The 144179-nt window shown below is 34.8% G+C and overlaps 3 protein-coding genes and 1 long non-coding RNA gene across 10 annotated transcripts in view; 2 read left to right on the forward strand and 2 right to left on the reverse strand.

Annotated features, from left to right (window-relative positions):
- Window positions 1–1019, forward strand: part of LOC127853392 (uncharacterized) — a 4868-nt gene extending 3849 nt beyond the window's left edge. For both annotated transcript variants that reach the window (XR_008036591.1, XR_008036590.1), the window contains exon 3: window positions 733–1019. This is a non-coding gene — a long non-coding RNA (uncharacterized LOC127853392). The remainder of the gene's footprint in view (window positions 1–732) is intronic.
- Window positions 1020–5957: 4938 nt separating this feature from the next.
- Window positions 5958–11857, reverse strand: LOC127854020 (uncharacterized). Its single transcript, XM_052388931.1, has 6 exons — window positions 11694–11857; window positions 9514–9772; window positions 8945–9004; window positions 8525–8639; window positions 7425–7532; window positions 5958–6852 (listed from the first exon to the last, which is right to left on the reverse strand). Exons 1-6 carry the CDS (start codon window positions 11845–11847, stop codon window positions 6625–6627), a joined length of 924 nt encoding a protein of 307 aa, XP_052244891.1. The 5' UTR covers window positions 11848–11857; the 3' UTR covers window positions 5958–6624.
- Window positions 11858–14353: 2496 nt separating this feature from the next.
- Window positions 14354–49536, reverse strand: LOC127853307 (histone-binding protein RBBP4). Of its 4 annotated transcripts, none has more exons than XM_052387720.1 (12): window positions 49378–49536; window positions 38807–38954; window positions 38361–38411; window positions 35977–36071; window positions 31879–32052; window positions 31242–31357; window positions 30565–30725; window positions 30084–30210; window positions 26202–26279; window positions 23358–23492; window positions 20776–20886; window positions 14354–15220 (listed from the first exon to the last, which is right to left on the reverse strand). In XM_052387720.1, the coding sequence occupies exons 1-12, from the start codon at window positions 49394–49396 to the stop codon at window positions 15152–15154; spliced, it is 1284 nt and encodes a 427-aa protein (XP_052243680.1). In that variant the 5' UTR covers window positions 49397–49536; the 3' UTR covers window positions 14354–15151. The 4 variants fall into 4 exon arrangements, with proteins under 4 accessions (XP_052243680.1, XP_052243678.1, XP_052243679.1 ...); XM_052387718.1 differs by having other exon boundaries at window positions 23358–23543; XM_052387719.1 differs by lacking the exon at window positions 35977–36071 and adding an exon at window positions 36493–36614.
- Window positions 49537–51905: 2369 nt separating this feature from the next.
- On the forward strand, window positions 51906–100310 carry LOC127853537 (glutamate [NMDA] receptor subunit 1-like). 3 transcript variants are annotated; one of them, XM_052388090.1, is made up of 17 exons: window positions 51906–51981; window positions 60193–60580; window positions 64020–64196; window positions 65512–65612; window positions 71089–71204; window positions 72254–72437; window positions 73614–73851; window positions 74767–74884; window positions 77882–78006; window positions 79989–80162; window positions 83015–83249; window positions 83953–84101; window positions 85876–86033; window positions 87111–87391; window positions 88083–88228; window positions 98083–98224; window positions 98781–100310. In XM_052388090.1, the coding sequence occupies exons 2-17, from the start codon at window positions 60197–60199 to the stop codon at window positions 98918–98920; spliced, it is 2868 nt and encodes a 955-aa protein (XP_052244050.1). In that variant the 5' UTR covers window positions 51906–51981; window positions 60193–60196; the 3' UTR covers window positions 98921–100310. The 3 variants fall into 3 exon arrangements, with proteins under 3 accessions (XP_052244050.1, XP_052244052.1, XP_052244051.1); XM_052388091.1 differs by having other exon boundaries at window positions 51927–51956; XM_052388092.1 differs by lacking the exons at window positions 98083–98224; window positions 98781–100310 and adding an exon at window positions 93573–97041.
- The last annotated feature ends 43869 nt before the right edge of the window (window positions 100311–144179 follow it).

A 144179-nucleotide genomic window follows, 5' to 3' on the forward strand; every position in this document is an offset into this window, starting at 1 on the left:
TAAGTTTGTTCAAATTATGCCCCTGGGGTCAAATTTGACCCTGCCCGGGGGGTCACAAAACTGAACATACGCTTATATGGGGCCTATTTTGTGAAAACTTTAAAAATCTTCTTGTCCATAACCATTGGGCCTTGGGCTACCAAATTTGGTATGTAAAGACATCTAATAAATCTGTACCAAATTTGTTCAAATAATGCCTCTGGGGTCAACTTTGACCCTGCCCTGGGGGGTCACGAAAGTGAATTAACGCTTATAAAGCGCCTATTTTGTGAAATCTTTTAAAATCTTCTTGTTGAAAACCATTCAGACTATGGCTACCAAATTTGGTATGCAGTAACATCTTATAGTCCTCTACCAAGTTTGTTCAAATTATGCCCTTTGGGTCAAATTTGACCCTGACCCGCGGGTCACAAAATTGAACATTATATACGCTTATATCTTGCTTATTTTGTGAAAACTTTTAAAATATTCTTGACCTTAACTCTAGGACCTAGGGCTACCATATTTTGTATGTACATGTAGTGAGATATAGTAGTCCTCTACAAAGTTTGCTCAAATTATGCCCCTGGGGTTAAATTTGACCAAGCATAGGGGGTCACAAAAGTGTACATGTGCTTAAATAGGGCCTATATTTAAGTATTTGCACCTGCAGAGAATATTTGTTTCAGCCTTTTTTCAGCAGTGGAGCGATACAGGGCCATCATGGCCCTCTTGTTTTTATTTTATTCCCAGCGGGCACCCAACACGAGAGATAACGGCGGTAGCGGCGGTAGTGGAAGGCCCACCCGTCCACCACCATCCGGACGCTAAGATGACGATCTCCCATCTCGAGCCTTTGCAACACCAGTTTATTATTTGTTTCAAATTATAACTATGTGACTAAATTTTAGAAATTGTATATTCGAAAATGCAAATGTGAACTGTTTTACCGATTTAAAGGTACAATGTAATTGTATAGACCAATCCTTTTTTTCACAAATTGTATGTAATTTAAAATTGCAAAAGAAATACTGATCGTTGATTGTATTGTCTGTTGAATGGTCAAACATACAGCACATAAAACAATAAAACAAAAAAGTCGCATGATCGATTGAAGATTGTAAGGTAACACAGCTTAACGTCTGAATATGCACATATTTCGAGACACAAAATCATTTCTGCGTACAACAATAATATGTATAATAATAATTACTCTTAGTTTGACATGAAAAAATGCCATTCCTTAAAACATGCTAGTCGTGCGGATAGTGCGATATTAGATGGCACTTGTATATCGTCTCTTGTGAAGGAAGAATTTCAATCAAGAATGGTAGATTTTTGCCAAATATGAGAACCTTCCATCGGAAAACAGCGCAAACTGGGTGATCAGTATATATTTCATCAAAATAAACATAAATTAGAAATATTGCACTACAGTGTTTGAAATTCCAGTATGTAGAGTGATTGCTGTACTTCAAAAACTGAAACTTTGATGGTTCACAATCAAATAAAAACGACGATAGAGCATGTTTTAATAGGTGGAATGCATGATGTTGTAGACACTTTTATTCCCGATAGAGGGCACATCGGATAACGGAGGCTCAGAACTCAGGCATTCTGATATCCGAGTTATATCGTTGACTTGAATGCGGTTTTTAGCATTGTTACTATTCTTACCAAGATGTTAGCTATTCTAGCATGTAGAGTAAATACTGTGCTTAAAATACTGAAATGTTGATAGTATTCAATGAAATATGAACGTAGATAGAGCATGTTTTAATGATGGTATGCATCATGTTGTAGACTAACGGACACGTCTGATAAAGAAGACTTTTAGCAAATCTTGCACTCTGATATGTTGTAGGCCGGCCGGTGTAGTACCACGGAAGCAGACATAAAGAGAAATGTTCATAAGCGTCAACGTTAACATAGATATACTTAATATAAATTGAAACTTCACCCAAAATAGTCAGGTTTAAATGATGTTGTTTCTTAATTGAATATGCCATGAATAACAAAATCATTCTAATATTACGAAGGGATAAGAAAGATTAGCGTATTTACTCTAAGTTTTCGGAAACTCTAAGTTTTCGGACACCCCCTTTTTTAGCCAAAATATTTATTTTTCGTGACTCTACATTTTCAGACATACGGGTTTTCGTCTATTATTAATGACTCCAATTTTTCGGACAGTATATTTTACAAAGCTAGTTTACTAGATTTCCGCCCTGTTTTCGCTTACCTGGAACCCTTCGAGCATGGAGTTTTACAACCGGATTGAGGTCCTTTAACCTAATATAGAATGCCCTGAGGGCAATGGACCATTACAATTGCGTTATTGGGTAGATTACCATGAATACCTCTTAACCTGTAATAAACAATTGTTTCACCCAACAGCATTTGAAATGATATCGTATTCAGGAAGCAGTATGGTTGTTTTTTTTATAACGTTTTTATATACCATCTCAATTAAGATATTGTAAATCAGTGAAGTTGTATTTAGTTTAAAGCAGAGAAAGTAGATTACAACACAATAAAATTATTGCACATTTATTAATTGGTTTTATTTCATTTTAATAATTGACAAACAAACATAACATACATGTCTCTAAATTTTCGGACATCCATACTTTTGAATATTTTTCGTATCTAAATTTTCAGACAAGAAAAACAATATGTTTAAGTGTCGAAAACTTAGAGTAATTACGGTAGCAACTTTGCGGTGATTCGTTTAAATTTACGTTGGTTCAGAATGTGTTAATTATTGCCTGCTTACTACAACAGTATACTACAGCGAATTTTGCATTTCCGGTTCACTAAAATGTGTGCGTTACACCTGTTTAAATGTGCCGGGTAATCGGCAACAGAAGTTTCATCGCCATTGAGATGATTTGCTAAAAGTGTACATGAAAATGTGGCATCCGACTCTTTAAAGTTTAAACATTTGAATTTCATCGAATACGCCAGTAAATAACAACTTTTATATGTTGTAACATGTATAGACATATTTTTTTCATCAAATCAACCGTTTTGTCCGCGAGTTTCTTGTGCTTTACCATTAATCGTCCAAACCCTGTTCCGCGTCTGAAAACCCAAGGAACAGAAAATTAATGCTAAGAAGCTGAAAAACGCACCTCTCGCGCGTGGCTTTTGTTGTTGTTTGTTATCGAAATGCTATCCGTTATCAAAGAATCCGCATGGCCGGTTAAAAGTTTCCTACAAAATCGACCATTCTGCTATTCCATATCGGTCATCGTTTATATTTTGATAAAAACTGCTAAATTTCAAAGTAATATCTGCACACCGTCTCTCTGAATGGAGTTTGGCGGAAAGCATATCTATTGAAGGTATCTCACGCCGCATAGTCTTTTCGGATTGTCACATGCATGATTACCATTGTCCAAAATCCGCAAACACATATAAATTATTATTTTGAAAACGCCGATATATTTTTGAGTTGTTGCCATAAACACCATTTTTTCAGATCGTGTCATTTACAACACTGGCAATGTTTCGCAGAGATTCGATGATTGTTTTCAATATAAAGGTGTGTGTGTGTGTGATCTGTGTACCATATTGCGCATGCACAATTTTTAGGTTCCGCATTGTTTCATGATAAAATCGAATCATCGTCGAAGTCCAAGTTTGATGAAATAAATGAATTTATATCAAGGAGTTCCCTTGAATAGGACATCAGCTTCAGAGCTCTACAAATGAACTTAATTGTACACATTTAGCAGTATTAAACGTATAAAAATTCACTGTTGCTTATTTTAGAACGTTAAATAAAAGCAAAAAATTAATTTATAGTTGGTAATGAGAACTGACTGTAAAGCAAATCTGCAATCACCATCATATTCAATTTAAAATATTATACAATAAGATAATTGTTGAAAATAAATTTAAAAAAATCTGCGAGCAATACTTTTTACTCATAAAATTAGGTAGTCATAAAGACAGCCCTGTTGACCCGTACTTTGTTGTTTATGCATACTTGTTATCCTACCAGTTCACACTGTGTCAACAACTCTGTCCTAACATGGATATAGAGCACTAATGCGCTTTTTTGGCGCAGCTGTTTTACCCAGCTTTTTACCTTAAATGACTTTTACATAACGCCAGCAGACACGCATCAATATATTCGAATATTGCATAGGCTGATTCGAAATAAAATCTCTGAACTCTGGCTACATCACTGCGTCTGTGCTAAGCGTAAAGGATGTAGCACTGTTCAGTGTAAGGAATTCCGGACTGCTCTCTGTATTTTCAAACGACACAAATTGTGGCCCAGTTACAATTACGCGTTAAAATCCATCTCGCAGAATTTCAGGGTCAGTACTCGTTTACTAAATCGTCCGGGAAATATATAATATACTATCGATAAACAGTTTTGCTTTCAAGATGAGAAAACAAACGCTACCGAAATACTAGTAGTATAGTGTCACGATAAGTCGTTTAATTATCCAACCACAAACGTTTGCCGTACTCTGTCAGCACGTCTGGAAATCGTTCACAAACGCCTGGATAGGATGCCCGTATTTACCAGTTTGCTTCTTTGAATTCAATTTTGTATCGAACAGCATTGTGCTTAAATGTGCCATTTACAATTCGCAATGAGATTTTTAATGACCCTCGTCATGCGAAAATGGGTCTTATTTCATATGCGTCCATCATATATATAGCCCACTCAGCATGCACATCTCTCAGTCTTGTCAGGAGATACATAATGAGACTAAAACACATTGATTGATTTTATAGCGAACAGCATCGCCTCTGACCAGACTGCTCAAATGCACAGGTTAGCCGAAACGACATAAGACCCATTTTCGCATGACGCGGCTATGAAAGTGTGATTTTAATGTGTCGAAAGAAAACTGCGTGTAAATCAAATATTAATATACGATATATTTCAATGGTAAAGAAATACACCCATAATAAGGCATCGGAGGATACATATGATGTGCACTCTCGTAGTATATTTTTTAACTACTTACACTAGTGTGTTGTTTGACAATGATAACACACATTTCTTGCGGTGAATATGCGACTATCAAATGAAAAAAAAAACACAATAGTTAAACGTTTGTTTTCAATTTAATTATTTAGAAACGTAAATTGCAAACTTTATTTCAAAGTCAGCATTTACGCCGACTACCTTTTTAAAAGATATTTATTGTTATATTTACATGTAGCTGTTTTTATATTCGGTTTTAGCGATTATAAAGCATTTTTGTTGTTGTCTATAGTATATCTGTAGTTATTGGTGAACTCATGTTAAACGTTTTATAAATTGAGAACTGTGAATATAAACAAACTTCACCTTCTAGTATTGAATTGTTAGCACCCGTGAATACAAAAGTTCGCCGCTATTTGTTGAGAAAAAAAGAACGTTTCCCAGACATATCAAATTTGACCCCGCTGTAGTAGCATGCACTATGAACGAGGTTACGCAATAGTCGTGTGATAGTTTAATGGACATCCCCCTATACTTGTTTATCAGCAGTAGTTTAATTTTTCCCGCATCTTTTAATAGCCTCAGATTATGAATGACATGTGCTGAGAAAAATACTACGTCATTAAGACGCAGCAGATAGTGGATTATTTTAATCATTCATAAACATTGTCTTCCGCGACACTTATAATACAAAAATTGTTTACAGATTTGTTTCTATATACGCTCCGTTCAAAAATATTCCATTTAACACGATATTCACATTATGTTTCCATTTGTGAATGAATATATGTAGTTGAAGAACTCAAACCTCTTACATAAAGTATACAACTGTTTCTCGCGCGGATGCGGCAGATGCGGCAGCTGCGGCAGTTATCAGGTTTATGGTAGCTAAGAGTGAACTGACTTGAAACGTGTGGTACTAACTAAAACGAAATGCTGAAACTGTCTATGAAATTTAATGATCCACAAACTGCTTTTGCTTGTTTTATCTTGCCAGGTTATATTTGATAGAGAGCATGGGGGACAGTTTGGAATAGATGTTTATGTCAAGCAAGATTTTATACAAGGAACGAACAATTAGTGAGCGAAGTAACACTCAATATATCCGTATTATTTTATAGTAAACATACAACAATTTATTAATAGTACATGTATACATACCATAACAGGCGAGGTTGCTAACATTGTGACATTTGCAGTAATCAAACTATACAGCGTATATGTTTATGTTTATGCAAACCTTATTTACGTATAATTTGCATGATACAATAAATGTTCAGTCCAATATGTTATAACATACTATTTAAGTAGACATCCGTAAAATTCAGTTTCCAAATCAAGAATATGATGTCAATAATGTATTGACAACATACGCTATTTTTAAGTGAACATGTCAATATTCATATCGCAAATACCTATTGTTCACGACAATGAATTTTTCAATAAGAATACATATGAAAATACATATAATTGAGTCGTACACAAAAAACACACCCGAAATTGCATCCAATATTGCAAGCAACTCATTTCAACACATTAAACTTATGACTATAACCAGACCTATCATTGTCACCTCATATTAGATACTAAAATCCACATGCTTTCAAAAACGCACTCTTGAGTCCCAAGATGAATAATCAGTCCTTAAATAAAACTGTGAATACTGTCACTATTAGAACACTCATCGTTGTTTAACGCAGCATACAACTGTCTTCTTTGAACTCATTATACAGGTTATGCTTTGTTTTATTTTTGTCGGTCTTTTGGATCGGCTTGGCTGTTCCATTCTCCACCAGCATTCTCAGAGGCGTTGGCTTTGCAGTGTTCAGTCCGAGCAATGAATTGACCGCCAGTAGAGCGACAACGTTGTCCTTCGAACCTTCGTAGATAGGAATGCTTGCTTGGGACTGGTAGATAATCTGTGCAATGAAAACGCAAAAATATTAATAATTGTCTTGAAAACACGTTCGAGTGTCACAAAAGTAATTGGACTCCGAGCATTATTTCAATAACATTAACGAAGCAAACACATATGCCAGTCAAACGCTACAATAAATACATGGAATGGCTTACCATGGTCTCTGAAGCGTTTATTTATTAAAGAACGTATTCCTGTGTTTTTCGAGAACGCCGAACGAAGCAAACAGAGTTAACATATTTGTATATTTATAGCATGCTACAGTATGCAGACATTTGTTACCTTGTGAACTGCTATCCTTAACCCATTTACGTCTAGCGTCTGGAAAAAAAGGCCTTGGCAAACAGCGTAGACCCATATGAGACGCCGCATGATGCGGCGTCTCATCAGGGTCTGCGCTGTTTGCTTAAAGGAATTTCTGTACGAAATATTCTAAATATAGAAATAAATATACTAGACATCCCTAATTTTGGAAATTATTGATCCAATTAAGAAGGATGAGAGAGTCCACTAGGCATGAATGAGTTAAGTTTTTGAACATTCAGAGATAGAACTATGGCAATTATACATTACCTCGTTCATGGTTTTTGCGTCCAGTCTCGCCTCTATGTCCAGCATCAACACGTGCTCACTTGGCGTATACAAATCTTGAGCTGCCTTTTTATCCTGATCTAAGGCTCCCTGAAAAGCGAAAATTATGTACTAGTAGTTGGTTTCTTCCCAATCGCAACGATGCAGTATTCATATGTGTGTAGTGCTCAACTTGCATATGTATGGATATAAATGATGACCTATTTAGAAATAAATCTTGCAAAATTGTGCCATTTTGAAGGATAGTACAAGATCACTCACCAAGTCCGCACTGAGAAGATGAAATTAACCGCATTGTCGGAAGACAAAACTGAAACTGTTTAAAGGGCCAATATGCCATTTATTCGATAAATACAAAGAGATATTTAGAGTTTACATTTGTTTCATGAAGAATCTGATTTGTTTAGATTCACATACGCTGAGATAGAATCGATATTACGCAAATGCACGATGAATTTAGCCTCAATACTCATACACTCAAAATTAGTATTTATGCACATTTTATGCGAGCATTTATTGATGTAATTCGGTATTCATATTCTTAAAACTTTAACGGATAGTAATTTTAATAGACTATCATCTTTATATTTGCCGGCATATACAAACATATATCGTTGCTAAAAATTAACACAGAATCATTTAATTTAAATAAATAACTTGATATAAACGTTATCGACCGTTAATGCGGTGGAGGTTGTGTATATTTTTATGAAAAATGTTTTTATTGATTAGCTGATTGATTTTGCATGCCTGGTTGTTTATATGAGCCTTGTTCTAAGAAAACTGGGCTTAATGCATGTGCGTAAAGTGTCGTCCCAGATTAGCCTGTGCAGTCCGCATATGCTAATCAGGGACGACACTTACCGCTTTAATGGTATATTTCGTTTAAAGGCGGTCCCTTTTTACCGAAAATCTAGTTTAAGCGGAAAGTGACGTACCTGATTAACCTGTGCGGACTGCACAGGCTAATCTGGGACGACACTATACGCACATGCATTAAGCCCATTTTTTTTTAGAAAACGACTCTTATACAAGTGGACTCTACATAAACAATGTGTATGGCCCTTACTGCATACACATACCTGTACCGGTGCCCTCCTGTACAAGGCGGTATGCCCTTCTCCGAGCAGACAATCCAGTATTTTAGAAATGGGCCATGCTATCACGAACAAAGCACACATCAGGAAATATACCAAACTGAAACAAACAAACAACGCAAACCTCATTTTAAAACAACAAACAGTATATGATAAACAATTAAACATATCAGTATACTGTAAACTCTTCAAATTTCTTTGTTGAATATTTGTTCAATTTCAAAATCCCGGGTTAACCTTTATAAATTATTTGTAGATAAGTATTTGCAAGATGCAAATAAATAAAACTAACAAGGCAAATAGCGTTGATCCAAAAATAAATACAAATGAAATAAGTGGTAACATCAAATTTCTTAAATTGTCTTATGGACAAAACTGTAATGCATTACTGGAAGAATAACTTACGGAGAAAAGAACGCCCATATTGGAAGTCCGTATCTTGCACAAATGGCTTGAGGGACAACTCTGGAAATGAGAACTACAACGTCCTATGTGCATTATATGAATGACATATATGTTTTTGAATTGCTGCTCAAAAATGCATGTTAGCGGTCAAAAATACAAATCAAATTCATGTTATACAATTAATTTCACTTAGCTTAAGTAACTAGATGTACAATGTACGTGAATGCTACATGAGCAACAATTACAGAAACCAGCCCAGTGCTGTTACAAACTGAACAGTAAAAAAATCAACATGTCAAAAAGTTATGTGTTTTTTTCTTTGTTTAAGCAAATCTGTACTCATTATTTATTTCAGAGAACGTTAAAGTAAATATAAATCAGTATGCCAATAACGCGCCTTGACTTCACATATCGCCAATCAAAATCATGTCAAGTAGAGTCTTTACATTTTGCTGCATCTATACATGTATATTGGAAACGGTAAATTTCTTACGTTTTCATTTATGGTTATTAACTTAGTTCTATTATATTTTCGCAATAAAACATTAAATACAAGTATTTACACTTACTCTCCGCATACTATGACTGCTGTAACAGACACAAACACTGCGATCACCGGAGTCGAGATATGGTCTAGGAAGATGGGCATGGCCTCCACAGCAGAGGCGTTGCTTAGCAACAGTGTGATCAGCAGAAGGTGGTGGCGCTTCACGAGAGGCAGGACCTTTCTCGCATTTCTCTTCTCGGAAGGGGTGCCGTTGTATTTCAGCTCTTTCAGGGTTTCTAAGTCCAGTGACAATAGTCCGAGAGTCAGCCCGGACATTAGACCTTTGGACAGAGGCAATGTTTAAACCCATTTATGCCTAGTGGACTCTCCCACCCTTCGAAATTGGATCACTGTATTTCCAAAATTAGGGATGTATAGTATATTTACTTCTATATTTAGAATATAACTTACAGAGATCACTTTAAGCAAACAGCGCAGACACTGATGAGACGCCGCATCATGCGGCGTCTCATCTGTGTCTACGCTGTTTGCCAAGGCCTTTTTTCTAGACGCTAGGCATAAATGGGTTAAGTGACTTGTTCACAGATTTTTTAGTTTTATGCAAGTGAGTATATTTACCTACAAATATATACTATTTGGAACAGTGTTAAATAATGATAGTTGTAAGACAGAAGTAGGCTAAAAAATAACAAAGTTCAATTTGATTAAGACTCGTGACTTATGTAGGCAAAATCTAACGCGATGACAATAGCAACGGACCATTTAAACTACTGAAATAAATGGCGTATTTCAAACGCTGTTTTATTAATATATCGGTTCGTATTTTCCAAATTAGCGATCCAAAGCGTGTCAACGCTTTTATATTATTTTACTATTTCGATCGTTTAGTAACCATTCATGCACCCATGTTTTAAACATTTTTCATCAGTTATGTTATTTCATCTTTTGATCATAATGTATACATACATACTAGGATCCTTTTAAGTGTCGTTATAATTACGAACAGTGGATACGTTCACTTTAAATAACTATTAGTGAGGTGCAGTGATTTATTATCACCACAGCGAACGAAGCTTGAACTTTATTATATCGGAGCCACTATGTCGGCCTATTTGTCTGTTTTCAATATGTTTGTCTCCATAAAGTGTATTCGTTTGTTGAGCGAACTTCTCTCACGCTTCTAAAGCCATGGAATTGAAACGTGAAAAATGCAATCATCATGAAATGCATATGTGCAATACGCTGATTCATGTCCAATGATCCAGGCATTCCTTAATTAGTTGCTCTTGAATTTCTGAAAAACAGGCGCGCTGGTATTACTCAGGTTTGAGACAAAGCTCTACATGAAGTTTATAAGTTATGTTAAAATATGTAATTACGCAATGGTCTTGGAAATCGGGCTTACTATGCAGTAAATGAAAAGTGTCATCCGACATGCTAATAAGGAATGACCTGATTACATTTTGCTTTTATTTTATTTTATCGTTTAAAGAATGTCCTTCTTAGCGAAAATCGAAGAAAAGTGTCGTCCCTGATTAATCTGTACGCAAATGTTTAAAACCCCGTTTCCCAGAGCGAGGCTTAAAATTTTTGTGTACGAACCATCAACAACATACCTCAACATACCTCATTAGTCACATAACAATCCTGTATTGCATTTAAAGGGGCCGTCCAACAGATTTTGGCATGTATTGAAGCTTGTCATTAAATGCTTTAAATGCTTCATAATCATAAATTTAAACAAAAAATCTCCAGTAAAAAAAAAACAAATACAATTTTAAAAAGGAAAAAGTAACCTCAACAGGGCTTGAACCACTGACTCCTGGAGTAAAAAGTCTCCCGTCTAGACCACTCGACCACCCATGCTCATGCTTCGAGCGGATGTATTGTTTAGCTATATAAGCAATCCTCGTAGTTTTCCAAAATATCGTTTCGCGTCGCACGACGCTTTATCTGTTGGACGGCCCCTTTAAATAAACGGATACTCTGATGTGATAATCTTGTCAGGGGTCAAATTTATAAGGGCAATACTTCCTATCAAAAATCTAAAGTGATGTTCAAGCCTTTGACTTTTGCCCAAGTACCGCACAAGATAACGCTGTATTGACCCACGCAATTCTCAAAGAGTTTATTTCCCGTTGAAAGCCACACACAATATGCCGTCATTGAAGGTACGGTACCTTCTGATTTAATTTTAAACACAAGCAATAACATAAGAAACAATCATGTACAATAACATACCAGCAAACAGTATAAGTGTGGCGTAAATAAGCACGTAAATCCAGAATTGCTGGTCATCAGCGGTCAGGTTGGCTTCTGGTATTTCGTACAGTGTGCCATTGCAGGATATGTGACCTCCTTGCAGAACCGTGCAATTTATAAAGCCCAGCTCCATTGTCGATCATGTCCTGTTGTAATCATAACATTTGAACATCAAGAACAGCGTATGTGTGCCACGCAACGCCGAACATGAATCTGCTGTGGATAAATGTTAACATTTGAAAACATTTTTACTATAGTATTTGTATTAAGACGCGGTTGTACTGAGCGATTTGAAAGTTACAAACGTTTGCGAGTAAAACATCACAGTATTATCAAAATTGTAAGAATTCCCATTATTTGATGTGCTTTAAATGCATGACGGCTATTTTAACACATGTACAATATTCAGAAAATAAAATAATGGAGCAAAATATTACCTGGATTGCAATTATGTCCGATGTCCGATTTACCGGAAACGTGTACACGGTTTGTATAGCTCAATTTGCTTCAAACTACAAAGGACTACGTGCAAGATCTGATAAGATTGATCGATTAAGATCGATGAGAAATGATTTGCTGCAAGCGAATTGATGTGTTCACATTTTGAAGTTGGCAAAACTATATCGGTCAGTCATCTGTTTTATTCGACAACATTGGTAGTGACAACTAACTCAATACAATTAGAAACAGATATGTTGCGTGTAGATTTCCAAATGATAAAATAATGAATCAGATTAAAGACAAAAATGTTTAAAGCTGCGAAAATGGATGGACGTTTACAGTTCTTCGGTCTAGTGTAAATTGGCATGTCGCCAACAAGAGTTCGGGAACGCAATAATTTCTTCTTTGTAATGCCGGTTGGTTAAATATATCTAGTCATATTCGCTTTCGCATCGCTTTCGAGAAGGCCGGTTGCCGTCAAGCTTATTCGATAATAATACTCGTACGACCGTAGGTCTGTGCCTCGAGAAGGGCTACGGAATTAACAAATAAATGGTAGTCGTCGGCATATATGTACGATATCTAATCCTACGGCCGCCTTTAGTTTAACTGACGCAAAATCGTCAAATTGATTCTTCTTTTTTACCAGACTAAAACTACATATAAATATCGTATGTTTAATTTTGGCAGAACTTCACAATAACTGCATACCAAAATCGCGAGACTCGAAGATTTGCCGGATATATCATGGTATTTACGCCCAATATACCACCTTGCTTTATACGTTATTTAAAACTTCTTCAGATTGTATCATAGAATACATTGAATAAAATATGGCGTACGTGCGCTTTGTCAGATAGGCGTTTTGAACGTTTTCCCAGAGGCATTTCAGAACGTCACTGTAGCTGATTTATCGTTTCATTTCTAATCGATTTGTAGTATCATTGTGTCATAATTGATAGACACTTGTATCAAAGACAAAAGTATCAGATAAACAGATAAATTGCTGCAGGTTAATTGATTTGTGCATTTAAGTTAGCTGTAATATGTTCCGGTATGTTTCACCGTTTAGCTAATTTTATTATTTAACACTTTGTTGATGACAGTGATAACTGTTGGTCCCTTTGCGCCGTGTTTAAATATAACCAACATATATAAAAACGCGGGGATTGCCAAGTGCAAAATTGTATTATTTTTACACGTTCAGGAAATTTCAGAACCTACGATCAGATCTCCATGAATCAATATCCGCTTGCAACTCTGATAGTGTTGTAACCAGTATATTTGAAAAAGGTTTGAAAAATACACATGTATTTATACTCTCTAGTTTATTTTAAAAAATTGGTATATCCTTACAAATGCTGTTGCTAAACGTATTTTACGTCGTATATACATGTGAATGTATTCATTCAACTAAAGGCATTGTAAGGTTACCGATTTCGATTAATTTGAAATTGTGTCCCTTCTATACTTTCAAAGCAAATGTTTTCATCAGTAGTATAACGTTATGAGCATTTTTTCGAAACCTAAACGCAAAGTGTGATAGACAGACAGTTTGATCACTATATGCCCTCCTTTGGGGGCATTAAAACTGATCATGGTCCTAATTCATTTCTTTAGAAAAAATAAAGGTAATTGAGACCAATTAAAGTCAACAGTTAGGGTCTATATACTCTTTAGTGGGAATACAGACCAATTGTTATAACTCTGCCAAAGCTCTTTGCAGCCAAAATTTCATTCTTTATGATTATTTACACATTAAGGTTATTATTTTAGTGGATAGATATGATTCAAAAGGGACTATATTTTCTATAAAGGAAATACAGACATAGGGCCATAATTCTGCCAGTAATATTCACAACTATAATTTCCTTTCCTTCTTAAAATGTGCACATAAAGGTCATTAAACAATAAAAGTTTGAGCGAGATTGACCAAGTTTTTAAAGGGGAATTCAAAACATGCAGACAAGTATAAAGCCTTATGCTTTTTACTCTGTGTGGGGCATAAATTTGTGCTCCCCAAACACTGAAATACAAACATAAGTGAAAAATTGGATAATAGTCGAGTCTTTAGACAAATTACTTCCTCCAAGCAAACAATTATAAAACAACTTCTTTTTAGCCAAGGGTTAATTATTTGTTAAATTGTTCTGTGATCTTCTGTTTATCATACATACACTGTAAAGCAACAAGAGACATAATTGACAGTTTTTAATCATGATGTTTTTTTTTACAACATTTACAAAACAATGTACATCACACATTTATCCTGTGTCAGAAACCAGTTAGGTTAAACTAGAGTGTATGACTATCTTTACTAGACACTGTGAACATAATCAAACATTCAGCCACTTTGATACACAGGCAAAAGAGCTCAAATAAATATTGAAGTACATGTATTTGTGTAGACCACACATTTTACAACGATGAACATGATTTTTTCAAATCAAAATGCTTTCTCAAAGCATAAGACTTGCCTAGCACTGAGTTCTTAGAATGTGTAAATCACCAGCCGACAAACAATACATACCAATTACATTGTTAATAATAACATAAAACATAAGAAAATGAATATGTACAAAATTGCAGACTTGGAAACATTTATTATCTACAGTATCTGATAATCCTAAGCGATTTAAAGGCCAAAAACATAGTCTCATTAATAGTGTTTCAAGGCTATGGCAATAGTAAAACATTACATTCTTTCTTGAGAAAGTATTTTCAGTAGAACTATTTGATACACAACACCAGACAAGGCCAATTATGTTTCAACAACAGTTTTGCGTAACATAAATATGTCTGAGACTTGAAACGAAAAAAATTATACGATTTTCTAAAAAAAAATCTTTTGAAAACTTATAACTGTTCAATATTCTGGGGGAAACGGCCGCACTAGTTGATGTTAATGCATGTGAAGTCTCTTTCACGGCTTCCACTGTGCCGAGTGTTTACTCCCTATAGCTACCACTCATCATTTCTGTGTCAGTGTTCAGTCTCTATGCAGCCGCCTGTTCAAGATCACCAGCGGGGGCATCTGGTTCCTCATCATTGTAGATGTTCTCAGCCTGAAAAGGGAGACATGACCTTGGCATTGTCAATAAAAAGAAAAAAGCGGAAACTGTATTAAAGCAGAATCTTGTGTCCGCAATTAAAATACATGTCAAGAATGGAGAAAAAGCACGCAAGTTTTATATTTAGTATGTAAAAAGGATGAAGAAATGAAGTTTTCAAAGACTGATAAATACATAGTTTTAACAAGATGCGTTTGTGAAACACAATGTCCCCCTATATGACGTTTGACCTTGAAGGATGACCTTGACCCTTCACCACTCAAAATGTGCAGCTCCATGAGATACACATGCATTTCAAATATAAAATTGCTAGCTTCAATATTGCAGAAGTGACATTACATGAGCAATTTTGACCTATATATTTGACCTTGAAGGATGACCTTGACCTTTCACCACTCAAAATGTGCAGCTCCATGAGATACACATGCATGCCAAATCTCAAGTTGCTATCTTCAATATTGCAAAAGTATTCATAAAATAAGTGATTTAGGCCACATATATTTGACCTCTGACCTTGAAGGATCACATTGACCTTGACCTTTCACCACTCAAATTGTGCAGCTCCATGAGATACACATGCATGCCAAATATCAAGTTGCTATCTTCAATATTTCAAAAGTATTCATAAAATAAGCGATTTGGGCCACATATATTCGACCTCTGACCTTGACCTTCCACCACTCAAAATGTGCAGCTCCATGAGATACACATGCATGCCAAATATCAAGTTGCTATCTTCAATATTGCAAAAGTATTCATAAAATGAGCGATTTTGGCCACATATATTTGACCTCTGACCTTGAAGGATGAACTTGACCTTGACCTTTCACCACTCAAAATGTGCAGCTCCATGAGATACACATGCATGCCAAATATCAAGTTGCTATATTCAATATTGCAAAAGTTATTGCAAAATGTTAAAGTTGGCGCAAACCAACCAACCAACAGACCAACCAACAGACGGGGCAAAAACAATATGTCCCCCACTACTATAGTGGGGGACATAAAAAGTGAAACAGAAAGATGACATAAAATAACTGACATGATATGCTTGCTCTAATACAAAGTTGTACATTTACATTTTTGAACTTTGTGTAATATTAAGTTTCACTTGACATGTTATCATTTATAGAGAGAAACAAGAGGGTCTGAAAGGCCCAAAGTCGCTCACCTGAGATAAAAAGAAATGACCTGTTCTTTGCAGCCCAAGATATCAATGAAACACAATAATGTTCTAACCAAGTTTCATGAAGAATGAACAACAAATGGCCCCCTGGCGGCCATGTTTTTTTTTAAACAGACCTGAACCATTTTTGAACTCTTCCAAGATATGTCCAAATTTCATGAAGATAATGTGTCTTCTAGACTGTTCACATGTTTTCACTTTATACATATAAAGAAAACTGCCCCACCACCTGGTGCCCATGTTTTTCCACTTATCACGACCATTTTCAAACTCGTCTGAGACATCCACATAGCTAATGTTTGGACAAAATTTCATGATGATTAGGCAAAAAATGTGACTTCTAGAGTGTTCACAAGCTTTTTTAATATATAAATATAAGGAAAAAGACCCCCCTGGCGTCCATGTTTTTTTGCCGATCCAAACCATTTTCGAACTCAACTATCGTATCCAGGTGTGGTATTGCGGTCTCCTTTGCTTACGCAAGTGAACCGGTCACGGGATGGTTATGGGTTATGTTACTTTGTGAGCACTTATGTAATGCGGAAATATTTATTCGACAAACGCTTATTTCCGGTCAGGATGACACCGCTGATTGGTTGTAATTCAATTAACTAAAGGTATTGCCGTTAACTTAAATATAATTTTATAAACATATTATTCAACAGTAGGCTGTTTTACACTAAACAATTTAGAAATATGAAAATGTATCGATTTTACATTTCATTTCATTAATATTGTGTATCATTCATTACCGTTTTATTTTCAATTTTCTGACATCGTTTTAATACATAAAGCCTGAGAGTGATTAAATCTTGATAAATGAACTCTGCAAATAAGAAAGGTAAATCTTGACTTTGAAGGTTATTCTAATTCTGATTTCTATCTCCAGAAACTTACAATTGAAATTATTTCTTTATTGTTTTCATAGAGTATCCATTTGATATGTGTTAACATATCTTAAATATGATTATATAAAGTGAATTATTATGGAATCTTGTTTTGATATGAAGTTCCCATTTAAATTACATATTTTTTGTTAATTGTTAAAAACATGCATTTAATACTCCTTCTGTGAAATAAAATATATTGAACACTTCAACTAGCTTGTATTACTGACCACTGATTTTAACATCTGGCATAGAGCACAGTGAGAGGGTAATTAAGTACCTAGGAATCATGATTCTGTCAGTCTGTGGTCATTATCAATTTGTTCAGGGCAACTAATGCTGGTTTTCTAACTGTATCAGACACTACCTGGCTAAGAAAGCTGAGTGGTAAAAAGTTACAAACTGCAATGATCAATATCTGCAGGGAATTTCTCAAAGATGGCTTATCAGTAATAGTTCCCATTTTAGATTACTGTCAATCTTGTGCTTGCAACCACTTGAATTAAGTGACTTTTGTCTAATGCGACCACGTTAAATCCCGCCCGAGCGTTTATTCTATATTTTCATATTGTATTAAGCGACTTTTGTCTTACGCGACCAGCGACCGCTGATTTTAGTGTATTTTGATGCCCGAGTCTTGAATTAAGCGACCGCTTTAAGGTAAAAGTGGTAAATCTGTTGACCGTTCAGGGACAAATCAGTGTCGATTGTTTATCTAAGCCGATAACATGAACGATGACACCTTTGTTGTGATTTCACACCAGCGATTTTCCTTTATCTCGATGACCGGTTCTGACCGGTGTTAATGCTGACTGCGTATCAATTTTTGGTGTCGAATAATACAGTGAGATATTGCCAACAGCCTACGGGTTTAAGAGTTTACTATCTGGGACGTTAAGTGACAAATTTGATCGCCGATTTTATTGCAGAAATAATGCGCCGATGCGACAAACATTTTCACAGTGTTCTCGAGAGGTGTAAAAAATAAACTACTAATCGGTATTATGTAGCATAATCTGTTCATTAAAAAATGTAATTGTTATTATGCTAATTAGTTTGTGTTAGCAAATTTTCCAATCAGGCGTGTTTATTTAGTTTTCAATCAAGGTGTTATATTTATTTCCCTATGTACATATGCTTACATGCAGAAATTAAAATGTCAAAACGGAAAGTATTAACGTTAAATGAGAAAATTCGGGTATTGGAAGTGTCTAAGTAAAAGTGCACATAAATTTAATCGTGAATGAGTTTGGAGTCGGAAAAACCCATTCTCCGTGCAAACCATTAACATTGTATTTAGAATTAGGGAACAAATACAACTTATTTTAAGTAAAAAATTGTTTTATTCATTTTATTTACATTTAGACTCATTTGTTTACAAAAGCAGAAATCGCAGTGTCAAAAAGAGATAATCCGATATCTGGATTTAAAATCAAAGGTCCGCATTCATCACAAATGGCCTTTTTTTTTTAAAGACCATTTTATTAAGAGATCACTTTTGGTTACTCCCTTTAGTGGTCTCTAAATACAAGATTGACTGTAATTTGCTACAAACTGATAACAAATGTGACAAAACAATAAGTACAGATTTACACAAGAAATTACAACTTAGCCAAAAATGTCATTACACTAGAAAAATATGCATTGGAAGTATTCACCTTTAAGTGTTTTGAAACCAAGGGGTCTAACAAATTCTAGAGCAGAAGTAAAAACAGATTGGGAAACATGACTCAGCAGGTTAAACAAGGGAGATAGATACTGCAAAATTGTATACATGTTGTCTTTCTTTCAGCTATCTCTTAGTTGATAGGCTTACCATAAGTAATCACGACTAAAACAGTTGTGTTAATTATGAAAATTCTGTGTTATAAAAAATTAAATAATACAGTTAATGGTACATAATAATGACATAATAAAACCAAACTTTACTACACAGGAAACAAATGTTATGACCAAAGTTCATGAAGATTGGGCAACTGAATTAAATAAATAATTTTAGAGAGGTTATGAATTAATGGTGTTATTTAATTTTAAGAATCTATAGATTATTGCAAGTTTAATATGAAAAATAGGAAGGATATTAACTTAACATTGTCTTCATTGTAAGAATACATTAAAGCAGCACATATATATAACATAACTAGAGTGTTAACAAGGTTTCACTATAGTCATATATGAAAAAATGCCCCGCCCCCTAGCGGCCATGTTTTTCAACCACTGAACCGGCATCATTTTCAAACTCGTCCAAGATATCATTGGGACGAATGTTCTGACCAAGTTTAATGAAGATCGGACAATAAATGTGGCCTCTATAGAGTGTTAACAAGATTTTAATATAGTCGTATATAGCCATATAAGGGAAAATGCCCCGCCCCTTGGCAGCAATGTTTTTCAAGCAAAGGCTACCATTTTTGAACTCATCCAAGATATCATTGGGACAAATCATCTGAGCAAGTTTCATAAAGATTGGACAATAAATGTGGCCTCTAGAGTGTTAACAAGATTTTACTATAGCCATATAAGGAAAAATGCCCTGCCCCCTGGCGGCCATGTTTTTCAACCCACCGGCATCATTTTCGAACTCGTCCAAGATATTATTGGGATTAATCTTCTGACCGAATTTCATGAAGATTGGGCAATAAATGTGGTCTCTAGAGTGTTAAAAAGATTTTACTACAGCCATATAAGGAAAAATTCCCCGCCCCTTGGCAGCCATGTTTTTCAAGCAAACGTAACCATTTTCGAACTCATCCAAGATATCATTAAGACCAATCTTCTGACCAAATTTCATGAAGATTGGACAATAAATATGGCCTCTAGAGAGTGAACAAGGCAAATGTTGACGTCGCACAACGGACGACAGACAAAAGGCGATCACAAAAGCTCACCATGAGCACGATGTACTCAGGTGAGCTAAAAAGCAGCAAGATGGAGACTTTTTTTAAATTAAATCTTGCTTAAATGAATACCAAACAATGACTGAAATGTATGATATTCTTGCAGTGATTTCAGTATTGTCCAGTTGAGAAACTGGGAACAATTACTGTGCAGCCAGCCAATCCATCCACACCCCAGCCAAGGGTGATCTCATATTCGGTTCCTCTGTGAAGGGCATATAAAAGGATCATTTTCCCAATTTGACATAAATTGATGCTAAATTCCCAATGATATTGATGGAACATAATTCCAAGATGGTGAGAAAAAGCGTTGCAGTAATATCACACCAGTCAGTAAACCTACTTATTATGTTGCTGTTAAGTTGGTTTACCAGAAATAATACATATTCATACATTTCAATGACAACTGGTTTACAAAGTTACAGGTTATTTGCCATATAATCAATGAATGACCAGGCCCCACAAAAGTTATGCGGCAGCACTGAAAATCAAACTGCAATCCTCAGACTTTTAAGTCCAGAGCTCTACCACACGAGTAAGCGGGAAAGATTGAGGATCAGCTATTTAACAGTTACTCACCATTTGCCAGACTTGCATGATGTTGTCCTCAGATACAGAGCAGATCACCCAGGGCTCATTGGGGTTCCATGTGAAGTCAGAGATCTTGGCTGTGTGACCTCCGTGGATGAACTGAAATGACACCATGCAGTTAAATCCTCTAAGTACATTGACAACTTGTTAAAAAATTGATTGCAATTTAATCTGCAATTGGCCGATTTTAAAATAATATACAAAAGAGAAACAGAGCAAAATGATGCATTGAAAGGTCAAGATTTCCATAGATGTATATTAAAAAGACTGTATCAAGGAAAATTTTGGCTATAAAATATTTAAACAATGCCTGTTGGTCAGTCTATGAGGCAACAAGGCAAATGCGCAATATCAACAATGGGTAGAGTCATGTGCATCCTTCATTCAAATAAATACAGGTAAGTTAAGGAACACAACATGGCAGGAAAATACTCTACCTTCAGTTCGATGTTTACAAAAACTCTTTTATTTCAATTGAAATGTTTAAGAATCCTTCAAATTAAGAACAGCTGCTTTTTGTGAAGCAATTAAGCCAAATCAAAAGGAGCAAATCAGCTAAACAGAGGAGAAATAACTGACATAAATATAGCAAATAACCCTAGGGCAAGGGTTTAAAAACCTATTTTAAAACACTCAACGTAACACTACAGCTGACAAAATCATGTCCCCTTTCTTACTTCATGGTTTGAGTTTTTTTAGGCTCCCTTACAAAGACGTGTTTTATTTTCGAATTCATTACAAATATCAATTTGTATTGACATTTTCCTAGAACATAAAATGTAAACTTTAATGACATTTAATGCAAATATTGCCAAATTTGTACAGAAATTCACTTGTAAGCATTATGATCAACATATTACACAGCCATTGAACTGTGACAGTTTAAAATGATAAAGCTACCAGTCAACTATTTGTAAGATCAAGACCTGTGTTTGTGAACATATTTCTCCCTACAGTTCTTTTAGGCCACAAAGCAGCTATTTTAGAGAACTTTTTGTAAGTCCAAGGCCCATAACTGCCAAAAATCAATGGACCGGAAGAAAACTTGCACTTTATCTGTAAGTCATGTAGATAGACTCACATACCAAACATCAGCTACATATCTGAAAGCGGTTCTTAAAAAACCTCCATAACATCACAAAAAATCAATGGCCCAAAACGAAACTCGCACTTCACCTGTAAGTCATATAGTACTCAGACACAAGATATCAGGTCAATATCTCAAAGTGTTAAGGTAAAAAAGTATGGAAAATGGAATGCGGAACGGACAGACAAAGGGACAGTCCAACTGCTATATTCCACCCTACAGGGGACATAAAAAGTAAAAGTGCTGACTAATCTGAAAATGGGTTCACCCAACCACATGAATATTCTTCATATCATATTTTTTCTGGGACCAAAATTTAAGGTGATTCGATCTAGTGAGACGAATTTTGCAGCCCTCTCTACTTAACCAATTTATGCCTAGAGTCTAGAAAAAAGGCCTTGGCAAACAGCGTAGACCCAGATGAGACGCCGCATGATGCGGCTTCTCATCAGGGTCTGCGCTGTTTGCTTAAAGGAATTTCTGTAAAAAATATTCTAAATATATCAGGGCAACAGATAATATTTTGGGTCAATTAGTTTTCACTGCAAGCATTTTGTAACAATTAGTTTTTTCCCCTCAAAACTATTTGTCAATAAGTTTTTTACAATTTGATCAAAACGTATATATGTATCTGGATCAGATTAGGGCTTCATTTTTGGATATTGATAATGCTCAGCATTTCTTATTCAAATTAAGTCATTATATATTCACACAGACAATGGTTGTTTGTAAATATTAGTACTAATTGTATATTGACAAATGGATGATGGAGTCATTTTGTTAAAACCAGTTTCAACACTCCTGCCTTGCATTCTCAGATCATACTCACATTGCCCAACCCTCTCAATCGATGACAAGCCAGTGAAAATCACGATGTTGTTAGTTTTTGAGAAACGGAATCGCAGCGGTGTTTTGAGCCGAATATTTCAGAATATGTCACCTGCGCTATTAAATGTGATAGTATACTTTTCACCATGTCTTTTCCCGACGGTTTGGGTCTCGTAATGAATTGTAAAATATTGGGCGCGCACGCCGTTTATGAAAGTTTCCTAACCCGATGTTTAACAGAGAACCTTTTTCCGAACTTATTTCGGCGGAAGTTACTTTTTACATTGACACCGGCCCAAAACGGTGTTTATATGAACTAACTGAAAATATTACGGCCGCACTAAAGGTTACAGTACACTAATTATAATTAAACACGGTACGGCGGAAAACGGAACAAATAAAACGACGAAGAATCGATATCAATTCGTTTTCCATTTTCATAACCGTTTTCTGTACGATTGATTTTTAACTTCTATTCGTTTTTTGTCAAATACAAATCGTTAAAACGATAAAACGAACCTTATCTGTTGCCCTGAATACAGAATTAAATATACTAGACATCCCTAATTTTGTAAAATAAATTGATCCAATTTAGAAGGATGGGAAAGTCCACTAGGCATAAATGGGTTAACCAGTGCACTATCTCTGCACATACCAGCAGTTCAGGTGGCCCATCCTCGGCGTCCTCTGCTGACTGTTCCTCCCCTATCTTGCTCAGGTCCCACACGTGGAGACGTCTGTCCGTGCCACTGGATGCCAGTATAGTCTCGTTATGGGGCGACCACTGGACCTGGCAGGTAATCAAACCAAACGATAATGAGTTATGTGGCGACCACTGGACCTGGCAGGGCAATCAAACCAAACAATAATGAGATCTGGACCTGGCATGCAATCAAACCAAACAATAGTGAGTGGACCTGGCAGGGCAATCAAACCAAACAATAATGAGAGTTATGGGGCGACCACTGGACCTGGCAGGGCAATCAAACCAAACGATAATGAGTTATGGGGCGACCACTGGACCTGGCAGGGCAATCAAACCAAACAATAATGAGTTATGGGGCGACCACTGGACCTGGCAGGGCAATCAAACCAAACGATAATGAGTGGACCTGGCAGGGCAATCAAACAAAACAATAATGAGTGGACCTGGCAGGGCAATCAAACAAAACAATAATGAGAGTTATGAGGCGACCACTGGACCTGGCAGGGCAATCAAACCAAACAATAATGAGAGTTATGGGGCAACCACTGGACCTGACAGGGCAATCAAACCAAACGATGAGAGTTATGGGGCAACCACTGGACCTGGCAGGGCAATCAAACCAAACGATAATGAGAGTTATGGGGCGACCACTGGACCTGGCAGGGCAATCAAACCAAACGATAATGAGAGTTATGGGGCGACCACTGGACCTGGCAGGGCAATCAAACCAAACGATAATGAGAGTTATGGGGCGACCACTGGACCTGGCAGGGCAATCAAACCAAACAATAATGAGTGTTATGGGGCGACCACTGGACCTGGCAGGGCAATCAAACCAAACAATAATGAGTGTTATGGGGCGGCCACTGGACCTGGCAGGGCAATCAAACCAAACAATAATGAGTGGACCTGGCAGGGCAATCAAACCAAACCATAATGAGGGGCGACCACTGGACCTGGCAGGGCAATCAAACCAAACAATAATGAGATCTGGACCTGGCAGGGCAATCAAACCAAACAATGATTAGATTTTTAGTATTGACACTAAAATATAACAATGCCATAGAATTTTGTATTCTGGCAGGACCATTTGAAATGTGACACAAAATTTACAACATTTAATCATAAAACATGACAGACATTAACTGACAAATACTTGTATAAATAACATGAAACAAGATCACGTATGCAGTCTTTTACTAATGAGAAATCTGTATATAATTCTACTATCAATTTAAAAGCAAACACATTTTGTATAAATTATTTTTGCCTGGCTTTACTGCGCAAAATTTTAACTTTATAAGATCAATTTATATTAGAGTGGCAATCTTGATTAGGATTTAGTATATGACTGATGGTACCCCTCTCATCTTGACAAAAAGCAGAGACAAAGAAACATACACGAGTAAAAAACAGCAATCCATGTGAAAACAAACTATTTTGAGGTGACAAATAATCACAATTTATACATTGATTTTACGCTGAATGATTTAAAGTGTTGAACTATTTTGCTTTTCAATAAACATGTATTCAAATACCCATACAGTTCAGGGCTCGACATTAACTTTTGAAGCCACTTGTCTGGTTGGACAAGTAGACAAAAATTTTACTTATCCTGACCAAAAAGCGACTTGTCCTGACCATTATATCTTATTCTGCTCAGTACTTTGCAAAATAATGAAATACGACAAAATGCTCAAATCATAAAGACTTAAATCATATAAAATACATGTTAACATAATTGTAGGCAATTTCAATACAGAAAGGAACTGACTAGAATAACAGGAAAACTCGAGATTATTGATTTTTTAACACTATACACAGCCATAACACCTGACACAAACTTGTGTTTTTTGCCACTATAAAGCAGAAAATGTTCAAAGTGATGTATATGTACAGTACTGAACTGATATTTTAAACAGCATTAACATAACTGACTGACTAAATGTTCCCTGAAAATGTCCCCTCGCCTTGGGCCATTAACAAAAGAGGACGTAACTACGTTAATTGTCTGTAAGATCAGAGTGTACCGGTGTTGTAAAATGCATATTCTTAACAAGGGAGAATATTCTTGTTATCTTGGCAAAGAAAAATGTTAAGGGTTGCTTCCCTTTTGAACAGAACGGTGTAGTATCAAATGGAACTATCGGAATATCTTGCGCTTTGTTGTTTAAATGTAAACAAAATATCGAAAAAGTTTTGTGGAAACTCCACATATATAAAGGATTTAAAGGCATTTTTTCTAAGCAATCAAATTATTATAACGAACACTTGTCCCGTCGGACTAGCAGATTCTTTATTTACTTGTCCAGACTAACAATTTGGTTGTCGCGGACAGTTGGACTACTGTTAATGTCGAGCCATACAGTTGTCAAGCAGCAGTGCTATACTTCAACACTGCTCATAATACAGGCTAACCCTCTGCCAGTGTCTTGTTGTTTGTTTTCAAACATATTTTCTTATGTAATTGTAAATATTTGGTCACATTATTAATAATATAATCTAGTGTTTTATAACAATATCACTTTTTGTAGTTAAATATATAAATTCATCCTTGCATAACCTATTTTTTGTCTCAACCTATTTTCAAACACTTTATTAAAAGATAAATTTGCATTTAGTAACAATCTTAATGTGCAAAAAACAACAACATGCAGTTTATTTATATAGGCTAGATAAGTAATCACATTAAACTTCTGACAAATATATCTTTATAAGAAAGGTTATAATGATAACTTGTGTATTAAATTATCAAATTTATCCACTTTTTTTCTAATACCATCATGGCATTACCTGGAAGATTTCGTCTTTGTGAGATTCAAATGAGTGCAACTTCAGCTTCAGGTTCCTCAAGTCCCACAATGCAACAGTCTGCAATAAGACAGGAAAACTGAAATAGTGTGCAATTTTAATATATAGGGAATGGTTTCTTAGGTTAATCGTTTAGTGATGATTCAGAAACACATTCTTGTTGCAAAAAGAAAACACAACTTTCTGTCATCATCTTTTTTGATTTTGCTTCACATTTCTTATGATTTTACTAAAAGTGTGGAAATGCTTGTTATCAAAGATCTCTGGTAAACTAGGTTTTTATACTGTAAAGTCGTAAATATTTGCAATTTTGTAACCAACAGAGTAATTATTTAGAGTTGATAAATACTTAATAAAGTGTAATTAGTAATACATAAATAACAAGACTATTGCCAAGCAATATATGTCCCCTACCAGCTCCACCATTGTCAGATTAAAAAAATATGTTGCCATAGCAACCTGAATTTTTAACATAGGAACAAAATTAAATGACATGCATAATGCAGTGATTCATTTTGAAATCCACATCAATGAGTCTCTGGGACTCGCATATTTTTAAACAATGGGTCCAAACTAAAAACAATGGGTCCCAGATTGTGTCTTTGTAAATTTGTTACAAATAATCTACTTAACATGGTACACCTTAGCCAGGGGCTCTTTAAATTATGCAATTTTACAGCTAAAAACAGAAATATGTTTATAGCAAGTGAAATCTTTGTTTGTTTTACTTTTAATATTAAACAGTGAAACATACAACATCTTAAACAGAGAACTTTTAACATCTTTAACAATTTGGACTGACTAGACTTTTAATAAATTGGATGACCAGTGTTTATAATTTTTTGGTCAAAATTAGCCCTTTCAAACAGTGTGACAAAATACAATTTCTTCTTTGGTCAAAAGGTTTACAACTTCAATACAGATTTAGTGTAACAACACTCATACTGTATTTAAGGTGTATAGCCTTCTAGCTTGGTTTTTTCTCCAAACAGAGAGAGCTTTTTCCACAAATTCATTCAGGGCAAAATTGCACAACTTCACACTCATGAGTTTGCCTTCTTTCGCTACAGTTAATCTGTTCCTGAATTTGGTCAAGTCCTTATTCTGTATAGAAAACCCCCTCTCACATCCTGCAGTATAAATAGCAGATGTCTGTGTTGTCATATGTACTAACATTATAGGGAATGTAACATAACGTAACATAGGACGGAATACTGTACAACCTGTATCACTATTATGTATGTACCGTATACAAATAAAAGATGCTATTTATTTCAGAAATTGCAAATTTTAATTGTCACTTAAGAAACACCAACACTGCTCAATTAATCCATAAAAGTATAATAACATCGCTTTACTAAATAAATAATAAGTGTCTGCGCTCACAACAGACGAACGCAAACTGTGTTTTCCGCTGTTTATTCTTCATATTTAAACCACATAGTTTACATCGAGGCTGTGTTATCGATAAATATCTACACTGCGAGTTTAAATTGTTCAGGATCAATATCGAAAAGCTTTTTCGGTCGCATTTTCTTTGTTTACCATCCGGGCCAGAAAATTAATTATCCAACGAACTTTTAATAAAACGCCGTAACTGATTGGATAATTGATATATTTCAACCAATCAAAATACGCATAATACATTCCCAATGTAGTAATGTCTCTTCCGTTCTACTTTTCAAGACGGTGTTGACATGCGTTTTGCTTATATCCACGAATCGTACTCGGTATCATGTAAAACGCACATGTTTGAGAATGATGCGTCCCCAGAACAAAACGTGCGTCTGGCACGCGGGACGCACGGCAAAATGAATCACTGCATAATGTCCATATTGCCATCTATGCATGTTTCAATTTTCATGAAAAAATATGAAGAACTTAAGTTATCGCACGATCCAGAAAAGTGTGACACACTCACAGACTGACAGACTTGTACTGAGTGACTGACACACAGAGCGCAAACCATAAGTCCCGTCCAGTGAAACCGGTAGGGGACAATTCTACAACTTAGTCAGGCTTCCTGAAAAGTCCCAAAAAGTGCCTGTCAACCTGACAGGCTGATAGAAAAGTTTGCCTGTCCGGACAAAAATTCATCTGACCAAACAGCGTGAGTTTATAATTGAAGAATTAAGTAAAGTTTAACTCATATTTATTGCCATGTGCAGCCTGTGTACAAGTACACTTGATAAAGTAAAACAAAACATTTGCGTGTTCTAGTGATTAGAGTGTATGATGGACAACAGCTTTAAATTATAATCAGACTCAAAACAAAATAACATAACATGACTACGCATTGATAAGTAGACTTGCACCGTATTGGATCGTTTCAACATACGTCACAAAACATATTGATTGTGACTCTTCAAAATGCAGGTAACTTCTGTAAGAATTCCACTACTTTGAAAAGTTCTTTTTACTTGTTTTGCTTCATATTCTTTTGATTTTTTTTTTTCCTCATCGTTTAGCTTCCTGTTCTAGCCTTGTGTAGCGCCATTGAAACTTTAGCAACAACATTTTTTCATGTGTAGTTTTTGTTACAACGTTTGTAATTGGATAGGTGGTAATATGTCGGACCAATAAAATTAACGTTTTTGAACAAAGGGAGAGCATTTTTATAAACTAGTTACGCGTTAGTGTTTTTAATGACAAAAAGGCTCGAAATTCACAAAAAGAGGGATTCTAATGGGGTGTTTTTGTTCTTTTGGCAAGTATTAGGCTTTTCGGTATTTAGTCACAATTTTTATGGCCTGTCACAAGGACTGGCAATATTAGAAATTTCGCCGGACCATAAAGAATTTTGCCAGACAAGACCGGCGGTCCGGCCTTTTCAGGAAGCCTGCTTAGTTAAAATAATATATGTTTGCTTTAAAAAAAGAATAAAGAATAACTACAGTACAACTATAATTAATATTGAACGCTTTACAATGCTTGCCAGGGCCCTCGATCTGTCAAATTCACGGCCGAAAATCCGCTAATTTCCCCCACCTGAAAAGTATACTTTTCTCCCCTTTTTGAGGGAAAAATTCCCCCTAAATTTTTTTTTTTTTTTAAATAGATAGATGTGTCTAATGATTATTATATTATATCTCAATTATATTTTAATTTAATCTTGTCAAACATACTTAATTATGAAAAAAAAGCAATGAATATAGTGCAAACATGTACAAATGTAATAATAAGAGAGTAAGTAAAAAATCCCCCAAAAAGGGAAACGCCGCGAAAATTCCCCCTGCTATGGGTAGCGACCCGCTTCCCCTAAAATAGATTGAGGGCCCTGCTTGCATTCAATAATATTAAATGCATGCCAATTTTTTATGTTTATCATAATTAAGTCATTCTAACTGACATTTGACGAGGAAACATCCTCTTTAACTGTTTGCTGCTTTCACAAGGTTTGAATGATTACAATAGAATACTTAAAAGGGACCAAAACATGTACACAAGATATGGATACTCAAGCAACAGATGGTTTTTATTTTAAGGAACTACATATACTCCGAAACAATGTGATTTGTGAGTTATTTTAAGTTTTCAGTTTATTGATGCTCAAAATATTCTCACATGCAAAACAAATATAATCTAACTGAACACAGGTCAAAGCAGTGTAACCTAATTTACTGATACAGGACTGTTGTCCCTTTTGAGTACCGTCAATATATCATCACTTAATTTAAGACCCTATACTGCAGTTTTGTTCTCAAAGTGCTATAACCTGTACCCCAGTATATTTCACTTTCTTATATAAATTGCTTTGCTTTAAACTGCATCTAAAATAGCACTTTGATTTCCCCTGCAATGACTACATCAGATGCCCACATCTTTGTGTAAATTAAGCCCTGCTATTCCAGCAATGTGCCTCACCTTGTCTGCAGACCCTGTGGCCAGTATGAACTCACTGTAGGGGTTGAAGGAGAGGCAGTTCACCTCCGCTGTGTGGGCATCCACCGTGTGGCTGGGCTTGCTGGTGTTGTTAGAGCGCGTGTCCCAGCTTAAAGCACACATATGCAACAAAAATGACAAGGATTTACATAACCAACTGAACAAGATAAAGTAATAACAGCTGACAGCACAGATATGTAACACACATAACAAGGTTTTATGTTATCAAATAAACAAAATAACAAGATAAGAAAAAGTGATAAGAGTACATGGTAATACCAGGAAGTTATTTAATAATTAACATATTTAGATTTTTTTATATATAAAAGCAAAAAGTGTCATCCCTGATAAGCCTGCGAGGACTGCACAGGCTAATAATCTGGGATGACACTTTACACTCGTGCATTAAACAAAGATTTCCCAAAGTAAGGCTCATTTGCAAAGTAAAGTTGCAGCAGCTCACATCATCAGTTTCTGGTCATCGGCCACTGATCCAAACAGGCTCTCATGCAGCAAATGCCAGGCTACGTCCTCCACCACCGACGTGTGACCAGTGAAGATAGTGAACGCATCAATTACACGGTTCTCTTTTGGGTTCGTGTTGATATCCCACAAACAGATCGTCTGGATATAGATGCCAGATTTTGTGTTACTCCAAAAATTTCTTCAATATGATTTTATTGACAAAAGAAGTTTTAATAGCTGTATATATTGTAGGTTAAATAGACATATATAAATATTAAATCAGTTACCTAATTCAGTATCATTGTGACATAAGTACAAAATTATAGCATCCGCATCCACATATATTTTATTTTAATCTATTTCTAAAAATCATAAAAAACTTAAAGGCCAGTTTCTACATAATGGACTTTGGAATTTCTACATAATGGATTTAATGAAAATGCAAACACAAAAAAAAAACAGCTGTTTTCCTGTCAGAATTTTGAGTTAAAATAACTACACCTTGTCACAGAAGTGACAATACCCCAAAACCTGCAAGTACTTAGTTGAAAAGATGAAATATTGGACCCTGGGGCATCGCTAGTCGGGGCCAAAAAAACCTTCTTCCCAAGATTCAATATTTAACAAACACTTTCTGACCACAAGCAACCATTGTAGCCATTATGTATCACTCACGTGGTCATCAGAGGCGCTGAGAAGGTGCCCGTTCATGTTGGGGTTCCATGACAGCCCATAGCCTTCCTTCTGGTGGCCCTTCAGTCTCAACTCTGGCTGGCATTCACCACTGGGATCTAGCAGAAAACATGATTGCTTATTCCTTAGCAGTCTTAGAATACTGCAGGACAGATCAAGTAAGGAACTTCAGAAAGTCAGAGAGGCCTTACTAACCCTTGCATGAACACTTCCTTAACAACCAAGCCAAGGTAAAATATTGGTAAAACAAGTCTTTCATTTGCACAAAATAATGCTCAATGAGAGTTCTTAAGAAACAAGGAAATAATATGTAAATGTAAAAACATTAAAATTGAATACATGTGTATGTGTAAAAAATCTTCAAAAAATCAGTCATCAAAATGAGCAATTCGACCAAGCAAGCATTACGTCCTAATTTGCTTGAGACCAATGAAGTGTTACATGTCAGACTATATGAAAACAAGAATCTGAGCAAGCAGGATTCAATTTTTCCCAGTACAGGGCTTGCAGTCTAAATTTTGATAATGGCAAATTATCCTCAGAATAAGTACTTGCTTAATAAAGCCCTGCATATAACCAACCATCGACACAAATAGGACACCACTAGACAATGGTGTACCTGGTTTAGATGGATGCTTTGTGTAGTCGAAGACCAGTACATCACTGGAGGGGGTTTTGGTTGCAATGATGCAGGGGTTCTGTGGCATGAAACGAGCTCGGTTCACCTCCCCCTCGTGATTTATCTTGATTTCTATCTCAATCTTGCCACTCACTGACCCAAATCCTCCAAATTCTACAACAAAGAAAACCATTATTTATTTGGTAATAGGAAAATAATTTATAACAAACATTTAAAGTTTAGATTTAAAGCATAAAATAATTCTGCACACAACACAATATTAGACTGTTAATTGAAATCATTAATTTTAATTATTTATGGTAGAATTCAAGACTTCATCTTTATCTTGGTAAACCCCATGGCGGCATGAATAATATAATACATGCAATAAATATTTGATAAATATTCAATACACTTGACTGTATTTAGATAAATACACAAGACTGAACACATACAATCAATATGCTGAAATGATGACATTATTATATGGGGATGACACTGTTGGCAGCTGTGCCAAAAATGTCAAAATTAAGTACCTGAATGAAGAATAAACAAGAATTGTCTGAGACTAGAGAGCTATTGTCAGACTTACTGGTATTTTCTTTTGGCTGTTACTTTTTAATTATTTTTTTTAGTTAATTTTATTGGCAAGTAACTGAGTGAAATTTTATATATAAAAGTTTTACAAGAATAGCAGGCCTAAAAAATATCATTTTGACGTATAATTTTGTGAGTTAAATTAAAGGTAATGCCAGTGAAGTTTTTCACATACGCAAACGTCTGTGTGAGTGCTTTTTCCCACAAATATTAATGAATTGCCAAAAAATCATGCCACATCTTTAGAAAGCTAAAACAATTGCAGAACAAAATGCTGTACACATAAACTAACTTTCATTTCGACATTTTCGATGATGTCATGGGCGCAGCAAATTATCTGTCAAAGTCAGTTGCCCAGAATGCATTATATTTGTGGATGACACTACTCTACATTTGTTCAATTATGTTAGAAATTCTACAGTGAACAAGACTAACGTTCACAAGGCACAGATGCACCAGATTCCACTTTAGTCTCAAAACACCTCAGTGTAAGGCACAAGCTGTTAGTGGCCAAATATGAGATATTACCTCTTTGTAAGACCTAGACCTATGGGGTAGTTGAGTGATTCATAACACTCTCTCCTTATGGTAGCCATTTGTGGCAAGATATACGAAAATTGCATAATGACAAAGTTACATCCTGGAAAAGCTGTTTTATGCCCCAATGTGGCCTCTGAAATGTGAACTTGAGCTCTGACTGAGGTAGGTGAAGAGGTTTTCCTTCAAGAAATACGGTCTCCACATGGTGGTTATTAGTGGTAGTTTATATAAAATTGCATAAAGAATTTAACAAGAGCTGTTTGTAAAACATGCATGCCCCCCATATGGGCTGTCCGTTGTAGTGGCAGCCATTGTGTGAATACGATTTTTGTCACTGTGACCTTGACCTTTGACCTAGTGACCTGAAAATCAATAGGGGTCATCTGCGGGTCACGATCTATGTACCTATGAAGTGTCATGATCCAAGGCAAAAGCGTTCTTGAGTTATCATCCGAAAATCATTTTACTATTACGGGTCACCGTGACCTTGACCTTTGACCTTGTGACTTCAAAATAAATAGGGGTCATCTGCAAGTCATGATCAATCTAACTATGAAGTTTCATGATCCTAGGCGTATGCGTTCTTGAGTTATCATCCGAAAACCATTTTACTATTTCGGGTCACCGTGACCTTGACCTTTGACCTAGTGACCTCAAAATCAATAGGGGTCATCTGCGAGTCATGATCAATCTACCCATGAAGTTTCATGATCCTAGGCGTATGCGTTCTTGAGTTATCATCCGGAAACCATTTTACTATTTCGGGTCACCGTGACCTTGACCTTTGACCTAGTGACCTCAAAATCAATAGGGGTCATCTGCAAGTCACGATCAATCTACCCATGAAGTTTCATGATCCTAGGCGTATGCGTTCTTGAGTTATCATTCAAAAACCATTTTACTATTTCTGGTCACCGTGACCTTGACCTTTGACCTAGTGACCTCAAAATCAATAGGGGTCATCTGCGAGTCATGATCAATGTACCTATGAAGTTTCATGATCCTAGGCCCAAGCGTTCTTGAGTTATCATCTGACAACCACCTGGTGGACGGACCGACAGACCGACCGACAGACCGACATGAGCAAAGCAATATACCCCCTCTTCTTCGAAGGGGGGCATAATAAGCGATTTGGGCCACATATATTTGACCTCTGACCTTGAAGGATGACCTTGACCTTTCACCACTCAAAATGTGCAGCTCCATGAGATACACATGCATGCCAAATATCAAGTTGCTATCTTCAATATTGCAAAAGTTATCATAAAATGAGCGATTTTGGCCACATATTTGACCTCTGACCTTGAAGGATGACCTTAACCTTTCACCACTCAAAATGTGCAGCTTCATGAGATACACATGCATGCCAAATATGAAGTTGCTATCTTCAATATAGCAAACGTTATTGCAAATTGTTAAAGTTGGCACAAACCTACCAACCTGTCCAATAGACAGGGCAAAAACAATATGTCCCCCACTATAACAATATGTCCCAATGAGTGAAAATCTCTGACCCAGCCCCGCCCCAACCCCCATAACTTTTGACCCAGGGGTCAGATCAAAATTCCATCACTGTCACCGTCGCACATATGCTCATAGCTACCATGTATGTTAGTTTCAAGGTTCTAGTGCTAATAGTGTAGGAGGAGCAGGTGGCCAGGACGGACGCACATCAATACAATATCCCCACGTTTTTCGGAGAAAAAGTGGGGATATTGTATTGATCTGCGTCTGTCCGTCTGTGAAGCGAAATAAGTCTATAACAAGAAACCGTCAGAGACGGGTGATGCTCCCCAAAGTTTTTTTTTGTCACAATATTGCACTATATATTCAGATAAAAGGAAACGTCTTAAGGGCACAGTAGTTGAGGGGACAACTTTTATAGAAAATTTCAAAGGGCCATAACTCTGTGAAAAATCATCCGACCAGACCCGCTGATAATATGCACATCTCCTCTTGGTAGTGAAGCTTTCCATAAAGTTTCATTGAATTACGGTCATTAGTTGCTGAGAAATAGCCCGGACGAAAATTGCACTATATGTACAGTTAATGGAAAAATTTCAAAGGGCCAACACTCTGTGAAAAATCATCCGACCATAACCGGCTGATAATATGCACATCTCCTCTTGGTAGTGAAGCTTTGCATAAAGTTTCATTGAGTTCCGGTCATTATTTGCTGAGAAATAGCCCGGACAAAAATTGTGCACAGACGGACAGACGAAGCGGCGACTATATGCTCCCCCCCAAAATTTTTTGGGGGAGTATAAAAATATGGAGACAAGAATTAACAGTTTGTATGAACTGCACATCCCCATAATAGCCCATACCTAGCATTTTAGTCTCGATTTGGTACCTCATTATATTTTTTAAGATATGATTTGGACAAAAAAAATAAAAACAATTATTCAATGGCAAGTTCTCCAAAGTGCCAAATGAAATATGTCTGGTTATTAAACTCGGCCGGAATTTCATGCTAATAAACATTTTCTGAAAGTATGGTGCACAAATAAACAAAAAGCAATTACTCTGAAAATAATGTCTTGGTTCTTTTTCACACAATATTGCCAGAAATGAGGTCTCCCTAGCTAACAAATTTCAAGCTGATACATGCACCTCTTTTAGATTTCAAGATACACTTGACTTCAGACAAATACAAAAGTAAAATAACAAAAGGCAATAATCTAAGGGAGATTAATCCACAGTGCCAAATTAGATAAGGCTGCTTATAAAACTTGGCCACAATTTTATGCCAACATTTTGTCAAGTTCTGTGAAAATAATATGAAAAGTAAAACTGGTTGAGTTATTGGGCTTAAACAAAACTGTGGACACAATGACAGTATAATGGAAACTATTTTGGCCAGTTTGCAGAAAATGTACCATGTACTGGAAGCTAAAACAACAAAATTAATGAAGCGTATGGAACTACAAATACCTGACCAATCACATGCAAGCAACTTACCACCCTTTTCCCCGTCATAATGTGATGCATCGAACTGAGTATAATCGTTGGGGAGCTGAACACTAGCGATCAGCAAATGATTTTGCTCTTCAGACCTGCGAGTCAGAGGGAGCCATGCTTTAAACAGTTAGATAATAACAAAACCTGATACCCTTGCACCAGGTTCAACTCTCAAGTAAGCGATTGTTCATATTTATTTTAAACAATGCCTTCATAAATTATGCAAATTGAAATTCTGAGAATTTGCCTTCATAAGCTTCTTTTCTGTTTTAGAATAACTATTTTCAAACTGGTGAAAGCCTGAACATGCATAACATAGGATAAATCAAATCAAGTCTTTGAAAAACTAAGGCATTGAAATTTCCTCATTTGAAAAATCGTTGAAAGTTGAAGAGTTAGCACCAGGGTATCTTCTACCAAAACTACAGTTATATAAGCATGCAACAACACAGAGACCCCCTGTGAGCGACACAAGTCGTTCACGAAGGTCGTAAGAGACGCTTCTTGGGTCAATACCTCCGCGATCAGCCTCATAATCGTCGGACTGTGTATTATGATTGGGCAGCTGAATGTTGCAAACAAGGAGGTGGTTTTGTTCTTCCGTTTGACCCATACTGGTACTACTGGGTAACGTCACACTGAAAGCACAGCAAAGTTACCTCCCCTCATTACATACATGGAATATACACACTGTACATAAGACATGGGTAAAACCTCTTGCTACATGTATTTTTCAAAACTTTTTTTATCAGAAATTTTGCATCACCTTTTTTTTCATTACGCGCCAAATAAGCGGAATAAAGATAAAATATTTCTTAAACAACTTTAGCTTGAATTTCATTCAGTTTGTGAATATTTATTCTTATCTTTTCGTACAATGCCTGAGGGGAGTAACCCTTGCTGTACTTATACTCGTACATATTTGTATCAACTCGTTAATTCATTCCCTATTATATATGTACAGCATACACACTTTCAGAGCTCCTTTCAATGTTTAATACCATTCAAAAGTTTTGAATATGCCACAAAATATGTTTCTTTTGATATTAAGGAAGAAGACATGTCATTTTAAAAGCTGCTATAAAATGTGTGAATATTTCCAACAATCAAACCAAAACAGTACACTTTCGGGAGCTCTGAAAAGAATTTCTGAAACAATATCTTATATCAAATATGATCATTTATAACAGTAGCATTTAAAGCATAAAATGATTTTAATTGATGTAATAATAGTGTTAGCAGTACACATATTTCATCAATTGATGAATATTCAAATAAACATTAAAATGATGATCAATATAATGAAATCATGAATCTCTTTTTAAATTGCAAAATAAACTCCGTGAAAACTCAAAATATAGCACCATCAGGGGTGAGAATACACATTTTGAAAACACAAAGGAACTTCAACATATTTATTAGCCAACCTCCCAACTCTCTTAAAATGTTTTCCTTGAAGGTACGTGAACCTGAAACAGGGTCCTAGATTAAAAAAAATCCATGGAAAATTCACACCCCTCCCTACATTATAAAATTCAGGAATAGACAAACTTATTTACAGAATTCACAAAGCAATTTTAAAGCCTTAATTTGCAACACAGACTCAGCAAAAGCTTAGAGGACAGCTAAATGGGGATGGAATGAACAAGAAACCGTCGGAGATGGGTGATGCTCCCCAAAGTTTTTTTTGTCACAATATTGCACTATATATTCAGATAAAAGGAAACATCTTGAGGGCACAGTAGTTGGGGGGGACAAGAATTTTTTATAGAAAATTTATAAGGGCCATCACTCTGTAAAAATCATCTGACCAGAACCCGCTGATAATATGCACATCTTATTGTGGTAGTGAAGCTTCCCCTAAAGTTTCATTGAATTCCGGTCATTAGTTGCTGAGAAATAGCCCAGACAAGAATTGCACTATATGTACAGTTAATGGAAAAATTTCAAAGGGCCATAACTCTGTCAAAAATTATCCGACCAGAACCCACTGGTAATATGCACATCTCCTCTTGGTAGTGAAGCTTCCCATAAAGTTTCATTGAATTACGGTCATTAATTGCTGAGAAATAGCCCGGACAAAAAATTGTGCACGGACGGACACAAATGGCAAACATGTGCACACAATGAACCTTGCTCTGGGAAACCAGGCTTAATGCATGTGAGTAAAGTGTCTCTGTATATAAGCCTATGTAGCCTGCACAGGCTAATCAGTGACATCACTTTCCACCTTAATTGAATTTTTGCCAAGAGGAGACATCTTGTGAACATTAAATATACCATGAAAGTGGAAAGTGCTGCCCCTGATACTTGCACATGCATTAGGCCCAGTTTTTTACCGGGAACACGGCTGCATTGTCAAAGCCCGTACAGCCAGTACTTACGTGTGAGTTCCAAGAATCAGCCTGTGCAAGGAGTAGTCTTTACCTTCAGGTCTGAAACCGATGGAAAAAGCATTTCTAAAAATGATTTCTTCAATAATAGTGCCTGGAAGATAATGAAGTGAAATCACAAGAATTTATAGTCAGATACATACAGCAATGCTGTGCCTTCTAGTTTTCAGACCATACTTAGTTTTCAAGTAGAAATAAGAACTTTTCAGGACATAATCTCCCACTTGGGGGGAATGAGGCCAGGGCCTTCCAGTCAGGAATTTGTATGCAGAATAGCTCACCAAAGGTAATATAAAGAAAATGTTTTATTCACTTTAAAAAGTGAATATCTTCTTACATGCAATTGACATCATTAACAAACATAAACATGAGCAAAGTTTAAGTGGAACCAAATTTCTGCCCCAAGCCTGATGTTGATTGATGTCAACATATATTACCTGGTGACGTCTGGAAGCCACTGTGCTGTGAGGCTCGGCCACTCCAGGGCATGGGTCATGACCAGGTCATACAGGAACGGTGTGTTCTTCTTCCAGATCTTGTATTCCTCATTGATGACCCTTTCCTCCACAGCATCATCATAGTTCTCTATGATAAAAAATTGCTTTGTTTTAATGAACTTTTTTTTAAATCTGTTATCAGTGTTTTATTCTACCTATTTGGGCATTGGGCCCACAGGTGATAAGCCTGTTGCTTTGATAATAATTATGTTAGGAAAATCATCATTTTGAATGAAAAATAGTCAAATTATAACGAAAAATCAACTTCTGAGTGGATGCATGCACAAACTGTCCGATAGAGCATTAATGTATTGGCTTCTTAGAGGATAGGATGTGTGAAACCTATTGTACAGTTCACTGGATAATTGCATTTTAAACGGGTGTGAAGAAATGAATTGTGTTTGCTGGAATTTAAATAGAATGTAGTCTTATTTATAAGACGCGCAAAGAATTTAGAGATACTTCTTATATGGGCTAAATTCATTGGAACGTCTTATCGGGGAAAAGTCAATTCTGTGGTGGACACCAGAAAGTTTAAATTTTCATCAATTTGTGTAACATTGCAAAATAACATTAACATAAGGTTTTATTTCAGAAGTCCATTTTTATCTCAAATATTTTGGAATTGAAGTTAGAAAGGCATAAATTCTTCAGTTGAACTTCTGCTTAAATCGCATTGGGAATTTTTTGCCACATTTTGGGAAAAAAGTATACTTTTAGGGATTGGGAACATAGCCAAATTTCGGCTATAAAATCGGGCCAAAAAAAACACTGTAGGAATACTGTACGATCTGTATCACTATTATTTATGTACCATATAAAAATAAAAGATGTTATTTATTTCAGAACTTTTTGTCATTTAAGAAAACAAGAGGGCCGGAAAGGCCAAAAGTCGCTCATCTGACCAGGCCTTTTTCTGTCTATTTAGGTAAAAAGTACCTAGCAAAATTGGGATTTTTTGAGTCGCATCTTCCAAATTGGGGAGAATTTTCATTGACAAAAGCATTATTTGGGAAATTATTTTCTGATTTTTTCTAATTAAATCTAATGTTTTCATACATAGGTATTGCCCGAAAATACTAAGAAAGTAATAAACTGTTTTTTTACCATGCAACAGTCATTGTCTAATGCTAACGTAAGTATGTGTATGATAAAACAAGAGGGCCTGAAAGGCCCAAAGTCGCTCACCTGAGATAACAAGATATTATTTGGACAAATCTTCTGAGCAAGTTTCACGAAAATCGGAAAATAAATGTGGCCTGTAGAGTGTTAACAAGGTTTTACTATAGCCATATAAGGAAAAATGCCCCGCCCCCTGGCAGCTATGTTTTTCAACCAACCGGCATCATTTTTGAACTCGTCCAAGATATTATCGGGATGAATTTTCTGACCAAGTTTCATGAAGATTGGACAGTAAATGTGGCTTCTAAGAGTGTTAACAAGAATTTACTATAGCCATATGAGGAAAAATGCCCCGCCCCTTGGAAGCCATTTTTTTCAAGCAAACATAATTATTTTCGAACTCATCCAAGATATCATCGAGACCAATCTTCTGACCAAATTTCATGAAGATTGGACAATAAATGTGGCCTCTAGTGTTAACAAGGTTTTACTATAGCCTTATATAGCCATATAAGGAAAAATGCCCCGCCCCTGGTGGCCATGTTTTTAAAGCAATCGAAACCATTTTCAAACTCATCAAAGATATCATTGGGACAAATATTCTGACCAAGTTTCATGATGATCGGAAAATAAATGTGACCTCTAGAGTGTCAAAAAGGTTTTACTATAGCCATATAAGGAAAATGTTTTTCAACCAACCGGCATCATTTTTGAACTTGTCAAAGATATTATTGGGATGAATCTTCTGACCGAGTTTCATGAAGATTGGACTATAAATGTGGCCTCTATAGAGTGTTAACAAGATTCAACTATAGCCTTATATAGCCTTATATAGCCATATAAGGAAAAATGCCCCACCCCTTGGCAGCCATGTTTTTCAAGCAAACGTAACCATTTTCGAACTCATCCAAGATATCATTAAGATAAATCTTCTGACCATATTTCATCAAGATTGGACAATAAATGTGGCCTCTAGATTGTTAACAAGGTTTTACTATAGCCATATAAGGAAAAATGCCCCGCCCCCTGGCGGCCATGTTTTTCAACCAACCGGCATCATTTTCGAACTCATCCAAGATATTATTGGGATGAATCTTCTGACCAAGTTTTATGAAGATCAGACAATAAATGTGGCCTCTAGAGTGTTAATAACATTTTACTATAGCCATATATAGCCATATAAGGAAAAATGCCTCGCCCCTTGGCAGCCATGTTTTTTAAGCAAAGGTAACCATTTTCGAACTCATCCAAGATATCATTGAAACCAATCTTTTAACCAAATTTCATGAAGATTGGACAATAAATGTGGCCTCTAGAGAGTTAACAAGGAAAATGTTGACGCCGCACAACGCACAACAGACAAAAAGCGATAACAAAAGCTAACCATGAGAACTTTGTGCTCAGGTGAGCTAAAAACAATGCTTAATTAATCCAGAAATGTATAATAACATTGGTTTACTATATAACGCTCTGCACCCCAACAGACGAACGCAAACTGTATTTTACGCCGTTTATTCTTCCACATGCTTTACATCGAGGCTGTTTTTGATTTATATCTACACAGAGAGCAAATCAAGAGATATTGGAAATTTGAATAGTGGCTGGATTTAAATTGCTCAGGCGTGCAAAATTCAAAGTGTCATAACATAATTTTTACGGAACATTATCAAGAAATGAATTATCTACCAGTGTTTTTTTTCACAAATAGGGGAATGGTGGCGGGGCCCGTCCAAAGGGGAAAAACGCGTCGTTTTTTAGTAAAAGGGGAAAATTAAAATTCACTCTTTTATATGTTATGAAGTTTATTATATGAATACACATGTTTGTATGAATGTTATATTCACAGCTGAATTTCTCTGTCCTTTTTCTAAAATATATCCCAATGATTTTTTCAACATTAGTTTCAGACAGTTTAGCCTTCATGCACACTCAGTTTTCCTAGCCACTTTGAGTCTAATTGGGACTTTCTACTCGATAAAATTGCAAATTTGAGCATTTTTTAATCAATAAAATGGACCAAATTGGAATGTTTTTATCATCAAATATTGACACAATATATGCAGATACATCAGGCCTTTTCCTGGCCATTTTGGGAAAAGCATGAAATTTATATGAAAAGTACACTTATTTGGGAAATACTTATTTAATGTAACTCTTCATAATAATTCAAAATCATATTATAATATTTAATTTGTTATTTACTTTGTAAATATTTATTATAAGAGAGTTCTTTCTAAAAAAAAAAAAAAAAAAAAATTATTCTGGAGGGGATTTTTTTCTACAAAATCGGGGAAAAATATATACTCTTTTTTAAGGGGAATGGGGCCGAATATCGGCCCCGAAATTGCCATAAAAAAAACACTGTCTACACATGTAAATATTATTGCAATCCGTTGATATTAAGTGTCTGATATCACAAAATCCTTGCGCAACAATATAGACAAAGAAGGAAAACTTTCCACCATAGAGTCCTTGCCTGGTTGTACCCTCCAAATATTACAAATATAAAAAGTAGCTTAATATTTGAGAGCGTCAACAAGTTGGACTAAAATAGAATGATGTTTTGACTCGAAAACTAGTGCGAAATGGATTTCTCCTAGCTCATATCGTCGGGTTTCCCAAATCCGTTAGATACACAATTTCGTGACGTCGCGTATTTGTGTGTATCACGTGAACATCCGGGTTATACCGGGAAGCCGTCTGACGATTTGTTTACTTGCATGGGAACGATTTTTTGCCCAAATGCGCTTTAAACAGGTAAGTTACGCTTGATTTTTGTAATGCGAGAGCAAAAAAGCCCCCTTTCAATATTACATCTTACCTCGTGAACTAAAAATATATTTTTAATCACTATACAAGAATGACAGCTGTGACCCAATTATCCGTCTGCTAGCAGAAGGCTGTGTTGTTGGGATCACGTGACAACGGCTTTTGAAAAAGGCCAAGTAAAAAAACTATTGGGTTAAAAAATAGGATGATAAATTAAGGATTTTTTTTAATTTGGCATTTTACACAGAGATTACTATGTACACAAAATTGTGATTTATTACAATAACTTGTTTCAAAATATTTGTTAATAAGTATTAGATATATTGTATGACCAGAAACTTCAAAATTTCCAATACAGCGGTGTTTTAACTATTTGATTGCTAAAATAACCCTCTCTTTTTTCAGCTTGCTCCACAGCCTATAAGGCAGAAATATGGGCTTTATTCACCCACGGCCCTATCTAATGCATATAAACGTGTCATGGAGGACAATGTCTCTGTCAGAAGGGCATCCATTCAGTTTAATATACCAATGCAGACAATGAGGGATCGTGTCTTGGGGAAAGTCCATATTGACATTGTTGCTGCAGGACCTATCCCTATTTTGTCCTGCGAGGAAGAAACCTGACTGGTCGACCATCTCAAGTCGGTTGCCACTCTGAGCTATGGTTACACATGCCAGGAAGTGGTTGACATTGCATCTGATTTTGCAGTGCAGCTTAAAAAACGTACTGTTGATAATCCATTTTCCATGAGATGGTTTTATTCATTTCTCAAAAGATGGCCAGAGCTACGTGTCATTAAACCAAGAGGTCTTGAACAGTGCAGGGCCCAATCTGCTTCTGCCACTGTTGTTCACAACTACTTTGCTGAACTAGACCAGATTCTGGGTAAGTATGCATTAAAAGACTAACCACATCTCATTTTCAAAGTAGATGAAAAGGGCATTACCCAGTGTCATACTCCACCTTCAGTAGTTGCAGGATACAATGTGCATCTGTCTGCTGTTACAGCTGGGAAATCCTGCACAACTACCATTATAGGTTGTGGAAGTGCTAGTGGCATGGCTGTCCCCCCGTATTTTGTGTTTGCAGGGAAACGGTTAATACCAGACCTGATGAAAGGGGCTGCACCTGGTGCAGACTCATCCATGAGGTACAGCGGCTGGTCCAATTCAGAGATTTTCCGAAAATATCTCACAGAGCAACTCATGAAATTTCTTCCAGCAAGGAATGACGACCAACATCTCCTGCTTTTGCTTAATGGCCATAAATCGCAGGTGTCTGTTGGTTTGGTAGAATGGGCTAAGTCCCATAATATCATTCTTTTCATCATTCCAGCCCATACAAGCCACATATTGCAACCTATGGATATTGGTGTCTACGGACCCTTCCAGCCCATGTACAATGCCGAATGTCACAAGTTTACGCGTCTATCTACGTGTAATGTTACTCGATACAATGTGTGTGAGCTTGCGTCAAAGGTTTATTTCAAGGCACTTCAGGTTTTTTTGGGGGTTGTGGGTGATGAGGCCTTTAGCCCTTATGTGGGGGAAATTTTACGCGCGATTTTCCACTTTGGGGGATTTGTTTACATGTTTGCACTATATTCATTGCTTTTTTCATAATTTAGTACGTTTGACAAGATTAAATTGAAATAGAATGAGATATTACAATCATGAGACACTTCTTTCTATAAAAAAAAAGGGGGGGGGGGGATTTTTTGGTCAGGAAAGGGGAAAAAACCCAGTCTAGTTCAGTGGGGGAATACGCCGATATTTGGCGTCTATTATATAAGGTAAAAAACCCCTGCACTTTCATCTGAAAATTTGCATTCCGCATTCAAAAAGGCTGGTATATTCCTGTTAAATGCTTCTGTTTTAACAGGAGATATTTTGAAGCTATTGCTCAGAAGACTGTGGAGGGGGGTATTGTTGTGGTTGAACATATTGAACCTGTGGTCAACCAAGCGAGTCTGAGGAGGATGACCCTAGCAAGCTATGTTGTGTTTGCAGCCGAAGGCAACCACCAGCAGGGCAGAACCTTTATGTTCTTTCAATATATAAGTGGGCACAGTGTGATGGAAAGAGAAGGGGGAAGGCCCTGTATGCACTGGGTTCACATTTCTCATTGCAGTGATATAAGGTTGTACGGCACCACAGCAAGTTTCAATGCCCCTGCTGTGCCTCACCAGCTCACCATGAGGAATAAAAACTGTTTAAGTGTTGTAAACATCCCTAGTTTCAAACATTATTAATAATTAATTTCACATTCAATTTATGATATTTTTCAAGCTATTTATATATTGTTACTGTTTTCATAGATTTGTTCAAGGAAACTCATTCCATTGAATTACAACAGATACATGTATCAAGTGTACAAAAACCAATAATAAGAATGTATTTGGCCTATTTTACTGTGCCTCAAATGTGTTAATTTATGCGTTGGTCAAAGGTCACGAAATTGTGTACTACGTCATGGCAGACATTTTGTAAACATGACTTGGGAATTTCCTTAGTTTGTATATGGAAAATAGGGGTTGAAACTTTCATCTAACCTGGAATAGAAGGAAATTGGATTACTTTTTGCAGGTAAAGAAATGTTGATCATTTTATTTGTTGTTTATTGATTTAAGATCCAAAACCATTTAACTATCACGAAATTACGCAACTGGAGGATAAAATAAAGCCACATTTGAGGACTTTCAGACAATACCAAACTTCCAGATTGATTTCAGACATTCGGTCGGAGGGATTGACAAATTCTGTCAGACCGGATGAGTGTTTGTCAGAGCAAACAAAAAGAGAGAAAACACAAAATGAAATGACGGTTACACATAGTACATGTATTTATTTATATCATGATGACATATATCAAGTAAGTACTATCTAGTACTATCATACAAGAGGGCCATGATGGCCCTGAATCGCTCACCTGACTCATTAAGATCAGATGAAAACTATGACCTCTATTGTCTACACAATGTTTTTCTATGATTTGACCTAGTGACCTAGTTCCTGACTCTAGATGACCCAAATACAATCCCAATCCAGATTTCATCAAGATAAACATTCTGACCACAGTTCATAAATATTGGATGAAAACTGTGACCTCTATTGTCAACACAAGGTTTTTCTATTTATTTGACCCAGAGTTTTACCCCAGATGACCCAAATACAATCCCACCCAGATTTCATCAAGAATTCTGACCAAATTTCATAAAGGTTGGATGAAAACTGTGATCTCTAATGTCTACACAAGGTTTTTCTATTATTTGACCTAGTGACCTAGTTTTGACCCCAGATGACCCAAATAAAATCCCAACCCAGATTTCATCAAGATAAACATTCTGACCAAATTTCATAAAGATTGGATGAAAACTGTGACCTCTATTGTCTACAGAAGGTTGTTCTATTATTTGACCTAGTGACCTTGTTTTTGACCCCAGATGACCCAAATACAATCCTAAACCAGATTTCATCAAGATAAACATTTTGACCAAATTTCATCAAGATTGGATGCAAACTGTGACCTCTACTGTCTACATAAACAAATTGTTGACGGACGGACGCACGGACACACGCAGGCACGCACAACGGACGCCGGACATCACACGATCACATAAGCTCACCGTGTCACTTCATGACAGGTGACCTAAAAATATGTGTCGGAGATAAACATGAACAGTTGTGGTTAAAATCCCATAGAAACAAGGGCTGTTTGTAAAACATGCATGCCCCCCTATATGGGCTATAAGTTGTAGTAGCAGCCATTGTGTGAATACGTTTTTTGTCACTGTGAATGGTGGTGGTGGTGTAGTAGTAGTAGTAGTAGTAGTAGTAGTAGTAGTAGTAGTAGTAGTAGTAGAAGTAGTAGTAGTAGTAGAAGTAGTAGTAGTAGTAGTAGTAGTAGTAGTAGTAGTAGTGGTAGTAGTAGTAGTAGTGGTAAAAGTAGTAGTAGTAGTGGCAGTAGTAGTAGAAGTGGTGGTGGTGGTGGTGGTGGTAGTAGTAGTACTAGTAGTAGTAGTACTAGTAGTACTAGTAGAAGTAGTAGTAGTAGAAGTAGTAGTAGTAGTAGTAGTAGTAGTAGTAGTAGTAGTAGAAGTAGTAGTAGTAGTAGTAGTAGTAGTAGAAGTAGTAGTAGTAGTAGTAGTAGTAGTAGTAGTAGTAGTAGCAGTAGCAGAAGCAGTAGCAGCATTACAAGACCAATACTTAATAATGATCAAATGGGAAAAGGTAACCTAGCACTGGCAGTAAATATGGGGCTCATTTACAGGTCAGATTTGGAATCTCTGCTGTAAAATGAGATTTTGAATGAATTAAAGGGAGGCAAATCTGTAATAAAAAGAACATGCATAAACCGTAGTTGTTTCCCTTTTTTGAACCATGCTAAATCCTTACAAGTTTGGAAAGAATTGGATGAAAAATTTGGACTTTATTGCATAAACACCATTTTCTCAATTCAAGGGGAGGTAATTCTGTACTTCATGGACCAATAATGCTCATTTTTTGTAGGGTTCGTGCCCTCATTGATATAAAGACACTGTGCAAATTTGGAAAGGATCGGACAAAAGATGTGGAAGATTTTTGAAAGTTTTCACAAAATAGGCAAAACGAATAAACATGCAAAGTTCAACGAGCTCCTGCGGCCATGTTATTTGACCAATCAAATTTCTTTGAACAACTTTTTCAGGGGAGCCTTCAAAGGTCATCCCTGTGAAATTTTTTGAAAATCTGATGAGCGGTTTCTGACAAGAAGATTTTTTAAGGTTTTTACCATATATGGTCATGGCGGCCATCTTGGTTATGTGATCAAATTTTTTTTAACAATTCTTTTGTCCCATGACCTAGGGATGCTCCACATGAAATTTAGTTGAAATTGGCTCAATGGTTTAGTAGAAGAAGATGTTTACAAATTGTTTACAGACAGACAGACAGACAGACAAACGGACGGACGCCGGACGGTGAGTGATCACAATAGCTCACCCCGAGCTATCGCTCAGGTGAGCTAAAAACAAGTATGTTACTATATATTACTAGATATAATTAGATATCGGAATAGAGATTGGAATTCAAATTATTGATTATCTTCTCATTGTCTCCTTCCTCCTGAAAATCTGAACAGTAATCACTCTTGTCATCTTTACAGTATTGATAATTGATTTGTTGAGTTTCTGCGTCAAAGTCTACGACATTATCAGGTTCAGCAGTCTCCTGCTCACCTGAGGAACCTTCAATTAATAGATTCTCAGTCAATATAATAGAATCAGTACCAGGTAATACTTTGGTAAGAAACCTCAGCATATCAGGCAAATCTCACAATACAAAATATAAAGACAATAAAATTAGTTGTGAAATAATCTTTTGGAAAGAAGACAACAATATTTTGAAAACGAAATCACCTGAAAACAATTATACGTCAACGTTATTTTCGCTTCGCAATGCTGTTTACATTGAAGACAATTGACCTCTAACATATGCGAGCACCTTTTGCTGCATGGTCCCGGCTCTCGCATTTTGCTAATTGACATGCACATATGAGCATAGAACTAGTACTTTATAAATATCCGTTTGGAAATTTCCAGACGCTGTCACGGAATATACCGAGTTGCAACAGTTTGTATTTCAGATACATCGGAACACACTCGGCAAATTCTGTCTCTACGTTCAGAATATTTTACGAATATAGTATCGCGTGATTCGAGTTATTACGGAAAACAACGCGTATAACCGAACATGTGCGAGCTATTCTTCAGAGGACATAAATAGATTGAAAACATAAAAACGACACTGGTATTAATGTATTTAGTTCTACATGATTTGATGGCAAATATTGGAATCCCACGGAGCATCAGACAATGATTATTAAAGATATTTATTATATTATTTGGAGTCTGACATTTTGATCCGTCGTAATTGCAAAATTGATCGGACCTTGTCATAATCTGTCAGATATGTCCGTCGGTCCGACAAAGTTTGGTATTGTCTGGACTTTCTGCGAAATTCTCGCCTGAGTCGCCTTATTAGCCGACCCCAGCAATATTGACCTATTTTTTCACATTTGTGACCAGCAAAACGATGGTGACCTGGTCAAAACTTTTTTCCATATCAACTGCATCATGCTGGAAAAAAATAACTGCATCATGCGGAAACAATAACTGCATTAGCGGGAACAATAACTGCATCATATGGGAACAATAACTGCATCATATGGGAACAATAACTGCATCATGTGGGAACAATCACATGATCTCTAAAAGAACCCACAACTCAACAAGATACAACCATACATATATATATATATATATATATATATACACACAATCATACAAGATCAACGCATTAAAGAAGAATTAGGGCTCAACCATAATTAGGATTTTTTAAAATTATTTCCATACATTCAAACTAATAATGGTCAGGATGCGAGTCTTTGTGAAATAAGGGGCGAGCGGTTTAGAAATAAGGGGCGAGTCGCTTACGGGTGAATCGTTAAAGGGGCGAGTCGTTCTGCAAAAGTACAAATGGCCGAGAAATATGGTGGGTGGGGGGTGCAAAAAAAATGTAATCATAATTATCAAATATTCACATTTATTAACGAAATAACAATATACGAGTTATATTACCGCCATCTTTATCCGTCATACTGGCGGTTTAAGTGTGGACGGCGATTCTATAATGTCTTTTTATAGGCAATATGTTGGTCGAGAACAATGGAAGTTTTCTCACGAGCCCTCTCCCGCCAATCGGTTTACTTGATTATGAGTTCCAATAAAGCGCACCGGCTTCTCGAAATCAGGAGGTTCACGTCTTGAAGGCTCTAGTAAAATACATTATTTCGGTTGCAGTGTTACAATTATATTTGCGATGCGCAATTTATATAATTATGTTAAAGTTACTAATCAATAACCAATTTATGGGCTAACGCGCATTTACTATTATTATTAGTCAGCATGGGTAATACATTTTTGCACATTATTATGAAATAATACATAACATAAGTATGTACCGGTAGATTTCCATAAACAATAACATATTATTTTTTAAAATGAATTTAGCAGAATTAAATTAAGATAATGTTTTAACCTCAAGTTTTATTTGTGTTCTCTTTAAAACAATATTACACGTTTTCTTTTTTTAATTTATTCAATGTAAACACTTTTCGGCATTCGAAATAAAAATAAATTCGGGAAAAACCAATTGGAAATTCAATATACATTTTTGAGCATTCCATATACGACAAATATTTACAGAGGCGTGACTTTAATGCTATCATATAAACCCCTTGCCAGAGACGGATAACTGCATCATTATTTATTTTTTCGAAATATTGTCTTTATACATTATAGTCGCGGAACCTATTTATTAAGGTTTAGTTCCTGCAAATTGTTAGTGAAACCACTATTTCACAGAGTTTGTGCATATGATTGTGTAGCAGGGTTTGATATAAGGAGAACTTATACTGCCTTATATATCATACCAGACGTGTATTTACAGATTTTCTCTGTATCTTCACGTCAACTTTATGTACCGACCTGCCCCTGCGACCTTTCAGGGGAAAATATTTATTTTTAAGCCAAAGTACCGTAGGTCAGATTTACCCCGGCTGCCCGTGTATTCGCCAAAGAGATAATGTTTATCCCAATAGACAGGTGCACGATGGCCAATCAGTGAAGAAGGACTCAATTGGTGTGGAATGTTTACTAAAAAAACATGGCCATTTCACACCTGGCATAGGTGAGGAATTTGGAGCTGTTGAGCACAAGACAGTGTCAGTAGTCTTCATTTGAGATACTTTTACCATTGCATAAGGATCATTTTATTATAGCTTTATCATTTTATTGTTGCTATTGGAAATAAAACAATTAATGACAGTGAACAAAATTTCAATTCTAATTCATTTTTTTTTAAATTTTGTACATGTTATTTAGATTTAACATTTTGGTTCTTTACTATGGAAACAAAATTAGTTCATGACTACTTATGTGAACAATTTTCAATTATAATTCACGAATTTATTATATTGCAATAATTAACAACATAGATATAAAATATAATTTAGCAATATTTTATTTAGTAAGAACTGAGATACTAAGTTACTCAGTTTTATTTAACTGTTTTTCCAAATTGCTAAAACTTTTCTGATATTAAGAAATAAATGAATCAGTACAATGAATTGCAATGTTATAGTGGGAACAATATTTGATTAACTCAAATTTGACTCAATCAACACTAGAGTCAAATCAATCAAAGTTGTTTGCACTTACATAATATATAGGTGGTACGTAAAGTTTCAAAGTGGTACATAAAAGGACTGGTACATAAATGGACTGGTACATAAGGTGTCACAACCGCCATTAAGAGCTTAATGTGCGCTGGTAGACAATTTAAAGACAATTCATGTCTGGTTGCCCGTAAAAGGACCCATTTATTCCGCCAAGGGAGTGCTGACAATATTTCATACATGTTCTTCCTGATCGTAGCACGCTGCGCCGCCTCTATGCATATGGACTCTCTTGACGTCACCAGCCGTCGACCCGATCCCTAGAAAGGTTACCCCAGTACATTGAGCGTACTGAGAACCGCCGTTCTGGGACACTTCCATAAGGCCACCTCCTCGAAGTCTTGGCCAGCATTGCTACTCCAGGTCCGCCCGTCCCTCTTCTACGCAGTACTACGGACTCTAGATTACAGAATATGCACTCCGTGGCAGTACAGAGGACGTCCGGCTCGAGTGATGACGGTACACGCTGGATTAGCAAGAGACGCCCGCAGAAGTTCCCCTATCCGACGGAGAAGTCTTCAAGAAAATCTTTTGCGATTTACTATTGCCCCGGTCACGACGTACACGCTCTAGCTGCTGACCGAGACTTATCTTGCCTTGCTATATGAGCTTGCTTAAATTAAAGTGCTGCGGTAGAGTGATTTAGTCCCGGATTCAATCCCTATTGTGGTTGGGATTTATCAGGATGGGTTACAATATGTGTTATTATTTATGCAGTGCCTGCTTTTTGCTACAGGCTGAGAGTCACAAACTCTTCATAATAAGCGAATCGGTATTTTTATTGTAAGAGTAGTTTTGAACCAAATAATCGGTTCACGGTAAAAATAAATATTTGTTTGCAATAGTTATAACATAAAATATTACCAATTATGATAATATCGCACCGGATACAGAAGCTGGTGGTGAAAAAACGATAGGATGGTAAATGTTTATTTAAAATAAATAGGTAAGTAATGTGCGACTTAAATTAAGGATACAAGAACATCGTAAATAACTTGATACAACAAGATACAAACTTTTTAGTCGGTTTACAGTAATAACAGTTCAACATTAGCTATGTATAGCTATTTACCGACACATTCAAAGGCATTATGGTTCTGTACATATAGACGAGTTAATTGTTATTGTTTACATTCGGGATTTTCCGCGCATGCGCACTGACTGGTTGGCAAAAACACTGGTTACAGTAACGTAAAACATGTATAAAGGGCTTTTGTTTAGTCAATAAATTGATAATAAAAACGAAATAAACATTAAAACCCTTTTTAAAAAAGTGCAAGTATAGCATATTTAGTACCAAATAAATGTATATTCACAAATAAAATTTCCTCTTCATAAAAATACAAAGTAGTTATTAGCATATAGTAAACGTGATCGGAAGATTTAATACTGACAATTCCGCAAAACAAAATAATACATTATCCGTATTCTTTCTGATAATAAGACTTGAATAAATTATATTTCAACACTAATAAAACATATATTAATTGTATTATAATTAATAGTGGTGTGGATAGTATTTTATTTCATCAGCGATCGATAGAGACAGAGGTGCATTTAATCAATTATAAAAACAAAGCCCTAAAAAGCGGCATACAGTACTGTTTTTAAATATTGTGGTAATTTTCTTTTACATTGAATGAATTTACGTTTTGTTTACATTGAATGAATATAAATTCAATTTAGCATGCAAACGGAAAAACCCTGCATATTAATTACGCAAATTGAACTGTTTTTGCATGTCTATTGAAATCTCTATTAGTAATAAGGAGTGATGAAAATATAGCATTTTATGATAAATGCATATATTTAATTTATCTAACGGCCCCTTTTGTGAATGCTTATGTTCATGATCGTGTTTCGGAATCTGCAGTAATGTACAATCTTTACACGTAATAGCGGAGTTAACTTTTGCCGGTACCCGTTTAATACCTTAATTGCATAGCAGTAAAATTGCCCAATATTTAAAATGTATAGTTATTAAACAATGTATTATTAAGTTTAACTGGCTAATAAATTTATACACTCGTTCCCGTTAATACATTTCCGACAAATTACTTCATTTTTGTTAAAATTTTAAAATATTTCATTTTAACATTAACTTATCAGTATTTTAAGCTTTAAAATGTGGCTTAAATGATTGCTCAATATGCCAAGAGATGACATTGAGGTATCGTGACTTATGTTTACTGACCAGACACTCGTCTGCAACATGTGGTTTATGCAGGGGCCCAAGTATAGGTCCCTGGGTTTATGACACCATGTTTTCTTTGTAATTGTCTGGACAGTATCCGATCATAACGAGATAATCGGTTAGTGATAACAAAGGTGCAATTAAACACCGGGATATAAATGCTGCTACAAAGAGTGCCTAAATTAGTGTGAACAATTAAATAAAACAATTACATTAAACAATATAATTTATTGAATGTGTAAGAAGGTAAGTTTTTCCAGACATATAAGGTTCAAATCAGTTACCCTATACTGTAATTAGTCGCGTACATACAATTGACCTATTCGTCGTTTGTTTTTATCCTTATTTGTTTTCGTTCATTAAATTTAATTTATTCTGAAAGAATTTCAATTTCTGAGCATTTTTTAACTAAAAATGGTCGCGAGGAAGTGCCAAGAATAGAGAGATTTTTGTTTAACCACATACCGAACTCTTAGATTGTGTTCCACTCCCGAGTTCGTTGTCAGTAAAAACAAATAATAATAACAACAATGTAATCGTTCCAAAGATGCATTTCCTTGCATGCTAATGTTTTATTCAGACATAATTAGTAAAATTATATTTGATATTGTGCATGATTATCATTAAAAACGAAGATTTCGTCAACCTTCTCTATATGCGCTTATATAAATTCCACCTCTTTTGCCAACCAGTGGGCGGAGACTAAACTTTGCAGGTGCGTGTGACGTCACGCGTTAACTCGTCTATATAAATACAAATCATATTCATTTTAGTAACAATTCACATGATAATGAATTAAGAACTATATATAAGAAATATATACACATACACATATAAAATACTACATATTCTAGTTAAAAAACAAGGAGCTGGCACACAGAAGTAAAAACTGACCTGCTAAATAAAAGACACGAAGAGATTATTATGTAGTTTTAAAAGTAAGCCACACGTGTATTAATAAAGGAAAGAAAGATATGGAAGAAAAACATAATTACTAATTTAAGTAATAAAAATTGAAATATTATTCTACCATATTTAACATATTATGTTTAAAGTACATTTTACTCAATAGTGATCTGACTTACCAGGGGCGTCAGAAGCAAATAGACATTGGGGCGGCAGAGGGGTTGGGTATGGGAGGGGGTATCCCCATTCCGTTGGTGGGGGTCCGGGCCCCCCCTTGAATTTTTTTCAAATTTTAGCATCAAATGGCGCATTCTGGTGCGTTTTTATGCCTCATACCATACCTGACATTATCCACGTCTATTGAAGGCATATTCTAAATGACAAAAGTTGGGACAGACAGAAAGACGATGGAGAATTGATCTCTATTTGTCGGAGTTTGTACTTTGTAGCAGGCGACACAACAATAGGGATCATGTGGGTTGAAAGATCGTTCTTCGGGATTTTTTCCAGAAATTCTGTTTTGGAAATTTGAAATAAGTTGGTTGGTTTGGAGTAGACATATTGACATGACACAAAAAGTGGTAAAAAACATTAAATAGGTTTTTTAGAATTATCGATATACATGTACTTTGAGTTATTACAATTCATTCAGGTATCTTTAATTTTGTGATAATTGAGGACCATTGGATATTGGCACATTTGTTTCATGTCATACTTTCCTTTATATTAATAAAAGAAGCAAAGGCTTAGATTATATCGACAATTAAAGATTCCTAGGTTTAATTACTCAAGAATCTATTAAGGGATTATCCTTATAAAAGAGACCAATCAATTCACAACATAATTGACACGTACACTACAGCGGGCGGGTGATGACAAACAACAATACACGTGTCATAACCGCGAAAGCGTGATTACCTTGCTTCGTGGTAAAGATATTTTCAAATATACTGGTATTTAAATGAAAAAAAAATGAAAAAAGGTCTTTGTCAAAATTTTATTTATGCCGAAAATATTGGGGTGGCGGCCGCCGCCTCTGCCGCCCCAGCTGGCCAGCTCCGACGCCTCTGCTTACATATTGAAAAATCAGTTTCCTTACATGAAAAAAGCATATATCACAGTGTGTGTGACACATAAAAACAAGCAAGCACAAAAAGCATGAATCATAAAAACAAGCAAGCAGCAAAAATCCAATTTTAGCAACTTATATATTTAATAAAACATACATATATCACAGTGTGCATGAAACACATATAAAATTATGATGAACATATATTTTACTTAATATTAATAATAATGATGATTTACTTATATATTTTATAATTAGTTTCCTTATATGAAAGAAAAAGCATAAATCACTGTGCATGAGACATGTATACATTGTAAAACAAGCAAGCACAAAAAGCATGAATCATAAAACAAGCAAGCACAAAAAGGATGAATCATAAAACAAGCAAGCACAAAAAGCAGGAATCACAAAACAAAATAACTCTTTATTCATTTCTGCACACAAAATTGCAATTTCTGCACACGAAATTGCAAAGTCAAGTTTAAAGTGATATTTAGGTGTAAATACTATAAAATAGTCAATGATTTTTAAAGTTGGAATAATATGTAATGTGGTAAGTAAGTGGTATCCAAAATTTTGTTCAACAAAGTAGTGCCAATAGTTGGTCTGTTTTCAGATTTTTTCCTTTTTATCCTTTTTAAAACCACCAATCTGATCAGAAAATACATTAATTTAGCTGGACAAAGCATTAAGGTAATTGTAGTTATTGGAGACAAAAATCAACTTTACCGAAAGATAAAAAAATCTATATAAATAGTAAAGGAAAAAGTTTCCAGTAAAAAAAGGGTAGAACATTATGCCTTATCAATATATTTTTTTATTCATGTACACTTTTTGGTTGCAAAATGCAGTGAAGGTACCATTTGTAGTATATTTCTGGACCCACTATTGGATGGTATCCTAACAAACAGATGGGCTAATTACTAGATTTACCAAAAAACAGGTGCTTTAGTTAATGGTTACGAAACTTCGAAAGCTCAATTGACATACCAAAAGCTCTCTGGAGAGCGTTATCTATAAAATATTAGAAGCATTAGCTACATGTATATCAAAATGTATTAAAATGTTTTATTATATTTTTTTAGATAAATGTGCTATGTTGTTGATGTTTATTGAAATGCAAATAAGTTATCTTTATTTATAAATCTTGTTCCATCATGCCAATATGTTCATTTTGTCATGCTGTTGAAATTGTGTATGTAAGCAAAACAATTGATATTATTAAAGGAAACTTTGAAACGTATACATGTATAGCAATGTGATATTACATGTACAAGGGAAGCCCTCATCACCAAACCAGGTTCAGCGTTTTTAAAATGTATTTCCCCCTTTCAAAGACCTGTAGTACATATGTACAACCAATTATTGGTTTGTTTTTGGCTGTGGGCTTAGATGAGTGCATTCTGTTTTAAATATGTTTCTTTTACAGATGAAATGGAGTCCTTTCTCAAAGATTATTGTCATGGCATATGTTAGATTTTAACAAGTATACATTACTACTAAGAATTTATTGATCCTGGTACAGCATCATTGGAGCGAGAACACTAATTGTAAAGCAAACACGCAGTTTGTTTAGTCATATCAATTATATTACTATTTGCTTACAGATTGGCAAATAAAAGACAGTGACACTGTAAGAACCATATGTTTTTTTTTAGATAAGGTAAGGCAATTTCCAGTGACATTCAGAAACAAAGGACTCGCTTCTAACAAAAAGGATATCGGCGCATGAATTGGAATGATGTTAACGTACACACATAACAAAATAGAAAATAAAATGCAATATTTTTTTCCGTTAATACACAATAATACGCTTTTTATTAGTGTTATTTGATTATGCATACTCAAAATGAAAATACTATTATTATGTATACCGGTATGTACTTGCGTGTTAATTCAAAAAAGGCGCTAAGGAAAATAAGTAGTATAGGTATCCAAATTTCAGCGTTGCGATTATGACCCATACAATACGATAATTAACTCTATATATGAGTGAACCTGTAACAACATAATTATTATCATAAATGTATTGGCATCAATGAACATTGTTTTTAATTATAAAGTTTTTGTTTTTGATTATAAAGCAAACCACATTTAAATAAAATATTTAATAATTTTCTATTAAAATTAAATGCGATATTTTATTTATTTTTATTTCACTATTATTTATTTTCATGTAAAGACAGTAAAGGGTAACTACTCTATGCTCCCCCACCCCTCTGCCTCTGTAATATTTTTTATCAAACAACATTGTCTGGTGCTTTTTGGCTCTATAAAAATACATCCTATATTAGTTGTATATTGACATATTTTTATGCCCTCCTTCGAAGAAGAGGGGGATATTGTTTTGCACATGTCGGTCCGACGGTCGGTCCGTCCACCAAATGGTTTCCGGATGATAACACAAGAACGCTTTGGCCTAGGATCATGAAACTTCATAGGTACATTGATCATGACTGGCAGATGACCCCTATTGATTTTTCAGGTCACTAGGTCAAAGGTCAAGGTCACAGTGACTCAAAACAGTAAAATGGTTTCCGGATGATAACTCAAGAACGCTTAGGCCTAGGTTCATGAAACTTCATAGGTTCATTGATCATGACTGGCAGATGACCCCTATTGATTTTCAGATCACTAGGTCAAAGGTCAAGGTCACAGTAACCTGAAGCAGTAAAATGTTTTTTAACGATTCACACAATGGCTGCCACTACAACTGACAGCCCATTTGGGGGGCATGCGTGTTTTAACAAACAGCCCTTATTTCTATAGTTTAAATGGGTCTATGTTATCAAGATTAATTTATACGCCGAACAAAGCTTGAGATGTTGTGACAATATTACACTTATTTTTTTCTGCCCCTATAATAATCCCCACATAGCACGCATGGTTGCACTCGTTATTCAAACTTGCTGGGTAGACTTTTAATCTTCTTACAATGGTGCAGATAACCGCTTGAACAACGAGCAGTCGTATTGGTGTGTCAAACATTCCTCAACGCGGGTGCATCAAATTTTACAATGCTCAAAGCGCTGTATTGTGGGTTAATGGGATACTTTTAAAATGTAAAAAACTTGCTCCAGTACTGTGATCATAAATACTAAACAGAAGGTATTCGAGAATTTCATTTTTGTAACTTGAATACCAGTCGGTTTCTTACATTGTATGTTCAAATCAGCCTTGCTGCAAAAGGCTATAAGAACATGAACAGTAAACAAAAGTTGTTCTAGAATTTTGTTTTCGTACCTAGATTGCCAGACTTTTTTTGCTTATGTTTTGATCAGCATTGGTTTGATAATACATTTGGATGTTTGTTAAGGGTCTTCACTCATTCCCTTATGCACTATGATATCATATTATATTAATTATAAGTTTTATGTGTTTATACCGCATGTATACTGTTTCTTGTGTAGTTTACCTTTAGGAGATTTATTTTCCTAATTTATATAAATTTGATCAATCCCATGCCTATAAATAATATTTCAAACATATGTGTATACAATTTTTCTCTTTTATAATGTCAATGATAACTGTGTTGATTGCTGACATAGTTTAAGATATTTTGCTTAGTATACCTACAGGTTTTTTATCTTAATTTGGGGAAAGGGCCTGGCCTTTTTTGAGGGGAAAAATAATCGCGCGAAATGCTGGATTTTGGGTGGAAAAATCACGCGAAACTCTGGATTTGGGGGAAAATAAGGAACGTCTTAAATAAATAATTTAACATATTTTGCTGTTTTTAAAACAAATTCAAGGCAACAGATAATTTAATTATGCAATGTGTTATATTTTCTACACTGGATCAGGTTAACTTATGTATTTAAGTTTTTAAAAAAAAGAAAAAAAATTATTTTTTATTTTTTTTAGGGGAAAAAAAATGAAGTCTGGGGGAAAATTTACCTGCTGAGGGGTAAAAAAAATCCGAGGGGAAAGGGCCGTTCTTCGGTGGGTCCCAAAGAAGGAAAAAAAGCCCTGACATTATGCTTATGCTTTTTGTGAACTATTAAACTTTTGTCAGATTATTTGTTCAGCTCTTGATGTATTTGGAGGAAATAAACTTATATAATATGTATAATTAATCTATGCTTAAAAAGTCTGCAGATGTGTCATCAAAGACTTATTTATTTGAACCAAATTACCATAGACATAAAAGCATTTTAATTCAATGTAATTCCCACACACATCCTTAGTTTGTTTCAATATACAAATGAATCCAGATATTAAACCAAGGGAGGTACATGATACTTTGTAAGGCGGTGTAATGAAATGAAAATGTATTAGTACTGTCATCTTTTAGTTGAATAGTAAGGACTTAAGGGACCTTTTCACGTTTTGGTAAATTGACAAAATAAAAAAAAGTATGAGATTCGCAATTTTTCATTGTAATTATGATATTTATGAGGAAACAGTAATACTGAACATTTACAATGAATTTGTGTATTGTGGTTTTCAGGGATGTTGTATTTTAATAAGGCAATAGGCAGCATATTAACAACAACATATGCTATTATAAGATAAGGATGTGTGATTAAAGCCTGATTGAAAATAAGATTGTGTCTTACATTGCATTAAACATCTCATTAATAAGCCTAAATTTGACACATACATCAAAACTAAAATTACCAAACATTTAAAGCGTATGGTCCTGTCTGCAGAAAGTAAGTGGTTTAATTGTACTAGTAAAAATCAATATGAACAAAATGTACATAATGTACCAATATTAGTGATAATCTATATATATATCTCATTGGTTCATTGTCGACCTGAAATTGCTTGAAGTCACCCGGGGTTTAAAGTCACCCCAGGGTGACATGAATCGGCTTGAATTTTAGTTACCTTTAGGTGACAAGAATCGCCTTCTAGTCACCCCTGGGTGACTTGTGGGCCATTTCAGGTAGACAATGACCCAATGAGCATAAATATATCATGAATTTGGTAACACATTTGGCAGAATAAATACAGAGTAGTCCAATTCCTTTCAATATTTTTAGAACAATGAGCCTCATGATGGTTTCAAAAGTATTGGCTTTGATGCTGCTGACATCACATTGCCAGTCAGAAAACATCCACATTGGAGCTGTTCTCAGCAATATGGAAGTTGTTAACCACTTAAAAGAATTCGTCCACGAAGCAAACTCAAGACTAGACGTCAAGGCAGCAGGTCTGTCGTTCAACGTGACCGCTCAGCCCATGGATGCCAATCCGATTCGCTCAGCTTTGTCAGTTTGTGATGACATCATCACAAAGCGTGTGCACATCATGATTGCAAGTCATCCATTTGAGCATGATGTGTCACCAATATCTGTTTCCTACACCTGTGGATACTATGGCATGCCTCTGATTGGTATATCTGCAAGAGATAGTGCTTTCTCAGACAAGGTAAACAAATCTTGATTATCTCATTTTTTGTGGCTCAACTTTCACAGAATTGTAAGAGCCATCTTATTCACCCATATTTCGGCACCTCTGTAATGCTCCCCTTAAGGTCAAGCATACAACATCTCTGTATAAATGTTTCTACTTCAGGTATTTGATAAGAACTTGACATTTGTTTCAGGCTCATTGTATGAGATCGCACACCATGTTCCATAATTTGGACCAGTTATTTAGCAGCATTATGCCCATTTTGTGTACTTAGAGCCACAGGTGGTTAGCGTGCTGCTATGATATTAATTAGTGAAAACATCATTTTTAATAATAAATAATCATATTATAACGAAAAATTATCTTTTCTGAAAAAAAAATTCACTATCAAATATATATATAACAAGGTATGCAACTCAAAATCACCCCAAAACGGGGTGCATCGCTTTGAACAGCCATATCTTCATCAATAATGCAGCGATTTTCACAATCTCGGTCTTATTTAACGCAGAAATGAATTTCCTTTCTTGAAATGTATATGTCTTGCAATATTTTTACAAATGCTGGGTCAACTTTTTAGAAATAACACGATACACAACTCGCATGACCCAGTTGACAATGATCATGCAGTCTTTAAGACTGAAATCTTCACGGAGTAAAGGGCATCTTCCCTACAAAGTTCATGTACATGTACCTCGATACCATAATTCAATAAAACGTATGAAAAAATATTATTACCGTTCTTGTCGTTACATTATGCATCAAGACTAACTGTCCAGGGCTGTTTGAAACCTTTGTTTACATACATTTCAACTAACTGACATTTTAAACAAACGAGTGATTTCATTGGTCCAATGCGGAGGTGTGTCTTTACAACTGGAGATTTCATTCAAAAAGACTGCATGATCATTGTCAACTGGGTCATAAGAGTTGTGTATCGTGTTATTTCTTAAAAGTTGACCCAGCATTTGTAAAAATATTGCAAGATATATACATTTCCAGAAAGGAAATTCATTTCTGCGTTTAATAAGACCAAGATCGTGAAAATCGCTGCACAATTGATGAGGATATGGCTGTTCAAAGCGATGCACCCCGTTTTGGGGTGATTTTGAGTTGCATACCTTGTTATATATATATTTGATAGTGATTTTTTTTTTTCAGAAAAGATCATTTTTCGTTATAATATGATTATTTATCATTCAAAATGATGTTTTCACTAATTAATATCATAGCCACACGCTAACCACCTGTGCTTAGAGCATTGGTTAAGGTAATCATGCAACATCTCAATGCAATGTATCACTGTTTCTACTACAGGTCTTCACTCAAAACTTCACACATTTTCAAGATCATTGTGTGCAGTCACTGACCAAGTTCCATAACTCTGACCTGCAATTTAACAAAATAATGCCTCTTTTTATGTCGCCCACCACGATAGTGGGAGACATATTGTTTTTGCCCTTTGCCCTGTCTGCTGGTTGGTTTGTTGGTTGGTTGGTTGGTTGGTTTGTGTGTTTGTTTGTGCAAACTTTAACATTTGCAATAACTTTTGCAATATTGAAGATAGCAACTTCATTTTTATCATGCATATGTATCTAATAGAGCTGCACATTTTGAGTGGTGAAAGGTCAAGGTCATCCTTCAAGGTCAAAGGTCAAATATATGGGTCAAAATCGCTAATTTAATGTACACTTTTGCGGTATTGAAGATAGCAGCTTGATATTTGGCATGCATGTGTATTTCATGGAGCTGCACATTGTGAGTGGTGAAAGGTCAAGGTCATCATTCAAGGTCAAAGGTCAAATATATGGGGACATAGTGTTTCACAAACACATCACTTGTTGTATTTTACAAATAGGTGGTTAAGGTGTTTAGTGTGCAACCATGTCTAGTGTGCAACCAGTTTTACATATTAAAATGGAAGAACAAATATTTCATTTCAGGAAAATAGCAACGCAGACCAAAATAGCTGCCATGTTACTATTGTGCAATCAAATAATTCGGGTTGGAAAGATTAATTTTGTATTTAAAGATGAGGAGTATGGGTTGCATAGCTATATATTGTTGAAATTTTTGTAAGACTTCGTTTATGGATACATGTACATGTAAGAAACGGTACTAAGAAACAAAACATGGCTAAGCACTCCATACGCATCGCTTAAATATTAAACATGAATTTATATATTTTCACTTCTTTTTTTTTTTCAAGAATTACATGATGTCAGTCTATGTTTTGTTCATTAGTTGTTCATTAGATTGTTCAAAGTTTTGTATGCCATTAAGTTGACATTGATGTTGTGATGCAGCCGTTCCAGCCATAATGATTCTGCATCTACAAAACAGGCAGGATTTTATACAATATGTCATCTTTTACTCAAATCAATAAATGATTGAGTCGATGGCATGTTTGTAATTATGGCATGCCTTTAATTAAGCGCTCCTAATCTATCAACAACTTTATGCGACCCAAAGAGAGTTCGAGCCAAACAAACCAAAGAACATGTGCAAATTGTTACCGGTAGTGTGACAACAGTTCGAGCCATCTGATAATTAGACCCTTGTGAATTCGAGCCATCCATCAGATATTTATATGAATGCATGTATATAGAAATAAAAAATCAGTGGTGTGTGCTTCGAGGAGAGTTCTAGCCAACCAGAAATTGGAGCCAAGCGAGTTTGAGCCGTTGGGTTTAGTCTGTATTTGGTAAAAATAAACAATGTCAAGATACATGTATATTTGTGGGATTTTTTACAGACGATGGCTAATAAATGTTTAATACAACACTGTTTAAGATTTATACACACTGAGGTGCTGTTGCATATTTTCGCATTTTCAAGTGTTAATAAATGTCTCTGATGATAATTTGCATTTTAAACACCAAAAACACCCCGTTCATGCATATCATAAGTTCATATACCCTCGAATAAGACCTCTTTCACACCATTTTATTGTTTGAACAACAGCCCCTTCTGCCTGTAAGATAATTGGGTAAAGTATTCTGGAATTAATTCTGAAAAAAAGGAGTCTGTTACGATTATTTACGATTACATAATGAATTTTCGCAAGTTAGCAGCCAGGATAGCATTGTATCAATGTATTTCACGCATCAACTATTTCAATTAAAACTTGGTGTTATAAAACTGGGCATAATAAACAATGTTCGTCTATTACATTGCCAATCATGGATGGATGTTTATTAATATAAATAATATTTGTGAATCTTGTCTGTGGAAAAACCTGAGCCTAATGCTTGTGCGTAAATATTTGTTCCAGATTGTTAGGGCTGTCAGTCCTCACCTTTACTAGATTTTTGATTATGAGAGACTTCCTTAAAGTGAAAAATTCCACAAACGCAGAAAATATCTTTCCTGATGTATATACATGTACACCATACCATATTCTTTTAAATGCCACATGTTTTGAAATGAAATGAGAACATTTTTATGCTTTCAGAATGTCCACCCAACATTCATGCGCACAGTGCCGCCATACTTCAACCAGGCGGTGGTCTGGGTTGACCTACTGACCCACTTTGGCTGGAACCAGGTCATCTTTGTGCATGGCATGGACGAGGAAGGAAGGGCCATACTCAGTCGCTTCCAGACCCTGGCTGAACAGCGGGAAATCAAGGTACCAGGGGCCAGTGTTATAAAGAATTAATACTGCTTTGAAGGAAGTGTAATGTGGCAATTCTAACCAATATTGTTTAAAGGTCTTCTTAATTGAATGTCTTGTCTCTCCTTGGTACTGCTTGCAAAATAAGTTTTGCTAAATGTGCATATACTTTAGTCTTTAGATATATTTAGTGCCAGAATGAAATATTATCTTAACAAGCATAATTTCCTACATTCTCTTTAATGCCTTACTTAAACTTAACAGTCAAACCCAAACTGTGCACATTTTAAATGGGAACAAATGCAGGACCTGCTCTTTGTTTCCTGCACATATCAGCTGCCCAATATACTGTGAACATGTATAATAAACCTGATCTCTTTGCTGGGCTGAAGGTGTTGATGATACATTTTAGTAAATTTTAATAGTATGTCATAGCATATAGGATTGAATGCTATGAATTTCAAATACTATCACAAACTTCATTTAAGTCATACATTTGTATGCGATAATAATTGTGCCATACATGTGTACATTCCAAACATGGAACTTGTTTTGTTAAGATTCCATGAATCGTACAGTGCTTTTTTAAACATGTTGGGAATGGGGTTTGGTCCTATTTAGGTCCCATGGGGAAAAATATATACTTTTTTCCTTAGAAAATGGGGCCAACACTGGTCCCGAATTTAAACAGAAAAAAAAGTCCTACCTTTGATCTCAAGAACATATCAAAAACAAAAGCAGCCGATACTTGAAGAATCTAATTGCGAATGTCAGAAAGGAGTCTGGTCAAGACAGCCTAAACACTGTGTGCTTCCTTCAAAGCTTTGATGTTGTCCTTGAACACTATCAACACATTGATCTTCTATAAGGCATAGGGTCAAAATTCTTGGTTATCCCAAGATGACTTGTTTTGTCTCACATCCTCATGTACACCCTTCAAAGCTTTGATGCATGTATTTTGCATTCATCACCTGACCCTATTTTGCCCTAGACATTTATCTAATTTGTACTTATATGAATATACCAAGAAGGTCTTAATTCTCGGTTAACCAAAAATGATGTGTTTTGTGTATAACAATACTGCTTGCTACATTTATTGAATGTATCATCTTGTTAGGATCGATATGCTCAGTGATGCCAGCTTCAGTTTCCAAATATTTATATGTCTAGTTTGTTTAAAATTGTGCATTCAAGTTTTCAGCTCTGTTCTAGTAAATATTTCATTGAATGGGCAATAGTTAAGTCTCTGAATTTGAAATTTCAAGAGATACACTTGGTTGCAGAGTTAAAGTCCAGTCTGCTCAAACAGCATGTGCTTGTGTATTTTCAGATTGAAAAGACAGTGAAATTCTCCATCGGTACTACCAACTTCACGGAGCTGCTGCAAGATGTGGTTGAGGCTCAGTCAAGAATAGTGCTCTTGTCAGCTGGGTAATACCCTTGGATAATTTAAATAATGATTTATCATTGAATACAGCATCAACAAATAAATAATGAAGTGAAAACAATATCTTTGCAATATTATAGAAGAAAAAGTAATGGAAGCTAAAAATATTGTTTGTTAGCTGTCACTATGAGCTGATTCTATTGTTATCTGCATAATGCAATTTCATCTCATTAGCCGTACTGTTTGAACCTGAATGCCGGACAAAAGCCCTCCCAGACAAAAACCCTTCCGGACAAATACCCTCCCGTCAGTTTTATAGAGGCTGGACAAAAACCCTCCCATGAAAAAACGGGGCCGGACAAAAACCCTCCCATGAAAAAGCGGGGGCGGACAAAAGCCCTCCGGTGAAATCTGAGCCAAGAATTCAAGTACCAAAGATAAATTAAATAAGTAATTCAGACAATTTAGTTACATGCAAACGCATTGTTAATTGTTAACAGAATTTCACTTTCATTTTAGCAAGGTTTTCAGAAAGTCCCCAGGAAGCACGTTTTTTGCATGAATGCGCGTATGATGCAATAAAACATTGCTCTGTATCGTATTGCATTCAATGTTTTAAATTCACTTGTCTATAAATGGCCTCATTTTATGTTTTAATTGATGTTGTTATTAAATTGGATTATTGCATATACATGCACATTAGAAAAGTGGTATGTATACATCGATACACATTTTCTTCTTTCAATTTCACACCCCTGAAAACACAATACACAAAATGGGTAAATTTTTCGGATTAATGAATGCAACACTGACCGACAAAGTGACTCCTATATAGCCCCCATTACCAATGGTAATGGGGGCTATATAGGAGTCACTTTGTCGGTCAGTCTGTCCCGAAATTTCATCCGATCTTCACCAAACTTGGTCACAAGTTGTATCTAGATGATGTATACGTCAAGTTTGAATATGGGTCATGCCAGGTTAAAAACTAGGTCACGGGGTCACTTAGTGTGTTTTAAACTGAAAGTTTGTCCGGACCATAACTATATCATTTAAGGTTAGATTTTAAAATAACATGGTACATTTGTTCACCATCATGGGACGGTGTGTCGTGTGAAAAAAGTATGTCAATATCTCCAAGGTCAAGGTCACACTTGGAGTTCAAAAGTTAAATGCTTGTCCGGGCCATAACATAATAATCATTTGGCAAATTTGTTCACCATCATTTGACAGTGTGTTGCGCAAAAGAATTACGTCGATATCTCCAAGGTCAAGGTCACACTTTGAGTTCAAAGATAAAAAATGGCCATAAATGAGCTTGTCCGGGCAATAACTATGTCATTCATTGTGAGATATTAAAATCATTTGGCACATTTGTTCACCATCATTGGACGGCGTGTCGCGCGAAGAATCACGTTGATATATTCAAGGTCAAGGTCACACTTTAAATTCAAAGGTCAAAAATGGCCATAAATGAGCTTGTCCGGGCCATAACTATGTTGTTCAGTGTGAGATTTTACAATCATTTGGCACATTTTTTCACCATCATTGGCCGGTGTGTCGCGCGAAAGAATTATGTCGATATCTCCAAGGTCAAGGTCACACTTTGAGGTCAAAATTGCCATAAATGAGCTTGTCCGGGCCATGACTATGTCATTCATTGTGAGATTTTAAAATCATTTTGCACATTTGTTCACCATCATTGGACGGTGTGTCGCGCAAAAGAATTTGTCGATATCTCCAAGGTGAAGGTCACACTGTGAGTTCAAAGGTCAAAAATGGCCGTAAATGATCTTGTCCGGGCCATAACTATGTCATTCATTATGAGATTTTAAAATTACGTGGTACATTTGTTCACAATCATTGGACAATGTGTCATGCGAAAGAATTATGTTGATATCTTCAAGGTCAAGGTCACATCTGGAGTTCAAAAGTGAAAAATGACCATAAATGAGCTTGTCTGGGCCATAACTATTTCATTAATTGTGAGATTTTAAATTGACTCTGTACATTAATTTTGTTCACAGTCATTGGACGGCGTGTCATGCGAAAGAATTCAGGAGTTCAAAGGTCAAAATGGCCATAAATAATAATGGCATAATAATTCTTAAAAATCGCCATTTAGATTCTCTTGTTTTGTGAAGACAGCATGCAAAATAGTCTGTGTCAATGCAGCACGTGGGGTATACGTCACGTCTGTGACAAAGCTCTAGTTTTTAACGAAAATATGCGTGTAATATGAAATGCATACATACACAACAATGCTACATGGAAAAAATGCAACAGGAATGATATGATTGCGCCCGCTGAAGTGCCCATTTAACAAATAAGCACCTTGCCATTTCATTTTGTTCCTACGTCAAGAATTTTGGTTGCTATGGCAACAAAAAAAATGAAAAAAAAATACTGTCAATTGTGGAGTTTCACTGTTAGGGGACAATATTGCTTGGTAATCTCTTTTTTTTATTTTATAACTTATCATAAATATACTATTTTCAATGTTTTGATCAGAAGTTTTATTATGAAAATGTTACATTCAATGTGTTTTACACAATCAATAGCAGTGTACTTTAAATTAAAGGCCATTAAAAAGTCACTGAAGTGGATTTTGAGTTGTTTGTAAGGGAAAAAAAAATCATTGGAAAAAAATATTCAGCCTGAATTTTATATTGGTAAATGCAGTATACCATTTATTCAGCTCCCATAAGAAAATATTTGGCTTTGGACACCATGTTTTACCATTCATACAACCTTTTGCAAATTCCAAAAAGAAGGAGCCATACTTGTTGACTAGTATTTTCGAATATTTTCATTATAATGTTTGAAAAAAAAAGTTTTTCAATGAACAAAGTGGTGAAAAGAAGTTTGCTAATAAATTTTGCCAATATGGATAGTTACATGTACTGATTCCAAATGCAACATACAGTAAGAGCCCAGTGGTAATCTTGGTCATTCTCATTGCTGGATTAGCAACCTGGAGGTCCATAGGCAGTGAAACTTGTGTGGCCCACGCCCCAGGCCCTCAGAGTGAAAGAGCATTGTGTTGAATTCTACCCCAGTTTTAGCCCCCCTTATAAACATATTGAAAGTGAAATCACCCGCAAAACAATACATTTTGCAATTAATAAATTATTGTCACTTGTTAAGGCAATGTTAAGCCTTTTATTTGAACATAACATTGATATAAAATAAATTAATTGGCTTTGTCAACTCATTAGAGTAAGCTTAGTACATGTAAGTAAGGAAATAATATTCTTTCATCACGGTCTAAAAGGGGCCACTAAAAGTGGTGGGGCCCATAGGCAGTTGCCTAGCAGTACTCTCCCTAATGGCTAATCTGGGACTGGTCATTCTGCAATATAGCATTGGTATATAATGTACAAAGGTACTTGAATGACAATTTTTGTTGTAAGATAATCAGCTGCAGGCCTAATATCCTGATAGATTATTGGTTTAACTAAGACCAAGAATCTGAATAAGACCATTATTGAATGACAGGCTAGACTAGTTATGCATTATTGGGTTTCAGTTCCCAGTGGATATCTTTGTGTAGTGCATAATGAGTTTGTGCTGATTAATTTTGAAAGTTTTTATTGAAGGTTCCTCAGACGAAAAGGGTTGCGGTGGTGTAGTAGGTAGTTTGTATGCTAGGTGTCTTTCTTGATATTTCGTGAGGTCCTGGTTTCGATCCTTACTCTTTGAGTATTGTAAAGATCCTCGCCAAATACATCAAGTCCTGGTCTACCCAGGAAATGAGCTAAAATACAACTAAAGTAAAAAATAGAAATAGTAACTTGATGTCGACAGTGACTTACAGAATTATGAGTATAAACTTCAATCATTTATTTTTCTGTAATTTTTTCTTAGCCGAAAGTGTTCAGGTTTCCAACTTTTGTCTCACTAATTCTTGGACTTAAGAATAAAGAATTCACTTAAATCAAGAAAATGTATTTCAACATTTGCAAATAAACTGGGTAACTATTGGCTTATATAATCGTCATTTCCAAATTATTCGTAACAAGGAGTAAGTCAATATAAGATAATGAGTACAGGTTATTTGGTAAGTGTAGCATTCAGATAAGCTTATTTATTGAGGCTTAGAAAATCTAAACCTTGGGGAGTGTTTCAGATTTTTTGCGTCAAGCAAATAAACTTTTCTGTTTTTCAATACTTACCTGGGGTTCTATTAATCGCATCATTTTCTTTTTATGCTCCCCCAAAATTTATTTTGGGGGGAGCATTTAGTCGCTGCTTCGTCTGTCCGTCCGTTCACAATTTTTGTCAGGGCTATTTCTCAGCAACTAATGACCAGAATTCAATGAAACTTTATGGGAAGCTTCACTACCAAGAGGAGATGTGCATATTATCAGCGGGATCTGGGCGGATGATTTTTTACAGAGTTATGGCCCTTTGAAATTTTCTTTAAAAAAAATCTTGTCCCCCCAACTATTGTGCCCTCAAGATGTTTCCTTTTATCCTAATATATATTGCAATATTGTGACAAAAAAAAAACTTTGGGGAGCATCACCCGTCTCCGACGGTTTCTTGTTTTTTCTGTCTTCAATATTTGCTGCATAAACAGTGCTGAATACACCAACATTTATCAGATGGGGTGTTATCTTGTTAATACGGGTATGATGATGGGATTAAATGTAATGCACACTTGGTTTGTAACAATTCAGTTTTGTCATGCATCTTATACAAGGTTGTTGTTGTTCAAACCCTTTCTAGTATTGTATTGCAAAAAGATTACAACAAAATTGTCTTGTTATTTATCAAACATGTAACATAAATGTACATTGTAGATTCAACTGTTTATCTGTATGTTCTCACGCACATTACACTTAATTGAAAACATAAACTGTGGGATCATTTTCCTTCATGTAAACCAGCTCTGTGTTTCAGACTCAGACTTTGTATTAATAAGTATTTAAAATAAGCAGTTTTGCCAAATAACTTTTATTGATTGCAAGAAAATAGTACAAGCCCGCTTAGGTATATGCATTGCAATCTAACACTACTTCATGTTCTTGCTCTTTCTTATAGTTACAAAGAAGGAAATCAAGTCTGGGTTATTCTGCAATAGCTATGTGCAAAGCCTTATGATATGAAAATTGTTCTTAGTGATTTGATTCCTACGCATGTATACTTTTGCAGTGGATTATTAGACAACAAATTATGAAAATGAATCTAAGAACAAGGTAAACCCTATTCCAAATTTATGTTCCAAGTGCAGAGTTTACGGACTTATTAAGCCTTGCCTTGTCCTTGTTAAACTGGGCTTAATGCATGTTAGTAAAGTGTCATTCCTGATTAGCATGTGCAGTCAGCACTGGCTATTAAGGGATGACACTTTTAGCTCTTATGATTTAAACAAAGAAAGTATCTTCTAAGCGAAAATCCAGTTTCGGCTGAAAGTGGCATCCCTGATTAGCCTGTGCAGTCTGGGATGACACTTCACGCACATGCATTAAGCCCAGTAAAAGCAGAATAAGGCTCAATTTTAAACCCTGATTGCAGCAAGGAGGATGCAGAGGTGCTGTTTAACAATGCAGCAGAGCTGAGGATCGCGTATGGATCAGAATATGTGTGGCTGGTGACTGAGGAAGCCATGAAAGCCTACAGTACTCCTGTTGGTATGGATAAGTTAACAATGTCTTGGTAGTGGTTATTGTAGGCATGACTTTTGATTCAGCATGATGCCAATAGACAAATTCATTTGGAGTTTTGAAAGGTTGAAGGGGAGAATCAAACTATGAAGACACATGTAAGAGTGTTTAATAGCCATGCATCAAATAATATACAATATCATAGGTGGTTGAGAGGTATAATAAATATTGCATGCAGGCAGAGACTGATGTGAACCAATACAAATTCACGGAGGTTGACATTACATTTTGGTAGAGGGAGGGGGGATATTTGCTGTACCCCTATATGTGTCTCTGATATTTATATACATGCAGATATCATTGGAGAATCAAGCGCTCATGGAGATTATTTGTGTGTACGTGTACATTTATATACTTTACCTAATGGAGATTTTTCGGGAAACCCGCATTTCTAATTTTAGGCCCACCAGCTTGGTATATTGAAAATTAATGCCTGTTTGGGATATTTTACATTCCAATGCTATGGCACTTTGAATTTCTGCAGTGAGGTATACTAATATATGGAAATTGAACATGGGAAAGTAATGTTAGGTACCATAATACTTCATAATGTATGTGCTCCTTGAATTTTTCCAAAAGATTTAAATGAAAAAAAAAACGAAAATGTAAATATGGTGGAAAAAGATGTCAAACAAAAAAAGTTGAATATTAAGATGTTATAAAGTTATATTGTGTTTGTTCATGTATGACACTTCAGGAACAAACACAACATTACACTGAAATAAAGCAACTAATACTAAAATCATTTATAGCCATCGATAGTGAATGTCCTTTTAACTCTTTCAGTGTAAGAACAGAATTTTGAAGGCCTTTGCAAATAGATTGGATCCAGATGAGACGCCACAAAACGTGGCGTCTCATCAGGATCCAAACTGTTTGCTATTCTGATAGTATTCTTTGAAAAAATTGAAGAAAATGCTAATTTTAGAAATTTAGCAGACGACATTTTAGCAGACGACAAATTTTCCAGCATGCAAAGGGTTAATGATAATGATGCTCTATTATCTGTTCTGCAGGTGCTGTGGGTCTGGAGCTCATCAACGAGGATGAGGAAGCCAATCTGGAGGACAGCGTCAAGCTGATAGTGGACTCTGTCGTTGAGCTGTTTAGATCGGGCAACATGACCGCCATCAAGGACACTCCGGACTCATGCTCTACACCCATGACCAGCAAGTGGCGGGATGGCATGGCTCTATTTGAGTGAGCACTTGTATTCATATCTTTATTCATATTAGCCGTGTTCTGAGAAAACCGGGCTAAATTCACCTGCGTACAGTGTCATTCCAGTCGGCACATGCTAATCAGGGATGGCACTTTAAGCCTAAACTGGACTTTCACTTAGAAGAGACTCCCTTTAAACAAGAATTCCATAAAATCCTAAAATGTCCTCCCTGATTAGCCTGTGTGAACTGCAGAGGCTTATTTGGAATGACACTTTATGCTCATGCTATAAACAAGTTTTCTGAGAACGTTGCTCACAAAATTTCAGTATACATACTAGTAAAGTACATTACTGCAAGACTCTTACACAATTTGGAAGAGTTTATATTCAATACTTAAAACTGCCATCCTGTCCTCAAATAAACACAATATTTATATTTTGTCTTAAAAGATATGGAACCTTTGGAGTTTTATTTAAAGAATACAGTTTTGAAGGAAGCTTTCTGCATAGGATGTTACTTGATAAGTATTACAAAAAACACTTAAATGTGGAAAGAAACTAATAATACTTTATAAGCTTGACAGTTGTTTTTTAGTTATAAGGTGGAAAAATGCTAATTTTTACCTACTTTAAACCCTTTCAATTTCTTAAAACGACTATTTCTTTCTGTACTTTAAGTTTTGAAAATTGTTTCATGTATGAAACATGGATATGTTATTGTTTAAAATAAAAAACTCAAGTTCTTGTAAGTTATATTGATAAACAAAATCCCAAAGTCTTGTTTACGGGGTTAAGTTAAAATTTACGGGGATGAAAAACAAACAAAAAAACTACATGTTAAATGTATTTATGTCGAAAGCATTCCATAGCATTTGTTGTGGCTTTCTACGAACTAAGCCATGCATATTATGAAAACAGTTCACATTTTGTTTCAAATGAGCCTGGCTCTTGGAAGAGGGAGCTTAATGCGTGTATGTTAAGTGTAGTCCAAGATTATACTGGGCAGTGCGCAGGCTAATTAGGACAACACTTTCCACCTGGACTTTTCTTTCATAAGATACATTTTGAAACAAAATTTCCTCAAAAGTGGAAACTGTCTTCCCTGTTTGAGAACTGCCCAAGCTAATCTGGAACGGCACTTTACACACATGCAAAAAGCCACGCTTGCTCAGGGAACAGCTAAAAAATAATGTCTTTTTCATCCACTGTACCAGGCACATGAAAAGCATGACTATTGAAGGCCGGACAGGGATGCTTCAGTTTACAAATGAAGGAGACAGGCTGAATTCAATATACTACATCCAGAATAAGCAACAGGACAGGGTGCAAATGGTTGGATACCATGGTAACAAAGAGTCTCAAGGTCAAATGGTGAACCTTCGCAATGAAATAGTATGGCCTAATGGAGAGACTGATACACCAGAGGGTGTGCAGATTTCTACACATTTACAGGTACATAGGAGTTAGTTTAAACATATTTATTGTAGAATGTGTGTACAAGATATTTTACAAACATCTTAAGTTTATAGGATTGGAATGGTAGCAAAGCTAGTAGGGTTCCTTAGGAGTTGAATGTTTCAGATGTAGAAAAAGCCCTCATATGGTTTGTCAGAAACCATTTTAATTTGAAAAAGCAAATGTTCTGAATTTAAGAAGGTACAGTTTTACTCAACAGTATTAGGTTTTCATGCTTGGTTATGTTCTTTGAATAAAGAATGAAACATGAATGAAACATTAGTATTTTTAGAACCAGATATATTTGTAGCTCACCTGAGCACAACGTGCTCACGGTAAGCTTTTGTGATCGCCTTTTGTCCGTCGTCCGTCATCAACATTTTGCTGTGTGAACACTCCAGAGGCCAAATTTATTGTCCGATCTTCAAGAAACTTGGTCAGAACATTTGTCCCATTTCTACCTCAACTGAGTTCGAAACTGGGTCATACTGGGTCAAAAACTAGGTCACTAGGTCAAAAAAAGACAAACCTTGTGAACACTGCAGAAGTCACATTTGATGCCCAATCTTCATGTAACTTTGTCAAAATGTTTGTCTAAATGATATGTTGGTTGAGTTCAAAAATGGTTCCGGTCCCTTGAAAAACATGGCCGCCAGGGGGCAGGGCAGTATTCCTTATATGGCTATAGAGAAACCTTGTGAACACTTTAGAAGTCACAATTTTTGCTCAATCATTGGTTTCATTGATATCTCGGACGAGTTCGAAAATGGTCCAGATCGGTGAAAAAACATGGCCGCCAGGGGGCGTGGCAGTTTTCTCTATATGTTATATTTCAGGCCCTCTTGTTTATTTATTGGTTTATTAAAATAACTGTTAATTTATTGAATGAATTTGAGATTATTCTATTTTCAGGTGGTCACCATTGAGTCAAAGCCTTTTGTCTACCGCTTTCCATTGCTAACAGAAAATGATATGAATCATTGTGACAAAAAAAAGGGAGTTAACTGCTCTTTTACAAACTCCACCACAGGTACTTGAGTTACGTGCCTTTAGTGCTTTAATATGTGGACCAATTTGTGTTTGATTGCAGTGTTTTTTTATTAAAAAGACCTGCAATGATTTTTACAACTATAAATGATGTACATGTTCCTTCAGGTCTTTACATTGTATCAAACTTTACAATTGTTTTATTAAAAATGTTGAAACAAATTAACTTGATTAGCAGTGTATCTACATGTTAGAATATTTTGTTCGGACAGTTTGATTTATAGACTTATGGAGTTTTTATATGTCTGATAAAAAACTAAACTTGAGGAATTATTGGAATAACCGTTGCAGGCTGTTGGATGGGAGGGCTGCATTCAGGAGAACAATGTATGCTCAATTACTCAAAAAATATTTAAATGGAATAATCATGAAACTTGGTTTCACTATATATTAGCATAATATCTCGGCCCATTTCGATAAGCAACCAGATGGCATTAAAACTTTATGAATATGGCACTTGAATTGTAAAAATTAGCAAAATTTACCTTGTCATCTCTCTTTTTCATTAGTTTACCTCAGATCATAATGAAACCATGTTCTTAAGATTGTTATGCATATTATCTTCACCATGAAGCTTTTATGAAATATGCCCTTTGAAAAATCCCTAATTTGCCATCTTCATGTTTTCTTCTCTAATAGATTGTTTTTGTCAATAACTTTAGTTTGCAACAATCAATTTTCATAACACATTAGATATAGCAATCTTGAATAGAGAATATATTGAGATATATATTTGGAGCTAGTCTGGTTAAGTTCAAGGTCACTTTTACTTAAAACAGGAAATCATTTTCCACGCAATCCACTGTCAATTTAGTTTGTACAGTAGACTCTGCCAATACCGGACTCTCTGAATACCGGAACTCTCCCGATTCCGGACGGTCGGTCCAGTCCCGTATTTTCTCCTTCTATTTCTTTGTTAAAAAATGTTTAATAAACCGAACTCTCTGAAAACCGGAAACCGGTCGGGTATCTCCGTAAATTTGGTCATTTTCAACGTAAAATACATTGAGTTTACCGGACGGTCTAAATTCTCAAGATGCCCGAGGCGTGAAAATAACAATACCTAGTCAGCACAGCGAGTGCGGTGTCACACATTATGCTCGCGCAATTATCGATAATCGGATTAAACAAACCATAAAGGTGTCAAGTCGTTACCGCACTATGGGAGTCCGATTAAGTAATGTAAAACAAACTGTGAATGTCTATAATAGACGTGCGGTAACACCAAAAAGTGATTGATTTGATCGTTTTATTATTTATTTATTATCGCCTATGATAAAGGACTTTGCCCTCCGTATGCAGCGGTATGGAATTGAAAAGGATGGCGACTTCCTGGCAACGGCAGACACCCTCCTTAACATTGCAGAAAAAAAGATCGTACAGGAGAAATGTGCTTTCAAGCAGAGAGTGATCTTGGACTTTTTCGTGAAATCGTAAACTTCAAGAATTAGTAGGTTTTGAGATTATGAATATCTTGAAAAATAATTATGACGCTGTTTTTTGCTTGTGTGTATGTCTTATGAAATGTGGTACATGTATGTATTGAATAATAAATCGTGTATCTACAACAATCTTATTTGTGTCGTCACTCGCCTATATGACAAATGCCACGTACGTACATGTATAAAGCACCACGCTCACTTTGGGATTAATCAAAACAAGTCGGTATGGAATTGTTTTTGCTTTTAATCGATTAAAAACACATTTTTTAAGAATGCAATTAACATCATCAGTACCTGGGTACAGTTATCACATGGTACATGTAAATGTATATGGTTTGTTTTATTTTTATGTGATTCTGTACACAATGTATACCATGTATATTTCGGCAATATGAAAACTCTTGGTAAACCGGAACTCTCTGAAAACCGGACGATCAGGCCGGTCCCGAGACCGTCCGGTTTACAGAGAGTCTACTGTATTGTGGTATTGAATTAAAATGTGTTTGTTTAAGAGCTTACATGGGTAGGATTACATATAGTGGTGGTAAGGTTAAGGTCAAAGTCACTGCTATTTAACAGTTTCAATACTTTTTATGGAAGGAGGTATAACACGAAATTTGTGTTTGAGATTGAATTTGGGGCCAGTCAGGTTTAGGTGAAGGTCACTGTTACATTTAAGAGAAAAAACAATAGTTTGGATTGAACAACTTTCATGTTTAATGGAGGTTTTGTACTGAAATTTTTTCTGTTGGTTTGTCATTTAGACTTGGCTCGGGACTTCATTTCAGGTCAAATGGATCAACGTCAAGGCCATTGTTGCTAAAAATACTGCAACCATATCTTCTCAATTATTTGAGTCTGAATCGAGATTATTCTTTGTGTGTAGATAGATGCTGACCTAGCTTGAGATTGCATATTCATTATTTTAATTTAATGAGAATAATATTTCAACTTTTAGACTTGGTTTCATAGCATGGCATGCTTGTTGTATCCATAATTTTTTATATACATAGTATACACGTTTTGCAGACATATGTAATCCGGATGTTAAATCAGTCAAAACGGCACTCTTGTCCTTATATAACATACATGAACCATTTGTTTTATTTGTATGAGTTATACCACTTTGATTGCTACTAGCTTATATAGATGCTGTGGTATGTTGTCATGGTTACTGATTCAGGAGAGACAGAATACCACTATTGCTATGGTTACTGTTTCAGGAGAGACAACATACCACTGTTGCTATTGTTACTGTTTCAGGAGAGACAACATACCACTGTTGCTATTGTTACGGTTTCAGGTGACAACATACCACTGTTGGTATGGATACTTTTCAGGGGAGGCCACATGTTACTCTCCCTATTGTTTCAGTTTGACGGGAGACAACATAACACTCACTGTGGTTACTTTTTCATTTTAGACAACAGTACACTGTTGCTATGGTTACAGTTTTTGAGTAGACAGTGTATAAATGTTGCTATGATTAATGTTTCAATGCAGACAAGGTACCTTTATTGCCATGGTAACTGTTGCAGGGGAAACAACATTCCACTGTTGCTATGGTTACTGCATGGAGATGTTGAAACTTATTGCTGGCAAAGTGAACTTCACATACAGTGTACATCTGAGTGCAGAAAATATATTTGGCTCTTTTAAAAGGGTTGGTAACTTATTTTAGCTATAGATATGCTCAATTTACAGTAAAATTGCTATATAAAATTAAATTCCTAGATAAGGGTGTGTTTTTTAAGCAGCGAATGATAAATAACTCAACTTTTAATGGTTTAAAGCTAAATTATTCATTAATATTATTTTCATAATTATATCATTTATTGCTTTTCCTCTGTCTTCCTTTGGTTGGATGGTTGGTCCATAAAACAGTGTGTAATTGCACCATTTCTGGAGAATACTGAGACCTACAATCATGCATATTGGTATGGCATAATGTTGGTTAATTTTGAGGAAAGAAAGATGCCTATTTATTTGGGGATCAAAGCTGAGGGGCAAAGTTGCTTCCACACAATATCTTTCAAATTTGATAATGGCACAGTTTATCAAAGTATCTCAAATCGCAATATATCATTTTAAAACATGTGATATTATCAAGAAATGGAAGTGTTAACTCACATAGCGTAAGTTGTGGGAGATCGTAAAATTTGCATAATACATTCAAAGCAGAAGAATCATTGAGAGGCTGTCTTGGTGCAGCTCTTGTATGGCCCGTGAATTATTACAAAAAAAGCCAAATTAATCATGACTGCTTTCTAACACAGGTAGTTTTAATTTTATCCTCATCAAACGTGGTAACAATTTGTGTGCCCATTATATCTCATCCAAAGCTTGATAACCGTCCAGCTCATTTTCAGCTTTTTGTTAATTATGTTTCTTGAATTCTAAATTATTTGCTCTCTTACCCATATTAATTGTTTTAATAGTACAATTATCAAATTTGGTTGTACTTTTGTGTGGGCATATCTCTTTCTAAATTGATAACCAGCAAGATTGCCTGAAAAACTTTTGAAATATGGACCTTGCCTGATAAAAATGATGCCGAAGTTTCATGCCTACTCTCTAACTTTTTTTTTTTAGCTCACTTGACTTGCAGAATGTTAATCTTGACAATATCTTGGCTGAGTTCTAATTTTTGCCACAGGGCTTCAAAAACTTGTTGCCAATTAAAATCTTACATAAATGACTCCTGGGACTTGATTTGTGACTCAATCTTGATGAAACTTGGTTTGAATGATTATTTTTAAAATTATCTAGGTCGAGTTATAATCTTGATTATGTGTATTTAAAAACTAGGTCAACGGGTCATACTTTGGGAAAACCTTGTTACCACTCTAGAAGCCACATTTATAGCTCAATCTTTTTATGCCCCTGGATCGAATGATTGGGGTATATTATTTTTATGCCTGTTTGTCTGTCTGTCATTCTGCCTGTCATGTCATTCTGTCTGTCCCAAAACTGTAACCTTGGTCATAACTTTTGCAATATTGAAGAAAGCAACTTACCGGGTATATTTGGCATGCATGTGTATCTCATAGAGCTTCACATTTTGAGTGGTGAAAGGTCAAGGTCATCCTTCAATATCAAAAGTCAAATACATGTATATGGCTTCAAAGCGGCGCAGTAGGCGGCATTGTGTTTCTGACAAACACATCTCTTGTTGAAACTGAAACAGAATGTGTATTTTGATAATATTTAAGCCTAGTATGAATCTGGGTCAAAAGCATTAAAAAACTAGGTCACAAGATCAAATATTTAAAAAAAGCTTCTTACCACTTTAAAGGCCATATTTGTGGCTCAACATTGATGAAACTTATTCAGAATGTTAATCTCCATAATGTCAAGGCAATGTTTGAATCGGGTCAGATGGGGTAAAAAACTAGGTCTTGTTTGCAATATTTTTAGGCATGATATGTGCCTGTTCAAAGCACTTCTGAATTATTGCCTTAGATTTATAACAAATATGCCAAACTTAAGATTGTCTCATTTATAATGGCTGTATTTAAGGGCCCTTAAAACTTGCAGATTTTTTAAGAAATTGGCAGTTTTGTAAATAAAAAAAGGTCTGAGATCTGAATTGTAAAAAAGTCTGAATTCAAATGTTTTTGTCTGAGAAACACCTCTGTTCTGCAGGTTGGCAATGGCACGAAGAAGGAGTGGACGGGTATGATGGGAGAGCTGACAAGGGATGATGGGGTGACCTCTGACCTATTAGTTGCCCCCCTAACCATTAACCCCGAGAGGGCTGCCGCCATTGACTTCTCCAAGCCCTTCAAGTACCAGGGCCTCAGCATACTTGTGAAGAAGGTAGGAACTGTCTGTACAAAACTGTAGGACTTTTATTCACTCTACAATATGGGCCGTTATAGGGCAATATCCCATTGTCAAGGTTTATAAATAGTCATGCAATTTTCTCCTTATTGTATATTATATATATTAATGTATTCTCCCTCAGTATTCATTCAACGGCTATGAAAGTTTCCTTGACATCGCCACAAATATTACTGTTTTTCTTATTATAAGCACAAAGATTTCCATCACCAAGACATGAAAAAACGTAGGATCAGTGAAATAGTTCATCTTTTTAGTTTTTTAACGCTTTAAATATATAAAAGTATATATATATATATATATATATATATATATATATATATATATATATATATATATATATATATATATATATATATATATATATACCCCATATATATAAGTTTACCATTACCACATTTTTTATGCCTCCGGTAGGGTGGCATATAGCAGTTGAACGGTCTGTCAGTCTGTCTGTCTGTCCGTCCGAAAACTTTAACATTGACGGTTGACCATAACTTTTGCAATATTGAAGATAGAAACTTGATATTTGCCATGCATGTGTATCTCATGGAGCTGCACATTTTGAGTGGTATAAGATCAAGGTAAGCTCATCCTTCAAGGTCAAAGTTTAAAAAAACAAATCCAAGGGAAGTAATAAGCTTTCATGGTAGATCATTTCTATTTTATATCATTTGGCAGGTACAGATCATTTTCACAAGGTAAGTTATATTTTTAAAGGGATATGATAAAAAAAAATCATTCAAAGCGGCGCAGTAGGGGGTATTGTGTTTCTGACAAACACATCTCTTGTTTTCTTATGTGTCCCACAGTATAGACAATCCCAAAAATCAGTAACTCCCGGATTACCGCCCCTGAATACTGGCATGCGCCGCCATGACGGTACTGAAGAACAATGCAGGGACCTATATGTTTATAAAGGTCCATGAACAATAAAACGACGGGGCGCGATTTTATGAAATATATTTGAAGATTTAGATGGTTTCTCTTATCGATTATCATATACTAGTTCGTTTTATTTAAATAAATATTTTATCAGGTTCATCTGCATTGTTTTAGAGTCATGAAAACCAGATCTATGTCTCTGATAAAACTCAGCAATAATTAGGCCTTGATTGTCATTTGACATGTTATTAGAAGGTGACACATGGTATCTTATCTTAATAACAGCATCTACACATGTTGTGATATATGGTGTCACGGACATACCAATTAACACTTTTAATCCACCATTGGGACATCGTCTCCCACTGAGGGAATGCTTTCGTTCCTCAATCGCAGATGTGTGGGTTTTTTTACCATTATCTTTCTTAAATTGACAATCCGTAATTAACAAAGAAAACCATTCACTTATTGCATTCGTGTTTTAATACTTAATTTTAAATCTAAACTTTATAGTTAAAATTTATAAAGAAATTAATACAATTACGGAACGTAGTTTACATAATTGGTAACTATTTAAGTTTACGTATGGCTACATATGTGTCATTTTGAGCATTTTTATCGCAATTTTAGATTTTATTAAGAAAATAAAGTAAAGCAAGCAATCAGTTAAGTAAATACTGGTATTGAGAACAACACAAACACAGTATGTTCAGGCTACAGACTTTGATTCTAACATTAAAAGGTATTAAAATAATAAAATAAAAATAAAGTTATAAACAAAAGCAGATATTCACTTTTCCATTAAAAAAACCTGCCATGAATATTCCCTGGACTAGTTCATTTAAAATCACAAAATTTATTTCCGGCTAGAGATTTTTGTTTAAGCTTGAAAGCGATTTTTAAATAAAAGATATTTATACAAAAACACGAAAGTTTTAGACTAGAGTTTGGCTTATAAATATTTCCGGACCAGTTTTAGTTTAAATCACAAACTTTAGTTTGGCTATAGAGTTTTACATTACTTAAAAAATTACACTTAAGACAAAAATATAAATAACGAAAATAAAAAAAGTCTGTCTCGGTATTGAATCTTATAAAGTTTCTTAATGAGTATATCTGGAACTATAGAAATGTTTATACAGAAATAATTATGTTTTAAACAAAGGTAGATATCTGATTTTCAAAGAAATGCTATATCTCGGCCATAAATCTTTAAAAATTTCGCTAATTAATATCTCAGAAATTATTAACGCTAAAATACACAAAGTTTACTTCAGACTTTATATGCAGATATAACCTTTATAATTATTTAAATAATAATAAAATTCAATAAAGAAATAATTGTGTTTTGTGCAAAGGCATAACTGAAAGGAGTTCTTAAAAAAATACAATTTTGGCCTTTTATTGTTGCAGAGACACATATGTTAGAAATCTGGCGTGTATTATTTTATTTTTTATTTTTTAACGATGTAAAATATAATTCATTTATGTTTTTCAATCTTTGTTTTTGATAGATGTTTGAATGCTGTAGTCTTCCAGATTCTTCAGTACCGTCATGGCAGTGGAACTCGTGATAGCCAATATGGCGGCGGTCAATTTATCGATTCTGGGATTGTCTATACCCTTAAGGGGGCTAGCCTGGTCTCATTTCTGTGTACTAATGTTTAACCACTCATATCAAGAGTTCAGTGTTGTACCTCCTAATTGAGCCCCGTTCTGCAAACACTGTGCTTAAAATTTCATCCCAGATTAGCCTGTGCAGTCGGCTTATTCCAATCAGGGACAAATCTTTAGGCTAGACTGGATTTTCATTTCCAAAAAGTGAAAGTTTAGTCCCTGATTAGCCTGTGCATTCACTGGCTAATCTTAGTCGACAATTTTAGCACATGCATTCCATTTTTCCAGAACGATACTCATGTTTTCACACTATTCTGCATTCTTAGGCCCAAAAGGACTCAAGCCTGGCCTCTTTCCTGCAGCCCTTCACAGACACCCTGTGGATCCTGGTGGCCCTGTCTGTGCACATTGTGGCTCTCGTGCTGTACCTGCTGGACCGCTTCAGCCCGTTTGGCCGCTTCAAACTTGCCAAGAACGATGATACAGAGGAGGACGCTCTAAACCTCTCCAGTGCCATGTGGTTTGCCTGGGGAGTGCTACTCAACAGCGGTATTGGAGAAGGTATTAACCCTTTACCACTTAGATATGTATTTTGACGCATTTGTAGTACATTAGAAAGTTGAATTTAATTAAAAACCTTTCTTACTAGATTCATTATTTACAGGCTTCATTTCCAACCCTTAGTTACTGATGAGCAGCAAACAGCATAAAACCTGAACAGACTGCGAGTTACTTGCAGGCTGATCTGCTTTTATGCTAGTTGCAAATGCCATTTTCACAAAATGCTTATGGGGGCAAGGCTTAAGAAACATACTGATGTGGTCTTTATCAAGTTCAGTCATCAATGCAAGTTTTCAATCTTAAAACTGTTGGTCATTTGAAATGTTATGTGTATCCATAACAGAAACAATGAACTTGAGACTTAAGAGAAAGAAGTGCAGTATTCACTTTTTGTATTCACACATGTTTTGTGTATTTGCCTCTCTTTGACATTGTGTTAACATACATAATTTATGATAGTGGAATAAAAATACTGTATCAAGGATGTTTGTTACTATTCAACACAACAGGAATTAATATCCGTAGTAAAAAGGTCCTGTAAAAAATTCAAATTCTATTTGTATCTTTAAACATTCTGCAAACATAACCGAACAAATAAAGTCTCTTCTGTGCATGAATTTTTGCATGACACACACATGTGAGATGTTACTTCCATGACACACACATGTGAGATGTTACTTCTGATCCATACCCTTCCCGGCAGGCACTCCCAGGAGCTTCAGTGCGCGTGTACTGGGCATGGTATGGGCAGGCTTTGCCATGATCATCGTGGCCTCCTACACGGCCAACCTGGCTGCCTTCCTGGTACTGGACAGGCCTGATGCCTCCATATCTGGAATTGACGATTCTAGGGTAGGTGATTGGGAAATTGTTTCTTTAGCTCACACGAGCAAGACATGCTAATCGTGAGCTTGTGGGATCACCTTTTGTCTATTGTTCGTCTTCTTGTATGTACATGTATTGCCATTATTTATACATTTGTACTTATTGCCCAATCTTCATTTAACTTTGTCAGAGCATTTGGCCTAATTATATCTCAGCGGAGTGTGAGACTGGGTCATGACACTCATTAGGTTTCATAAAAAAACAACTTGTGAACAATCTAGAAATCAAATTTTTAGCTCAATCATCATGAAACTTGCTCAGAACTTATCTTCGAACATTGATCCTCTATGTTGAAAAACTACGAGGAGTAGTGCAGAATGTGCATTTCTGAATTTGGCTACACAAAAATAACTTACCTGTCCTCAATAAATCTTGATGGGGACAAGGAGTCACTTGCAGAAGGTGGGCCCTGTTTATCACTTTCCAATTAACCAGTCCATGGCCCTTTTTATTGCATGCAAATTAACTAGTAAACAGATTAGAAGAACTTTATTACCATTAACAAGTGTTTTTAGGCCGCAAAGCCCATTTCTCATTAGTCCAATTAAACTTACGCAATTGCAATCGTGGCAATGCTGACGACAATCATACCTTTATCGTCACTTATTAGAGAAGGCGCGAATATTATGGGTTATCATTAATTTAAGCAAAAAATTATGTTTTATCTTTGCATTAGAAGCTCTACAGCAAGTTTTAAGAAAAAAGTGTATCAATGAATGTGTGGGTGGATAATGTTGGATAGTTATTTATTTGACGCCTAAGGTAATTTGTTCCCCCCAAAAAAATTGGGGCCTAATTATTGATTGGAATCAAATATTCTTGGAACAGTCTACCCACGAAATCAATGCAAATACATGTCCATTAAGAATAATGATTATACAGTATATATATCCCATAAAGAATAATGATTATACAGTATATATGTCCCATCAAGAATTATGATTATACAGTATATATGTCCCATCAAGAATAATGATTATACAGTATATATATCCCATAAAGAATAATGATTATACAGTATATATGTCCCATCAAGAATAATGATTATACAGTATATATGTCCCATCAAGAATAATGATTATACAGTATATATATCCCATAAAGAATAATGATTATACAGTATACATGTCCCATAAAGATTAATGATTATTCAGTATATATGTCCCATAAAGATTAATGATTATACAGTATATATGTCCCATAAAGAATAATGATTATTCAGTTGTGTTTACATTCACTTATGTAACTTAGATATGTATGAAATATTTCTCTGCAGTCATTATGTCATGTCAATAACTGATAATGTACATAATACCATCAAGGTAAAACATAGTTGAGCACCCAGCCGTTGTTCAGGTTTTGGTAATTAACCCATTTATGCCTAGTGGACTCTCCCATCCTTCTTAATTGGACCAATTTATTTCCAAAATTCGGGTTTTGTTTATTAACCCATTTATGCCCAGTGGACTCTCCAATCCTTCCTAATTGGACCAATTTATTTCCAAAATTAGGGATTTCTAGTATATTTATTTCTATAGTTTGGAACATTTCTTGCAGAAATTCCTTTAAGCAAACAGCGTAGACCCAGATGAGACGCCACATCATGCGGCGTCTCATCTGGGTCTACGCTGATTGCCAAGGCCTTTTTTCTAGACGCTAGGCACAAATGGGCTAATAAACCCTATTGCTGTATAGGATTTCGCACTAAGTATGTTATAACATGATACTGTGCTTGTTTCAGTTGCGCAACCCCAATGAGAATTTCCGCTATGCCACAGTGAAGGACAGTGCAGTGGAGATGTACTTCAAGAGACAGGTCGAGCTGTCCACCATGTACAGGAAAATGGAAGAGTTAAACTACGCCAACGCTGATGATGCCATCAGAGATGTGAAGATTGGGTGAGAAAATTGCATCTTTGGAATATTTTCATTATGGGTATTGACACATTCATTGTAGTTATTATTGTTGCAACTTAATGCTTTGTTCAGTTATTAAAAGAAACATTTTATTAAGATAGAAAAAAAGATAACCATAAACATATGTAGGTCAATGTGATTTTGTCTGTGTGTACATTTATTATAACATCTTTGTTTTCCTTAATTAATAATGACACTGTGGTTAAGGAAAATAATACACAAATATACAGAACTCTAACCAGACCTGACAATATGTCAGGTTTACAGGGAGTTCTGGTTTACTGAGAGTTCAAGACAAACAGAATTATGCATATGCATATACCATTCCGCTGGTATCTGATAATATTTATTACTTGATTCTTAAAAAAAAATGTTTTTAGTTTGATTATCATGGCCAAACACACTTTATGCTAGAAAAATAACTTAAACATACTTTGGCAATTTAGGGTCCCTCATTGTCAAGTAGATGTTGCATATCCTTATAGAAAGCGAAAGATGACATGTATAGAATTACATGTGAAAAGTTCCGATACATTGTATTGTGCCCACACTTTATGAGGGGTTGATGGGGGCTTAAGATTGCCTTTTTCAGTGTGTCCACCCATTATTTGTCTGTTAGTCCCTCCGTCTGTCCCTCTTGTTTGTGTCAAGTTAATGCAAAAGTATTTTTGTTGGAAGGATGGGACACCTCCATGTTTTGGTTTGCACATTTTCAATGTAACCAGAGTTATGTCCCCTTTATATAAAAATCCTTAAATTGTTTAACTTGCGTTGCTTACATATCACAAGTGAAGGACAACCCTTAACCCATTTATGCCTTGGGTCTAGAACAAAGGCCTTGGCAAACAGCGTAGACCCAGATGAGACTCTGCATGATGCGGCGTCTCATCAGGGTCTGCGCTGTTTGCTTAAAGGAATTTCTGTAAGAAATATTCTAAATATAGAAATAAATATACTAGACATCCATAATTTTGGAAATAAATTGATCCAATTTAGAAGGATGGGAGAGTCCACTAGGCATAAATGGGTTAAAAGTAAACGCTTTCCTTGTGATTCCAGCGAGAAGCTTCAAGCCTTCATCTGGGACTCGTCCAGGCTTGAGTATGAGGACCTCAAGGACTGTGACCTGGTTAGGGTGGGGGAACTCTTTGGGAGGTCCGGCCTGGGGGTGGGGCTAAAAAAGGGCAGCCCCTGGACCCACAGGGTATCCCTGGCAATACTGGGGCTGCACGAGGGAGGGGACATGGAGAAACTGGACAATGAATGGATACTTGTTGAGAGCACCGAGTGCCCCGAGCGTGCCCCAACACCCGCTACCCTGGGTCTTACCAATATGGCAGGTGTGTTAGTTTAAACCTATTTATTTTACCTTGATTGTATTCAAAGCCTAAGGCCTATTTATTAAACCCTCTTGAGTCCGTTTCTTGGTAGAAGCAGTCCTTGGTGTATTTGGGTGAATCTAAAGACATCTCCACAGTGAGGATCAAACCCGTGACCTCCCTGGCACTATGCAGACACCATATCCACTACACCAATGCAACCAAGTGTATTAGCGTGTGTGGGTGGATCATTCTGTTGTGATAAGGGAATGTTAATGGGTGCAGAACAAATTGAATGCACTAAGATGTTAATGGTTTGTTTGTCATAGTTTTTACATATATTACATTTTGCACAAAATTTTCCATAATTCATTATTTGTAATTTAATTGTTAGTAAGGAGCATTTCCGTTTTACTAAGGAAAAGTTAAAAAAAGATCAGCGTTCTAAAGTAATATTAATGAGTTATTGTAGATTTTTGTTCACACTATGAACACACTGTCTATTGTAGAAATGTTTCTTTAGATTTATGTATGCAAACTGTAACAGGAAATGTTTATATTTCTGGAATATCTATGTTTTTTTATGATTCAAACCTTGTAATTTCGCTGTCAAACTACTGGTGAATCATCTACCCGTTAATTACAACACCTGGTTTGTATGTTACCTGTCATTTTCCTGTGCATTAACGTCTGTATGACCCCCCTGTTCTAGGAGTATTTATGATGGTGGCTGGAGGGATTGTAGCGGGAGTATTCCTGATATTTGTGGAGATCCTGTACAAGCGGCATCGGGGACTGAAGGAGAAGGAACTGGAACTGGCCAGGAATGCTGCTGATAGATGGAGGGGAAATATTGCGGTACAAATTAATTTATTTCATAGATTATTACAATTATTGCAATATTTTAATAGGTTTTAATCAATGAAGTGCTCTCTCTAACTAGCATTGAATGATCATATGCATTTTGTCCTAATATAAAATTAAAGAATTTCTTACCACTATATGGAGTATTTCTGTCGTGTATGGGACAGCCATAACATAATTTATTCTGCTATTCAACAAAGTTGAAAATCCTGGTAATTAGATTTGGGAATTGTTGGCTACTTCTACCAGTTTTTTTTGTAAATGTACATTAGGAATCTTAATGAAACTTAGAAGATATAGAAAAGGTGCATGAAAGCATCGTTTGGTATGGTGTTTAGGGCATGTTAGGTCAAGTTCACTGTTTTTTAAAATTAGAAAAAGTTTCTGCTCAATCACTTGCGTTTTTCAGTTTGTATTTTGCTGAATTTCTTTTATGTAGGTAGCTTTCAAGCAGAACTAACTTGTTATGGCATTTAGGGCCACATGTGTCAAGATCGCTCTTTTTAAAATAGGAAAACAGCAAACAGGTGGTTTTGAGTCAATAATTGTAGTTTGCAGTTGCCAATCTTTATTGAACTTTGGATATACAATGTAGCACGCTTGTTTAGAGACTGACCTTGGGATTGATTTGAGTCATGTTGGGTAAAGGCTGAAGTTTGGTGATCATTAAAATAGGAACTAAGGTGTTTATTTGGGGACAGTCAGGTTAAGGACGAGGTCTCTGTTACTGGTGGTTGTAGATGGATATTTCTGCTGATTTGTGTGCTTAGGTAGCTGATATGTGTACTTTGCCTGAGATTCCATTCAGCACCTGTTGTTTTTTCTTTCAAGATGGTTATCACGAGCCAAAGCTCACTGTATTTTGGCTCATGATCTTGAATTAATATGGGTGAATTGTTCAGAAATTGTGTGTTTTGGTAGCTTATGTGCAGTTGTAGCTTGACTAGAGCATAATTATTTTGAATACATTTGAAACTTTAAGTTGAAAATGTGGTTTGGTTGTGTTGCAATGGTTCTTTCATAATTATATGCAATCATTCCTTAAAGTTTACAGATTTATTATACAGCAGTGTAGTGATTTCAACCAATATGCTTAGCTTGCTATGTGCTTGTTAAGGTGTGGGTAATATTCATAAAGTTGTTACATCACATATATTATATAAATATATGACTATGAATTATTAGAAACATAATTATTAACCTCTGGTCCTTATATTTGTTGTTTTTTTCCTAAAATGTCTATCATCTGTAATAATAATAATAAATAATTGATTGTGTTGATAGTGTCAAACTGCATCTTGAAAAAAGGTTATTCTTTTTTTCAAGATTTGCATACTATAAAAAGCCTTTAATCTGACATTAGAGGGGAGGTGTATTTCTTGTGGAAAAATGTCCACAGACAATGTAGAATACATTAAAGAGGAAATATTTTATAAGAACGCATTGTGTTCTGATGAATAAAAATATTGACCTGTTTTTTTTTCATTTATGATCAGCCAAGAGATGGTGACTGTGAGCTTTTTTTCTTTTAACAACTCAAAAAAAACCTCTGATTCAACAAGAACCTACCATAAAGGTCGCTAAAGTAGGGTACCAATACTCTGGTTTACAATATCCAATATTAAGGGGTCAAAGAGAGAACATAATATTCCCCATATCTTTTAAAACAATTTCAAATTAACATTACTAACATACTATAGTAATAAAAAACTATACACTGAATACATGCTTTGCATTTTCATGCCTCCGCAATATTGTTTGGCCTGGGTTTTTTTTCGTATTTTTCCTTGCTTACATATCATAAAAAACTAACTGTCATTTCATATTCATTCCTTATTTGAAAGAAGGTGAGCAGTTTTCTTTTCAACAATTAGCAAAATTAGGATTGGTGTATGATTGCAAATATGAAGCAATGATGAATTTTAAGACGTGTTTATATTTTGTTATAAAAGCATTTTAGAAAACAGTTTTCCAAATCATCAGTATCAAGTATAATTCTATGATTATTACAATTAAATTTGTCTTAAATTACTTAGGAAAAAGTATTGACACTATAGGGTACATTATGAAGTCTTCTACAAGCTAAGTCTATTGTCAGGAAAATACTTTGCTTTTATAGCATGTAGGTTTATGTTAAAATTTTCTGTACACTTGCGGTATTAAAGCTTTTGCTTATCTAAAAGATAAAATTTTATCTGATATTTTCAGTATAATTCTGGAATGATATTTTATCATTAATATTGTTGTTCTACATGTTAAAACAATAAAGTCTGTTTAAAATCGTTGTATTTGACCCATTGTTATGTGGTATCTTACAGTTGATTTCCCTTTAACATCATCTTGATTCTGTCATATGCTAAAGCTTAAACATTAATTATGTAAATCTAACATTGGCTGTTAAGCTTTAATATATATTTAAATGACATTGCTATGAAATTATTTGTTTCCGTATTAGAATCAAGTCACATCGAAATGCACACTGTTATTGCATCATTATTGCACGGGTTAACACTTTCATGAACACAAACTTATTTTATGTATAATAAGATAAGTGTAAGGGCAATGTGTGCAAGCTATAATTGAAGCGGGTAAATCATGCTTATAGATTTAAATAGTATGATCATGCTAATGTTTGCAAGCTATAATTGAATCGGGTAAATCATGCTTAGAGATTTGAATAGTATCATGTTAATGTTTGCAAGCTATAATTGAAGCGGGTAAATCATGCTTATAGATTTAAAAAGTATCATGTCAAATTGAAAAGCTATAATTGAAGCGGGTAATTCATGCTTATAGATTTCAAAAGTATGTGGTGAATGTCCTAATTTAAGCTTGTAATGTATGCTAACAGCAGCTATAATTGAAGCTATAAATTCATTCTAATAGATTTCAATAGTTCCAGGTCTATGTTTGCAAGCTATAATTGAAGCTATAGATTCATGCTAATAGATTTCAATAGTTCCAGGTCAATATTTGCAAGCGATAATTGAAGCAATAGATTCATGCTTATAGATTTCAGTGGTTCCAGGTCAATGTTTGCAAGCAATAATTGAAGATAGTTTATCATAGATTTTAATAGAACTACGCCAATGTTTGCAATGTGTACATTACATACTCCAGTAAGTCAGTTTTTCTCAATTTCTGAAATTGGAGTTGAGTAGTTTGGATGACAATAGCTTTAAGTAACTTGCAGAGTACCATAATTATTATCATTACCAAAAGCACAAAATTGCCAAAAAATGACAAATAGGGGACTGTTATTGATGCAACTATGTTCATCTGTTTTTAGCTTTACTGATTGCTCAGGTGAGCTTTTGTGACCGGTCTTTGTCCGTCGTATGTCCGTCCGTCCGTTAACATTTGCTCGTAAACACTCTAGAGGCCACATTTCTTGTCCCATCTTCATGAAACTTGGTCAGAAGCTTTGTCCCAATAAAATATCAGCCGAGTTCGAAACTGGGTTGTGCCGGGTCAAAAACTAGGTCACTAGGTCAAAAAAAAGAAAAATCTTGTAAACACTGTAGAAGTCACATTTCATGCCCAATCTTCATGTAACTTTGTCAAAATGTTTGTCTTAATGATATCTTGGTTGAGTTCAAAAGTGGTTCGGATCCATTGAAAAACATGGGCGCCAGTGGGCGGGGCAGTTTTCCTTATTTGGTTTTAGAGAAACCTTGTAAACACTCTAGAAGTCACAATTTTTGCCCAATCATCATGAAAGTTGGTCAAAACATTGGTTCAGTTGATGTCTCGGACGAGTTCAAAAATGGTCGAGATCGGTGATAAAACATGGCCGCCAGTTGGTGGGGCATTTTTCTCAATATGTATATAGTGGCAGTTTTCCCTATATTTGGCTATAGAGAAATCCTTGTAACCACTCTAGCAGTCACAATTTTTGCCCAATCATCATGAAAGTTGGTCAAAACATTGGTTTTATTGATATCTCGGACGAGTTTGAAAATAGTCGGTATCAGTGAAACAACTTGGCCGCCAGTGGGCGGGGCATTTTTCTCAATATCTATATAGTGAAAACATGTGAACACAGAAGAAGTCACATTTTTGGCCCAATTTTCATGAAATTTGCTCAGAACATTTGTTTCCTTGATATGAGAGTTGAGTTCATAAATGGTTCCGGTCAGTTGAATAACATGGCTGCTGGGAGGGGGGGCAGTTTTCTCATTATGCCCCCCCCCCCCCCTTTCGAAGAAGAGGGGGTATATTGATTTGCTCATGTCGATCCGTCCATCCACCAGATGGTTTCCGGATGATAAATCAAGAGCGCTTATGCCAAGGACCATGAAACTTCATAGGTACATTGATCATGACTTGCAGATGACCCCTATTGATTTTCATGTCACTAGGTCAAAGGTCAAGGTCACGATGACCCGAAATAGTAAAATGGTTTCTGGATGATGACTCAAGAACGCTTATGCCTAGGATCATGAAACTTCATAGGTAAAATGATCATGACTTGCAGATGACCCCTATTGATCACTAGGTCAAAAGTCAAGGTCACGGTGACCTGAAATAGTAAAATGGTTTCTGGATGATAACTCAAGAACGCTTATACCTAGGTTAATGAAACTTCATAGGTATATTGATCATGACTCGCAGATGACCCCTATTGATTATCAGGTCACTAGGTTAAAGGTCAAGGTCACAGTGCCAAAAAACGTATTCACACAATGGCTCTCAAGGTCACGGTGACTCAACTTAGAAAAATGGATTCCGGATGATAACTCAAGAATGCTTACACCTAGGATCATTAAACTTCATAGGTACATTGATCATGCCTCGCAGATGAAATAATGATGAAACTTGACCAGGATGTTTTTCTGGACAATATCTAGGTCAAGTTTGACATCTGGTAAAGATTGAATGAAATGACTCCTCTTAAGTGAGCGAACTAGGGCCATCTTGGCCCTCTTGTTTGTTAATAACCAGGGATATGCATTGTTAATACAGTTTCACTTCTAAAATCTGCATGTACATGCATGCTTGATGTTGATTGTTGTTCATTTCAAAAACTTAGTTTACCTTGATGCTTTTGCTTGCTTTTATTGTTGTTTTTATTTTGTATGATTGACTGTTTTACTGATGCTTTTGCTTGCATTGAGTGTTTTTTGTATTTTGTACACTTGACTGTTAACAACTTTATTGATGTATTGCAGATGAATTTAACACTCTTAAGAATTAGAATATCACAAATATGATATTGTGTAAAAAAAAGGATAATATTTTGTTTGTTGATCTGAATGATCAATTGGCATTTTGAATATATTTTAGGTTAAAAAAATACTCAGTTATATTTGTTGTCTTATGTGCCACTTTCTTTCAGAAAAGGAAACAGCTTCGACATTCATGGGCCTACCTTCGATCCCTGAGAGGGGAGCCTAGTAAAGATAGCAGTCATCCATAGCTGTTTATTTATACTTCTATAATCATTTTACTAAGGTTCATCCTTATCCCATTTAAATCAGTTTCTACAGTGGTAATATGTAATTTTTGAAGTTTTCAGCATAAGTAACTGTGCTTGATGACACGCCTATTAATTCAACAATTGAGTTTTTAACTTTTAATAAAGCAACGCTCACAGTGCCTTTGCTAAATAAACAAACCAAGTATGACATATTTTTAAAACTTGAGTAGTTATCAATCTGATTAGCTATTGTTTCAACTTTTTTAAACATTATTTGTTATGCCTCCTGACAGCCATTGCCTTCACTTTCTTTGACACTATATTTGCTGGAGCATCTGGATGCATGAAGCATATATTGTTCTCTTTTTAAATCCTTCCATCTTTTCACACATGACAGGAAACAATTTAACCATGTAGTCTTTTACCAACACTGATTACTAAACCTGTTTGATGGATAAAAAGATAATTGACAATCACATTTCCACTGTATATCACCAAAACATTAACCTTGACATTATTTTCACTTGCACAATGTCTTGGTCAAAACAAATTTTGTACCATTTCTTCTAGAAGCATGATTGTTCTACAAAACACTTGGATAATCACACAGTTGATGCTTTAGCCCATCCAAGATTCCCCAATCCACCCATTTTATCCAATTTCTCTTAACTCCATTATTGACCTTGACATAATTTGAACTCCGTATACTTCAATCACTCATATGCGACAGGTTGAGTAGAATTTGCCATTTGATCTGCATTCACAAAGCGTCCTTTAACTCTGATTCTTAAACAGGTTTTGCCTATCACTTCCCGGTATTCCCTATCCACTTATTGAAACAGCATTTGCTTTGACCAAGAGCTGGTCTTAGAAATGGGCTATCTAGTATCAACCCAGGCTTTTGTGAATCAAACACTGATTTTTTTCGAACCTGAGAAGGGTATCAATATAGAAGTCAATTAAGCATTTTTATTGACTTAATTATATTATGCTGCCAATATTTACCTTATTTGTTGTTTTGTTGGTCAATATAGCAATATACTTAGCTGCTGAAGTAAAATATGCCATTGTAATATTTGTTTAATGTTGTACATCTATATGTTATATACATCAAAGGGTGTTTTATTATACTGTGCTTGGATTGTTAACGTAGTGTTGTATATTGTGTTTCTTGTCTAGTTTCAATTCACCAATAATTTGAAGGATTGTCAAATTGAAACTCAGTATTTTTGTAAATTTATCTTGTTTTCTTGTTTATTATGTACTTCAAATATATATTATACAATAAGCAGTAAATACCAGTGCAATATTTTTTCTTGATAATTATGTATTGTGGTTTTTTTGTAGCTCAGTTAAGCACAACATGCTCTGAGTTAGCTTTTGTGATCACATTTTGTCTGTTGTTCATCATTATTCGTGTGTTGTCAACATTTATCTTGTGAGCTATAGACTTTATTAATTGCCCAATCTCAAAAAACATGTTTGTAAAAAAAATTCAATGACATCTTGACTGAGTTTCCATCTGGATCTTGAGAGGTTTAAAACTGGTCACTTTGTCTTATTAAAGAAAAAGGTTGCAAATGTTTAGGAGGAATATTTTTCTCCAATCTGTTTGAACCTTTTTCTTAACATTTGTTCAAATTATATCTCAGCAGATTTCAAAAATGGTTCTCATTCATTGCAAAAATAGCCATATGGGGTCGGAGCAGATTTCCTGTTCAAATCTTATTGAAAATTGCTTAGAGTTTGTTCTAATAATATAATTGACGAGTTAAAAAATGTTTTGTCTAAAACGGACGCATAAATGTACCTTATTTGATTAAATTGAACCTTGTGAACACTTAAAATGCCACATGTTTTTGCCTAATTAGAAAAAAAGCTTTATAAAAACATTTGTTTTATTCAAATCTCAGACGAGTTCAAAATTGGCTACCGGTAAAAAGCAAGGTTAGAATCCAAATTTATTATACAAACATCACAGAGCTGCTTATAACAGTTACGGTCATTCTGAGGTGAACGAACTATGGTATTTTCACTCTTGTTGTACATATCACATTCGTTTGTATCAGTCTCGTTTATGCATTGATACCCTTTTAACATGGAATAATGTCCTTTACAGGATACTATTATTTATTTTATGAAGTAGAGAAAACGTTTATTTTTAGCTTCAATATTATTATCTCATGTATTTTCTCCAATATTATCTCATGTATTTTCTGCCATTCTCCTCTGTAAATATTAATATTGTCTTCAACATACCATCACTGTATGCATTTAACTTAGATGATCATATGTATGTTGTTTTTTCTCATTTGTAAGTAAAATAATTGTAACCAACGGTATGTTAATTATTTCGATTTTTACGAAATCACTGCCATTATATTTGAAAAAGCTATACATGTATATGCACACATGTATGTCACCACTGTTTCAATCTTTATAAACCAACATTAAAGCCTGTGTACTAAGATTTTTATATTACAGTCGGCCTTAATCAAGTGCCTTAACATATTAAGCAATTATGAAATTATGCATGCGTTTTGTTATATTTGTGTTTTACTGCATCATTGTTGTAAAAGTAGTTTTTGTGATTATATTTTTATAATTTAGTTTATGAAGTTTTGTTTTGTCTCCTGTGTCAATCAATCGAGTGAAAATGGTTTGAAAATGGCCGAAGACATCATGTGAAGGATAAGTTTAAAGATATTCCTAACACTAGAAATTTTTCATTGATCGATGGTGTGTCACTTGCAAGCCTAGCGGCCTAAGCTTAATACGCTATAATAAATGTGTTTTTTCAAGATATATGTATAACAATACGTCATGTTTAGGAATCCAAATTTACGCGAATAATTGTAAATGTGGATGTTGTGACTCTAGGTTATGTGCTACTTGATGACTTGCAACATTTTGGTTAACACAATCAAAAAAAGGTATTTAATCACTTAATGGACACACCACGACCCTCACTTGCAGCTTTATAAACTTCATGAACGTCTATATATGTATACTTTTGAAACTCTAAATATAACAATGGGCTACAGAACAATTTTTGCTGCATTTAAAATGAATGCAAAAGCTTTAAAAGTGGAACCATTTATTGAAGAATTTATAAATGTCAACCAGTTTTAAATCGAAATACAAATGTAAATAGTAATGCACACATTATTACGTGTTGTTTTTATTGTATCTAAGTCACTATATATCCGGTGTTGTTTTATTGATGTGCAAAAGCTATTTTTATGGCACTTATTTCCATGCACCTCGTATAAGTTCATGCTATGTTTACGTTGTGTTGATGACTTTTACAAACCTACTGCTGTGTTTTTTTTCTCTTGATTATTTTTTTTTGTATTTGCTATTTTCTAAGTAAATATATCGATTTTGTCGAATGTGTGTTTTATTTCTTATGAGGGCGCAACATTTTAGGGACCAGATGAATCCTTATGTGAAACGGTTGCAAGTTACCCTCGGTACTTTTAAACCATATCCCGATTGTTTATGTTTGATATATAAATGCTATGTTGTCAAATACTGTGCCTCGCAACTTAATGGTTTGTTTTTGTACCACGACGAACAAACTTGATAGGTTTGTACTCTTAAAGTGACTTTCTTAACTTACTGCAAACTGTAGACAGAACATTTCACCTTTCTGTTCGCCGATTAAAGACGGTCATTTTCCTAGCTCGCAGTTCATTACTTGCTGCGATCCAGATTATATTTCCCATTCATTGGTTGATCGGACTGGCAATAAGGCGCATTTAATGGCACCAACGCAGCTCCACACTGATGCACAGGGCTCATTAAATCTACGTTCATTGCACACGCCAAATTGGTCAATAAACGCCGACGTAAATTGGCTATCCGGCGTGGACAATCATTTCCGAATTGAGACAATTAACGTTCTTTCTGACCAAAACCTCTTTGCTGTTGCAAAGATCCAACTATAGAAAATCAACTTCGACATATGAAGCTTTTTGTAAAGAGCACAGCTTTCTGTACATTTGTAAAATGCAATCAATTAGTGATTGCGACAGGAGCCTCAAGCATTAATTACATTCCCGGTTGACGAAAAATGATGGATATTGTTACTTGAAATTTGTTTGATGTTGTCATTGTTAGACAAATGCATATTTCCGCTCACGTTGCTGTTTGGTAAGTAAATGCTTTTGATGAATATAAGATCAAACCAATTTTTTATAAATATAGCTGCACTTTTGGAAAATATGGAAAGTTAAATGTAATTGTGCTTATTCTTTGTCGTGTGTGTATAAATATTACACGTTGGTCTTAGTAGTTTTACAGTGTTGTGAATAGCTGTTGTCCGTTACGTAATTTTGAATTATATTCCTGGCATGCATTGTCAACAACACATTGTAACATCTTAATAAAACTATTAATGATAGCACAATGCCGTCATACCTTACAGAAGCGGAAGACTCTTCGACAGACGTTGGCCATTCAGCGTGAGACAATGAAGCGCAACAACAGTTCGTTCGCGAAAATGACGTCATTGGATAGCCACAGCTCTCTAAGCACGGGGCTTCTTAGTCGAACCAGCGTTCGTATGGGTATGTCAGACGATTGTAATATTATATATATGGACTGTTGTTTTTATGTCCCCCTGTCTATACTGGGGGACATATCGTTTTTGCCGTTTGTTGGTTTGTTTGCGTCAAACTTAAACATTGGCCATAAGTTTTGCAATATTGATGATAGCAACTTGATATTCGGCATGCATGTGTATCTCACGGAGCAGCACATTTGAGTGGTGAAAGGTCAAGGTCATCCTTCAAGGTCAAAGGTCAAATATATATTTGGGGACATAGTGTTTCACAAACACATCTTGTTTTAAATTAAAACACAATTATGTTGAGAGAATATAACTGATTTTAAGTCATAAACCTTTGTTGTTTCGCATGATTTTGTTGTTGATAATTGAGAAAGTCATTTTATGTCAACATCAGAAATGTGTTACTTATACACACTTACTGATTTGCATCATGATTTTAAGATGTTAACTGTTACAATGTATTATCATGTGTATATTATATGCTAATTTGCATTAGCCATCCGTGTTTTCAAAACACAAAACAAACAAGAACAACACTATTTGTATTAAACTAGGGGCGGTGAGTAACTCCCCGCCGGTCACAAGACCAAAGGTGACCGCTCAAAGTGGCCGCTCAGTGGCGCCATCAAAGCCCAGCGTTCTTCTAACAAACCCAGCGTTCTCTCCAGCCGGCCACAAGTCAGACTATGTGTAACCGGGAGCGCGCCAGAGGTGACTGTTGCTTTGGTGTCTTCAACAACTACTAAGATGTAGCACACGTGACTCCAAAGCATGAAAATAACATTATTGACTGGATTTAAAGGGGCCTTTTCACAGATTTTGGCATGTATTGAAGCTTTTCATTGAATGCTTTATATTGATAAATTTAAACATTGAACCTAAAAATCTCCAGTAAAAAAACAATACAATAAAAAAAATATAAAAAAGTAACCCGCAACTTGACTCGAACCACTGACCCCGGGAGTCCTGGAGGAAAAAGTCTCCCGCTTAGTCAACTCGACCATCCGTGCTGATACTATGAGCGGATGTATGTTTTACTTATATAAGCAATCCTCGTAGTTTCCCAAAATGTAACGACAACAACAGAGCTTTCCAAATTATTCAATCGTTTCGCGTTGCAACGATTTATAATTGTCAGGTTTTCAAATCGTCAAAAGATGCATATAATTAGTATGTTAGAGCATGGTAAATGTTCAGTATTACTATTTCCTCACAAATATCATAACTAAAACGAAAATTTGCGAATCTGAAACAACTTTTTGTAATTTTGTCAATTTACCAAAACGTGAAAAGGCCCCTTTAATGTATCAATAGTGCAAATGTTCATGAAAGAGATGTTTAGGTTATTATTTCGTGTTTAGCTACAGTTATGAAAGTGGTGTGAACAGCAATAACAGACATTGAAAAATATTGATGATCAAAATATATTGCAAAGGGCACTAATATCTAATGACGACGTGAACAGTTTTATGTTCTAGTTATGTTTTTTAATGTATTTCTTATCCTACCGCATATTTGATTGTGATATAGATTTAATGAAGCTTCCTATAGTCAACTGCAAGCGAAAGTACTCGTTCATTCTCCAGTATAGCTACTACTGCCTATTATCGTAGGACAATTACATTATTTCCACCACCTTTTCTGTACATTTTACAAACCCCGCTGCATATTATTGTCATGCTCACATCATCTTTATGTCAATTATAAATACTACCGAGGCTGTAATTGATTTTGCTAACTAGATCGATACCTACTTAATTATATCTGCTACTGCTGCTACTAATACTGATACTAATTGTCTCCTTCTCCTACGTCTGTTATAAAGATAACGCACATGAGTTTGCGACCTCCTCTTTCATATTCTGTGTTTATACATTGAGAGCAATATTTAATGATGTCTTCCTAGTCTTTATTTACTTTTCTTATAATACATAATTATATATTGTTGTTATTTCTATTACCGTTACTGTATTATAATAAATGTGTTTGTCAAGTCAGATGGATATTGTACATGTACTTAATATTTTTTATGATCTTGTGTATGTTGTTTAACAGTCTTGTTAGAATAAATACCAATTACACAATACGTTTTACAGCAAAATCATATACAATTTTATTAAAACCAGACACCTTGAGTTGCATACTGTTTCTCAAACAGTTTACTTATAATCTATTATTTGCTAGTTTATACTTGTTAATTTGATATGGCTTATTAATATTGTAGCAGACTGCGTCGTATACAGTGCAGCAATAATCGTTAATTAAGAACTTCAAAGACAAAGTAAAACAGATAAAACAAGAATGACATTTAGAAACTCAATGTTTTAAAATACAACAGTTTTACTGAAAATAATTCAACATTGTCACTTGCGGATCTTATGTTATATAAAAAAAAAATATAAATTGGTTATATATAATGGTTTATATAAAATGGTTAACCGCGAAAGTTCCCAACAAACACACTATTACAAAGCAATTATTGCAGTGTTTAATTCAATTTGTGCTCTAGGAGATTACACGTATAAATAGAAACTATGTTAGACTACACCACACTGCGTATGCGTGTAAATGATATATAATATAAAAATGCTTTTAAAAGGAGATGGTCTTTAAGCAAGCAATAGAAAGTTGTGCTGCATGAAAAGCAAATCCACGCTCAAAGATCGACTTGTTGAGTCGCGTTCTGAGACAACTGGGCATAATGCATGTGCGTAAAGTGTCGTACCAGATTAGCCTGTGCAGTCTGCACAGGCTTATCAGGGACGACACTTTACACTTTTATGACTTTTTCGTTTAAATGAAGTCTCTTCTTAGCAAAAATCCAATTTAGACGGAAAGTGTTGTACCTGATTAGGCTGTGCGGACTGCACAGGCTAGTCTGGGGGACACTTTACGCACCTGCATTATGCCCAGTTTTCTCAGAACGCGACTCTATTTAAATCGTAGGACCGATCGTAACCGCAATATCAATCCATCACACGTGTCGTCAAGCATTCATGTCACATAACAGACATATCAATGGGCTTGTACCGTCGGCTCTTTGTTGAAACACCACCCATGAGACGTTTGGCGGATGACGCAGTATAATCAGGAACCCCATGAATCAATAAGAGCTATCTGTTATATGGACAACACCAATTTTGTCAGGAACATGCTCATCGTTGTAATTGCTCTCATCGCAGAAAGCAAATTAGTATATATTAGTATTGTCAATTGTTCGCTATCGTGCTCGGTATTAAATTAGTAATGCTTAAATTCATTTTTCACGCAGCGTTATGCTCTGAAAATAGTTATGTATTGTTCAAACTTGGAGCGATCATTGCAACACTCCTCCTAATCACAGATATGATAATTACGCTACCCTATGTATGTTCTTGTGTGAAGGCACACACGAAAGTCGCTCTCTCCTGAGAGATGACAAGCACTAAAGAATATCGTGTATGAGTATTGAAGTTAAATAAGTATTTATACATTCTCGATCGATACACATGTTTTTTAAGCACCTATGTTTTTTACGTACTGGGAGTATTCGTACATGCTGTAAATGTCATTTAAGAGGGAAGACGTAAACGATGGAGTAGTAAAGCCAAACAGTTTTTTGTTTCTAATAAAAAAAGCAGGTAAGATAAGCAAACTCTAGATTCCCAATTTGGTTACAATATGCAATTTCATACATAACTTTTCCAAATCTCTATTTAGTATTCTTTCTTAATGTAACGTAATGCAAAACTGAACTGACATTTACAATGGTTATTAAATGAATTTATTGAAGATGATTAAAATCTTAACCTGAAAAAATCAAACAAAGATTGGAAACGGCACAAGAAAGTAGTTTCACTCATTTGAATGAACACAAACAACTTGTATAGGCCTGCGGTTGAAAAGAGAAACAGATGTCTATGTTGATAATTTTATGTTGACTATTTTTAAATTAGCGGTAGCTTTCATTCAGCTGATTGTTTTATTGCTAAATAAATTTAAAATTTGACCATTTATATTATATTAGAACATTATTCCTTGGAATATAGACACTATTTTAAACATACAAATTTACCGATAAGAAAGTTATTGAAGGGAAAGAATGTCGGCATAAGATCGATTATTGCATAATATTGATTATTACAGAACGAAAAAAGATTATTCAATCACTGCACACGGGTAGAAGTAGCCCGTACCTCAAAAACACAATAGTGAATTCATATAGTACGCAATTTGGCTATGCGGAGAATGATCTATAAAGTGTCGTAAAATGACTCTTAATCATACCTCTCCCCGAAAGGAATACTATACACTGAATGTAAAATCGTTGTTAGCATAATCTCTGGCGGAACGGTATGGTGCGGGGAACCATAGAGTCTCAGTTTTTACAGAAAATATGAGTTGAAATAAGTAAAATGTCTGAAAATGTAATGCTTTAAATTGTTATCTAGAAACACTTACCCATGTATTGAATAAGTTATAAACGGCCATCACACGGAATATTCGGAAATAATTGGTCACGCCTCGTGCGGGAGACTAAACTTTACGACAAATATGCGTGCAATTGCAGTCTAAATGTACACACGAGAGCAATTTTCTGTTCTGTATTACCGATTTGCAATCCTTCAAATACCACATTACATCAATTCTTACCGCACAGAAGGCTTTTTGAGACGCACCCTTTTATTTCTTATGACCTATGATTTATAAATATAAGATGTATGGACACTGTCAGCCTTAAGAAATTGTTATTGTACTACTAAACGAATCAATACTTGCCACAACAAAATTATTGTCTACATGAAAGAATATAAACGATTGTAAAGTAAGACTGCTTCTAAATGGTGTAAATGAATAAAACAATACTTGACATGACTTTCTGACAAATTTTGGTTTGCAAATCATGCGAGAATACGTGACGGCAAGCATGAGCTACGTTATAATGGTAACTAATTAAATATTGGCAAAACATACAGTGTACTAATACGTGCATGTTATTTTGTTTACCATAACTTTTTTGGCCAGTTTTATATATTGCAATGTTAATCTTTATCATGTCAACATTTTATTAGTTTTTCTGACTCGAAGGTATGTATTAGAAATTGATTTTCTTATTAAATAGATACAAATACCATTTAAAACATATTATATCTTAAGTTAATAAAAACAAGGTTTGACTGAAACCAATACAATTACTGGAACATTTTATGTAAATTAGAAAGGACGAAGTGGGCAGTGAGGCTGATATTTATAATTAATGTCGTTAGACGGAATGTGCGAACAAAACCAATGGATAAATCGGCTGCTAATATTAAATGAGGATGAAGTCGTAGCACGGACTCTGTTCTATTAACTGTAGTACCAATTTTCTGAGTGATATTACAGTATATAGTTAAATTATACTTGTATATTATTTTTATTTAGTCACTTCATCAGTAAAATTAACATGCAAGAGAGTAATGTAGTTGATAATGTCATAAGGCGAAAAATGGCCATATAATCACAATTACTAATTGCATGTATAGCTCACCAGAAAGAACATTGTTAAACGCTATCTGCTAAAAATTTCCGAAGTGCAATAGCTGGAACAGTGTCTGCAAGATTGATGATTTTCCGAGAGAAGACGTGTTCACATGGCATATCTACTGGACGCAGTAGATGTGATTTTTGGTAATATGTTCTTTGTAAAGTGATTTTCTTGTAGCGTTTGTTTTTGTCGTTGGAACATTTAAATTTGCATTAAAAATAATCAACGAACGTATGTACGCATTCATATCGCATTTTTCTGACTGTGCTTTTTTTATATTTCGATAGTCCAAGTTTCTTCGATGATACTTCTATTTAGCCCTGCTGTGGTTGTCAGCGTGAAATGCATAACATTAACCACGATGACTGACGAGCGTATTCGTATATTCGTTGCCTCCGTTGCAAACCCGACCTTCAATTTAATTTTTTATTAATACATCCTACCAGGGAAAAAGTTTGCGCCAATTTTCAATTATACAATCGTACTTAACTTTGTTTCGCTAAGATGATTTAAGTGAAAATAAAATTTACAGCATCATTATGTTTGCAAAATTTGTTCAGACAGGAATCATATTAATTGTTATTTTATTATATACCGTAAGTACTTACTTCGGTTAGAAATGCAAGTTTGTATTACGTTTACAAATTATATGGTCTTTAAATCATTTACACATAAGAATATGTATTTATCACACTATATAGTCGCCGTTATTTGACAAGTTTTTCACATTTGAATTTCAAAAAGAAATAACAAATTAAGTAAAAAAATGCATTGGAATGTTTCATTGAACCCTGTTGTTAAGTTAGTCATTTGTGTTTCAAATGCAAGGGCTTCAAGTGAGCAGTTTGATTTAACTTGGAAAATAAAGCAAATATTTCGTAAGAATGCTGCATATTTAGGGAATTTTTTCACTAATGTATTTAGCGTTCGATGCGTTGTATCTTATAAGTGGATTGTGTATAGTTGTAATTCACTAATCCACAGTGAGAGTATGCGATGGCAGCGTTCTGTATTGACATATTTTTAACGACTGCTTAACATATTCGGCAAAAGTTTTCGAATTGTTCACGGAACATATATTTTATATTCGACTGGCTCCTTAGAAAAATAAAAAAGTATTTTTTTTTATTACAGAATCCTCACAATATCGTCTTTCTTTTTAAATTAGCCAAACATCCCAATGTGTAATTTGTATCGTGAAAACATATTCAAAGCTATGGAACAAATCGTGTTTCATGTTTGTATTCCAAATGACTAAATGCTATAAACAGCTGCCCAATGAATGTTCATGTAAATATCTAATAAACTATTGTGTTAATTAACAATTTGTATCCTGTCAAAGATATGCGCAGTAATGGAACACAATGCTTTCTATATTCTCTTACAAGAAATACCAAAGAGGCTGTGCACACGGTTGTTTATGTAAAGGGTTAACGTGAAGCACAATTTACCTTTATGAAATACAGTTATCGAATCTAGACCTTTGGAATATATGTTTTATACACGAATGTGTGTTATCACGGCAGAAATCACTGCATTCAAATGAACCTGTGTCTTGAAATGAACTGTTACTGTGCTCTTAAATTGCGCAATACCATGCAAAATATGATCTATAAAGTGTTTTAATATCTGCTACAAATACACATCACTTTTCTCTGTAGGGAAAGGTATACAGCGGATGTATAATATGTTACATTAACAGCTAGCCGTATGTAATGATATGGACATTCACAGTAACAAAACGTATAACTCTATTTTTTTTGTTGTACACGTTAAGCGCTGCGTTCAAATATTAAGTGATATGTTTAAAAATTACTTGGTGCTACTAATCTTTATGCACAAACTCTAACTATTGAATGAGATATCAACGGCTTTCGCAACAACCATTTGGAAATCATTTGTCACTCTTCGTGTTGGAGATAATGAATTGTCAATGATGTGCGCGGATTTCCTATCACCAAATATGTTGGCTTTATTGACGCAATCAAGCAAGGCTGCATTACTGATTTGCGATCCTTCAAATACCACAGAACATTCATTCTTAACGCATACACTGCTATTTGAAAGGCGCGCTATAAACTGCGTGTGGCCAATGGTTTATGAATATAAGAAGTGTTTACCAGCATATTCAGGCTTTATAAATCATCATTGCACTTCTGAATAAATTGACTGTATTAAGCGAAGTTACAAAACGATTTTTTAAATTACGCAAATGAATAATACAACGCTTTCCAGCAATTTTTGAATAACACGCATAAAGTTAACCGTGAACATTTTAAGAAGGCAAAGTAATTAAATGTTGGCAATATTTACAATGTATGTTCTAAGATGTTTTGCTAATTTTCATTGTTAAAATGCAATATATCTTGATCAAATTTATATATTACAATGTGTTGCACAACACCTTTTCATATGTTAGTTTCTTACTCGGAGCTCTTTAGCAATGTTTGTTAAATATGTACAACAATTTAATATGCATCATAGCAAACTGCAACAATAATATATTTTATAAATTATCCCTTGAACGTTCAACAGACGTCCAAAAGGACCAGAAGTGATTCATTCAACACACTTCGATCATTCTACTTTGAACAATATTCTTTCATTGAAACGACCAATATATCAACACATGACTGTCGATGCGTTCCATACAATATAGCTGGTAAAGAGTGGTAACGAAGAATATTATATTAAAGAAAAATCAGACAATACCCAAAAGAAATAGACTATATGGAAACTTCAAAGCACATTAGCAAAAAAAGGAAATACCGTAAGTAATGAAGTTGGTCATTATAATGTCATTAGGTAGAATAGCGCACAACTTGATAACTCGTCGTAGTAAATTCAGTATATTTAGTCTTTTTTTCCACAAAGATAACAGTAAGACTTCAATTAAGATTTCCGGAGGCTAAATCATATTGGAAAAGTACTTACATTAACGTAAAACTCGTATATCAGATATATTTCGTTTAAAGCTATATGTGTCGCGTTCTGAGAAAACTGGGCATAATGCATGTGCGTTAAGTGTCGTCCCAGATTAGCCTGTGGGACGACACTTTACGCACATGCATTAAGCCCAGTTTTCTCATAACAAGGCTCATATGTATGATTCAATTGTCATGCGGTAATGTAATAACTGAACCCACCAACCCGCTTTGGTTTCCTGAAAGACAAATGGATATATTAATTATATATTTGCAAGGCACAAAAATGAATAAATATATTCAATTTGAATACCTCTTTGATTAAAAATGCCAATGCACACGGTCAAATTAAGGTATGGTGACAGCGTTATTATAGCTAAGTATGTGTTACAATTATATACGACTCGCTATATATCGTTTTCTTCTACAAAATGTCGTAGCATTACAATTCAATTGTATATATAAGAGATGTCTTGACGGAACATCAAATATTCCCGTCTATTACATGAACCACGTATGTTTGTTTTATTTTATTCTTATTAGTGTAAGCATACTAAGGAAAGCATTACACATTATGATTTATGTAAGCGGTCTATGATTAAGTCTTTAACCTATTTATGCCTAGCGTCTAGAAAAAAGGCCTTGGCAAACAGCGTAGACCCAGATGAGACGCCGCATGATGATGTTTGCTTAAAGGAATGTTTGTGAGAAATATTATAAATATAGAAATAAATATACATGACATCCCTAATTTTGGAAATAAATTAATCCAATTTAGAACGACGGGAGTTCACTAGGCATAAATGAGTAAATAAATGACCTGCTTCGCTCAATAATATGATATGAAGCAAACAATAACACGCCCGAAACTATCAGGATATAAATTCTTGCTACTTTTTCTATCCAATACGGACCACCACATCAAGCATATGATGAAAACTTGAATCACCTCCTATGAGCGGTAAATGGATGTCATTGGGGGTTAAAACCGGTTCAATCCATTAATCATGCAGTAAAGCGTTCATTTCGCATGTCATTCTCATAAACACAAGGGACATGGCATTGTATTGTATTGTCAGCTATTTGTGGCAGCACCACCCATGAGACGGTTGACGGCTTCCGCAGTACAATAAGCAAACCCAAGCACCAATGAGGGCTATCCGTCGTATGAACCGTAATGGATGACATCACGTTTGTCAAATAATGCCTAGGTTTGTATTCGCTTTTATTATTTAAAGCAAATTTCAATCTAGTTAATTGTTCGCAAGCGTAGTGAACGATATTTTTCCCACTGCGCTATGTTCAAGTATCCTTCATAAATGGAAACAATCTCTTTATGCCAAAATACACTCCTCGTCACACAGTTTTATGATAAGAATTCTAACCTATAGTTGTTATTGTTTTGAAGGTTCGTTCGCGTGGACGAAATCTCTTGTGAGACAATAATTTATATCGAAAATGCCCCTATGGTTTATAGAACTTACATCGATTTAGATGTATATTGTTCATGGAATACCTACACAGCAGGTATTAACATCGCAAGAAATGAAATATTTTAGTGATGTTATTGTTGCGCAATGCATTAATTTACTTCATAATATAGGACGAGATTTACTTCAATTGAAATTCTAAAATTAAGTGCCTGTTTTTGTTTAACCCATTTATGCCTAGCGTCTAGAAAAAAGGCCTTGGCAAACAGCGTTGACCCAGATGAGACGCCGCATCATGTAAGAAATATTCTTAATATAGAAATAAATATTCTAGACATCCCTAATTTTGAAAATAAATTGATCCAATTTAGAAGGATGGGAGAGTCCACTAGGCATAAATGGGTTAATGTGCAACATCCGCGAAGAAATACGACTTAATAAGTGCAAAACTCTGAAGTATCTTTGCCGCCCATGCACATCGCGTCATAATAGCCAATTAAACTTGAATTGTCCGTTTACAGGGTTTATTCGTTGTTGTTTTTTCCGATTTTTTTTAACTGTAAACCATATATGAAATTTCAGTTATGTAAATAGTTATGTTTTTTTAAAGAATATCATTTACAAACTAAAATTTTGTACACGTTAAATGATAACCGTTATTTACCAATTAACGTGCATACACCACGTTTGAAAACGAAGCCTAGATATATGTTCAGTTATCATCCACATATATTAAGGAGTTCAATAAATCAATCATGTCTTATATTTGTGGAAATTAAAAAATCAGTTATGTAATTAAACTTACATCAGTGTTTATAACACATCTGTGCTTTATTACTCCCCCAGCAATAGATTATATGGGACTTTGAAAAACATTTCCTGTAACGTGCAAATACGATTTTGTAAGAAATATGGTTTTACTTTTATAAATGATATGTATATAAAGGTCAATGAATAAATACCACATCGAATTATGCGGGCATTTATGTTATTGCACGTTATTTGCAAAACGTTCTTACATACAACTTCAGATCTGTATCGTGACAAAAGTCTACACAAAGCTTTTGTCATGACGATGTCTAATAAATAAAAACATCCATAAATATGTATCCTGGTAAAATATTAGACGATTCAATGAATTTAAACCGCATGTTTTGTTCTTTTACTCTCAACATATTATCTAAATGAAAAATATTATAAATGACAATTATTTGTCAAATGCAGAATTTATTTGCATGAATTACAATTATCGAATCTTAACCCTGCAAATAATTATTTTGCAAACAAATGTGGGTAACCATGACAGAAATCCCTGCAATCGGAAGCAACCCTAGGGTAAAGTGTACGTTGGGGTTGTAATTAGTGCGCAATGCACCATAATGCTTTGCAAAATGTGATCGATACAGTGTTAAATTAGCTGATATAATTTTACAAGGCTTAGTCATGACTTTTCCATGTCGGCAATCGCATACATTGTGTCTGTGCTAGTGATTATTGATGATAGCAACGGTGTTACAACTCAGATTTTACAGTTTTTTGGTTATCACAAATCACGTGCTCATTTCCGTTGAAAGAGATATGAACGGCCTTCGCACGGAACATTCGGAAATAATTCGTCACGCTTCACTTGGGGGACACTAACTAACGACTTATGTCTGTCAATTAACCATGTGTAGTGACATTATTTACAAAATAGGGCATGACCAACTGAATTTTGATTCTTTAAAGGGGCCGTCCAACAGATTTTGGCATGTATTAAAGCTTGTCATTAACTGCTTTAAATGCTTTATATTGATAAATTTAAACATTTGAACTAAAAATCTCCAGTAAAAATAAGAATACAATTTAAAAAAAGAAGAAAAAACGTTAACCTCCACAGGGCTCGAACCACTGACCCCTAGAGTCATGGAAGCTTGGAGTAAAATGTCTCCTGACTTTACCACTCGACCATCCACGCTCACGTCAATGAAGAGGTATTTTGTTAACTATAAAAGCAGTCCTCGTAGTTTCCCAAAATATCGATTCGCGTCGAACGACGTTTTAATCTGTTGGACAGTCCCTTTAAGTTGCCTACATATTCCAAATATAAGGCTATTCGAGAGACATGCTATTAAGTGTTGAACAATGTCAGAGACATGCTATTAAGTGTTGAACAATGTCAGAGTGTTTCCAGGATTGTAATGCTTTAAAAATTATCATCTCGCTACTGAATGAATTGTCCCAGAAATGTTAACTGCATTAAAAGGACTTGTGCACAGATTTTGGCATGTTTTGAAGTTTGTCATTTAATGTTTGAAATTGATGAATGTAAACATCGGATCAGAAGAGATCAAGTAAAAACATTTAAAAAAGAACCTCTAATGGGCTCGCAACACTGGCGCTTAGGATAAAAAGCAAGTGCTAACAACTCGGTCATCCATGCTGCTTAAGTTCATCAACTATTATATACTTAGTATAAGCAATCCACGTATTGTAATAAACTATGACGATTACAACAGAGTTCTCCAAATGTTTGGTTCGTTTTGCGTTTTTGACGCTTAATAATTGTATCAATTTCTAACGATGATTATTCGTAAACGAAAATGAATTCTCAGCACAAGTCTCAAATCCAATCAAATCAAATAAATTTTATTTTGAGTCGGCAAGACAATAACAAATAACATAAGCTGTGAAGCTTTTGAGCCTTTGAACCGACTATACAACAAATGTAAACAGTAAAACAAAAGTAAAGAAGCTAGTTAAAAGAAAGACAATTACTTGGGTATTTAAATACAAATACATAATCAGAAGAAATACAAATACACAAACAGTCGATACAATTTAAGGCATACAACACAAATTAGACTACGGTAGACATATTTCTTACTTTCCTGCTGGTATTGCACTAGGAGGGGCAATTTAAGGCATGATATTATCATCATCGTGGCACGCATGGGGTTAAATATGTTTTAAAGAAACAAATCAATGTAAGGATGTAGATTAGCTGGACCAGCAGCAGAGTCAGTGCAAGAAGTTATTTATAATGACCAGGGGGTAATAAAGCATCGATGGAAACCAAAGGCAATATAAAGCAAAAATAAACGTACATTTGCAACCACAAATAAAACAATATGAGAGTTTAAAAGCTGTGTAGGAAGCTGCTGATCTATTCCTGTGGATAGGACTAAAAACTGCAATAAGAGAAAAGGAAATAAAAAACTGAACACAAAAAGAAACACATAAGTGCGACCCGATAAAACTTATCTAAGAACGAATATCATCTCAAATCAGGTTTGGGGTGAACTGATCAGCAGCTTTCTCACAATAAAACAAGAAACATAGCGAAAAGCAACACAACTATGAGCAGGCACAGGCAAACTAATATATTAAAGCAAAATAAAATACAAAAGCAAAAATAAAATACAAAAGCGGAAATAAGGACAGCACAAGCAGCCGAAGAACAAAACAAAGGAAGCAGTGTGGCATGCCGCTCCAGATCTGTGTGCCAGCTATGCGAGCCTGTGTGACATTGCATGCTGAGCATTTACATTCTCTACCATTCCAGTGCACAATAAAGCTCTTAAATTGATTAAAATTGCTCGCTTTTCTGAAGCTTTCTGGAAAGGAATTCCAAAGAACTGGAGCCGCATGCCGGAAACTGCTACTACCGTACTTTGATGACTTAACCTGTCATTAGCGATATTTCGCTAACTGATGTTCATTTTGTCGATTATTCTTTTAATCTGTGACAAAAAGGTGAAAATTCATATGTTGACAAACTGTGTACAATCCCTTTAAAGCGAATTTACAAATGGTAAAGATGTTAGCGAAATGCATGATTATCGTGGAATATTTTATATGGGAAAGTATTTGAATACTTGCAATATTTAAAATTTATGTTCTATTAGCTTTTTGTTCATTTTTACCGTTAAAATATACTTTAAAACGGGCAAGTTCACAGTGTTTTTTTTATTATAGCACAAGAACATTTTATGTGTTTTTCTGACATGAAAAACATGGTTCCTTTATATCAGTTTTGTTTATATAGTTTACAAAGTACATTTGAATATGCATCATATACGACGAACACGAATATGCCACTCTATAGATAATTTAATGCACATTAAACAAACTTTCAGATGCTGCCATAAGCGATAAATACAACACAGTTAGATTATAATATTTAAATCGAACTGTTTTCAATGAAAACATCAATGTTGATGTTCTTCCGCGTTAGCTAACCGTGCTGCTCACACAGCTATTCAGCAGTCCCGCTGAAGTTCGGTGCAAAGGCATATTTTCTGCAACACATATTACAATTATTTATCACAAAGGTCTATTGTTAATGTATGTTTTTCTGAAGCTAACTGTCACGATATTTGAATGATTGTATTAGCTTCATTAGGTTATAGACTGTGATAGCAAATCGCGTTGATATTCTAGCTGCGTTTAACCATTCTGTTGTTAGTTAAATTATAGCTAGTACTAAGCAATATTAAGTGACATTTTTCACGACACTTTCATTATACATTGACTTGGCACCTTAGTATAGAACTTAATTTATTTAATGTATTATATAATCCTAATAACACCGGCGTTTTTAATCAGCAAAACAACCATATATGTCTTTACATCGCGAAAAAATATATACGAAGCTACTGAGCAAACCATTCGCCGTATGTGAGCTCCAATAGACACTAATGATCGCAAATTCAATTCAATATTTTCCAATGACGATGTTTATATTATAAACACGGTCATACAAATTTTTATCATGTAAAATATAAAGGAATACATTTGTCATTTTTGTACTTTTGCTAACCAAATCTATAGAGATGACTGCTAATGGATAACGTGCATTTTATGACAATCAAGCGTTGTAGTAGTCGGATCTAGACCTTGTTAATTATTAGTTTTTTTAAACGAGTGTCGGTCTCAAGATAGTAGCACTCGGAATATGTAACCGGTGCCTTAAAATGAGAGATGGTGTCCTATACTGCGAATTGCGGCATAAAAATAGGTAACATATTATAAGTAAATTGTCAAGTTATCTGCTCAAAAAAGGATTGTGCATATTTTGCTCGCTTGAATGCCAGCTGTATGTAATGTTGTATTTTGGTTTTACAGACCACACATGTATTGAAATACGTGATTTGCTCAAAATATAACTTGCTCCTGCAACATGAACTCATGGTTTAAGGTTGAGATAAAAGGTATTCGCAAGGAACATTCAAAATAACACATCATGCTTCGTTCGATAGACAATACTTTACGATTTACGTGCGGGCATTGGCAGTAACCATTCACAACAAACAGCATGGACGCAGTACGAATTTGCGACCCTTCAAAATCCCCTATGACAGTTATATTCTTAAGGAAGAGAAGGTTTTCGAAAACCACTATTATCTCACATGGCTAATATAATGTAAGCACTGTTTCAAATATTACAACAATTAATACCAACAATAAAACAACGCTTTCAATGTAGGTCGTTTTAAACAATATTGCTCACTAAGTCAAACGACATCATATAAAATATTGTAGTCGAGAAGGATTAATGATTAAGGTAAGAACTTGAATATTGGCAATGCATGTATTATGTCCCCACGTTTGGAGAAGTTGTTTATATAGAGCAATTGTAAGGAATAGTGAATGACATTTCTGTTAAATAACCCATGCGTATAAAGGTCATGAAAAATATACGAACAATGGACAATAAACGGAATTGTTGTACAGCAGATGCGAACAATGTCAAACATGCAATAAATGGTAAATTGTCAACAATTTGGTAATTTCCCGAGATAAAAAACATTACATAGTCATGCCCTGTCAAGACGTGGGAGATATGAAACGTTTAATAGCCATGTCTTGTAGAGACGTGATAGATGCCATGACCTTCAGAGACGCAGTAGATTCTAGACGCCCTATAGCAATTTCCTGTAGACACGTGGTAGATATTAAACCTTAAAAAACCCTGCCCTATAGCCATGTCTTGTAGATACGTGATAAATGCTATACATTCTATAACCATGACCTTCAAAGACGCAGCAGATGCTAGACGCCCTATAGCAATGTCCTGTAGACACGTGATGGATGCTATAAATTCTAAAGCCATGACAATCAGAGACGCAGTTCTTGCTAGACGCCCTATAGCAATGTCATGTAGACACGTGGTAGATATTAAACGTTCTAAAGCCCTGTCCATATAGACGTGGCAGATGTTAAACTTTATAAAGCCATTTCCTCAATAGACGCAGTAGATTAGACGTTTTAAGCCATGCCATACCATGTCATTTTAGATGCCAGTTCTAGGTTCTTCGTAACGGGTTTGTTTTGTTCCCATGGAATTTCATAAGCACTTTCCTCTGTAAGTAAATTAAGAACATGTATTGATACATATTTGCTTGCATTTTTATTTCGAATGATATTACTAGATTGATGATATAATGGTACAGCACCATACGACTGCGAGTTAAAATTATGGAGCATGCTCAGGTGAGAATTAAAATATTTGCTTTTAGTAGTGCCGTTAATATTTACTTCAGTAAATTCAAGTTTATATTGATATAAACGTACGGTCTTAAAAACAGTTATGTGCATTCATAAAATAATGTGACATGCGCTGTTTAAAGCTTTTCTCACATTTTAAAAATGATAATAAGAAGATTAGCCATAAATGACCTAAAATATATACACGTGCATTTTAAGCAAGTCAATTATGTTCCAAATTCAACGAAAATGACCTATAGTTGGGTAATTTTTAAAAACTGTTATTTAAGCAACTTGTTTCGATGAAATAGTTCATGTAAGGATGTCATAATTTATTACATATACTCAGCAGTTGATGTGTTTTAAGAATTTCAGAAGAAACAAAGTGTTCATGAGCCATCCGGTAATGTAATAATTGCAACTATAAGGTGCGGCTTCCTGAATGACAAAGGTAATCTCACTTAATGTGTTTGCAAAGGTCTATAAATAAATTGAACGAAACGACCGAGACTAAAATAACTTTTAAATGAAAAGTGTCATCGCCGTCAAATGTTTTGTTGCGAAGGATTTATTGCAAATAATTATAACATTTTGTTTTGGATTCACACGCATATTTGGTTATCGATAGTTTTAACTTATATTCATATAAATACTGCTTAGCATGTGTCACATATTTGCGCAAATGCAATTTAGATTTGAAATCATAGGGCACATCGGCCACATTTTAATTCACCAAGTAAGGCTGATTAAGTCAGGCTACAGTCTGGGAAAATCTGAAAACTTCTTCCAATGATTCCTATACTCTTTCATTACAGTACACAATTAAGTCTAAGAGGCAATACCGGGTAGTTTTTGTTAAAGAACTTCCTTATAACTCATTTTAGTTCATGTATCAGAATTATTATGAACTGTGTGTTACTTCATGCGTTAAACTACGACCATTTTGTCAAAATTAAGTTTAAAGATGGCGGTCCCACAACTCGATTTACGACACTTCAATGCCTTCTTTTACTGCGTTCGTATTTGCCGCGATGTCCCGGGTTCGAATTCAGTAGATGGAAATGTTATACTAAATTGTTTTCTTTGCTTTACAATTATTGAAGAATATCCAAATTATTATATTTATGTTGATAGATACATTCAATTGCTTAAAAATTACGGAAACGCTTCTTTATTTCCCCAATAAAAATGTCCGCGGTTTTACGTTATGAAAAACGGATTTTAGAATACCCAGATAGGTACAATGCAAACACTACATTTTGTTGCGCTCAAAGGTGTGTATGAAATACTGTTTTTTTACATATTAATACATATGTCTGCAAAATTGACTTGTTCAGCACATGAAAACTATTTAAATCTGAATATTATTGCAGATGTGAGCAATATGAATTACTTCGAGTCCGATAGCTTTCATTTACAAATGACGTATTTTATGTTTATAATTCTTGTAAGATGTTTGGGTTAATTTTATAAGAAACACGATGTGTCTCAGAAGTTCATGCAATATGTGCAATTCTCAACTCTCATGTGACTGGTTCGATTTGCGTAGAGTTTGGTGTAGATTAGATGCAAACTGTCAATATGCAGGCGTATAAAACATGTTATGATAAAGAAATTCCGTTTCTAATCAGTTGGATTGTGAATTTAATGAGAGTGAGAGCATAATATAGATATTTGATATTGACAGATTGGATGATGAGGTATTTCTATACGCACTAATTTTGACGATTAAGTGTCAGGTTACGAAACTAAATTTAATGGGATGACATACGTATGTTTGTTATGTAATTCAAATCTAATTTTCGTACGACTTTTATTCCGTATGGCAACAGTAAACTTGTCTAGATATTCTAATAATCCTTCTTTACGTTCGAAATTGACCTAATTCCATGTAAAAACAATGTATGAATTGGATGTTATTGTATTTTGAGTAATGAAATGCTTGCACTGCGTTTAAAAGATCCTCTGATTGCCTTTTGTGTCAGTGTTATTGCAAAGCTGCTTATTCACAACTCAATAGATACTCAAACATTTATCCCGTAGTATTCATAGTAAAGCATTACACTTACGTTGAATATAACATATAATCAAATCAATAACTATTTTATGAAAATAAAACAATAACAATGCCACAATCGTCGTTATAACAGAAGAATAGCTAGTATATGACAACTTATCGACACGTGAAACTACTACTACTACTACTACTACTACTACTACTACTACTACTACTACTACTACTACTACTACTACTACTACTACTACAACTACTTCTTCTACTACTACTACTACTACTACTACTACTACTACTACTGCTACTACTACTACTACTGCTTCTACTACTACTACTACTTCTACTACTTCTTCTACTACTACTACTACTACTACTACTACTACTACTACTACTACTACTACTACTACTACTACTACTACTACTACTACTACTACTACTACTACAACTACTACTACTACTACTACTACTGCTACTACTTCTATTACTACTACAACTTCTGCTACTACTACTACTACTACTACTACTATTACTACTACTACTACTACTACTACTACTTCTACTACTACTACTTCTACTGCTACTGCTACTACTACTACTGCTACTGCTACTGCTACTGCTACTGCTACTGCTACTACTACTACTATTACTACTACTACTACTACTACTACTTCTTCTACCACTACAACTTCTTCTACTACTTCTTCAACAACAACAACTTCTACTACTACTACTACTACTACACACATAACTACAACAACTGCGCATATAAGAGTGCCAGAATATAGAAGCATCAAGCAAATGTACATTTGACAACTACCACTCTCTTTATTTCGTCCCAGATTATAAATGCTGAATGGTATCCATTTTCTTTTAAGTTCATCAGGAATTCATACACCACTTAGTTTGTTTTTCTTTAATTACTCGCTGCATTACAGACAGTTATTGTAGCGATAGCACACGCACATTTGCTCTTAGTGTTATTGTAACTGGTAGCGACACTAGCTGCTGATCAATGTATTATACGTCGTAAAGCGCGTAATTGATGTAATGTTGGAATCGTTGTTTCGGATTACTGTTACGATGCGGTTGTTCAGACATGCTTTTTCTGCTGTAACACAATAACCTCTGGCTGTGATGTTGCAATGTCTGTTTTTCATAAATTTTAATCATCCAATTTATCCAGATGAAAGGGTATAGTCATGATGCAAAATGTTTGTTTTCGTTAGCCATGTTTTCACATAAAGAGTAGGTGTGTGTATTCATGCGTTTTTGACATAATAACCCAATTCTTGCTATCTCTAACAATTAAATATTCAGCAAATCTGTGTTTATTAGTTTCTTGTCATTTGCGTTATTGTCCTTAATTGAAATAAACATATTTAAGTACCTTTTCAAATTTGATATCAGCAAATATTGATATAAATATGTTGTATACGCTAGCAAAGTGTTTGTAGGTAGGTAGGTAGGTAGGTACGTAGGTAGGTAGGTAGGTAGGTGGGTAGGTGGATAGGTGGGTAGGTGGGTAGGTGGGTAGGTGGGAAGGGGGGAAGGTGGGCAGGTGGGCAGGCGGGCAGGCGGGCAGGCAGGCAGGCAGGCAGGCAGGTTTTGGTTGCAAACGCTCACATAAAGAAAGCTTCGCCTTTGGCAGACTATTCGCCTTTGGCAGACTATACCCAAGTGTTTGGACGCATCACCAACCAGACCGAGCTGAAATAATACAATGCATTGGTTCTCACTACGCCGCCTATGCATCTGAAACATCCGTCAAGGCCATGCCAGGAAACTGAACCATTTGAACACGACAAGTCTCAGGAAGATACTCGGCATCAGGCGGCAAGACAAAACCCAAGATACAGAGTTATTGGCTATGGCAGGTCTTGCCATCTTGATGCCGTCTCAACTTTGCTGGCAGGGCACGAATCCCGTAAGACTGACCAAGTTCTACCCAAAAAATATTTTACGGCGACCTGAAAGAAGGCCAGCGGCCGCACGGTGGGCAAAAGAGACTCATCAAAGACACTCTTAATGCCTCACTGAAAGCGTTTTCAATTAACCGAGACACTTGGGAACAATCCGCAAAGGATTGCACCGTCTGGTGCTCTTCCATCTACAAAGGTGTTAAGACGTGTGAGGCGAAAAACTACCGCAGGGAATAACAGGCAAGCCCGAAAGGCCCGTGCAACCAGCGCTTCTGGAGACGTCCCGCTCAGTCCATGTCCGACTGGTTCAATAAAATTCTTTGCCAGGATCGGACTCATAATCCATCTGCGCACCCACAGACAAACCCAGTTCCAGACCTAGAATTTAATAGTATAGATTGGTCCTCGTCGAGTCGACGGACGAACAACAATTAATGTCTGAACCGTGCAATTTGCGAAATTTACAGTTTTGGCGCTCTGGTAAGTCTGGGACATTGATTAATTTAACTGGAATGAAATTGAAGCTTATTCTCTTGTATTCTTTGTCAGTGAAGTTTGTTTGTGGTGCTTATGGGCTAGATTGTATAAACACGTGCATTTTTTTAGAATAATATGGGCAACATGTAAAGTTTGGACGCATTTTAACTGATCTTGCTATGCTTTGCATAGACCGTTCCGATGCGGTGACCATGTTTAATTAATTTGTGTTTGTTTTTGAGAAATCAGCATTCTCTCTTGGGATGTAAATGGTCTCACAAATTGTAAAACAGGAACATTATGTTTGTAAATGATTAAATTATACATGTTTTCTGTATGAAGCTTAAACGAATAGTTGTAGTGATATCAATTTGAGTGGGCACTTCTTTAGAAAATCCCAGCATAGAAAATATCGTAGCAATAGTGGTGGTATTTTTATACAATGTATTTGTTAAAGAAGAAGTAGCTGATGTTATTGCCATATTTGGTAAAATCTATGTTTAATATATCGGATGATATATATATATATATATATATATATATATATATATATATATATATATATACCAATATATAGTGCCAGTTACGCGGTCTCGGTAGTTTTCAGACTGTACTTACGAGGTCAATATAAAAACGGGGTCTATATACAACCCCGCATTCTAGGCTCCTTTAATTACTATGAGGGGGGTGTAGGGGAGGTAATGCAATCAAATCTCACAATAAGGTCTTAAATCGAAAACCACAATCAGGTCTGAAATTGAAATTGTATATACCTCGCAAATAAGTTCGCTATATATTTCCTTGTATAAGACGTTAAATAAATGACGTATTTATATACAATAATAATAGTAGGTACCCCTATATACCTTAATTCGTGTTTATATCGGATAAAAAAGGGTATGGAGATACATGTATTTAAAGTGGGAACCCCATAACCTATTTCTAAATCAGAGACCCCGTAACTGGCCATATGTGTGAATATATATATATATATATATATATATATATATATATATATATATATTTATATGCTACTTATTATATTATATGGGGAAAGTGTTAAATTACCAGATTTATGTAAATCCACATGCCTACGTGTTGCCTACGTGTTGTTAATGGTAGAGTTGGTAATAACTGTAAGCAATTTTTTAGTCATATAACGGTACATGTGTCATTTATTATTTATTGGCAAACGAAAGCAGCTTTTCAAGTATATTTGATTTGACCGTGCACGATTTTAACGTATTTAGTGATCACGCATAGTTACAGTTTTCATTATAATGTAATAATGCCTCGTCTTACATCGATGTTAAATATAAATAGAATGATGGGTTAGGTTGGCTTATGGGTACTTTTTCAGAAACTAAATGTGTTAATATTTCTAAATTGAAAGGTGTATATCACAACTAAATGGAATATTAAACAATTTTTTACCAGCCAGTTAACTTTCTATCCAAAATGTTTAGTTTTTGTAAATGGAAATATTTTAACAATGAAATTAATTAACGTACTCAACTGGAGTGTGCTGGTACACATAGCATGAAAACATGTCATTGAAAGCGAATTGTGCCTTTTATCTCCAATTACACATATGTATATATGCACTCATCTGGATAAAATGGCAGAAACGACAAAAGATCTTTCAGTGACAAGACATTTCGCCTGTTTTATTTGTTGTGGGATGAAATGCATATACTGTACATACATATTTAACACAACATTTTTGCTATGTAAAACGTGAATATCAGGAAGTTTTATCGATTCTATCTCAAGAAATTACACTTTATGTATGCCCAACCCCTATCATTATCAGGCAATAGACTTCAGTATAAATTTGTATATCACATCTTTTTTGGAATTTTCTAGTTGATTATTAAAAGCTACAGTAATAAACTCTGATATATAAAAGTCTTTGGCTAAATTGGGCTTAATATAGATATAGTAATACATCAATAACACAATCGTATGGTCATCCAAAGTCCAAACGCATACAGCCGCGGTTCACCATAAAATGTCAATGTATTTCCAATCTTACATAGCAACAAATATATGTCGTAATTCACACTAGCCACATTGCCACCATTTACAGACATGTTGCCATTAGCATCAACAGAGATGCCAGATACTTTCTGGGCTTCAGGAGAATTTGGCACTGATGGCTTCACGTTAGTTGAGAACTTCGAACCCGTTTTCAAATCCACAGCAGCAATCTTAGTTCTATCCGGAATTACTGTACCTCGAACTGTAATGGACAGTAAATTCATACAATACTATTTCATGAATTAAATGATCCTTTTCTTAGTTTCATATTGGCTCCTTATACGATTGTTTGTTGAGAAACTATTATTATTAAGGACAACAAGCACTTCACAAATTGCATGTACTTTCTTCTTGACCTCAAAAATTATCAAACATGAAAAGATAAGTTGCATGGTGTTATAAGATGAAAAGTTAAGTCTCTAATCACTACATCCTTATTGTAAAAATAATTTGTCTTTTATGCGCATCTAAAAAGTCCAAAAAACGTGTTTGTCTCATTTATATCTTTTGTTTAATTGTCAAAGTTTACTTTTGCTGGCTCTGACTAAAACTTGACAAGATGGAAATTGCTCTGGAAAAAGTGCTTCAACATCGACATCTGAGAGATGTCCAACACTGAAAAAATGATAAACTGCAAGTCAATGAGGCAATAAAGCACACACATTCTCGATAATTCATACAGTTCTAAAACGTTCATAACCACAATTGATGAGAGTATTATTTGTTTATGTATAGAAAATGCAAATAAAACATACCGTACACGTAATGTGTCTGCAATAAACTGCTTTTATTCGGTAGCAGAACAACGTTGGTATAAGATATTACATTCATTTTCCTGTTATCAAACCGCCTGCTTATTTTACGCACTTTCATTTTGCAAAAGAATGTCAACATAATGAACGTAATGAACGAAACTATTTATTTCAAACGGATTAGTAATTATAATATTTTTATTTTAAAATAAATAAATCTTACGGAGATTAAAACACTTAAGTCTAACATAAAAACACAAATTTATATAGTATTTTTAGTTCTTAAAGAGAAACGCACGCTTTTAGTTCGTGTTTTAAGCATTATTTCTGCACTTCGACGTAGATAATCAATTGTTGCCGAACGCTTTCCGAATACGGCGTTATCACCCGAATTTTACCGATCTCATTAGGTCCCTACTGCATGAAAACTATTCTACAAAATATTAATTTACTCAAGAAGAACAGAGAGAGAGCGAGAGAGACAGAGACATGTTTATTAGCTAATATAGGCCACAGGCCCAAAATACAGCTTTTACATGAAAATATGTCATACATTTAAGAACATTAAAGCATGTTGTTGTACACTAAATTTATGCAAAACATTTAATATACTAATGCTAGAATAGAAGAAGTTTCTCAAATGATAACTCTATACACATGATTAAAAAGTAAGAAAGAGCATTACAACAATCTATTTCAAGTATGTATGTTTAAGATTTCTTTATCTTACAAGCGAGTTATGCAAAAACTTAGCGATATTTATAATATTATGTTAATCTTTTATTCATAAAATAGTATAAACATTGGATGAGATCGGTTTCTTAACCAGTCAGATTTGAAGAATGTTTGCCTAAATGTTTCGTACATTACATTAAAAAAATGATATTCATCTTCAATTACGCTTATATTATTTTTTACACATAATGGACAACATTTTAAATGTCTATCTTTTGAGAAATGGCGACCTTTTCCAATCATGAGATCATGCTCTGAGCAACGAAAACTTGACAAAGTTTTCCTTAAAATAAAAGACAAATTAATATTAAGATATGGTTCACAGTACAGATCGGTTTAAAAATATATATAATGCAATGCTTTAGGAGAATTATCAATTTTTGATTTCCATACTTAAAGATAACAATATTTTATTCGTGTTTTGAACAGATGTATACAATTGTCTTCATGCCAACACCTTGAGCAAACCAAACATAACCAAATACATAACTAAATAGTAATTCTCTGATATATCTAGCCCATGTTCTTCTACCTGCATCATCTAACTCTTTTAACATTTTATAACACTGTTTAGGATATCTATGATTTTCCATAAGGGTGATTTTTAACCAGAACTTGATGCAATTTGGTATATATGTTATACATAAAGGAAGTCTACCACATTCTCCTAAAGCTAATATATCAGGTGTGTTTTGTGTTAAATGACAATATTGTTTACACAATTTTACTTGTACTTTTTCAATTTTATCGACACATGAATAGCCCCATATTTCTGATCCGTAACAAAGTATAGGTTTTATAGCATCAACAACTTAAACAAATATCTACAGAACTTAAATGACCAAATTTACGTTGATATCGAAACATACAAGCAATTGATTTTATACTTTGCAATGCTAACATTTCTTGAGTTTTTGACCAAAGAAGTTTTGGCGTAAAATAAACACCAAGATATTTATAAGATGAGATAATATCAATATTTTCTTTACAATATGTCCATTTTTTCAGTTTGTTTAACACCACCAACACCACCATTTCTAAATACGATGATATTTGTTTTATCAAGATTAATTTTCATATCATTAGATTTACAGAATTGGTCAATGGAATTAATTTGCCTTTGAAGACGTATGATGGTATCAGAGAAACTGGAAACATCGTCAGCAAACATTAAAGCAATTAACTCATTTATATCTTCAGAAACATATATACCATGATCATATTATGAGTGCAGATATGAAACTAAGTCATTTATGAACATGGAACAAATTATGGGACTGGCCATACAGCCCTGCCTCGTTCCAATATAACATGAGACAAATTCCGTCAATCTGTTATTAACCTTAATACATGATTTTAACTTGCATACATCAATTGAAGAATAACCGAAAATTTACCATTTACATTTTTTCTTGCAAAAGCATTCCACAATTTTTGATATTGTATGCTATCGAATGCTTTAGCTAAATCTACAAAAATAAAATAAAAACGACATTTTTTCTCAGATAAATATTTTGGACAGAGCGCAATTAATGTAAACATGTTATCTGATGTTGTATATTGTTTTCTAAACCATGCCTGTGGCTCATCTATAACACCAAAAGTATCGCACCATATGGGCAACGTTAATAAGTGAAGCGTTGATTTTCTAAAACTATCCGCAGTGTTGCTTACAAGTTATTTTCTTACACGTGTGTTTATAAAACAGATTTTAATGTTAATAGCTGTGTGAAGAATGCAGTATAGTTTGATCTCGAGTGCGATGATGAACAACATTTGAACGACGACGGTTTACGTATTTTCATCTCTAGTAAAACAGTTATAAACATAGAACGTTTATGTAGAGGTAAAAAGTATTAAACGGACTTAATCCGAAAGAAAAAGCCCTGTTGTTATAGGGGAAAAAATGCTTGAGATTGAAGATTTAAGAAAAAGATATTTTGGAGATTTTCAAAAAACAAATAAAGCTATAAAAATAAACTATCCTTACAAGATTTTTTTATGATGATGGTAGGTTGAATTAATATTTTCTTGAATGTAGTAATACTTTGTCAGCATATTTGTGCGCTTTGTTTAACAGTATTTGTACCAGACTTCTTTACCGATTGGACAGAAGGAATTATTATCCCGTTGCATAAATAAGTGCTGTTAAGATGTAAATAATTATAGACGGATTACTTCCGTAAGTTGCTTTTATTTTTTTACGACGAGAACATGCTCATTGAAACGTTTTGCAATGAAAACACTATTTTTTCGGATGCGCTGTTCGGAATTAGGACAGGTTATTTAACTATTGATGTTTTTTATATATTAATTACGATTGTCAAAAATATTAAAATGAAACAAAAACACGTGTTTGTTTTATACGTCAATATGTTAATTTGTTTTGATGTTATATACAGCAATACATTATGGTTGAAAATGTTTAAGTCTGGTATGTAAGGTAAATTGCTTACAATAGTGAATTAGGATGTGTATGTGAATGTTAAGTCAAGTGTTGAATTATGTTCATGATATTCATTATATTATATTTATGCAGTTGAACTGCGGCAAGGGAAGGTTATATCATCGATTGTGTTTTCTTTATTTTCTGAAGATTTTGAACTTTAGACACGAGATAACATTATTTCTGGTTTGAGTGAAGATGACATTGTGTTCAATTTAATTTTTATTTACTGATGACACGGCTACTTTAGTCAAGTCACCTACTGAAGTCCAATCACACTCAGAGAAATATATTTATACTGCAATCCTTGCGGGTTAAATATAAACGCTTCAAAAACTGAAATAATGGTATTTCGGAAGAGAGGATGATACAAAGAAAATGGTAATTCTATTGTAGTTTTCTACTATATAAACAAGGTTTTGAATTAAACTGAAAGTTTTAAATAACAAAGAGAGCATTTGGTTGGTAAAGTCCTTAAAGCCTTTATACTTCAGAAGTATGGAGTTTTCACAAAGTGATATGATATGGAACGCATTCATTTAACACTTAGCAAACGATTGCTTCAGAATAAAATCAATACTTGGTATGTTTCTTTTTTTTTATTCAATATAATACATACAATGTATACATGTATATGATCATACAACATAGTGATTGTACAAAGCAGTAAAGTTCAGACACGTTATACACGATATGCTAATATATATTTTTTTAAGAGAAAAGAAAAGAACAACAGAAGAATAGTTATGAAAATTGATGAGTTGTATAAAGTCGGAAGAAAGCATACTGGACTTGTGTGTTTTGTTGTATATTCACAATTATCTTATAAGATTGAAAAAAACAATTTTAGAAAAATAAACTTACATTAGAGTGAAATGTATATAAGTGGACAAACATTATGAGAATTTAATCCGATTCCATTTTTGTTCAAAGATTTGTAATGTGTCATTACTGAGGGCTATTTCTTTCTCAATCTGGATTTTTAGTTTAAGACTATGGACAAAACAATTAAAATTTGGTACATGTACTTGTTTTTTTGTATTTCATGTTAAAGATAAAATATTTCATCAATATAAGAATAAAATTCACAATATTATTACAGTCTATTGATTTCAATGAGTAAATTCCGAAACTTACATTTAAGAAAGATAGTTTAACGTTTAGTTGCTGTTGTCAAAGAAAAGATACTAATTGATTCCAAATAGGCTGGATGTGTTTGCACTCCCCAAAAAGATGTTCTATAGTTTCGATGTTTTCACCGCAGAAGTCACACAGATTTGAGTTAGATAATTTGCATTTAAAGAGATATTTATTTGTAGCTATAATTCTATGGATGTATTTATATTGAAAATTTCTCAGTGTGCTTTCAATAGTTGCTTTATATGGCATGGTAAATATATGTTTCCAATTAAGTTCATGTTCTCCGAAAAGGACTTGCCATTTATTTTGGGTTTTGGATTTTTCTGTAGGGTTTTTAATTTGTAGTGTGTAAAATATTTTATTCTTTTTGTTTTTTCTTCCAAGTATGTTTTCTACGAATGTTGTTTGAGTACATGGTGTATTATTTGTATTGATTTCAGATTTAATTTGTATGAGTATGCTTTTGATTAGTGTGTAGTACTTCAGAAAATTATTTGAAGGTATTCCGTATATGTAGCATATATCATCAAAAGAGTAGAAATCCTTAATTCTGTAGTCATATAATTGGTCGACATATTTAATGCTTCGTTCAAACCAATCTTTATAGAAAAACGTCTTATTGTTAGAAGTTATGTCTTTATTGTTCCATAAAATAGTTTTACTGCTGGTTTGGGTTTCTAGGTTATGGGTGACATCACTCCATGCTGATAGAACATCAGACAGAAATATGTTTTCGTTTGCAATTTCATGTAAGATAGTATTGCTGATGTTACATTCAAAGAGTAAGGAGTCACCATATTTTTTTAGGATTTTCTGGTAGAATAATTTCCATTTACTCGTATTGGTATTATCTAGGTATCTTTTAACCCAGCTGCATTTGATTGCATTCAAGAATGTGTCAATGTTCGTTAATTGGATACCTCCATTTTCTACAGATTGAATTAAGTGAGTTCGTTTTATTTTATCAGGCTTACCGTCCCATAAATTAAATATTGCTGATTTTATATCGTTAATAACATCATTTGGTGGATTTGGGAGAACTTTTAATACATAAATTAATTTAGGAAGTGCAAACGTTTTCAATACTGTGTTTTTCCGATTAGTGTAAGTTTACGGTGATGCCATGATTTTAAGCAGTTTTTAAAATTCTGTAATTTAGGTAGTATGTTTTTAAGAACTGTATCCTTTTTATTATTTGTGAAAGTAATTCCTAACGTTGTGGCTTCATCGGATGTCCAATTAAATTTCATTTCTGTTTTATATAGGACATTACTTTGTTTTAATGTACCTACTCGTAGCACAGTACATTTACTTTTGTTTAGTTTAAGACCCGATGTCATTCCGTAAAGGGTTAGTGACTCTATTAGGTTATGGAAAGAATCATAATTGTCGTTGGTATGTTTCTATTTATGGAGAATACGGTATATAATCATTGTATGTAAACGGGTATTTTAAAATTATAAAGTTTTGGTCTAAAAGTCTAAACGATAAAAATATTATTATGCAAGGTGCAAACACACAAACTTTAAACGATTGTAATAAAGGTTATTCAAATTGGGTAACAAATGTAAAAACATGTCAAACAAGAGTTCCGCGGTCGGAGACCTATGGCCCCCAAACAAGGCTTTGAACTAGAAACCAGACTTTCAATAGGGGTCATCTAATGTCCATGGCCAATGATCATTTGAAGTATCAAGCCAATCGTTCAAATTGTTGACGAGTTATTGATCGGAAACAATTTTCATACTTATTGTGACAGTGACCTTGACCTTAGACCTAGTAACCCCAAATTCAATAGGGGTCATCTGCTTTCCATTGCGAATGTACATGTGAAGTATCAAGCCAATCGGTCGATTCCTTAATGAGTTATTGGTCAGAAACGATTATCCCACTTATTGTTACAGTGACCATGACCTTTGACCTAGTGACCCCAAATTAAATAAGGGTCATCTACTTTTCAAGGCCAATGCACATGTGAAGTATCGAGCCAATCGGTCGATTCGTTATGAGTTATTGATCAGAAACGATTTTCCCACTTATTGTGACAGTGACCATGACCTTTGACCTAGTGACCCCAATTTCAATCGTGGTCATATACTGTCCAAGTCCAATGCACATGGGAAGTATCAAGCCAATCGGTCAATTCGTTGGTGAGATAATTATCAGAAACGATTTTCACACTTATTGTGACAGTGACCTTGACCTTTGACCTAGTGATCCCACTTTAAATAGTGTTCATCTACTGTATTAGGCCAATGCACATGTGAAGTATCAAGCCAATTTGTCAATTCGTTGACGAGTTATTGATCGGAAACTGGTCTACCGACAATCCGACATCCAGCAAAGAAATATACCCCCTCTTCTTCGAAAGGTAGGGGGGTTAATAACTATGGATTTAGTTATGTATTTAAAAGTCAAAACTCTGTGATAGTAAATAGTTTTGTTACAGAGTTCAAATGTAGACTTGTTTACAATTTTAAACACGAGTGGTATTATTATTAAATAACAGTTGTATATTTTATATGTATAAAATTGTTAAAACCTCTTTCATGGATATTAAGTCTTACTACCTAGACATCTGCGTTTTATTTTTTGTAAAATTTAGAGTCACTGCACATCAGTTGAAAATCCAAACTCGCAGACATTCTCCGAACAACACTCCACGAAATGAACGTTACTGTGCATGCTAAAATTCCGTTGATTTAGAAGACGAATACCATTTTAGAAGCTTTAGTTATAAGAAGTACGATCCTAAATAATATTGTTTAATAGATTTCATCACCCCTCGAAAGAACATACGTTTTATTTCCATATATTTTGTTTATTTCTATGTTTTTTTTTAATTGTCTTTTATGTTACATAATATTATGCTGTTATGCGAATTCACGTGACAAAATAAGTTGTATATTTGAGTATAAAAACGATGTACTGTTGTGTTAGTCCGTCCGTCCGTCAGTCTGTCTGTCTGTCTTTGAATTGTGTCCATATGTATGGCAACTGCTGGTCACTAGCCTCAAATACAGGACTTATTTAATGATTATAAGAATTTTTTCACACTGTAGTTTCGCATCATTGATTATTGATTATTATGATATATTTTGTATGAATCTCTTGTCTACTGAAATCTAATATCAAATGGTTTTCAAAATAAGCCATGCTATTTTAAAGAATTACTCAATATTGGGATAACTTCATTTACAAAATCAACCCATAATGCCAATAATTCTAACGAAGCTAAAAAACTAATAATTTGCATTTTGGAAAATCTAACAAGCAGCATACAACGTGTTCAAATGAAATATAATATTATATTAAAGTTGGCCATTCTGTTACGATTGATCATCAATATACTTTATCATTTGAATGAGTTTTATAGAAACTACGTTTAGAATATCTTAATTACGGAAATAATTCGTCTTGCTTCGTGCAGAAGACAATACATTATGACTGACGTGCGTGGATTGTCAGTCACTATGTATGGCGGCATTATTTACACAAGAGAGCAAGGCTGCATTACTGATTTGCGATCCTTCAAATACCATAGAACTGTCAATATTAACGTTGAGAAGGCTACTTGATAGGCACGCTATTATCTCGTGTGACATCCTCAATATCGTAGTGAAATCTCATTTTAGCAATACTTTCCACGACATATTCTTACAAGATGTATTAGTCGTCTTTGCTGTATTCAAAGCTAAATTTTCTTCCACGAAAAAAAAAGAAAGACATAAAAGCAAATTTCAAATGATCACAATAAGAACACAGACACAGACTGTTTTTCACTAATCAAAACAAATTAACATATTGTAATTATATTTGTACCGAATGCAAATTATGTAGTTCTGTATCCTAAAAATTGTATGTATCTTGAGATATCGGCTTTTAATACATGTAAGGCTCCGTTTCAACAAAACTATAACTGTAAACTTCGCAAACATGTCTACCAGAACGAATACCAACAGCTCAAGACGTGGGAAAAACATTTGTGTGTTTTGTTTTGGATTGCGTTCGTAATTATTTAAACGTTTAAACGACCGTTTTACATACGTTTGACTCAACTTCATTTTTGCCTGATAAACATTTGCATTTGTAAAAGTAATACATAAACGCCTTATTCGGAATACTATATACATTAAAGCTATCCCTGCAACAAATAATTATATTAACAGTAAACTATGTAGAGCAGTATTGTATTATGTATAGAAGAAATATCAAAAATGCCAAACCTAGACAATTGACGATGATGGTTTTTTATTTATATTTACGACCAGTAGAATTTGGAAATTATATTTTCATGAATATTGGATGTTATACATGCACGTTTTAACAAACGTATGATAAAGTAACATGAATACTCAAAATCAACGAATATTTCGCAAAATATTTCGTAAAATAAAGTTAACCCATAATCAGTGTTCCTTATATATAATATCAACGCCAGATGTGGTATATTAACATAGATTAAACGAGGTACAAAATGCTCCTTTTTTGTGTGGCACAATATATTCAATTTTAATTTCCCGCCTCGATATCTATTCATGCGAAACACGAACACTAACTCGGTACATGTGTTGAATATATTGTCCAAAAAAAACCACAATAAGAGCATTTTGTATATTGTTAAAGCTATGTTACCATACCACATCTAGCGTTAAAATTGTGGCTTTTGCTATATGGAAGATTTTGTTTTGTGTTTACTTTATTTTTCGAAATATTGTACGAAATATTCGTTGATTTTAATGGTTTACGGGCTTTTAAATAAAAGGTATTAAAATACGCAACCACAAATAAAATGCGTCATACCATTATACTTAAATGTGGAAAGTGCTGTCCGTTTTCGCTTGAATAACTTAAACAAATTCCCATAATAATTACGTTCAACATGCTATTGTGAAATTTTGCTTGTACCAATCTTGTACATGTGCAAATGGATATCTACACCACAAATAAACACATAATTTACAGGACTAAACATTTCTAAACGTAATCCATGCATAAATCCCAGAAACAGAAACGCGCTGTTTAAAATTGCGAGATATCACGAAATAATGGGTTTCTACATGATGATTATCTATTTTAACAAAGCCGTCGCTATGGTTATTTTGAAATAAGGGCATCGCGTGTACTTAATATTATTAACTTGAATATCAATATCTTTTCAAACAGCATACACCAACAAGTAACGTTGGTAAACATATACCAACATGAGCCAAAGTCGTTTATCATACACAAACATAGCGTAAAGGGATATATCCCATTTTATTAAAATAGATTACAGACAAGTCAAGATATTATTTAAACACATGTAAGTAGATTTCAAACGGAACAAATATATGCTTTATAATATATTGTTTGCTTTGATATTATTCAATGGCACACATATGTCATTCATTGTTACAACTCTTAATGCGTTTACTTGAAGTTAAACTCACATATAACACATATTTGGGGATCTTAATATTTAAATTTAATTGACGATAATTTCGTTTATATTTAAATGACTATGAGCAGCACAATAATCGATGTTTCATAAACAAATCTAAAATGTTTATATTAATAACGAACACGTATGTCTTATAATATAAGTCAAATTTAAGTATATATACTAAGGAAGGTAATTTGTGCAATCGGAATAAATAAAGAATATTTGGATATCAATTCTTGCTTTGTGTTTGCAATACCCTATTCTTGTATTCATATTGTGTTTGTAATACATAATCCTGTATATTTTATCACATAAACAAGTATATAGTTGATTCATTCATTTCATGAACGGTACTCCCATTTGTATTATATAATAAGCAAATGCAAAATGTCATTGGAAAACCGTTGTGGTCTTGACGGAGTCGCATGAACGAAGGTTAAAATTATTTCAAATACAAACAGTAGATGCATTGCAAAAATGTTTGCTATAGTCACACATTCACGAGTTTTACATATTTCATCTTATACAAAGTGTAATCTGATTTTGGTGCATCTGATCCGGCAAGGTTAAGTCTCCCGATTAGTGCGACATTTACAAATCAATATTATCTCACTCGCATTTCATTTAATGGCGTATGCAATGTCAATAAAGAAACATAAGTATTTGGCATACGCAACATATCAATCCATTTCAAAAAGATGAAAAAAAACACAACGTATTACACTCATTGAGAACGTACCTGCGTGATTTAACCTAAGTCAAAAGTTAAGTTTATAGTAGAGTGCATATTTTATATGGCATGTTTCAGTTATTACTATTAGTATATATTATTGTCAGGAAAACATGGTATGATACAATAAGAAATAAAAAATGCAATTAAAGAGTCATGAGAGTCATGATTGAACATTGAAACAAATACTCATAAGCATATAGAGCAATACATTACGATTCTGTTGTGGTGAGGATGTCATCACCTATAATTTTAATTGATACATATTGAATAACATGTACACACTATCAAGTTTATTCTATTTTTTAACCAATGGACACAACAAATGGCAAAGTTATTTAAATTGATGTCCTCAGAGTAATGACATTAGACGTCCTAATGTCGTAAAACGACACAAAGTGTACTACGTTTTCACATTTCGATATTATGTTCAGTTACCATGATGAGTCTTAATTGCGATAACCGCGGATTTTCTCATAAAACTTACACGGCAACTTCAAAGACAACAAAATATGAATCCTAAATGTTAATATCAGATGGCCATAATCGTCATCACTAAAGGTCAAAGACAACTAAGTATGAATCCGAGTTGTTAATGTCAGATTCGCTTAAATTATCGTGAAACCTTCAGTTGTATGATTATAGCCTAAGTTCGGATACTTGACAACCCTTTGCAGGAAGCATGCCATTAGCATTCCCAAATGTGACAAACGTGTCTCGCTAGCTCTCGTTCGTGAAGATCACTGGCGAAGATAAATGTAAGTCTAACTTTGCGTGGGAACTGCAATGAAACTCATGAAACAATTTAATGGAAAAAGTGTCCGCAGTACACATACTGTCATTAATTAAAGAAAAATAAGGGCATGGTTACATATTATCATTATACTTAAAAAAACATGTAAACTAGTACATTTGATTGTATTGTTATTTTCTTTTTCATGCTTAATGTTGTTGTTGTTGTTGTTGTTAAATATTACACGGTTTTAACGCCTGATCAAAGCTGATCTGTTAACGTCGATTCACGCTCTTTATGAAGAATGTATTTGTTTGTAAATTGTTTGATGTGATATTTATGTTACTGACTAATGTAACAATAATGACTTACACAGAGTACGAAGAAAAAGATGATTGTTTCAGCTGTTTGTATAAATGAAAATAATCTGATTTTAGTTTACAAAACCTATGAAATCTCAAATAATTTATTTAGCGTTATTTCTGAATTTGTTTCCAGGCTAGAATCTAAAACGTAATTGTACATTAAGAAATGACATTTCATACGCTTGTAACAAATACGTTTCGGAAAATGAGTATCCGAAAATGAGTATAAAAACGTTTCATTGAATAATATGACTTTTTTTAAATAAATAAATAATACTCATGGTTTTGTTGCGGAACAAACGTTAGAAACAAATCTTATTTTCCCTATGAAAAACCCGCGAAGGTATCAAATAGCTATGTTGCAATTTACTATTTAGAGTTTGTATTAAGAAACTTGGAGCAAGAATACCAGACCCTCCGATAAAATGTTGTCCGATTATTAAACTGGCCAAGCAGTTGGATACCAAAGGAAACATTCACATGACGCAGGTCGGTAAGTAAATCGTTATACAATTTCTTGAATAACAAATGATCTATATTTGTCATTGAGAAAAATAAATATATAATTAAACGCACGTCTAGTACGGCGGCATGAATGGGACATAGGAAATATTGTATTTAACTATTTCTATGACGTGCGCACGTCATAACTATGGCGTGCGAACGTCATAGTTATGACGTGCGCACGTCATAGAAATAGTTAAATAAAATATTTCCTATGTTATATTATTTGACTATTTCTATGACGTGCGCACGTCAAGGCTATGACGTGCGCACGCCATAGTTATGACGTGCGCACGTCATAACTATAACGTGCGCACGTCATAGAGACTGTTAAATAAAATATTGCCTATGTCCCCTTTATGCCACCGTACTACGTCTAGTGATAATTTTATTATATGTATTTAATTGTTCATCGCTAAGCATGACCTGTTTATTGCTAAGCATAACTATCGTTTCACGAAAAGTTCGCTTGAAAACCCATTACTTAATAATACGTGTGATGAAATGTGGGTTGACGTGTGCAATTATTCACACGAGTATAACATCAAAATAAAACAATACTATTTTGTGAAGAGAATAATTACGCTTTATTTGCTAATGACCCACATTTTAGCTCTTCTACATTGCTCTGAAATATATATATTTTTTTAATTTCAAACCCCATGCAAAATATTTCGTTTTATATTCAATTTTGAATCCGTTTCCTAGGCAATACTCAGTATTCCAGAAAGATCGTGAAAACGTCCATAAAGTGCGGATCAAAACATCCGGATCACTAATCGGGCATAATATTCACAAAATCACAGCGACAGCTTATGGTAAGAACATCAGTTTTGAATATTCGTGTTTGACCCATCCATATTATTCTTATTTTGATTATAATAATAAGTATCCGCGGATTTAAACATTAATAGAATACTAATGAGAAATACCCCCCAAAAAAGAAAGTTGTAAATTTATACTTAAATTTGTAAATCGAGATAAAATCTCTTGAATTACGAATTTTATTTAATAATTCATACATGTGAATTGTGAAAGCCTACTTGTTTATACAATGGATGGTAAGTTGAAATGCATTCAAACAAATTAAAAAAACCTAGTGAGGTAAAAATAAAAATATAAATATTTTATGAAAAAAAAAGATAAGTGCGACTTGATTGAAGAATAATACGTATTCCACAAAAATAATTATTATTTGGCAAAAACGAACGGTATATTCTTAAAACGTTGATGTTATATAGAGTTTCGCTTTATTTTTATTTTATTTTATTTTTAAGCATTAGTCTTGACTGTGCTTAAGTCGTTTAATCATCCATTTCTTTCATTCATAGAAGGCGTTCGTTAGCTCAATTGAACGCACTTCTTGACATTTTGCAATTGTTAGCTTACATCCTCCCGCTAAGATACGTATCAAACTACAAAACAAACCGTAATATTGTCACATTAAGGGACAGTCCACGTTTTCGCGATGAAACGTCACCGAATCAGTTTAGCACAGCTGGCTATACTGTAAACGGGATAAACGACCATAAGAGTGAAAACTCTATTCTTAAGCATTCGTGATAGTTTTATATTTCTTATTGTACGAAACCATGTTTTTTTCTGATATTATATCGCTATTGCATGTTTTCTGAAAAAATATATACTAATATTAATAACTAAAACATGCCAGAAAGTTGTATTCGTACTCCAAACGCACCAATGTTTTCAAGATCCATAAACACTGCACATTACTAGTATGCTATATAACAACTTTCAGCAACAAAAAGTGCCGTACGAAGGTTTATTACAAAAAGAAGTCCCAAAAACAAGTAACATTGGTGTAAAACCGTACAATACAAACATTATGCAACTTTGTAGCATCCAAAGTCGTTTCACGATGCCATCTTGTTTCGTTTTACGGATGAGTTCGAGTCAGAATCGGATTCATTCAGTTTGCGTTAATTTGAATAATTTAGAACGCACCTGCTTGTGCGTTTTATTCAGTTCGCGCGCAATTACAATAGATAACGGGGAAACTTAAAATCATGGGTAATTTCATTCTTTCCTAGACGAAGTTCTTTTTAGTTATGTGTTGGACGACATTCACTTATATTTTTGCACGTTTTTTTTCTGATTCGCTACGAGCAGGACGTCCTCGCTTGATCTACTGTAAATATTAACATAATTATTATTCATGAGAACTAAGCCAATCTCGCGTTCGCTCGTAAATGTTCGGATATTGTCTCGGATAGTCAAATGGTATATATTATCCCACAAAAACGAGCATTTTGTATCTCGTGAAATCGATCTTACCAGACCAGATCTAGCGTTGAACTTTTGGCTCTTGCTAAAAGGAACACTGAATTTTGTATGGCTTAACATTTTAGCACTTATTTTTAATGTATCTTTCAGTATAATATGTGTTATTTTCGTCTGGAAATTCATGTAGTCATCACATTTCTATGTTGGCTACGTTTATAAGATAATGGGCAAAAGTCTTAAAGTTATTTCCATTATGTAAAAGATAAATACAAGCATATTATTTTTTAAATCAAATTTAAATACCGATTTGAATTACACATCTAGTAATCACGTATTTCTTTGCCACTAAACAATCCATGAATGATAATAATTTGATTTAAATACATTATGCCGACGTTGTTTTGTCACTGTATACAGCATCGTTCGTTTATTAATTGATGATTCACATAAATACGGGAATATGTGTCTAATTAGTTTGGTTAAAAACGCACAACGCATTTGAAAAGTCCTGATTTATACAACGATATCACACGATCCCAAAGATGTAAATGCTAAGGAATATTGCTGAATATATTACATACATATATAGGTGTGTGGCTGCGATGGTATCTCCTAATTTAAGCCTGAATATCCTCGATACGCTAAAAAGTCTACGTAAGTCTTCGTAAGTGAAAAGTTATTTGATTACTAAAAATTGATCATTCATATTTTCAACAATCAAATACTATTTTCAATATTTGTACTTGTAATCATATCCTACATCCTTGCTTATAGTTTCACGCCTTTTAATATCAACCTCCATGTTTCCAAAGTCGTATTTCAGCGAGAGTTTTTAAAGTAACGTTATCATGCGAACTATTATAAGCTTCTGGTATAGCTTGTTATGTCTTTTTGTATGACACTCCTTAATCTTGATCGTTCATTTAAGTTATCATAATTAGGAATGCCATTAAAGGCAAAACATGTGTTGTACAATACTAATAATATGCATGTTCAACTCGAATTTAATGTAATCGCGTGATTTGTTTTACTTCATTCATAATAACATACGTATTGTTGAAGATTTTCGCTATTTGTCTCGTAGCTTCATGTAAATGATATCAAGCAATATACTTTGAATAATCTGAGAACTTTTAGACGAGAATTGTGTCTGTATACCCATTTTCAGACGTTTTGAGGCTTTGGACTAGGCAGTTTTGTTAGAAGCTGCATGTGTTCACCCTTCATTTTCACATAAATCAAAGACAAACATTCAGTGCGGGTTTTCATTGCGTTGCGTGTATGGCAGCTCGCAATTTACTTTTATTATTGAATATAAATGAAACACGACATGGCATTTAGGTCAATATCCTACATTGAACTTAAAATTCAACGTCTAGTCTTGTATTAACAATTTGAAACGCTTCCACAATTTCTTTTAAGATGTTGCGCCATGAAAAAGCTATATTGGTTCGTCCAATACGGGAATGGGCAATTTGAAATATGTACCATTGCAAAAGTATCATGCGATATTTTCAACACAACAATATTCAGTTGCCATTCATTTGGAATTATATTTATACATCAAATCGGATCTTTGGAGTAGAAATAATATGGATATATTTAATAATAAAAAATCAGATTAAGTGAACTAATGAATTGTCTCTTGTATTGTTTTGATCGCACACAAACCGAAGCAACAGATGCGCCCCTTAGAACGCTGAAATTTTAAAATAAAACACATTTTATTTCCAAGTGAAATGTTGACTTGTGAGATAAGTGCAAGGAAGTGCGACTGATGGATCCAATGTCCGCATGAATATATGACACGAGTCTCATGTCCTACGTTATTATAATTTACTCTGAATACGTTACAACATCAATGCCAAAAATATGATACGGTGACAACAATAAAAGAATTGGAATATTAAAATTAACTTTCCACTTGTATTCTGTCTATTCAAATTCAAATTTGTCAAAACACGCCACGCCTTTATCCTTTTTTAAACACTGTTTACATCACGCCGGGTATGTGGATACTTTGATAACAGATGGAACTTCGATAACATAGAACAACAAAAGCCACGCGCGAGCGGCAAGTTCTTCAGTTTATTTGCATTTATGTTCTGTTCATTTGGTTTTCAGACACAAAACATTGTTTGGTCGATTACTGGTATTGTACTTCAAATTGCGAAGACAGAAATTCATGGAAAAACGGTGGATTATATGCAAAAAAATAATAAAATGCTATTGATAATCATCATGAATTCGATGATCAATACGTATTTCAAAAAAATAAATAATAATTTTAAATAAATTAAGAACGTGCCAACTATTCCAAGTAAAAGATCAATATGTCAATTAATGATACAACATGCTACATTTTAGTTTACTTACGTATTTGAGGAAATTCAAATGTTAAAAGAGTCGGATGCCAAATTTTTAATGACATTTCTTTAACCGATCATCTCAATGACAATGGCACTTCTATTCCAGATTACTAGACACTTTTTAAACCAGATATAACACAGTCTATTTAGTGAATAAGAAATGCAGAATTCGTTGTGGAATACTGTTATAGTAAGCAGGCAATAGATAAAAATGTATATTCTGACGTAACTTAAAAACGAATTACCGAAACATTTTCTTATCCCTTTGGAATATGATTATGATTTTGTATAAATGTGAAAGATAAATGTGAAAATAGTTCGATATGTCTGATGAGTACAGTACATTTTCAAGTTTTCGAGTCACCCAACAGCTGGATCTTCGCATAGAACACGAGCTTAAACAATTTTAAAATACATTCTTGGTAGCGAAACGGCTTATCTAAAGCATGTATAATTATGTACTAATGAAGGTACTAAGGCTATTTACTCATATACTAGATAGCATGTCATGAAACATCACTCTGCTAAAACTGCAACTTAGAGATAAATTTCAGCAGGTCCGAAATTTTATTGGAACTTATTGGCTCAATGCCAGTAAATAAACCAAATTAGCAATAATGGAACAGCCGGTCGATTTAATCACACGATAGTGGTGTCAAAATTGTGTAAACCCGTCGTTGTTATTAATACAAACACAACACATTCCGCATATGAACTTGGATGAACGTGACATAATTACATATTACAGGATGAGCGAATCGGAGTTAATAAATGCCGCCGATGGTTCGTTGTTAGACATTAGTGTATAAGAGGAGTTGTGTACTAGCGAGCGGTTCTCGTTTGGAATTTATGAGGCCAGTTATGCTAGGAAAGCCAGCTTGAAGCGCCATTTGAAGACACACGAGGATGGATGCCAAAAGTGATCAGTGTACACTCAGTTTTTTAAGACTGATGAAGATAAAAGGAAACACATCGAGGTCATAAAGACACATGTATACCGCATTCTTAACTCTGAATCGCTTTTCTCATCAGTTTTTACCGGTATATACTTGCGCAGTTTTTTGTAAGTGGCGACATATTTGTATTGGCATCTTATTCACTTATGTTACTTTACATAGAATTTTATGAAGAACAAAGGTGTATTTGCCGCAGTATGATCCCTTTGCTCCCGTTATCTAGAGGCCTGCTATAAGCAAAATTAAACACAATCGTGTTGATCCATATGATCTGTTGTATTTTCATCTCTCTAAATCTCAAGTTTCCACCAAAAAACATCATTATGCAGACAATTATTTCCGGTTGTCCCTTCAAAAATGTATTGCTTCAAAAATAAGCATTTGAATCTTATGTAAAAATTGCACTTAATTGCACTTAATATTAATTGTATAAATTAAGAGTAATGAGATTTTTGAAAACGAACAACACCATTGATTATATTCCACATGTGTATGTAATTACGTTATGCATAGATTCCCAATGTGTCGCGCTTGACTATGCAAATGTATTCGTACTTCAAAATGTTCGGTAAGAATAGCCATAATATACATAAATGCATTTCAGATAGAAGATAAAACTCGGTTATCAGAGTGTCCAATTTGTTGAAAGTCTCTGTTATCCGAAGTGTCCTATATCGGGAATCAATGTATCCGCAACTTCATGAATATAACCTATTGAAAATGCTCTATCTTCGTTAATATTTCATAGGATACTATGAATAATAATACATTTCAGAATTTGAAGCAATATTTCTAAGTAGTTTTATTTTGTTGAAATGTTTACTGTTCACACAGTTTATGCTGTTTTTCAACCAAACTTTCTATTTTGGGGGCACAAATTTACCATTTTACCGTCAATATTTTCTTCCCAATAGAAAGGGACACACCATTTATCAATCAACTCGACCATGTGCCTTGTCTCAAAAAAGAATCTTTAGGACATTAAAAAAAACCTAAGGAACTTTATTCTCGCGCGTGGCTTTTGTTGTTCTCTGGTATTGAAGTGCCATCTGTTATCGAAGTATCCGCATTACCAGCGTGTTACATCGAAATCGATTTAATGCGGACTGATTTATTCGTTGAGTACATTAGTATATCCCTTTGCGTCCGGGCATTTTCTTGTCATATAACGTTGAAATGTTGCATCTATTCCTAAGAAGGATCATCATCATCATCATCATCATCATCATCGAAATCCTGGTCTCATTTTAACTCGGGATATGGTAAAGGATTATGTAAATTTTAAAGGTAATGGCTAATATATCATTGCATTTTATGTAAAGAAACATATTTTTTAACTCGACTCTAAACAATCGTTGTTTTAAACGGCTGATCAATATGTTCTATCAATTGTAAGGTAATAAAGTCTCAACATAAAAAATACGATTATAAAATCCATAATACTTTATAACACCACACTAACTCAATTTTTCAAGTGTTCATTATTCCTATACTTTATAAATGGGCTGCTCACGAAACATCTTCATTACGGAAGTAATTGTTTACGCTCAGTGCATGAGACCGCAATTACGAACCATGGGTGTCGATTAGCAATAACCATGTATAGTGTCATTATTTACGCCATAGGGTCATTTTTACTGAATTCTTGTCTCTCAAATAGCGAGAAACTGTGATTCGTAAGAACATAGATAATGCGTTCCTCGTGCACTGAGCGCGAATAATTACTTTTATTATATGTGATTACTGCCTTAACCTTGCTAGCTTGCATCGTATAATGTTATTTGTTAATACAATATCACATGACGTGGTACTAAAGCACAAAATATAAGTGTACATCAGTTAATAATCCTTTTATTTCTCATATCATGTCATATCAAAGAAGTTCTTGTGCTCAGCTATGTGTTCTATTTGACGTTATTCCTCTTCCAAAATCCACGTACGTTAAAAATCTCTCAGTTTTCAAGATAATTGTAGCCCACGCCATCAAGATAAAACACTTCAGTCGTAAATGTCGCATTTCAGCAAATCAATATTTGTGACATTAACGAAGCAAAGTGCAAACTGAAGCACTTTCGTATAAATTATTATATTACACTCATTAAAAGTAATCATACACATGTGTTTGCTTTGCATAAAACACAAAACAAAAACAGCGTTTGATTACCATGTTTATGAAAATAAAATGTTGCTTGAAATGAAGTATGCTAAAAACATATTTCAAACACGTTGAGTCTGTTAAAAACGATTATTCGCATTGAAACTATAACTCATAATTATGCTTCTGTTGGAAAACCTTTATACTCAGTATACTGAGCATCATCTCGACCGCAATAAGTAAACAAACTAAATGCTGTACCTAATTGTTAATTCATACTTCTGTTACATTTTGTTTGAATTTAATCGTAGTTATGTTTATTATATTTTGTTATATGTGTCAGTGACAGGGAAAATGGGTATAATGGCTAACAAAACACGTGTTCAGGTTTTTATATATTCTATTTCCACTTTCTTTTAAAAACAAAATGCAGAAAAAATTAGGTCTTTATCATTGATAGTTTTCGAGATATTGACCTTAACTTAATACCACCGTTTAGTGCAAAATGACTCAAATTCCGCAAATACGCATACACAAAATTATAATGAGACAAACACTAGCAAGATGATCAATATACAGAACTATTTGTCTACTTTAATCAATAAGTGCATTTTATACTTTATTTTAATATATATATATATTAGTTTTTAATATCAGCGCCTATATTCGGATCACGGATAAATCGAACTTCCTTTATTCGCAGTCTATGAAATAACGATGTCATGCTGTTCAACCATTTGATAAATACGTACACATTTGATGCTTTATGCTTGCACATAGCGCAAAAAACATCCCATGTAAACCGTAAAACTCCGCCAAGGACGGTCCCAAGCCTGCGCTGAAAAAAGAGGAGGGTTGGGCGTAGGGCTAGCTTCCCCACCCTGTTGAAACCTTATGCTACAGAAAAGCCAAACAGAATACCAGCATACATCACGGACCGGAGAGAAGGTGGACCTGCAGCTGGAGGACGTATGACGCCGGACGATGTAAGCCAGTGTCAACTAAAGCTAAAGAAGAGTTGAACAGGGTGGCCCAGCCAAAGCCAACGCTACAACACTGCCTCACTGAAAGATACCTGGAAGAAAGAAAAGTTCAATGTCACTCTCTCCAACAATTTCCAGGTCCTAGAGGAGCTGCTTGAAGAAGAGACGATAGAGCAGAAGTGGCAGAACGTGAAAGAAGTAGTGACTTCAACATGCCAAGAAGTACTGGGTCTTTACCCACAAAGAGTGGATATCAGCAGCGACGCATCAGAAAGTTGCGGAAAGACGAGAAAAGTAGGCAAGTGTAAACAACAGCAGAACACGAGCCGCACAAGTGAAAGCACAATAAGAGTACAACGAAGCGTCAAGCGAAGTATTAGAGCAGACAAGCGGAACTACATAGAGACGCTTGCAACAGAGGCGGTAGAGATTAGCAGGAACGTTTGCCAAGCAAGAGAGGCCAGTAAAGGACAAAAAATGGAGGAGAATAACGGATGACGAAGGGCACAAGAAGAGGTGGATTGAGCACTTCCTGGAGCTACTCAACAGGCTACCTCCTGTGAACCCACCGGAGATTCAGCCAGCTACAAGCGATCTTTCAATAAAGTGCTGCGTTCCCACAAAGGAAACGATCAGCTGCGCCATCAAGCAATTGTAGAACGGCAAATTTGCATGACCTTACAGCATATCGGCAAAAGCGCTTAAGGCTGAAACCAGTGTGGATCTACTACACCCACTAATCAGCAAGATATGGGGAGAAGGAGAAATTCCAACAGAGTGGAAAGAGGGTAACCTCATCAAGCTTCCCAAGAAAGGCGACCTCAGATCGTGCTACAACTACCGAGGAATCACACTGGTATCCATCCCAGGAAAGGTGTTTAATCTCATCCTGCTGAACCGAATGAAAGACGCAGTAGACCCGTATCTCCATGACCAAAAAGCAGGCTTTCGAAAGGAGAGATCGTGCACGGATCAGATCGCATCCCTGCGCATCATTCTAGAGCAATCCCTGGAGTGGAATTCGACGGTGTAAGTCAACTTCATTGACTATGATAAGGCATTCGACAGCGTTGACCGGGAGTCCCTCTGGAGACTTCTAAGACACTACAGAGTGCCAGGAAAGATCACCAACATCATCAGGAAGTCTTATGAAGGAATGACCTGCAGAATCGTTCATGGCAGACAGCTCAGGGATGCCTTTGACGTGAGAACCGGTGTGAGTCAAGGCTGCTTATTCTCATCTTTCCTGTTCCTACTGGCCATAGACTGGGTAATGAAGACATCGAAGAAGCAGAAGCGGAATGGAATTCAGTGGACACTCTGTAAATAGTTGGAAGACATCGACTCTGCCGATGATTTGGCTCTTCTCTCCCACAACCAACAACAAATGCAGGAAAAGACAAACATGGTAGCGGACAACTCAGCTAGACTGGGCCTCACCATGAACAGAGGGAAGAGCAAGGTGTTCGGGACCAACACATCCAACAACACACCCATCACAGTCCAAGGCGAGGCGCTGAAGGAGATAGACAGCTTCACCTATCTCGGCAGCATTCTTGACAATCAGGGAGGAACGGATGCAGATATCAGAACACGCATTGGTAAAGCACGATTAGCCTTTCATCAGCTGAAGAACATCTGGGGATCCAGCAAAATTGGCACCACTACCAAGATAAGGCTCTTCAATACCATTGTGAA

Source organism: Dreissena polymorpha, chromosome 12 (assembly GCF_020536995.1).
Source record: "Dreissena polymorpha isolate Duluth1 chromosome 12, UMN_Dpol_1.0, whole genome shotgun sequence".
Lineage (NCBI taxonomy): Eukaryota > Metazoa > Mollusca > Bivalvia > Myida > Dreissenidae > Dreissena > Dreissena polymorpha.

Coding starts and splice junctions, on each gene's coding strand:
- LOC127854020 (XM_052388931.1), bottom strand. CDS start 11,847: ATGGAGCTGGGCTTTATAAATTGCACGGTTCTGCAAGGAGGTCACATA. Junction 9,773..11,693: donor CACACTTATACTGTTTGCTG/GTATGTTATTGT, acceptor CTCTGTCCAAAG/GTCTAATGTCCGGGCTGACT. Junction 6,853..7,424: donor ACGCAAAAACCATGAACGAG/GTAATGTATAAT, acceptor TTCATTGCACAG/ATTATCTACCAGTCCCAAGC.
- LOC127853307 (XM_052387716.1), bottom strand. Junction 23,544..26,201: donor ACAAAGACGAAATCTTCCAG/GTAATGCCATGA, acceptor TTGCCCTGCCAG/GTCCAGTGGTCGCCACATAA. Junction 15,221..20,775: donor TCATGCAAGTCTGGCAAATG/GTGAGTAACTGT, acceptor CTCCCTTTTCAG/GCTGAGAACATCTACAATGA.
- LOC127853537 (XM_052388090.1), top strand. CDS start 60,197: ATGAGCCTCATGATGGTTTCAAAAGTATTGGCTTTGATGCTGCTGACA. Junction 72,438..73,613: donor GATGGCATGGCTCTATTTGA/GTGAGCACTTGT, acceptor CCACTGTACCAG/GCACATGAAAAGCATGACTA. Junction 80,163..83,014: donor TCAGCATACTTGTGAAGAAG/GTAGGAACTGTC, acceptor CTGCATTCTTAG/GCCCAAAAGGACTCAAGCCT.